A 144179-nucleotide genomic window follows, 5' to 3' on the forward strand; every position below is an offset into this window, starting at 1 on the left:
GACATCTGGTTCTGGCTTTTTATGTAGTCACACAAACAGAAGCTTAAGCAAGACCCCACTTTCTAGATTTTAAAATATCCAATTACAGCAATTATAATCAATTTGGAGATTGGCGGGTTTCCAGGGAGTTTTTTATTGCCATATCAAACAGAACCAAAACTTTACAAATCTAAGAAGACCCAGATTAGCATTAAGGGGCAAACTACTAATTCACTCTCTTCTTTCTGCCTCACAGAACATCTCAACTCTACCAAAAATAACATACAACTTCCAAAGAGATTTTTATTATTTAATTTTATGCAGATACTTGACATCTGCTACAATATATTAATATATAGGGTTCGTTGTAATTGAAATTTTATATCTAAATAGGACCACAGTCTAAAATTCTATTACAAGGAATAATATTCTTCATTTCATACTTACTGATTTTGATCTTACTGAGGAAAATTCACTCATTATTTTATTTGCTCATGGATCTAATCATTCATTTACTGGCAGTGCGGTTTAAACAAATTGAAATGAGATATTCAAACACATCTGTCTCAAATGATAATTTATAATATTTCTGAATCTGGATGATTTACTCTTTAATAGCTCTGTTCTCCTCATGAATACTATATTTATGACACAGAAGCTAGTATTCAAGAACTCAAGACTAATAGGATTAATAAATAGTAGTTCTTTAAAGGTAGACTACTTTTCATCCTTTCTTACTATTTTGGGCTCATTTGATGAGTTTCTCGTGGTTATGAAAATAAACTTCCAAGAATTTATGTAATTTGAGACAATGCAAACATACACTGTGCAAGCTACAGCTCTGTCAATGCACTCCAGAGCTGCACCACAGTTAGGTGGTGCTCTCCTGGGATATGCATTACTCTTATGACAGGCATCACAGTCATTTCTTATCCCTGAAATTGGAAATGTTGCTCTTGCATTCTGTTACTCCAAACCATCATGCAAAGCTAAGTGAGAGATGGCGAGGAGCAAGTGAAAGGTCAAAAAAGGATGGACAGCATCAGAGCAGGATAGTGAGGGGAACCAGGAAAGGAAAGCTTAAAGGGAACTCTGTGCAGCACCCTGATCAGTGATGTCTCCCCTACCAGAGAAAAAAGAGAAAGCAAAGACTATAGAGCGTTCCAAGCACAAACTGCCTTGTGTGTTTTGAATTGGATGAGCTGTTTTAGTCAATGGCTTTGCCTCCAGTACTGACAGAATGATTCAAGACTTAATCTTGCAAGGGGCTGAGTGCTTCAACTTCCACTGATGGTGCTTAGCAGCACTTGCAGGATCGAGTCCACAGTGAGGGCTATGTTAATTATTTTCTACTAAATTTCATGGCCTACTGTGTCAATTTTGACATAGTCTTGTATATTATTATCACCATTGATTTGCATTACAGCAATGCCACAAGCCCCAGTCAAAGGACAGCACCCCCATATGCTTTGTTCTCTAGAAGACAAAAGAAAAGACAGCTTCTGTCCCAAGCCACATAGTGTCCAAACAGGGACATGATGTGCAGGTTGAGTGCACAGCATGATGGAAGGGGAAGATGGGAAGACAAAGATGACCACAAATAAAAATACAATATGGCACATATTAGCCTAGGTTTCATAGTTTATTTAAGTAAGTGAACAAAAGATACTAATCAATCACTAGCCACCTGCCTGCATATCTGTTACATGTAGAGAGGAGTCTGTTGCCAGCCGCTCTCATGCAGGCATAATCTCTCCCAGTGTTACCTGGTCGTGTATGCAGTTTCCACCACTCATTAGAACGGTGGCCCATTGCTTCCCCTGGTGCACTGTCCTCACCCCCTGGGCCAGTGAGGAGGAGGCCAGACTTCTTCTCCTTCCTCAACCCCTATTAGTATAAGAGGAACTGGAGAAAAAGAGCCAGAAGTTTCAGGAGGGATTTGAATAGTTTGATGTCGCACCAGGGATTTGTAAAAAGCAACAAAGAGTCCTGTGGCACCTTATAGACTAATAGAAGTATTGTAGCATAAGCTTTCGTGGGTGAATACCCACTTCATCTGTTAGTCTATAAGGTGGCACAAGACTCTTTGTCGCTTTTTACAGATCCAGACTAACACAGCTACCCCTGTGATACTTGACACCAGGGGTTTGGATATCCAACTTGGGGCGATGCTGCTAACAGACAAATTCTAGAGCCTTTGCTTGTAACACTGGCATGTTCAACGTCTCTGCCTGCTTGCCCACATCACTTATTGCTAATAAAGCACCTGCTTTTTGGAATCCTGCACCCACAGACCAGAGACCACTGTTGTGTGCAATGCATACAGAGATCTGGAGGTGGGGAATATGAAGCTTCCTGTGTGTTCCTGCCCTGTGCAGCCCAGAAAAGACCAGTGTGATCTGGCCTTATATACATGGATAGAATATTTTTTACAAAATCTTTAAAAATTTCTATACACCCCTTATGTCTTAATCCTGGTTAAATTCCATAGGACTTTCACATGAGAACTGGATATGGACTGAGTTTGGAAGTGTTCAGGAACCTCTGAAAAACAGGGCATTCTAGAAGCATGCTCCTATTCAACCACCTAATATATAGACTGACAAATCAAGAGCTGCTGCCCTCTTGAATGATCTCATTTTTGGAAGCACCAGGTTTCCAGCAGTTGTACTTCTGGGAATGGCACCACAGTGGCAGACATTGCTGATTTGCTGGCAGTTTGATGCTTTTTCAACAGGCTCCCTCTTTTACGCAGAGAAATCATGGCCACTCCATAATAAGAACATAAGAATGGCCATGCTGGTCAGATCAACAGTCCATCTAGCCTAGCATTCTGTCTCTGACAGTGACCAGTGCCAGATGCTTCAGAGGGAATGAACAGAACAGGGAAATTATTGTGGGATACATCCTCTGTTGCCGAGTCCCAGCTTCTGGCATTTGGAGCCTTAGGGACACCCAGAGCATGGAGTTGCATCCCTGACCATCCTGGGTAATCGCCATTGATAGAATTATCCTCCATAAACTTTCCTTTTTTTTTTAACCCCAGTTATACTTTTGGCCTTCACAACATCCCCTGACAATGAATTCCACAGGTTGACTGAGCATTGTATGAAGTAATACTTCCTTATATTTGTTTAAAACCTATTCACTATCAATTTCATCAGGTGACCCCTAATTCTTCTCTTATGTGAAGGGCTAAATATAACTTCCTTATTCACTTTCTCCAAACCATTCATGATTTTATAGCCTTCTATCATATCCCTCCTTAGTCATCTCTTTTTTGGCTGACCAGTTCCAGTCTTTTTAATTTCTCCTCCTATGGAAGCTGTTTCATTCCCCTAATCATTATCATTGCCCTTCTCTGTACTTTTTCCAATTCTAATATATATATATTTTTTCAGATGTGGTGACCAGAACTACAAGGTGTGATCGTGTGATCGTGCCATGGATTTATATAGTGGTATTAGGATATTTTCTGTCTTATTATCTATCTTATTCCTAATAATTCCTAACATTCTGTTAGCTTTTTTAACTGCTATGGCACATTGAGCAGATTTTTTTTCAGAGAACTATCCACAATGACTGCAAGATCTTTCTTAAGTGGTAACAGCTAATTTAGACCCCATCATTTTGTATGTATAGTTGGATTATGTTTTCCAATGTGAATTGCTTTGTACTTATCAACATTGAATTTCACGTGCCATTTTGGTTGCTCAGTCATGCAGTTTAGTGAGATCCCTTTGTTAACTCTTCACAGTCAACTTTGGATTTAATTATTTTGAGTAATTTTATATCATCTGCAAATTTTGCAGCCTCACAGTTCACCCCTTTTTCCAGATTGTTTATGAATATTTTGAACAGCACATGTCCCACTACAGATGAAAACTGACCATTTATTCCGACCTTTAGTTTCCTGTCTTTTAACCAGTTACTGATCCATGAGAAAACCTTCCCTCTTATCCTATGACTGCTTACTTGGCTTAAGAGTTTTTTGTGCAGGACCTTCTCAAGGGCTTTATGAAAGTCCAAGCACACAATATCCACTGGATCACCCTTGTCCACAGACTTGTTGACACCCTCAAAGAATTCTAATAGATTGGCAAGGTGTGATTGTCCTTTACAAAAGCAATGTTGACTGTTTCCAAACATACTGTGTTTATCTATATGTCTGATAACTTTGTTCTTTACTATAGTTTCAACCAATTTGCTTGGCTTACTGCCCTGTGACTGCCAGGATTGCCTCTGGACCCTTTCTTAAAAATCAGCATTACATTAACTACTCTCCAGTCATCTGGTACAGAGGCTGATTTAAGCAACAAAATTAATAGTTCTTCAATGTTATGTTTGAGTTCCTTCAGAATTCTTGGATGAATACCATCTGGGCCTGGTGACTTATTGCTGTTTAATTTATCATTTTTTCCCAAAACCTCCTCTATTGAACCTTGATCTGGGACAATAACTCACATTTGTTACTTTAAAAGAATGGCTTAGGGCTGCGGTTCTCCCCCATATCCTCTGCAGTGAAGACTGATGCAAAGCTTCTTCGCAACTACACTGACTTCCTTGAACGTTCCTTTAGCACCTCGCTCATCCAGTGGCTCCATTGACTTTTTGGCAGGCTGATTTTGATGTACTTAAAAATATGCTGTTAGTTTTTGTGTTCTTAGCTAGTTTCTCATCCAATTCTTTTTTGGCCTGCTTTATTATACTTTTACACTTGACTTTCCAGCGTTCATGTTCCTTTCTATTTTCCTTGTAGATCGGACTTCTATTTTTAAAGGATGCCTTTTTGCTTCCAACCTCTTTGTTTACTGTGATGTTTAGCCATGGTAGCATTATTTTGGTCCACTCACTGTTATTTTTTTTTTATTTGGCCTATACATTTAGTTTGAGCTTCTGCTATGCTGATTTTAAATCGTCTCCATGCAATTTGCAGACATTTCACCCTGTTGACTGTAACTTTTAATTTCTGTTTAACTAGCTTCCTTACTTTTATGTAGCTGCCCTTTTTGAAGTTAAATGCTACTGTGGTATGTTTCTTTGGCATTTTCCCCCCTACAAGGATCTTACATCGAAATTACATTTTGGTCACTATTACCAAGCCATTCAGCTATAGACACCTCTATAGACTTCCATTTAGGATTAAATCAAGAATTGTCTGTCCCCTTGTGGGTTCCAGGACAAACTACTGTAACAAGCAGTCATTTAATGTGTCTAGAAATTTTATCACTGCATCTCTATACACAGTCCTATACACAGTCATTATGAAGATAATTGAAATCCCCCATTATTATTGTTGTTTTTATGCCTTTGTAGCCTCTCTAGTCTGCCTGAGCATTTCACAGTCACTCAACATCCTGGTCAGGTGGCCAGAAGTATATTTTCACTGCTATACTCTTATTGTTCAAGCATGCAATTCCTGTCTATGGTACATCTGAACTGTGCGATCCTAAGCGCTTGTCGGCTTCTCCCTAGCCCTTCGTTTAAAAAATCCTCTACAACCTTTTTAATTTTATATGCCAGCAGCCTAGTTTCATTTTCAGTTTAGTTGGAGCCCATCTCTCCTGAATAGGCTCCTCCTTTTCCAAAAGGTTTCTCAGTTCCTAATAAACCTAAATCCCTCTTCCAAACACCATTGTCTCATCAACTCATTGAGACTCTAGTTCTGTCTTCTTGGCGCAGCACATGGAACTGTAATAATTTCAGAGACGACTACCATGGATGTCCTGGACTTTAATTGCATACCTAGCAGACTAAACTTGGCCTCCATGACCTCTCTCCTATCTTTCCCTATGTCATTGGTACTTAGGGCTATTCCCCAGAACTGCTCATAAATCATTCTAGATTTCTCATGAGATCCACAGCCTTCATAACCAGCAGGCAATTTACTGTATAGTTCTTCTGGTCATCACAAACTAAGCTATTTCTATTTCTAATAATCAAATCCCCCATTAATTAATAATTAATCCCCCATTCTAATAATCAGTCTTTAAGAGGGGTATCCTAAGTGTGAGAGGATACCATGAAATCACCTGGAAGGAGGGGCCCAACTACGGAATTGTTTTTCTCTACTCCATCTTGATGTTCTCCTTCCCCAAAACTTCCATCCTCCTTAACTGCACAGAGGCTTTCAGACTGGGGGTGGAACCATACGATTATGTCCCTTAAAGTTTTATCTATGTACTGTTCTGTCTCCCTTAGCTCCTCAGTTCAGCCACTCTGGCCTCAAGAGCTCATACTGTGTCTCTGGGGCCATGAGCTGTGTAGCGAGGGGGCATGGTCTCCCTCCCTGGGAGAGAGCTGCGACTGCCCCATGATGGGCAGAGCCGGGACACTCGTGACTGCCCCGCTGGAAGCGGAGGGGTGGGATAGGAACCAGAAATATAAAGGACCAGACCTCCAGCTCATTTGGAAGGTAACTGCCAGAGGAGCAGGACATCTCCCACACACTGCTGGAGTTCAGGCCAAACTGAGGCTGCTACAGTGCCAGAGATCCAGAGAGACTGCCGGAGCTGCCAGACACGGGGACACCAAGGAGCTGTTGGGGCTGCCACTAGCCATTTACCCCAGCGAGACAAATGATGACCCTAGAATGGGAGTGTAGGAAGGAGCCCAAGGAAGCTGAATAAGGTTCGGCTACATTACTGACTGAATGCTGGCCAGCGTCTTCCCCTGGTCCCCACTCCAGTGGAACAGGGGCAACCCCTCCTTGGACAATCCCTCACCCCTGATCAGCAAAAACAAGCATGATGTCTGTTGGTGGCCTTCCCCCCGGACATTCACAGCAGTACCAGGACAGACCCAGCACATCATCTGGACCCCCCCAGGGGAGGTAGTTCATGGAACCACCCAACCCCTTTCACATCACCTGCAGGCACAATGGAACAAGAGGTGCAGGCCAGACTGGAGGTAGGAGTCATAGAATGGCCACAGAGTGAGTGGTACAGCCCCATTGTGTTTGTCCCTAAGCCAGAGGGGACACATTGATTCTGTATTGATTTCCAGAGAGTTAATACCATTTCTAAATTTGATGCCTACCCAATGCCCCAAGTTGATGAACTCCTCTACCTTTAGGTGAAGCATGCTATATTACCACCCTGGACCTGACAAGGTGATACTGGCAGATCCCGCTGGACCTAAGCTTGAAGGAGAAGATAGCCTTTGTTACCTCCAGCGAGCCTTTTGGACACCCTGATTCCCCCCACCCCCCCCCGCCAACCTTCTAGTGGTTTATGGATCATCTGCTCCAGTCACACCTTGAGTATGCACTGGCCTACCTGGATGACGTCATGTTCTACAGCTGTCAGTGGGAGGAGCACCTAAACCAGGTGGCGGCCATCCTACAGACTCTCTGAGCCACAGGACTGATGGTTAACTCCAAGACATGCCGAATTGGCTACCAAGAGACTACCTACTTGGGGTACGTCCTGGGACAGGGAAAGGTGCATCCTCTAGTCAGGAAGGTTCAAGAACACCCTGCCCCAACCACAAAGAAACAAGTGAGACAATTATTGGGGCTGGTGGGCTACTACTGTTGCTTCATCCCCAACTTCACCTTGATTACTGCCCCTCTGATGGAACTCCCCGCTGACCCAGTGGTGGACCCTCTTCCACTGTTAGGGCCCTGGGCTGGGATGTAGTGGAGTCGGGTGGGCCTGCATACTCCTACCCCCCCGCACCACCACCCCAATGATGGGGGTGGCAGCATCCCCATCTTTAGGCCAAGAGGCCTGCATTGGTCTGTTGTCCACCTGAGCTAGGATGCCAGGCAGTTTTGCTGTCTGCTTTGCCAAAGAACTGATCCCCCTAGACTGCTGTGTTGCTCTGCCTAACTGCAGGCCAGTGCCCTTAACTGTTTGCTGCCCCGCCCTGGCTGAGGGACAGGGCTCACAGACTCAAGTGCTGCCTGGCCTGGACTGCAGGTTTGGGCCTACTATCTGTCGGCTAATTCCCCAGAGGCAACGTAGCAAGGAGGTGTGTTCTCCCTCCCTGATGGACAGGGAGAGAGCTGTGACCGCCTTGCAAGCTGCTTGCACTATATGCACACATACACCACCTTCCCACAAGACAGGCAATTGTACTTGCTGCATTTGTGAAATAAACTAGATCGTTCCCACTCTGCTGCTGGACTTCTTCCTGCATTACATTTACAGTTGTAGGTCTTTTGTTTGTTTCTTTGTTTGGGTTACTGGCCTAAGTTTAGAGTGTTTGTTAGAGAGGGAGTGTGAGAGGCAGATACATCTAACTTCCCTTGCAAAACTCCTGTTTGCTGCCCCTGTTTGCTTCAATGTATCATTATCTCATTAGATCACTATCCAATGTATCAGTGGCAATGCCCTATACCGGGTTCATACACTAACAAGTGTGTAATGAATATTTCACTGCCCAGCTCTCTGTTTAAATGTCATCTTCTAATTGCACTGTATTTTTCTGAATGAAAATCGTTTGCCATATTTTATTAAGATTGGTTGTTTGTCTTGCAGAAAAAAAACATTGTAATGATTTCCTAGAATAATTAAGCACCTTAAATTAAGCAATTATCTTTCTGAAAAACAAAAATTTAGTGACTAAATGGAGCAAAGTAACTTAGAATTAAATCACGTGGTTAATAAGCCTTTAGTTTAACACCTTACAAATGTTAATTATATTTCCAAGTTTAATTTCATAAATGTTATCATAGACTTTAGTCAGAAATTAAAAGTAGCCATTATATTTACAAATCAAATGGTAGATTCTAATGAGAATATTAAAAATGCTAGGACTTGAACTATTAAACTGTTTCACAAGAAGTCAGGAAAGAAAAGAAATTTCAGGTTACTGTTCTTACTGTATTGAACTGTCAAATGTAATAATTGCAAACATAGGATTTCATTTAAGAAAACTTATTAGGATAGGTCCATCAGTAGGTATTAGCCAAGATAGTCAGGGATATAACACCATGCTCAGGGCATCCCTAAACCTCTGACTGCCAGAGGCTGGAAGAAGAAGACAGGAATGGATCTCTCCAAATTGTTCTGCTCTGTACACTCCCAGGAAGCTCTGGTACTGGCCACTGTTGGAGACACAATACTGGGCTAATGGACAATTGGTTTGACCCAGTACAATCATTCTTACATTCTTCTGATTAGTTCTAAATTTAACTTAATAAAATAGGCTGGCACCACCAGTAATATATATTGCAAGAAGAGAAATACTAATGTCATTACTTCGGGAGTGAGATAACTACCACTGACCTGCCTAACACAGAAATGATAGTGAACTAGTTTTGCTCCAGCTGAGAGCAAATTAACAGATCTCTAGGCTAAAGCCATGTTATTTTATATATGTTATGAAATTCAGCTGAGAAAAAAATCATATGAAAATCTTAACATGGATGCAAGCCAGGATCTGAATGAGCTCTTCCCCGACAGCTACTGATGAACTGGGGGTGGGTGAGATGGAGATTCTTAGGAGCTGATCATATTTACATAGACACACCAATGTTGCCTAGGTGATCATCAGCCAATTTTGCTTAATTTTGTCTGTTTTGGGTTAAAATTCACTTTAGTCTTGAAAGTAGGCATAATGAATGTTATTACCCATATTGTATGACTAATGGGCAGAAGAATTTTACTTAATATGCCCTAACTGAGGGAATCACCCTAACTGTAAGCTCACTTGTTAAGAATGATGCCATTCTAAATGAGAATGCCTGCCAGAGAGAGAGAAAGAGCTCTAGTCCTGTTCTGAGAGGAGGTGGTTGGCAAGTTCTAGACATTATTTGACCTTTTTACTCTGATGTTTAAAGACAGACTTGATCAGACTTCATTTAGAGTTCTTGTTTCCGCTCAGTGATCACTAGACTTGAGATCACCAATGAGCAGGTCAAAGGGGCTGAACTTTAGATCTGCAGTAGAGACAGTTTTACAATGAAAGACACTGCAAAAGATGTAATTGCAGTGGGGTTCATCACCCTTGGGTGAAATCACTAAAAGCTGAAATCACTTAGAACTGGGCTAAGTGGTGAGACTTTAGAAAACAGGATCACAGCTGATGGCAGAGATGGCAGTGGTGAGCAGCAGAAGAAACAATGGCAACAGTGATAAGCAACAGCAGAGGCAACAGCAGTGATCTGTGGCAGTAGAAGACACATTGCTCAGATCCTACTTCAGGGATGGGAAGCGAACCTCTGTGAACATTCCACTTAATTCTGGGATTTTGCTGATTTTGGACAACCAACTGTGAATGGGGTGAGAGAAAGGGACATTCATCTGTCAGACTTTCACATTGCAAAGTGGGAAACTGAGGCAAGGGAACACTGTCCAAGTTACTGTGGGGTGGATGTTTACCTGTGGTTTCCATCCTTTTGAATCATTGTTGCAGTATCTTTCCAAATTAATGCTGAGTTCCCACTCCCTTTTATTAAAAGTTTTCTTTTGCTTGCAGCTTGCAGCTAGCTATGATCACTTAGAGGTGTCATGGGGTGATGTTTAGTTTTTCCAGATTTCTGGGTGGTGCATGAGCTGGTTCTGTTTTGTAATGTTAGGAGGAACCTCTAGAAGGTGAACCCAGTTCTTGTTGCTGCTGTCACTACTGGCAGAAGAGTTACATGTACAAGGAAGAGCCCAATCCTGCCTCAGTTGAAATCAATGGCAGAACTCCCACTGGCTTTAATGGGAGCAGGCCCATGATTTTTACCCAGTTAGAGCTGTGCTAGAAAATTTTTGGATAAGAAGCAAACAATGAATTAATCCTTTCACAGCGTTCATTACTGAGAGGGTACAAAAAAGATCACATTTCATCCAGCCTTCTCTTAAAAGTGAAAACTGCAGTTCTGTTAGAGATACTGGGAGCAGAGTGGGAGCTGCTGACTGTTTAAATTCAGATTCAGGCTACTGCATTATTTTAAATTTCTGAGTTCCCAACTCTCCCATTTCCAGTCCCATCTATAGCCAAAGCATGCCATGTTTCCAGTAGGTAGGAGGAAGGACTGGAAGAAAACGGAGGTAAAATGAGTGAATAATCTACATGTAAGAACAATCATTACAAATTAGGAGAAAACATCACATCCTTTTAAAGTTGTACTTGTGGGTTTTGGTATTTTAATTACATTCTCCTTTATTTCTTGGTGGGAGATGGTGGAGCATCACAGTATATACCCCAAACCACTGAAATGCAGTCACTTCTGGGGTGCAGGGCAAAAACCCTCTAGTGCCCAGTATGATACACATTAGTAGCTGGAGGAGAAATTTTGGCCAAGGGAAGAAGGCAAACCCCTACTCTTAAGAAAAGTGCCATGGGATCTAGGGCTGTTTAAACAAATCTGGGGTCACTGTGAAGTTACTCCTCTGGAGTCCACATCTACAAGGCCAAGAATCAGTGTGTGACCTTCTTCCAACTGTCAAACGTTTATTCCATGAAAACTGCAATGGCAGCTGAAGGAAGGAGGCAATAAGTAATGGGTCCAGAACTGGTGTGTACTCATGGGTAGAATTAAAATAATAGCAAATGAAGGTTTCCTGTTAAATAGGAAGAGGGTAACACAATGGGGCTTTGGACCCAGTAGGGCCTGTCTGACATAGTTTGCCTTCTTGAGTAAAAGGTTAGAAGCAATTTATGTTATTTGTTTGGCACTTTGAGGGACTCCCATAGTTTATGAACATACAGACTAAACATGAAGATTCATCCCCCTAACAGACTTGATCACAGGAGATCCACCACATTTAGGGTATGTGGCTATGACCAAAACCAATCCTTAAAAAGCCCATTTCCTTCCATCCAAATGGCTATTTGGGCCTCTGTAAGCATTAGCATTAATTTTTGTATGGAGCTCTGAAGACATTAAGTGCTATGTTGATGCTAAGTTTTACTATGAAGTTTTACCAACAATTCTTAATCAGAATTTCCAGCTGATGTCAGCGGGGCTTCTGCTCAAACTGATGGAATAAAGTGGCTTATTGTTACAAAATTTGAGTCTACAGTTATACCTACATTCAAGAGAGGTTGAGAAGAGGATAAGAAAAGTCTTCGATAGAACTTATTTGTGAAGTTCACAGAAAATGACTTTATTTTACATCCAAACATCGAAAATAAAAGAAGAGAGAAAGAAAGGTTCATCAGTAATAAGTGCATAAAATAATCTGGGATGAATATGGTGCAATCTGCAGAGGAAAAGACAAAGACAGTATGACATGATAATGAGATAAATCAAGAAGAAGTGACATTAAAATGGAGAAGAAATCAACAAACTATAATTTCACTCTTCTAATAAAAATATCTATGGACATACAATTGAATCATATATCATCCATTCCCTGAAAAACAGTTGCTTTTACTAAATTATGAGGGTTTTTTTGTTAAAGTTTACTTATTGATACCCTAGGTAGTATTGCTATACATATCCCCTTTGACAAATTATTCCATTTTCTAATTGATCTTACTATTATAACTTTTTGTATTAATATGTAAATGATTTTTCTTGTTTTAGTTTCAGGCATCTACTCCTGATTTTATAACCCTTCATCATCTTAAAAATTCTTCCCCTCTCTTTTATGTTCCTATCTCTCCATTATTTATAGATACTTATATCCATCCTCATCCCCATCCTGCATTATTTTTTCCCTCTAGGCTACACACTTCGTTAATGTCTCTCCATAAGTCATATCCTCTTGTCTTTTGTCATCTTTGTTACCCATTTTTGGGTCTTCTCCAGTTTGTCAGTCTTTTCTTTTTAAAGAAGATTCAAAGTCTGAGTACAGCACTCCAAGTGCAGTATAACCAAAGAATTTTTACTTCATACAAAGAGAAATTGTTACTGAATGTTAATAATGATTAAAACCTAAAAAAAATTAACACAAATGGCATCCTTTTAGTGCAACGCCAACAGTTTCAAAATATTCCTTTTCTTTTCCTTGCCTCCCATGTTGAATTTCCTCCCCCCCACACACACTTTTTTTTTTGTTTGGTTTTATTTCAGTTTTATGAGGGTGTTTTTGTTTGTCTGTGTTTTTTTGTAAGATGGTTAATTTTACTGTACTTTTATAATTTATTCTTTAATTATAGTCCAGCACTTGGGCACCTTGGCAGGGGTTTCTTTGAATTAAATTCACCTTTCCCATAGAAAGCCCAAGTTAGAGTAGCTGTTAGAGTGGGAAGCTTAGCTTGGGTACTAGATCAACATCCAATCACTTGTATTGTCAATGAGGGGTTACAGCTGATAGATTACAAACATGAAATTATATTAAGTAAGGTGAAGACCACAGCTAAACCGAACTACTGCTAATTGGAATGGGAATTCAAGTAGAGAGATTTGGTCTTTGAGAGCTGGACAGACATTTGCCATCATCTGAAGTTGACAGAGAGTCACATAGTAAGCCAGCAAGGTCCTGAAACTGCATCGTGATATCTGCATCATAACTTTGAACCATTTAGTGATGATATTGCATTGGCCCAGCAATGTCACTATGTACTGATGCACTATCATGGCTCAATTATCCCAAAATAATGTCAGAACATAGCATGTGATTATGATATGATTTTCTGCAATCCCACTAGATGTAAGATCATAGAATCATAGAATCTCAGGGTTGGAAGGGACTTCAGGAGGTCATCTAGTCCAACCCCCAATCTCACCTTCCCCCTGCTCCTTCCTCATCATGGCTGTTTGAAAGTAGCTGGGATTTGAAAAGCTTTCTTTCTCCCTTCCCTCATGGGGAAAAAAACAATACTCTCACTGCTGGGCTGCTCTGTGCTCCTTGCTTGGAGATTATTTCTTGAGATGGGGTACAGCTCCGCAAGGCTAGGTTGATATTTTATTTCTTTTAATGATCATCTTTACATTGTTACCTCACAGATTTGGTTTTCCATCCCAGACTTGATTATTTTTGTCCAAACTAAAAGCTTGGCCTCTCTCTCGCCAGCATCTCCTTGTGGATGTCCAACCATCAACTTGAGCTCAACATAGCCAAAAGTGAACTCTTAATCTTTCCTTCAAAAACAGTCTCTCTTTCTCAGTCTCTGTGGGAAACACCACCATCCCCACTGTCACCCCAGCCTGTAACTTTTGACTTTGCCCTCTTTCTAGACCCATGTCTAAATTGTGCAGCTTCTTCTTACACAACATCTCTAAGATCCAGCCTCTCCCCGTTCATACTGCTAAAACTCTAGTTGCGATCATAAGAACATAAGAATGGCCATACTGGGTCAGACCAAAGGTCCATCTAGCCCAGTATCCTGTCTTCTGACAGTGGCCAATGCCAGGTGCCCCAGAGAAGCAGTTCTCAACCAGGGGGTCTGAGACCCCCTAGGGGGCTGTGAGCAGGTTTTAGAGGGGCCACCAAGCAGGTCCAGAATTAGACTTACTGGGGCCCAGGGCAGAAAGCTGAACCCACGCTGCCCCGAGCCCCACTATCTGGGGCTGAAGCTGAAGCCTGAGCAACTTAGCTTTCTGGGGTCCTCTGTGGTGAGGCGCGTTCGGAGTTCGCTATATCGCATCTAGATGAGACGCGATATATCGAACTCCGAGAAATCGATTGCTACCTGCCGACATGGCGGGTAGTGAAGACATACCCTAAGGTGCCACAAGTACTCCTGTTCTATAGATGACAATGGCTATGATCTAATAAAGTTGTGAATAAACACTTTGTTAATAGGAAGAAACATCTCTCTCTCTCTTAGCCTGCTGACTCCTGGGCTAGATCCTGCAAGGATGCTAGTGGAAGCTGATGGCATTCAGCATCTTGCAAGAGATGCTTAGTATCTGAGATGCACAGTCCCTCAGTCTGAGAAAACCATTTAAAGTGGAGACAGCAAGAAAAAAATCACTCACCTGCACTTCATTTGTCTCAGTGACCATGAAGTGAATGGTTCTAGAGCCAAAATACTGGAATAACTATTGCAAACTGTGGTGTTCTGGAAGAATTAAAGAGTTTTAATCTCTAGAACAGCCTCCTTCCACTGTATTTAATGGTATTTTCACAATGTTTGAGACATAGCAATGCGTGGCCTCTGTGTGTGTGTGTGTGTTTGGGAGTTTGTTTGATTTTTTTAAATCCTCTCTGGAAACTAGATCTGACTGCAGGTTTAAAAATAAAAATCTTCAGCAATCTCAGAATGCAAATTTCTCTTCCACACTTGTAAGAATGTTGTATGAACCTCTCCTATGAGAAATCCACTTCCTGATGTCATGTTAATTACTAGTACAAGAACAAAAGAAACAGATGTTTATTTGTGTTTACACCATGCAGTAATAATTCTTTGATTCCAATAGAGACCACAGCATCAGCTGGAAAAGGGATCTTTACTCACTATTTTGGGGATGGGAAATATCTAAGTTGGAAGAGTAAGACATTAAAAGATTGTGACAATCAGGGTCCAGACACCCCAGGGGGAAAACAGGGATCTGAACAGCAAAGAATAAGAAATGAATCAACTGATTGTATACAATATCATTGTACTATAATAGTGGATCGAATAAAGTCTTTTTATGAAATCCGGCGAAATGCTGCCCATGAATATCATTGTGGGATGTATGTACAGGTGGTATGTAAAGAGTTATGTATGTGTGCTGGAACTATGTTCCTAAAACATGTTCTGGGGAGAGCTTATAAACCCTTAGACAAAGGAATATGGATTTACCTGCCAGGGTCAAGCTTGTAAGCCAGCGAATAGTGAAAGTACATTTACTAATAAGGTAAAAGCAATGAAGCTAAGAAATGGCAGCTTGGTGAGCACATCAAGGGCAGAAACTGTACCCCAGGAATCCTTCCTGACTCTTGAGGTGGAGACAATGGACTTTGAGTAATATAAGGGGAGCAAAAAGACATTTTCATTGTTCAGCACATAGAGGACATGGTGAACAGCACCCTCTATGAAAGTTGGATCCGCTGGCCATAAGGGCTAGAGATGCAGGGAACATTGATGCAAGTTAGAAAACTGCTTAGCCAAAGATTGTAACCAGCTCAAATTAAAAATTTTAGACAATTGAAAGCGTGTTTTGTTTTGTTTGTAACCCTATTTGTATCTTTTTCTCTTGTTTAGTATCACTTAGATCTCTGTTCTTTGTTAATAAATTTATTCTTAGTTTTAATATAAACTATCTCAGTGCTGTGTGCTCTGTCTCTTTGGAGGCAGCAAACTTAATAATTTCTGTGAGTGTCCAGTAAAATGGACAGGATGGTGCAGGGAGACATCTCTGGGGAACTTGGGAACTGGGGTTCACTGATTGTTACCTGCAAAACAAGGTAAAGAGTGGCAGAGTCTTGAGCAGTTTGCTGGCAAGGCAGACAGGCTGGAGTACCAGGGAGCTGACACACAGCTTAGCAACATCAAAGCTCTCACTTGCTGAGGCAGAGGGTAACAAAATGGCTTACAGTTGTGGGTATCCTGAGCAGAATGTCACAAAGATAAAACTAGTGTTGAAAGTAGAGGGTCTCTTATTTAATAGCCTTTCCTGACACATATCAGATGATCACATCTTCATTATGTAATTCGGAAGATCTTGTTAAAATCTGTTCAATAAAAGCCTTGTATCTTATTTCCCTATTCATTTATCTAATTTCTGAAAGTAATGAATTTCTGCCTGCCCTATGTACACTGAATTAAATGACTGAGTTGATTGACCAGCTATCCTATGAGAGGAAGAATATAATTGTGTAATTCTAAACTGAAAAAAATAGGTTCAAGAGTACAAAACTGATATCGCTCTAAGAAGTAATTTAAAACATGATCTACTACAGTATATATTTTTCCTCCATTCATCTCTTAAGATATAAAAAACTGATTGAAGAATTAACTTTTATGAGAGTTTAAAAATCCCATTAATGTGAATACAGGCCTACACTGCACTGGTTAAAGATAATTTTGCTCAATACATTCTGTTTGTACCAAAGAACAGTAGAAATGACGTTGACGGGGATGACCCAGTGACAAAGCCATTGCTGTTTTTACTGCATCTGTCACTAACATATTATTTCTATAGCCTTTGTAGCATAACCATGTTCTCTGTGCTGTTCTTGCCTGAAGCATATAACTTTCCTACTGCTTACTTGAGTTGACACAATGATTTTTTTGCACTAAATACTGTCGTCAAAATTGTATCTTTTCTCTCCAAACATGCTATAATGAAAAACAATCATGCAATTTGGTGTTCATAATCATCATATAATCAGATTAAATAGTCTACTTTTCTAAATAAGTTAATAAGTAAAGTATCAATCATATAAAATACAGACTGCTAACCTTTTGTTGGGCTTGATTGCATCTTCCAGTGGGAAAACTTATTTGAGGACTCCATAGTGGAGGAAATTTTGATGAAAGTCTCCTTGAGGTGATTTTTCACCAGTTGTTTCCTCCCATCGCCATGAAACAGGCAGTGAGGCCTGTCCATAAACCCAACAGTTTCCCAAAAGTCATGTGAAAGGGCTTTTGCAGCCAGTGGGTGCATCAGGGATTCCTCATAAAGTGGGAATCCCCAATGCAGAGTAAAGACAGCGGAAAGTGAATCCAATGTGAGACTATTGTTTTTTCAATATAAGCACTATAAGGCTAGTGGAGGGATGATAAGAATCCCTATTACCCAGTCTACTCTTCCCTCAGCCTGCCACCTCCCTCCTCATGGATCTCCCTCCATGTGGTCTGAGGAGAAGGGTGGGAACACTGAAGCAAAGATGGCTGAGCCACCATTTCCATGAGTGGGGTGGTTGAGGAGATCTATGCATAGAGCAGGGGTTCTCAACCATTTTCTTTCTTTCCGTTTTTCTTTCTGTTATAAAAACTTCATGGCCCACCTGTGCCAAAACTTTTTTCTGCATATAAAAGCAGAAGTAGCAAGCAAGGCTATTGCCCAGGGCCCCACACCACAGAGGGCCCTGCAAAGCTAAATTGATTAGGCTTCGATTCAGGGCCTGGTGGCAGGGTTTCTGCCCTGGGCCCCAGGGAGTCTAACACTGGCCCTGCTTGGCAGACCCCCCTGAAATCTGCCCTGGACCCCTGGTTGAGAACCACTGGCATAGAGGACCCCTTCCATGTGAGAGAGATGATCAGGCTTATCATATTGGAGAAATACATCAAAAGAGCTATATTACAAAATTTGCCCTATTCTCTCCATTCCCAACAGTCAACACATATTAAAATAAGTTCCTTTAATACCTCATTGGTCATCATTTGAATTTAAGTTTTTCCATAAAGAAAATCTCCCTCAACTCTGTTGTTTCCAGTTATCTGTGCAGTGGATACCGGACTGTAACTTTTTGATCCTAAAGAAAGAAGGAGAAAAAAGCCACAATATTTTTCCTCCTGAAAAAGTTTGTGATATGATGGGAAATGTCAGTAAAAATGTACGTCAACTGCTGCTGAAAATCACAAAGGAAAGTTCCCTCTGGTCATTTTATATTTACATCAAAGTTGCTATTCAAGCTGAGAACTCTGAAATTCTCTGTCTGGTAAGCTAGTGCAACATTACTTCAGTTCAGCTTAGAAAAAATGTCACATTAGAACTCCCTGACAACCATCTTGTTTGCTAACAATTAAAACCTGTCTTTATGTCTCCATAACATACCCTTCCCCACCCAACCCCTAAGTAAGAGATGTAACAACAACAAATATGTACTAGTAAAATGCCCTATGCAAAATTCAAGGACAATGAAAAGTTGATATTCTGAATCAACATTAAACCAGGGAAAGAAAGCAATGTTCAAGTCTGCATTATATGTAGCATATTGAGACAAGTTGTTATGTAAATAACAAGGTCAGTTGTTATCCTTGTTGCCCAACCATGGAAATATCTACTTGCTACTCTTTTTAAAGGAAGAACTCACAATTTGCAAGCCTAGCAAAAGAGTGCTGCCAATTATTGAAGTTGATGAATCCTCTCTCTAATTGCCTTTTCCTCTTTTATCTACTGTCTTCTCACTTAATTTACATACATATAGATATGAATAAAGACTTAATAGTAATGATCAAAATAATCTTAGCACCAATAATACTTACCAATAACATTATACCATTCCTATTGTCATTCTTCCTATCCATTTCCGTGTTCTTTTGTGTGTGTGTGTGTTTTTTAAAGGAATAAGTACTAGATTGTGTTGGTTCCTGAATCCTGACTGGCCACTTCAGAAAACCCATAGGCAATCTGATGCTGTTTGTAGTACTTATTTAACAGTGCAAGATTAAGAAGTGTAAAGCAGCAGTGTAAGATTCTCTCCAGGAGCTCTATTTTTCCATGCAGGATACAAGTAACTCCCACTGAAGTGAGTGGGAGTTACTCTTATCCTGCAATTGGGAAATAGAGGTCCCACGTGTGTATTGAGGTCTTGTTAATTACTGATGACTATTTTACTATTGCTTTATTTTGTGACACTTTACTATAGTGTAAATGAAATACCCATAGAGGAAAAATTGAGGCTCATAATGACAAAAATTTACAGTTCTGCAGTCATGAAATGTACAAAACTATCTGCAAAGGTCTTCATCAGATCTCTTAGGCCTTGTCTACACTACAAGACTATTTCGAATCAACTTAGTTCGAATTTGTGGATTCGACCTTATGAAGTCGAATTTGTGTATCCATACTAAATACACTAATTCGAATTTCTGAGTCCACATTCATGGGGCCAGCGTCGACTTTGGAAGCGGTGCACTGTGGGAAGCTATCCCACAGTTCCCGCAGTCCCCGCTGCCCATTGGAATGCTGGGTAGAGCCCCCAATGCCTGCTGGGGGGAGAAATGTGTCGAGGGTGGTTTTGGGTAAGTGTCGTCATTGAACCGTCAATCACAACCTTCCCTCCCTCCCTCCTTGAAAGCGCCTGCAGGCAATCTGTTTGTACACTTTTCTGGTCAGTGACAGCGCGGACGCCACAGCACTGCAAGCACGGAGCCCGCTGCGATCATTGCCGTTTTCTCCTCCTCGCACTTTATCGTCCACCTCTTCCACAGTCAGCTGATGAGAAATTGGGCTACTTTTCAATGGTGCTGCAAGCACTGGGGGACCATAGGGGACGTTTTACAAACATCAACGTCGGGTGGCCGGGCAAGGTTCATGATGCGTGTGTTTTCAGGAACTGTGGGCTGCTCAGACGCCTGCAGGAAGGTAGTTTCTTCCCGGACCATGAAATAACTGTTGTGGATGTGCAGATGCCTATAGTCATCCTCGGGGACCCAGCCTGCCCGCTAATGCACTTGCTCATGAAGCCCTATACAGGCGCCTGGGACAGCGACAAGGAACTCTTCAAATACCAGCGAGCAGTGAGCAGCGTGACCTGTGACTGTTCAATTTCTTTACAGAGAAGCTGAACCTGCCCCTATTTCTTTACCCAGTTACTGTTGACTCTCCTCTTTGGTTACATACCCCGTTCACCCCGTTACCCCCACTTCCAGCACACGTGTAAAAATAAAATACATGTCCCATTATTACTTAACAAAGGTTTCTTTATTCATGACTTTTCGTGAAAGGGTTGAAACTGGGACGCAGGCTGTGCTGGCTAGGGTGTGCGGTGATGTAAAGACCGCCTCTAAACTCAAGGAATGACAGGCTCCTGCTCCTAGAGCGGTCCGCAGTGCCGGAATGCTTCTTTCAACGGAGCCTGCCATCCCTCTTTATGGAATTCTGTGTGCGGGCGGATATGTGACCTTGTGGTGGAGGAGGACGGATACAGATTCCTCAGCTGCGTGACTCAGCGGTCCAGGACAAGGACCGCTGTATAAGATCTGTAACCGCCCTCCCCCGCTGCAAAGTCACATCTCCCCCGCCCACACAGATCCTGGAAACCACTTCCAAAAACCGACCAGGGTGCCTACTGACTGCACCGTGTGTGTGACCTGCTGCTGATCCTGCCCCCGTGTCTGTACCCTGGGAAAGGTGACTGTCCTATGCAATTAACCACCCCCTTCCCCACGCCCCCCATTGAAACACAGTCTTCTTTGAAAAAACATAACGGAAACAGTAATTAACAGCAAAGCATTTTTATTAATTAAGTAGACAGTTAGGGGATGGGACTGGGATTGGGACTACTGTGAGTCTGGAAGTGAAGGACTTCGGCAAATGTAGGGTATGAGAGCTTTAGGGTACTTGAGCACTGTGCTGTGGTGCAGTGACAGTATTCACGTCCCCGGCCGCCCCTCCTCCTGATTATTTTCGGTGAGGGGGGTATGGGACTTTGTGGCGGGGGAGTGCGGTTGCAGATACACTGCAGGGTGTCTCTGTCCTCCTGCGGTCCTGTAGAACATCCACAAGGCGCCTGAGCGTGTCCGTTTGCTCCCTCACTAGTCCAAGCATTGTTTCAGTCGCCTGCTTGTCTTCCTCACGCCACCTCTCCTCCCGTTCGCTGTGTGAGCACTGGCACAGAGAGACGGTCTCCCTCCACTGGCTCTGCTGGTCCGCCTCTGCTAGGTAGCAGCCCATACGTTCCTCGAACATCTTGTCCCTTGTCTTTTTCTTTCGCCACCTAATCTTTACCAGCCTCTGCGAGGGGGATGCTGTGGCAGGTCTCGAGACAGTGGAAGCTGTGAGATGGAAACAGGGAGTGAATTCCTTGCAAAGATACATTTTTGCGAACAATTAACTGAGTCTAGGCTGTCTCTGTGAATTCTGGGTTGAGACCCCTGTGCCTGCTGGGGCAGAAATCATTTTCGCGGTGGATTCTGGGTAAATGTCGCCAGTCATTCCTTCCTCCGGGAAAGCAACGGCAGACAATCATTTCAAGCCCGTTTTCCCAGATTTGCCCTGGCATACGCCATAGCGTGGCAACCATGGACACTGTTTTGCCTTTTGTGTATGTCACCGTATGTGTACTAGATGCCGCTGACAGAGGCGGGCCAGCAGCGCTACACAGCAGCATGCTTTTGCTTTTGCATGACAGCAGAGATGGTTACCAGCCATATTGTACCATCTACCATACCATAAATTGGTAATAAGATGGTAATAAGATGGGCATGGTTACCTGTCCTTTTGCACTGCCCCATTTGGTACTGTCATAAGTGCCCCTGGCCAAGCAGCCAGGGGCGCAAAAGCAAAAATTGGGAATGACTCCCTGAGTCAATCCCTCCTTTTTGGTATCTAAAAATAGAATCAGTCCTGCCTAGATTATGGGCAAGTGTACTAGAGAACCACTGTATCATAGAACCAGAGAGCACAGCTGCTCTGTGTCCGATCCTGCATAAATTATGAGCTGTATGCTATTCACAGGGGGTGCTCCTGCAACAACACCACCTGTTCATTCCGTTCTTACCCCAGCCTTCCTGGGCTACCATACCATTGTCCCCCCACTTGTGTGATGAAGTAATAAAGAATGCAGGAATAAGACACAGTGACTTGTTTGTGAGAAATGAGTGGAAGGAAGCCTCCAGCTGCAATGATAGTCCAGGCAGGACATTAATTACTGTGGATGAAGGAGCCCATCATCCCTCTGCTAGTCCAGGGGCAATTCAATCTTTTCTTTACACAGGAAGGGTGGGGGCTGATGGAGCTCAGCCCCCTGTTGCAATGATGAGGACGGTTACCAGCCATATTGCACCATCTGCCATCAAAAATTAGGGACAGGCACCCTTGATCGACCTTACTGATGCTAGTCGGCATGGTTACCAGCCCTTTTGCACTGCCCCATGTGCCAATAGGCTGATGATGAGGACGGATTTCCATCTTTCTGTACCATCAGCCATCCATAGCGTGGGGGGAACAAGGATGTTGGTGTTGAGTGCTGCACCATCGCGTCTATCTGCAGCATTCAGTAAAGACAGGGTGACATGTAAAAGAGTCAACAGAGGATTGTTTTCACTTCTGGTGGTGGGTGGGGTGTGTGCGCAAATTGCCGAACTATGCCCTGACCCACCGCAGACACTGTGTTTGACCCTAGAAGCATTTGGAGCTCATCCAAGAATGCAAATACTTTTCGGAGACAGCAGGAACTGTGGGATACCTTGCGTCCTCATTCCCCCCTCCCTCCATGAGCATCCATTATATTCTTTGGCTTTCCGTTACGCTCGTCACACAGCTGCGTGCTGAGTCTGTGCTATGCCGTCTGTCCGTAGATTTTTTAAAAATACTTTGGACCAGGCGTAAAATTACAGTAATTACCCTAATTAGATGCAGGAGTCTCCGAGCGAGATCACCCTGAGGAGGGTCACTGAAGGAGATAGAGAGCGCATGCTGCGTGAAAGCTAGCACGAACCAGGGCCCGATGCAGCCGTGCTCGGGGAGGCAGTGCTCCCTGAGTACCTCATGAAAGCCTTGCGCGGAAAACTGTGCTACCACGGAGCACCCAATAAGGCAGCTCTCCCCAGGAACTTCCTGCTGATGCTTTTTGATTAACGCAAGGAGAGCTTCGTGGAGATCTCCAAGGATGATTTCTGTTCTATCCCCATATCTAGAGAGACCTCCTTTTCACACAGTTAAGATTCCTGTTATATTAAGAATAAAAGTTAACATGGTTAAAGCACTTACCGACTGCTCCTTCCCCTGATTCAGGGTCCGGGTTAATGGCCGGGGAGGGTTGTTGGGGGATCTCCGTGACGGTGATGAATAGATCCTGGCTGTCGGGGAAACCAGCGTTGTAAGCGCTCTCGCCTGCCTCGTCCTCCACAAACCCTTCCTCATCTTCCCCGTCCGCGAACATCACCGAGGAACTGGCCGTCGACACTGTCCCATCGTCAGAGTCCACGGTCACTGGTGGGGCAGTGGTGGCAGGCTCCGTAGCGTCCGTTTGCCGCTTTGATTTTTTGGTAGCCTTGTCTGGGGTCCTTGATTTTCACGCGGCGCTGCGTTGCATCCCGCCTGTATCCTCTGTCTCTCATGGCTTTGGAGACCTTCTCGTAGGTCTTCGCATTCCGTGTTTTGGAGCGCAGCTCCGAAAGCACAGACTCCTCGCCCCACACACCGATCAGATCGAAGAGTTCCCAGTCAGTCTATGCTGGGTCCCTCTTTCTATTCACAGATAACATGAACTCCTCTGCTGGAGAGCTCTGCATCGTTGCAGGTGCTGCGGAGCTCGCCCCGATGTCCAGCCAGGACGTCAGATTCAAAGTGCCCAGACAGGAAAATGAATTCAAATTTTCCCGGGTCATTTCCTGTGTGGCTGGTCAGAGAATCCAAGTTCGGACTGCTGTCCAGAGCGTCAACAGAGTGGTGCACTGTGGGATAGCTCCCGGAGCTACTAAGTTCGATTTGCATCCACACCTAGCCTAATTCGAGCTAGCCATGTCGAATTTAGCGTTACTCCACCTGTCGGGGTGGAGTACCAAATTCGAACTAAAGAGCCCTCTAGTTTGAATTAAATGGCTTCTTGGTGTGGACGGTTGAGCGGTTAGTTCGAATTAACGCTGCTAAATTCGAATTAAAGTCCTAGTATAGACCAGGCCTTAGTTTTGTGTGGTATATAACTGTGCTGGAATTGCACACTTCACTTTAAGAGTGGTGTTGAGGATGCTTGCAAGGTAGAGGGCTCTGTAGCAAAGCATGCAGCTAGCCATTATGAAAAGAGCCAGCTAAAAGTAAGGCAAGTGGCTTGTGCCTCACTGTCTTAGGGAGCAGTCTGCCATTATTGTTTCTCTCTCTCTTTGGGTTCTTGTGTAGTATTCTGGATTCTAAGAAATAAAATATTTTTCTGTTGCAACCTTCCAATAAGAATATTTATGTTTTACCTCATTTTTCTGTGTCTATACTGTGAACATAACAATCATGGCCAAGATTTTCAAAAAAGACATGATTCAGAATGCCTCAATTTTTGAGTATCTTGAGACATTTTAGGCGCTTCATTTTCAGAAAGTGGTAAGCATCAGTGCATTGAAATTCAGGCCCTTATAAACCATCTCATGTTGAGCACTCAGAATCATGAGTCAGTTGCAAATTTCCTGAAAGAATTTTTGACATTTTGATTAAATTTGCCATCTCTAATCAGGACAAGCCAAAATAAAATAATAATAATTAATAATAACTTAATAATAATGTTTGTAAATCCATAATCTCAAAAAAAATCAGTTTGGGTAAATTGAAATGTTTCTTTACAATATTTTCAAAACATTTTGTTTTAATTTTGATCTTTTTTCCCCTTTTTAACCTTTTTAAGGGTAAGTTTAGTAAAATTCATAAATAGAAAGTGGTAATGATTCAAAAAAGCAAAACTTTCCTGAAAGGTTTGTTACCAATTTTTTTATGAAGCAGGTATTTCGATCCCAACAGTGTTTCACACCAGTTTCAATTTTTTTGTGGGGTGGGGGAAAGGGCAAAAAACAATTTTGGCAAACAACAAGGTGCTGAGTATCCTTAATTTTTGTTGACATCAGAGTTCAGGGTGTTCGGCATCTAGTGGGATTGTGCCCAAAGCAACTACTGAAGTAGAGTGTAAATTCCAGCTGGGATGAAAATCATTTCTTCAGTATAATTAATTCCACTTGTAACTCAAGGCCCATTTGAAAAGTTGTAAAGTAGAATGACAAATAATAAAGCCATCCCTGGTTTGTGAGAAATGAAGAAATTAAATCTGCAACTTGGGACTTCTCCTGCAAGGTGCTCAGTGCCTCCTGAGAAGTACTGAGCCTCCTCAAATCCCTTTGTTTTCAGTGGGGCTTGTGGGCTCTCGGCATCCTTCAAGAGGCTCTCAGCACCTTGAAGAATCAGGCTTCATGAGAGAGACACATCAGAGAGGTAAATTCAGTTCTTCAGCCTATATTTTTCCAACCCAATCTTCTCTCCATCTCGTAACCTTACATGCTAATGACTGCTGAACTGAGTAGATGTTTGCAATTTTGGAAGGTAATCATCACTTCTGCTTTAGTGCCTTTCTGCCGCTTTCAACAATTTATGAACAATAGCTGATGATGACAAAATAATTAATTCAGCAGAGAAAAAAAATCTTTGAATAGATTTCATATTGTTAGGAAAAGAAAAATGTCACAAGAGAGACAGAGGAAAGAAGGACACCTTCTCTCTTTCTGTTTACATGCCAGAGCTGCCCCTTTCCGTATTAAAGAGACAATACCAAGGTTTTAGAAGCTCAAAATGTCACCTATTTTCCTTCCTTATAATGAGTTTTTCTGAGGCTAATTATTTTAGTTTTGTTTTCTAAATTAAATGCTCACAATTCTCATTTGTAATTTCACCCTATGACCTTCAATTCATACGGGGGCAGCTGAAAGCAGGGGAGGGCAAGGAGGGATATGGAAATATTGCAGAGGAAATATTGGCAAGGGGAAATGTATGTTTCTGCCTCCACAATGTTTTCCAGCCACATAGTAGCTCATGGAAGCAGGAGTGGAATCCAGAGGAGGGGCTGGAGTGGCCACCGTGGTATGGAGATTCGTCCAGCCACTGGGGAGCAGGCAGGATCAGTTCCTGTTTCCCTGCCTTCCTGTCACTGTGGGTCCTGGTGGAGACACTTGGTCAGGAGGAGTGGCAGGAGAACATGTGCCAGCAGCCTGGGTAAGGTGGAGCACGGGAACTGCTATCTTGTTGGGGACAGGGGGGGATATCAGTGCACAGGGCGCCAATCACTGAGCTGGGAGGAGAGCAAAAGGCACCAGGCAACTGAGGAACTGCCTTAGGAACAGCAGGAGGAACTGTTGGGACACCCCTTCACAGCCTGGCGCTGGCTGACTCTCTCTCCCGCCCCTGAATCTCAGTAGCTCCGCTTGTTCTTCCTCCTATCCCTCCCCTCTGCCCCCCGCATTCACAGCAGCTACTTTCCACTGCATTCATTTTCTTGCGGTTCGTCTTGGAGAATTGTGTGTCTGTATCTGACCAAAAATGTTTTTCTTTTTTTATAAGTACCTAAGCCTATCATTAAAAAAGTATTAAAAATAGCCAACATGGCTCTGATCTCTCTCTGAGATCTCTCTCCCATTAATTTTAGTGTCTGTAAGATCCGGCTTATTTTTATGGGGCCCACTGAAAGGAATACCTTGTGCTCCCTTACCTGGCTCTCCCATTGTAGTTAATAAGCAAACACTCTTCACATAGCTGCTGTGACATGAATCAATGAGGCTAGTGTGCAAACAAAAGGCCTGATCCAGCAAATCCTTCAGGGAACTCCTTCTGATGTCAATAAGAGATCCATGCAAAGGACTTGGGGCTGTAACCACTTAGGTGTTTTTAATCGTGTTTTTATTTCAGTATAATTTTATTTGTGCGAGTAGTCCCATGAGGCCTGATTATGATTTACACTAAGGCCACTTACTCCACTCAGGCAGTGAGAAGGTGAGTGCAAATGCCATTTACTCCCATTTTAAGGACCCCTTGCACTGCCAGAGCTGTGTAAAGCAATATTATGGTAACAGAGAATCAGGTCCATAGACTTCAATGGGAATGCTCCCATTACTAAATTTTTGAATGGGCTGGAGCATTTTCAGGCTCACAGGAATGATGGATAAAGTCCAAGGATGCTTGACAAAAAATACAATATCTTAAGGTATCTTTTTTTTAGTCAAAAACAACCATGTCAATTTTAGCTCTACATATCAACTTGGGGAGAAAATCAGTGTAAGAAAAAGACACAAATGATTAGGAAAAACACATATTTCAAGCTTCTACATGTAAGGTTATTAGAAAAAAGTATCCAGAACCACTAAAATCTCAAAAACCATGTCCTCAAATCTTTTCTACACTAGCAACTTGCTTATAAGGGAACATTTATTAGTGTTATTTAAGTTACACAAAATAAATAAAGTAGAGAGGTAGGACTGAAATCAACTAGAGACAAAATGACACAGAAATACCTATTGATTCTATATGAATATAATCAAATATGTTTTGTGAAAGACAAAAATAGATTACACAGAAATTATTCATCCAGGTTTTAAATATACTTAGCAGAATAAGTTAAATGTTTTAGAAAGGCAGAGAGAGGGAATTAGGCTCAGCACTTTCACAAGTGTGCTGTTGCCATGTTCATTTGGCATTTTGCTGCCATTTAAAAGGCACAATTTGGAAAACAAAAATGAAGTCAGGTTATATATGGGAACACAGTACCTGCAGGATTTGCAATTAGATTCCTCTTCTCACCTTTCAATGTCTAATCCCTTATTCCCTTCTGATTATTAAGAGAGACTCCTACCCAACACCAGGTAAGACCTTTCCCTCTTTCCTTTCCCTTCTTAGCTTCCATAAATTTACCTCTCCCAAAAAACCCCGAAGATTCCACTAAGAAACCCAGCATAGATTAAACTAGCATGTCACACTTCCTGCTTCAGGTTGCACAAGGGGGAAAGAAAGATCCAAATCAGAGGCATAGTTTTTAACAGTGGCACGACATTTGCTGACTGCTGTGTAACTATCCTGATTGGAGGTCAGACTCTTCAAGACATTTATCTTTAGTTTTGATTTTCTCCATAGGTACTCCCTATAAATCCTGTTGTAGAATTTATTGGTTGCAATTTTCACTAGCTCAAAGCTTGTGGTTGACAAATTTGTTCATGAAAATAAGGAATTCTGCAAGGGTCTCCAACAGAAACATGATAATTTACTGCAGAGTTTGACTTCTGCTAACCTGGCATCAGGGTCCTCATGCTCCAATTCTGCTGGAGTATAGGGGGTATTATCTGGAATTCTTTCATGGAGAGGAAAATATTGCCAGAAGACCCAATGTGGAAGTCTCCGAAGGTTGATCCTTTATTTTTCTAGTATTTCTGGTGCACTGGGGGGGTAGGGAAGTAAATATGTGAACTGGATCATGACAATGATACTGAGAATTTTTGAAAAAATGCCATTGTTGGATAATTCTGATAGCTAGTAAATTGACCCAGCTCTGGGTAACTTGTAGCACACTGTAAGGAAAATATGTAGCTTTTTTGAAGCCTCTTCCTACTGGTCTTTGTCTTTGGACAAAAGACTGGGCACTATGTTTTATGTCTTATGTGTGGCCCAGACAGTCAGGCTATATTTATTGTTAGATAAGTTAGAATTGTATTTCTACACAGTTCATCCAGTCTAATCTGGCTCCCTTTAATTTGGACAAGTATGATGGAGTGTACAACCCCCCCACTCGACAACAAGGAGGAGGAATTAAAAGATGGGGAATTAGCTCATTTGGGTTGGCAGAGTTGAAGGTGAGCAGACCTTCAGCCCACAGCTCCAGCAATGGGAAGCCTAATGGCTCTGACACAGTGCCCCAAAAAGGCCATCCCTGAGGGAAGGGAGGACCTATCCCAGAGACAATCAGAGAGAGGAGCATCCTCCTCTCCCTTGTCTGTGGACCCTGGACATTGGTAACACCCTCTTATTTATTTTGGTTTGGACTTCCCCAACAGGGGAAAGTCTGGGACTAAGCTGATCTGGGGTTGGGGGGCGGGAGGACAAGAGGAAGAGGCCCAGGAAGAACAGCCTTAAGCATCCTTGGTTGCCAGTCCACTGGTAGCCCAAAGTGGTTGGAGCCCAGTGGAGTGGGAGGGCCTGGGCTTCCCTCCCCACACACCACTTGGCAGTCAGGTGTTGCAGCTGTGACCATTGGCCATGCTTCTCAACCAGATCCCGAGTGAAGACAATTACATAGTCAGATATTATTTGTATATGAGTGACTTGAGGAACATGCAGTTAGCTGAGAGTTCTTCAAATTTCAAAAAGCTATAACCTGGTATAATGAACAGAACTGTGAAATAAGTGGCCTCATCTTCAAGACTGCTGATTATTGCTGAGTGCTCAACACATGTGAAAGTCAGGCCACCTACTCAGGTGACTAAAAATGAATGTAGGAGCCTATTTTGAGACTCCCCTTTTTGAAAATCTTGGCCTCCAGGTGGAACTTTCAAAAGTACTTAATTTAGGAGCACAAATCCCATTGATTTCACAAGTCCCAGCCACCCTATGTTAGACACCAAGTTTGAAACATAGGAATTGCCATAAGGAATCATATTCATGGTCATCTAGTCTGAAATCCTATCTCCAACAGTGACCACAGACGCTAAAGAGGAAGAAACAAGAATGCCATAGCAAGAACCCAAAGAGGAAAGAATTTGCACCATGATGGTCTCGTCTTTATCTCTAACAGTTAGAGACTAAGGTCTGAAGTATGAAGTTTGTATCTCTTGCAAAGCTCTTCGTTTTCATTAACTGTTTTAACTCTTGTTACCCATGTAAATATCCAATATCTCTTTAAAACCTTTTGGTACCAAACCCTTGAATGGGGCTCTGCTCAGGTACAGAAGTTTGTCTGTGCAGAACAACTTGCAAGATTTGGGCTTTAACAAACAAGGGATTTAGGGTGAGATTTTCCAATGTTCCTAAATGATTAGGAGCACATATGTCATTGAAAGTAGGAACAGAGCCCACTGAAAGATTTGGACATACAAAAGTTATTTTCAACCTTAGTGTATAATATAAGGTGCCCTGCTCTGCATCAGAGCAATCAAAGAAATATTTAGGCTCCTAAAATAGGTATTTGCTTAAATGTTGGTACAAGCAATTAAATGTAGACGTGGCATCCAAATTTTAAATTTAGGCCTAGAGCCTAATTTAGGCCTGATTAGCCCTCAGAACCTCAGTGTCCCCTGGCAAATCCACTGGGTTATAACATAAAACATGCATAAACTAGTGTGAGCTAACAATTCACCACCACCACCAACAACCCTCAAGCAAGTTCAACTCCTTCACTACTACTGCTTCTTTCATGGCTGTGTAGCACACCTTGTTATTGTTTTCAGTTTATTTGGCTGCCAGTGGTACTTCTCAGATACACAGTGTTCACCTGACAGATTTCAATGTCAACCTAAAGTCAAGCTAGATGCAACAGAATACACAGAAAAATATGTCTGAAGTGTAGCCGAATCATTTATTCCCTACTCACTTTTCCCTTTTAAAATGTCTTTAGACTTCTGGGATAAAGCTTGATAAATTATATTTGAAAGAAGATAGCTCCATGTTTAGCAGTTTGTTCATCAATTGAGATAAAGTTTTTGAGATAGACAGGATGCTATTCTTGAAATACCTCTGAGGAAACTAGACCAGGACAGCTACTCTGAGTTAATATGATTCAACTATTGCCTCTGGAAGATGTCACTTAAAGTATCTACCAATTTACCTGAAGCCTGTTTAATGCAGTAGAAACACTAGGCCAACATTTTCAAACTTGAAGGCCTAATGTTAGTTATCTAAATTTATATATAGGCATTTAATTATGCAGACCTCTCTTCAGAAATGCTGAAAATCAGAAGTTCCAATGAAGTCAATGGGAGCTGCAGCTGCTCAGCAATCTGAAAATCAGGCTACTTTTTAAAGTGTTTAATCTTTTTTAGGTGCCTAGCCTCTGACAAACAACTCTCTCAAATGTAACTTTAGTAAATAGGGTTTTGTTAAGGGAGGTCATGAAGACTATCTGCTGTAAATTCACACATATCTCAGCCCAACCTGCAAGTAGTATTTATACTTCACAGTATTTTTCTGTTGATTATTTCTCTCTTTATATTTGTCTCTCCTATTGCTGCTCATTATCTACTGTCAGCTTAAGGAAAATCGGTACAATTTCCTTTTATACATAATCTTCTCTTAATGTAAAGATTTGAGGTGAAATCTTTCCTTCTTGAAGTCAATAGGAATGTTGCTATGGACTTTAAAAGGGCCAGGATTTCATCATTGTAACTGTGCCCCTTATCTTACAGAGATGGCCTAGTCCCAACCTCCAGTGTCATTTTGGGGAAAAAATCTCACTTCCTCCAGCATAGGCCTGAAGAAGCAATTCAACATGACTTCTGCTGACCCTCTTGAATACAGCTGACTAGGGATACAGAGGAAACACTGTGGCCTGGACTTCACAAGTTGGGAGGGTCCCAGAGCTCAGGATCCAGCCGAAGACCAGAAGTCTATGCAGCAATGAAACAGCCCCACAGCCTGTGCCTCGCTATCCTGAGTTGGATGGAGAGGGCCAGCCACAGGGTTTTCTTTTCTGTGTAGACATACCCTACGACTAAAAAGTTTGTTTTTAACTCAAGTTAGCTAATTTAAGGTAAAATACTATTGGAGACAAGGCAGTTTCTAGTTTTTACATGAGTTAGAAGATCGAATTAAAGCCTAGGCTGCCCCATAGTTTTTAATTTCACCTGCTATCTCACCTGAAATCTATCAACTGCCATGTCTTTACGAGGATTTTACCTCAATTTAGCTAATGCAAATTAAGAACAACACTTTTTTCTTAGTTGAAGGCACAGCCCTTGACTTCTACCGCTTGACGAAATTCAAACCGTTCAGAAATTTTCTGATGTGAAATATTTTCATGACATGCTGAATTTTCCAGAAACTCCGTTCACTTGGAATGCTCTTAGTTTGGTAGTGATTATCACACTATTTTCAAAACCCCTTTTTCCTAATATTAGATGCTGTTTATCACTTGCTTTTTAAAATTCCTTCAACTCCCATGATAATATTTGTCTTAGCTGAGACACTCATACACTGAGAACTGAATCTAGCTTTAAATTTAAGAGATTAAATCCCTGGGAACTATGTCTTTGTACAGGTAGAGTTCTTAGTACATTGTTCATGTTTGGGGTCACCAGGTTTTACTAAGTATGAAATAAATAATAACGATGATATTCCAATTTTTGCTCTATTAATTTAGAAGTTTTAAAAAAAGATTCAGAGAAAATAAAACACTAAGCTTCAAGTAAAGATAAAGTGAATAACATTTTTTTAAAAGTCTTTTCCTCCCTCCACCCCCCAATTGGGAAAGCTATCTAACCATTCACTGAGATATGCCAAGTAAGAAGATTCTACCATACGCATGTTTTCAACATTGCAGATATTGTTTCTATCAGAATGAGAGTAAATAGCAGTATTAGGAATAGAATTTTTATTCACATTTTATCACAATGCTTCAAACTTGAATTAAGAGCTCTAGTGATCATTTCCAGTTTCTGACATTTTTTAAAAACTGATGCTTCTAAAATATCAAATTGTGGGATTAATCTTTAAACTACCATTTTCCTATAAATAACCCAAATTGGAAAGAATCATTAGAAGACTTCAGAAGTAGATAAATCTTAATTAAACACAATCATGAATTCAGATTCTAATTTAAATTGGGATTTCATGTACTACAATATAACCAAGTCAGGATGCTGCATCTACTTCAATTAAAGATTTATCACAGTACTTCAGCATGAAGAAATTCAAGAGCTGGAAGCTTTGTTCATCTAAGCACTGATAATTTAAAGTGATAGACACCTGTTTTAGATTATTGCTTTCTCCAGTGAAAATTAACACATTAGAGTGGTGTGAAAAATCAGCCTCTTTCTGCCCAGTAGATTAAACAAATAATCAAGGCAACGGTAGTCTTAAAAAAAAAAGGAAAAAAAAGAAACAAGCTTAGATGTGCTGTTTTTTATTATTACTTTAACAAGAATTATTATTACTTTATTAAAGAATCACATCAAACTGAAAAGATCCAAGGATAGTTTCATACAAAGGCATTTCCTTCCTTTGCAGAGAAGCAAGGGATTCGAGGATCTGGTCATAAAAACAGGAGCAGATGGTCGGTATGAAATTCTGGAGAGGAATTTTGTTTTGCATCTTTTTTTAAACCAATCTGCCTGAAAACATATCTAATCCACAGGCAGCAGAAAGTGGTGCATTGTGTTCAAACTCTGGCTGCAGTCAAATGAGTATTTGTCATAAGGATTATTTCATAACCTCTGTGACAGAAGAGCATCTGTGTGTGATAGAAAGATTTTAAAGCCACCAGGCAACCTATCCATTCTCTATAATTAAGACTAAATTATGGTTATCTGCCATAAACCAACTGAATACAAAGTAGAGCATAAACACTAAAAAGGATGAGCCACATTCAGCACTGAAGCCTAAGACCTAAGAGAGTATAAACTACTGACCAAAAAAAAGTTGCAGTACTGTTGGTGTTTCCATTACTATACAAATTAAGAAAGTATGGAAACATAAATATAAATTTCCTGATCCCTAACTTTAGTGGGGCTGTTTCCATGCATAAGGACAACTGGCATAAATATAGGTTGCAGGAATGGGCCTATTGTGGCTTACTATTAAGAAAAGATTAAATAACTTGGGTTGTTACAAAGGCTTCTCTTGCCTCAGCAAACCAAAAATGTTATATTCCTTTATCTTGGGACCACAGGGACCTAAACCAAACCTCAACCTTCTTTGTAGCACATAACATAGGTGGTATCAACAGGAAACTGCTCCACTTTTGTTAACAAATAGACAAAACTTGTAATAAGCAGGTCTCCTATGAAAAATCGGAAAAGGTGCCTAAATTACTTAGGATCATTTAAATACTTTTTCTCCTAAATCACTTAGATAGTTTTGAAAATCCCACCTCAGAACTTGTTTCTTAATAGAAAGGGAAGGGGTATATGTGTGTGGGGGGAGAGAAGTATTTATATGATGCTCTTGATTTATCCCTCCAGCCTGCTAAGCCCTCTCACGGGATTAGACAACATTTTACAATTGAAATATATCTTTATCTAGGCAACCATTAATTAGACAAAAAAAGAAAAATCTTAGGCTCAGCTCCATGTAATTAGCTATGTGATTATTTTAAAGACGTGAAATCTGGCACTTTTTAATGCAATTAATATAAGTACTAGCAATCATAATTACAGTACATCTTGTCAAAACCAAGCCTTTGTGCTGGAACTTAGAAGGGTGCATGGCTTTGCCAGCATTTTCACGTCAGTGTCTTTGTGCAAGTGCAGGGTTTGGGAAGAAAGAATATCATAGTTCATAGGCAGGATTTAAATGGATTTGGGACTGTCTCAGTCTGGGGCAGGATCTTGGCTAATTAGAAAATGGTATCAGATATTAGCAACTTTGTGACACTTTGCTCACTCCGGTATAGGTCTGAGACACTCTGTAATCTTATATACTTTTAACCTTTGCCTGTGAAATGCAACATAGCTTTGAGTGATTGGAACTGAAAATGGCCCAGATTTTATATAGGACTACAAGCCTTTGTGTTTGCCTAATTTGTATAGATGTGAAGCTTAAAAATGCTGTGTTGCCATTAATAAATGTGATTAGTGTAGGAAATAATATGAACATATAGAATTATTTTCAGTTCCCATGTACACATGTGCTGTTGAGGACTGATTCTGCGCAATGCAGGGACAGAACATAGTGCAAGTTCAAGATACAGAGGGATGAACCACACGGGAATGTAGAGGAACCCAAAGCTTGGATTAATTGAAGAGCTGGCCAGCCATGTGAAGAGCAGGACACTGCACCACACAAAAGACTGTAGTAGTGTGTGTGCAGATTGCTTCCTAGTGCTTTCCCTCAGTTGACTAAACTCCACATCACCCCTTATCACAAGGCTGACTCTGCCCACATGGCAGCACCTAGGTCCAGAATAAGATACTGCTAAGTGGAAACCGGGGTGGCAAAATTGGTGATATGAGATAGGCACACATAACTAAGTGACTTGTTAGCAGGGTAAAGATCACATTAAAGCCCATTCAAAAATTGCAAAACTTATTTGATTAATAGATTCAAAGATTTTAAAACCAGAAGGGCCAAGCATTATGATTATCTAGTGTGACCTCACTGATTTCCAAAGACTGCCCCCTGTCCTACAAGTGTGACCTATATTCTTCGTTCCTAGATGTAAGACATCATATTCAGCTGTATTAAAATAAGTTACAGTGAGCCCAATTTACCATGAGATCCTGATCATGCTATGTATAGAAGAGACATACCCTTATTTACCACTCCAATAATCTTTGTGTCCTCTGCAGACTTTACCAGCAATGATTTTTACTGTAATCCTGTTAAAAGGGTTCCTTCCGAAATACCACACTGAGCTTCTAAGGGACTTGCCTCTGGACTGCAGCAGCAATGGCTATAGATGCTCAGGATTCCTTTTCCCAGGTTCGAAGACACAGATAGAACTGGCTAGCAGCACTGTATAAACCAGAACTCAGAGACAGAGGGTTTGGATTTGACTTGCAGTTTTGGCTGTGTTTGGAAAGGAGTATAGCATGGAGAGAAGCATCACAGCCAGGGAAGACCATTCTACCTTCCACATTTATACCCAAGGGAAGATTTTGAGCCCTTGTGGGATTTCTGGACATTGTGTAGAGTCGTTTCAGAAGAGATCAGAAACCAAGAAGTTGAAGAGAGTCACAATCAGGCTACCAAGAGCCAGCCTAACTGTACATTGGAATCCAGACCAGAGAGCCACAAAGATGATCTTACCATCCTTAGTGTGGATACTCTGTCAGAACATCCTGTGTATTTATTTTAATATGGTGTTTTAAGCTGGTCACCAATTTCAGCACTGCACAACCCAAGAACTAAGGGCCACCAAATGAAGTTAATAGGCAGCAGGTTTAAAACAAACAAAAGGAAGTATTTTTTCACACAACGCACAGTCAACCTGTGGAACTCCTTGGCAGAGGATGTTGTGAAGGCCAAGACTATAACTGGGTTAAAAAAAAAACTAGATAAATTCATGGAGGATATGTCCACCACTGGCTATTAGCCAGGATGAGCGGGGATGGTGTCCCTAGTCTCTGTTTGCCAAAAGCTGGGAATGAGCAACAGGGGATGGCTCACTTGATGATTACCTGTTCTGTTCATTTCCTCTGGGGCACCTGGCATTGGCCACCGTCAGAAGATAGCATACTGGGCTAGATGGACCTTTGGTCTGACCCAGTATGGCTGTTCTTATGTTCTTAAAAGGTAGTACAAATGAGCTACTGTCAAAATTACATCAGAAATTTTGGCCAGAATGTGCAACTATGATCAACAGGCAAGAATGATCCTACTTGCATAGCATATTATATGCTAGATACTGTATTTAACTGGTATGCATTTTATTTAGCGCAAGTTTCCAGGCATTGCATTTAAATACACTGCGGGCTTGATCCTATATTCCTTTTATGGCCTAAACTTCCATTGAGTGCAAAGGTAATGCAGGAGGAGGCCTTCAGATGGAAATGTAGTCATACCATATTTTGACAACACATTTTTGTTTCCTTTCCCTCTAATTTTTTTCTCCATTTATCTCCTTGCCTTCCCCTCTTTAACCTCCTCCCCTTCCTTCTCCCAAATGGAGGATGTAGCAATTATATGTCTTCTGGGTTTGGGTAATGTGATGCACTTCACTTTTTTTTAAGGTTCAGTTCTATTTAAAACTCATTTTACCACTTACTATCTGTGTATGTTTGAACTAAACAATGGCAACGCAGGTATCAGTGTGATGAAGTGTACAAACCCCACACTGGAGAACAAGTGGTTAAGGAGCAGCTCTGGGTCCAGGTGTTCCTAGCCTGCTGCACCTGCAACACCTGCATCAGCTGGAGGCAGAGTTTAAAAAGGGAAGCAGAGCAGCAGGTAGTATGAGCCAACAGACTTTGGCTCTGAGGAAGCACAGCCCAGAAACTCTTGTAACCTGAGACCTAACAAAGGAGACACTGGTGACTTTTTTGAAGGCGAGAAACTTTATTTTCTGTTCTTTAATTTGCCCCATAAGGAAAAAAATGTCTCAATTAGGAAGAGATCCAGGGAAGTAGCAGCTTAGCACCATAATAGGTCAATAATAGGAGCCTTCACCTTGAATGAGAATCCCGAGCAGGAAGTCCCTAAATACTCAAGGGTCCAAACCCCAGCCCCTTGAACTACAGAGAAGCCCCAAAGTCCTTGCAGGGACCAAAAGACTTTCCTGTTATCAGCCTTTCTTTTTTCTACCCTGAAAGGAGCTGACTGGTACGTGAGACCCAGATGGAGGGCTGAGCCACAAAAGAAGGGACAGACTCCACATGCTGAAACTGTAACGGAAAAGTGAAAATGTCAGGAGGGAGACAACCTGCTGCCCCTCTGCCTCACCACTAGGCAGCACTGGTAGTGAGTGTAGCCTTTCACAATCAGCAATGTGCAATATTTCTATTACTCTCTTAGGTGAAGTTGATTTGATACTGTTTTTCCTGTTGCCTTTGCCTCTCAGACCATACATACAATATACCTGCTGTTAGGTTGCTTGTGTAATGCTTGTGTAACCAGCCTGGAATATGAGGGTGCAAGGAATAGGCTCCCCAGCTGAGATGACAAGTACCAGGGGGAAAAAGCTATTGCAAATTATTTTATACTTTAGGGACATTAAAATGATTATAGCTGATTATATATATATATTGCAGCTCCACAATAGCCATGCTAGGAAAGGGAGGTACCGGGTGTCCAGAGACTTGTCTGACATGGTCACAGTCCTAGCTTCATATGTAGAGTAAATTCTCCCCTCATATATTTTTTTTCCTATAATGATGCAGCTCTGCTTGGCTTTCAGCATTTTATTTTGTTATATGCTTTGTGTTGGAATCCCCTCCGAGACCTTTACCATTCGGCTTATCAAGAACACCTTGTCCAGTTCTGGGAGAATGCTTCCAAACACTCAGTTTGACTCTGGATTTTGTCACTCGGGTTCCTTTATTTGGCCTACAGCAAAAGCTATGCTGAGTTGATCAGACTCAAGTGTAAGGAATGGTTATAGGGCATAGGTACCAAACACCCAGAGTCATACAGACAACCTCTTCCTTTATATACATTTACACATTACTTTGCATTTGCACTACATCAGTGGTTCCCAAAGTCAGTCTGCCGCTTGTTCAGGGAAAGCCCCTGGCGGGCCGGGCCAGTTTGTTTACCTGCCGCGTCCGCAGGTTTGGCCGATCGCAGCTGCCACTGGCTGCGTTTCGCCGCTCCAGGCCAATGGGGGCTACGGGAAGCGGCATGGGCCAAGAGATGTGCTGGCTGCCCTTCCCGCAGCCCCCAATGGCCTGGAGCGGCGAAACGCAGCCAGTGGCAGCTGCGATCGGCCGAACCTGCAGACGCGGCAGGTAAACAAATCGGCCCGACCTGCCAGGGGCTTTCCCTGAACATGTGGCGAACTGGCTTTGAGAACCACTGCTCTACATTACACCATGCATTTTTGGATTGGATTGGTTACTTTGCAGGAACTAATTACTGTACAACATGCCCTGTCCATGTGCTTTTCCTGTGAAACCTGATCTTTGCATTCCAGCTTTATCTTGTCCATAGTCCCTAGAATCAAAGTCTTGCTGCTTCTTTTACCTATCACAGGCATCCTGACTCCAACATACTGTTTGTCAAGCCCTATTTACAACTTAACCTTCCATTCATCCTCCCTAGTATGCTCACTAAAACTGAGGCAAGTTACTTATGTCAAGCCAGGCCTACCCTTTGTTTTACCTGTTTATTATTTTTGTTCACAAAGTGCTCCAGTTGTCTTGGACTGGAGTCAGGGAATGATAATTAATGTTATTATTAAAAAGTTATTAATTACTTCTTACTGTCTACCTACCAACCAGGAAACAGCCAAATATGGAAAAGGACATTACTTTCTAAAGCACCATGTCTCCCTCAACATGCTGGCCAGCACAGCTGAGTTGCCCACAGGGTGAACTATTGGGCAGGCTGAGACTCTCAAGGTATGTCTACATTGTAATTCAAAAACCCTGGCTGGCCTGTGCCAGCTGTCTCAGGCTCAGGGGCTGTTTACTTGCAGTGTAGACGTTTGGGTTGGTCTGGAGCCTGGGCTCTAGGACCTTGCAAGGTGGGAGGGTTTACGCTGTAACTAAACACCCCTGTACCCTAAACCCTCTGAACCTGAGTCAGCTGGCACGGGCCAGCCATGGGTTTTTAATTGCTTCCCTGACAGTGCAGCTACTCTCATTGGTAGTACAGCCTTTAGAAATGATCAGGGTTTGAACACTTGTTTGTATCTCTCAGTGTATAGTCTTTTTATCCTCCTCCTTTATGGTATTCTGTTGCTTTATATGGGTTTCACTGAAGAGCATTGGGATCTTGACTAAATTTAAGAAAAATAAAATTAATTCAACTTGTACACTGAGTGCAACTCAGTTTTGTGGAAAAGAGTCGGTTGGATGCATTGCTATTATCAGGATAAACACTTTGGCTTTGAGCTTTCATCACCAATTTAGCTTTCTTCAATATGTAGGAAGCAGTTCATTTTCTTACACATTTAAGTCCAGAAGGTTAAAGGCCGCTCTTTAGATAGAAGATACACATTCTCTGTAAATTGGGATGTCAGGGAGCAATTAAAGAGAAAAACAGTTTATGTATTAGCAATCTATTTCCCGATGTTTCAGTTATCTGATTCTTTTAAGAAACTGCAAATGGTGTGTAAAAGAGTACACTGACAAAAGGAATTCTCAGAAGATAATAGAAACAAAGCTATTAAGCTCTGTGGAAATAGTTTAGTCATATTTCTTAGAAGTTTTAATTCAAATTCAAATTACAAATAAGAAATGGATAGAAGGGAGTGTGCACTCTCTGTTTGTAATTTTATTTTAGTATTAAAAAATAGCATAAAATTCTGCATGTCTAAGGAACTTTGCCAGTTATAAAAGGGACAGGGTATGTTCCTACAAAAGAGAATAAATCATGGGAAAATGGAGCAATTGGTTAAATTAGGGGATTGACAAATATTTTCTTCTCTTCAAAACAGGCTTCTTGTACGTGAGGTGGAACTAATCAGATGTGGCTTTCTTTTAGGCTAGGAATGTTTGAAACTCAGTTCCTTTGCTTGATGTAGTCCCAAGCAGACATTTTCTGCAGTTTCCATCTGTGTAGGACCCTCTGTTCCCAGACTTTACTGGTACTATCAAGCTAAAAAAAATCCACAAAAATCTCAAAGTGGTTTCAAGTCAAATCAATTCAAAGTTGCCTTCACATGTGATTGGTACAAAATCCTCCCATATTTGATTAATAGATATTAAGGTCTGAAGGGGCCATTATATCATCTAATCTGATCTCCTGTATAACACAGGCCATTGTATTTCACCCAGTTACCCTTCTATTGAGCCCAATATCTTGTGTCTGACTAAAGCATGTCTTTCGAGAAAGCCATCTAGTCTTGATTTGAATATATCAAGAGGTGAAGACTTCCCGGGGTAGTTTATTGCAGTTGTTAATTGCCAACATGGTTTTAAAAAAAAAAGCCTTATTTCTAATATGAATTTGTTTGGCTTCATGTTTCAGTCATTTGTTTTTGCTATGCATTTCTCCACTAGATTAAAGAACCCTTTAGTACTCCCAGTATTTTCTCCCCTGGACATTAATCAATCAAGTCACCTCTCATTCTTCCATTTTGACAAAGAGCTCAATTTGTGTTAGCTTAGTTTGTGCAATGTTGACTAATGCAAAGTAATGCACATTGGAAAACATAATCCCAACTCTACATATAAAATGATGTGGTCTAAATTAGCTGTTACCACTCAAGATAGAGATCTTGGAGTCAGTGTGGATAGTTCTCTGAAAACATCCACTCAATGTGCAGTGGCACACTGACCTAGGGGACCCCATCCTGAAATAAATCTTTCCTAAACCCCCTCTTCTGGCCTTCAAAACACTTCCCAGCCTCTCCAAGCTCATCATCAGAAACAAGCTCCCAACAGACCAGGACACACCAACTCAAAATGGCACCAGATCCTGCAAAACCTGCAGACATATCTCTACTGCTACAATGATCAAAAAAAAACCCACAACACCCTTTCAAGATCCATGGGCCCTACACATGCCTATCACAACACATGGTGTACCTCATTCAGTGAACTAAATGCCTCAATAACAACTATGTGGGTGAAACCAGATAATCACTATGCTCTCGAATGAACTCACACAGGAAAATGATAACAGACAAAAATACCACCTCACCTGTGGGTGAACACTTTTCACAAGGCAGTCACTCTATATCTGACCACTCAGTCCTCATCCTCAAAGAAAACCTGAATAACACTTTCAAAAGATAAGCCTGGGTGCTTAAATTCATAACTTTGCTTGACATTAAAAGTCATGGTCTGAATAAAGACACTGGATTTATGGCTTATTAAAACAATTTGTAACCCACTGGGACAGAGTCATTCAGTTAAGGTGAACTGCAAAGAATGGGGCAAACAATCCCCATAAAGCTGGTTGATATTCCAATACTTAGATTTACCAAACCAGCACAAAACAACTTCTTTCTTACCTTACTGGTTACTCAGAAGTCCAAACAACACAGTTCCCTTAAAGTGATCCAGCCTCAGCCCTCCATCCAGATACCTAAGTCAAATATGATAATTTCTGAAAGTCTTATTTCATCATATAAAATAAAAGGTTCTACCTATCCCAAAGGATCGGACACATTACCTCCCAGGTTAATGAATGTTTCAGATCTTACCCAAATACACGCTACAGCCAATTCTTATTAATTAAATTAAATTTATTAAAAAGCAAGGAGAGAAAGAGAGAGAGCATAGTTTAAAAGATCAATATACATACAGACATGAGTTCAATTCATTTAGGTGTAGATTCATAGCAGAAATGGAGAGCTGTGTAGTTGCAAAGAGTTTGTTATATCCAGTGATGAGCTGCCAATTTTTTAACAACGGGTTCCCTCCTCCCTCCAAAATTTTAACAACGGGTTCCCTCCTTCCCCCCCCCTCCGTGGGGGGGGGTCGTGCCCCATCCAACCCCTCATGTTCCTTAACACACACACTCCGAGACCCCTGACCCATCCCCCCCTTCCCTGTCCCCTGACTGCCCCTTGCCGCCCCACCCAACCCCTCCTCTCATTCTCAATGGCCCCCCAGAACCCCTACCCCATACAACTACCCCTTCTCTCTGTCCCTGAGTGCCCCCACCACCTCATCCAACCCTGCTCTTTCCTGACTGCTCCCCCGGACCTTTGCCCCCATTCAATCCCCCTGTTCCCTGCCCTCTGACTGCCCTGACCCCTATCCACCCCCCCACAACCTACCCCCTCCCTGCCCCCTCCCTGCCCCCTCCCTGCCCCCTTACCACACTGCCTGGGGACCGGGTCCACTCTGCCAGAACCACGACCGGCGCCGCTCGGGGCCCGGCCGCTCAGCCCGACTCCCCGGGCCGGCACCGGGGCCCGGCCGCTCGGTGGCAGCCGCGGGGCCCGACTCCCCGGGCCGGCGCTGGGCTGGAGGGAGCCGCAGTCTGGGACCGGGAGCTGCTGAGCCAGCCGCACCTCCCCTCCCCCTCCGCGCCCCAGCTTACCTGCTGGCTGCCTCCATGCTGCTTGTTCAGGCTTCCCGCGAACATCTGATTCGGGGGAAGCAGGGGAGGGGGAGGAGAAGGGGGCGGAGCAGGAGAGGAGTGGGCGGGAACTTTTGTTAAATTTAACAGCCCTTAACAAGCGGTTCTAAAATGGCTGCTAAATTTAACAACGGGTTCCCGCGAACCCGTGCGAACACGCTGCAGCTCACCCCTGGTTATATCCTTGGGGCAGCCGGTGTAGGAAGCAATCACTTGAGGCCAGAGAGCAGGCAGCTAACCAAAACCTCCATTTTATTTACATATATACAGAGAGCTCTTCAGCCGGTTGAAACCGGTTGAGCTAACCCATAATAATCTAACTCAGTTGCCATAGCAACAAAACCATGACAACCAAATACACAACATATTCCTCCCCCCCTAATAAGAACATCCCCTAAATAAAACACACACTAGACTAGAGAAGGAGGGTAGACTGCCTCCATTCCCGGCTAAACCCTGGGGATTATTTTGCCCCATAACCGTGGGTTCGCCCTAGCTAAAGATCCAGCCGATGAGGAGGCCTTCTGTCTCTAGGTGGATTACGGCGAACTACTGGTGTTATTGCACCCGAAAGCACTAGGGGCTCAGGGTCCGCAGCACGAACAGGTGAGGAGGTGGTATCAGCTCGTGCTGGGCAAAGGGGTATCTCAGCCGCCGGCAGTAATGGAGGAGAACAGTCAGAAACAGGTGACTCGTGATTCGATCCCTCACCAGAAGAGGTGAAGTCAGACCCCTCAACTGCAGATGGGTCCTGAGGACTGGCATGACCTGGCAACAGCTGATCTACATGTCGCCGCCAGGTAAGATTCTCTGCAGTCCGGACTGTGTAGGAAACAGGTCCTGTTTGAGTGATGACTGTGGCCGGAACCCATTTAGCTCTGGAAGTATAATTCCGAGCCAAAACTGGCTGTCCCGGGCTAAAGGTTCGGTCTTTTGCTCTGGGTGCCCGTCTGATGACTTGATATTGCTGCTGATGTTGCACAATTTGTCGGGGTTCAGAAGGTTTCAGCAGATCAAAGCAAGTGCGCAGCTGTCGTCCCATCATTAGAAAGGCCGGAGATGCGTGGGTCGTAGCATGAGGTGTGTTTCTGTAGGAAAGTAAAAAGGTATCCAGACGCTTTTGAATGGAGTGTTGTCCCCTTGCTGATTTCAAAGCGTTTTTCATTGTCTGCACAAATCTTTCAGCTAATCCGTTGGTGGACGGATGATATGGTGCTGACGTGATGTGGTGTATCCCATTTGCTTTCATAAAATTTTGAAACTCCTGAGAAACGAACTGCGGTCCGTTGTCGCTCACAAGTTGTTCTGGCAGACCAAAACGACTAAAGAGTCCTCGTAGTTTTTGGATAGTACTGCAGAAGTGGACTGCATTATAGAGACTTCTGGCCATTTAGAATGGGCATCTATTGCCACCAAGAACATGCTTCCTTCAAGGGGGCCAGCAAAGTCAACGTGAATACGTTGCCACGGGTTTTCAGGCCAGTCCCATGGGTGTAGGGGTGCCCACTGGGGTGCATTCCTCACACCCTGACATGACATACAAGCTTTTGCCTTCTCTTCAATAGCGCTGTCCAGTCCAGGCCACCAAAAATAGCTTCGTGCAATTTCCTTCATGCGCACTATTCCACAGTGACCGGAATGTAGCTGTTCTAACATCTGTGATCTCAGTGGTGGTGGAATAATGACACGTCTCCCCCACAACAAACAACCAGATTGGACCGATAACTCCGTCCGCTTGGACATGTAGGGAACGAGGTCGGATGAGACCGGAGAGGTTTGTCGAGATGTTCCATGCATCACCAGGTCCATAACGTGGGACAATACTGGGTCAACGCGAGTTGCCTTCTTTATCTGAGTAGCAGTGATGGGTGTATTCTCTACCTGTTCAAAGTAGAAGATTTCCTTGTGGGCACTATCTTGGTGTTTGACCGGCAAAGGCAACCTTGAGAGGCCATCTGCATTGCCGTGTAGAGTGGATTTCCGATATTTGATTTCATATGTGTGTGCTGAAAGTAACAATGCCCAACGTTGCATACGACTAGCAGCTAATGGGGGAATGCCTGTGTAAGGTCCAAAAATTGATGTCAGAGGTCGATGGTCTGTGAGAAGAGTAAATTTTCGCCCAAACAGGTACTGATGAAACTTCCGAATTCCAAAAACAATTCCTAATGCCTCACGTTTGATTTGGGCGTAGTTAGTTTCTGCTTTGCTTAGAGTGCGTGAAGCAAAAGCAATAGGTCTCTCTTCTCCTGAAGGCATAATATGTGACACGACTGCTCCCACTCCATAAGGGGAGGCATCGCAGGCCAATTGCAGTGGTAAGGATGGATCAAAGTGCGTTAGAACTTCAGAATTTAGCAATGCATCCTTAGCTTTGTTAAACGCAACATCACAGGCTTCAGTCCACTTCCAGGCCTTGTTCTGCCCAAGGAGCTCATGAAGTGGTTTTAGCAGTGTGGCTAACTGTGAGATGAACTTTCCATAATAGTTCAGGAGTCCTAGAAACGAGCGCAGCTGGCTTACATTTTGAGGTGGGGGAGCCTCCACAATAGCTTTAACTTTTGCAGGGGCCTTATGAAGACCTGCAGAATCAATGATGTATCCCAAATATTCAACAGAGGGCTTGAAGAATTCACACTTGTCTTTGCGAACTCGTAGGCCATACTCTTCCAGTCTTTGTAGGGTAGCCTCTAAATTCTTTAAGTGATCCTCTTCATTTCTTCCAGTGACCAGGATATCATCCAGATAGCACTGAACTCCTGACAAGCCACACAAGATCTGGTCCATAGCCCTCTGGAACAGGGCGGGAGCAGATGTTATTCCGAAGGGTAGACGACAGTATCGATAAAGCCCCTTATGAGTCACAATAGTCAACAGCTCTTGGGACTTTTCATCGACGTGCATCTGTAAATATGCTTGACTCAGATCAATCTTACTGAACTTTTGTCCCCCAGCCAGGCCTGCGAAGAGGTCATCGATGCGGGGAAGCGGGTATTGCTCTGCACACAACACTGGGTTGACAGTGACTTTAAAATCACCGCAAATCCGGAGAGAGCCATCTTTCTTCACGATTCGAACGATAGGAGTGGCCCATGAGCTATGGGTAACTGGTATTAGGACTCCATTGGTGACCAGGCGCTCCAGGTCTGCTTCAACTTTTGGCCTGATGGCATATGGCACAGTTCGGGCTTTCAGATATTTTGGTGGACTGCCAGGTTTAATGTTCAATGTCACAGTGATTCCCTTCATACTTCCCAAATCATCTCCAAAAACAGCAGCATGTTTCCTTAGTATAGGGGTTAGACTGGTTTCTTCTTTAGTCATCCGGTGCACTTCTGCCCAGTTCAGTTGAATCTTCCCAAGCCAAGACCTACCCATTAAGGCTGGGTAGTTACCTCTCACCACAAACAGTGGCAATTTAGCCACCTGTCCATTGAGCTCCACCTTAACATCAATAGTGCCCAGCATAGGCACAGCTTCTCCCGTATACGTCTTCAGAACAGTTTTTGTTGCCTTAAGCGGAAGATGCTGTAGCTTTTCTTTATACACAGTCTCGGAGATCAGTGAGACGGCTGCACCGGTGTCCAGTTCCATGCGTATACGTTTGCCATCCAATAAGGGGGTTACCCAGTATTCATGTGAGCCCATTGCCAAAGACAAAACATGCAGTGGCACTTCCTCTTGCGATGAGGTGTCACCTTGATCATCCTGGGTCTGCTCTAGGGTATGCAGGGTTCCTCTTTTTGTCGGCCAGACCACAGGCCTCTTTTTCTTTTGTTTACAGGCACACTCAATGTGTCCCTTTTTGCCACAGTGTCGACACACCAGGTCCTTACACCAGCATTCTGATGCCTGGTGACCCGGCTTACCACAGCGGTAACATTCTTGACTCTGCACAGTTTTGTGGGTCAGTTCTTGTGACACTTTTTGCACCCTAGGGGGTGCACCGATGTATTGTGCCTCCCTTGTAGCCAGTTCCATGGAGACAGCAATATCAACAGCCTTCTGTAAGGTAAGCTGAGCCTCTGTCAGTAGGCGCTTCCGTATAGCTTCACTGTACAGGCCACACACTAACCTGTCACGCAGGGCATCATGTAACATTTCTTTAAATTCACAGTGTTCTGCTAGCTTTTTTAAAATGGCTACAAATTGTACAACTGTTTCATCTTCCTTTTGGTCTCTTTTGTGGAACCTATATCTTTCCTCAATTACCAGTGGTTTTGGGGAGAAATGAGACCCCAGGATTTCCACAATGTCACTGTAAGATTTAGTCTCAGGCTTAACAGGGTGTAGTAAGCTGCGTAGCAGAGAGTAGGTTTTAGCCCCTACAACAGTTAAGAATATTGGCACCTTCTTCGCTTCTGTAATGTCATTTGCAATACCAAAAAGCTCAAAACGCTCAGTATACACATGCCACTGCTCTGTATTCTCATCAAAAGGCTCCAGGGGCCTGGTCAGAGTAGCCATGATTTTTAGTTTCACTTTCACAGTCAGTGCAAACAAGCAGCTTTTTTGTTTGTTTGTTCTTTACCTTAACTTCTACTTCCTTCTGTTACTGGAGCAGCACCGGAGTCTCACCCTCGTCGCCAGTGTTATATCCTTGGGGCAGCCGGTGTAGGAAGCAATCACTTGAGGCCAGAGAGCAGGCAGCTAACCAAAACCTCCATTTTATTTACATATATACAGAGAGCTCCTCAGCCGGTTGAAACCGGTTGAGCTAACCCATAATAATCTAACTCAGTTGCCGTAGCAACAAAACCATGACAACCAAATACACAACAGAGTTCTTTTAGAAATAGTTCATAGGTTATAGTCCAATGTTCAAATATCATATTCAGGGCGTACCAGCATAACTGGGACCTCAGTCTTGTGACTCAAACTTCCCTTGATGAAGCCTAAGCAGATCTGAGATGACAGAATCAGGATCCAGGGATCTTTTATACAATTTCATGTCCTCTTTGACAAGTTGGGAGTTCCTCTGGGAACAAAAGGTAATTAGGATGACTTTGAAGGAGGTCAATCATCGGTACTTAGCTATAGAATTAACATAAGACAATTTGCTTGTTCCTCCACCATTCACAGATTATTTGCTAAATATTTCAAAGAGAGATGAATATGCATCCGAAGAAGTGAGCTGTAGCTCACGAAAGCTCAGGCTGAAATAAATTTGTTAGTCTCTAAGGTGCCGCAAGTGCTCCTGTTCTTATAGAGATATCGCGTGTTTAAGATTCATTTAAATGTTAGGGTGGTCTTTTGATCTCTGAATTATCAGAATACAGCATAGACAGGGACTGTTGATTACATTGTTGACTCTACGCAGACATATGTAAATACATAAAAACACAAACATTAACTCCCCACCTGTCTTTTGAGGATTATTTATTTTACAGGATGTTTAACCCTTTCTAGTCGTGGGTCACACTGACTAACCCCCCTTTTTGTCCTATGACTATGGGGGTGTTAACAGGCCACTTCATCTTGAATAGTCCCTTAGAATATGTGCTAATTACTTATGCTAAACTATCTGAGTACCTTTCCTAGACCTGAGGAAGAGTTCTGTCTCTCTCTCACCAACAGAAGTTGGTCTAATAAAAGATATTACCTCACCCATCTTATCTCTTTAATATCCTGGGACCAACATGGCTAGAACAACACTGCATACAAGAAAATAAATATATATTTCAAGGGAGGGAGGTTTCAGGAATATAAAGGATTTATTCTTTGGTAAACCAATAGTTTCAAGGAAAACAGTGTGCAGCATGCATTCACCAAGCAAGACTTTTACATGTAGAATTGACATTTTTCCCCCATTGTTTCCATTCAAAAGGAAGATTTTTCCCTCCTATGTATTGTAAGGAAATCATATTTTGGAGGCTGAAACCCAAACCTCTTTTTTCTAGGATATATGAGATTGTCACAGAAAAGCTTTTTCCTAGCATATGTTCCTACTCCTTAGCCCTGGGTCAAAGATATTGCCCCATGAAAGGAAATCTGGCAGCAACTAACCCTTAAAAGACCAGCTTGCTCTGCTGCACTGATTCTGAACCTCCCTTAAGTTGTTAGACAGTCAAACATGATGAGTGACTCGAGAAATAGCACAAGACATGGAGGCTCCATATAGTTGTATTTTGACTGAATGATGTCATGCTTCTAACTCCTTGATTTAATCCATCCCTGCCTGTTTCTCACCCTGCATTTCCCTCTCTCCTTTCAGATTTCTCTACCATGCCCCTTGGCAGGCATGGGCATGGGCACGTTTCTAGCCTTTTCACTTTCCCACCCTCTCCACCTCACCCTTTAAAATGCTTGATGAGAGTGAGACAGGTTTACTTAATTTAGAATCCAAAAATGAATATACATTTCTTGTTCCTTTTCTCCCTTTGATGTTAACTAGTAATAATGAATGGAAACACTTTCACATTCTGCTTGCCTAGCTTCATACTTCACAGTTAGCTGATGCCATGATTTGTAGAAATCAGTTTTATAGTTTTAAAGATATTGAACTCTATTGTACTTGGATTGTAAACAGATCTGTGTTGGAAGCAAACAAAAAACCCTAGTTAGAACAATGCATAAAATATCATTCTTCATTATATTCTACATATTCAGATTAGACCCCAGTAGTTTCACCCCATTAAATTCTACAAATCCTACCCATAATCTGGTGGGACACTATGTAGAAATGGAAGAGTCCTTTTCCACACTTCATACAGTTATTCACTGTCTCCCGTACTTCGTGCACTAATTTAAGGGCCAAGATGGTGGCTGGCCTTCTTTAGGACCTTTGGTTTTGTTTAAATTTCCCAGGGCTTTGTCTGTGTTTATTACAAAATTTAAACAGGTGAAAATCAGTGCAAAAATTAATTTAATAGTTTTCTGGGCAAATACCAGGGTTAATACTGGGGAACAGGAGGACAGAAAAGCAAGCAACAAATAAGACAAAAGTAATAGTACTTCTGACCCATCTCCCTGGTCCAGAAGGGGAACTGGATCCGGAGAATTCTGACACTTCTTTTCTCAGAACTTGAGCACTGAGGTACGTGTGTATCTTTCACTGCATTGCCGTCCTTTAACAGTCTAAATATGAATGGAAGGCTAAGTTATTAATACAATCATATCTACCTAAGGTATTGATTTTCTTAACCTAATTAGTATTTCATGTGGTCCATAATTTGGGTGAAAAACCATAACAAAAGAATAAAAGCTTTTTGTAAAACTCCGGAATTTTTTTTCCCAAAAAATAGTTAAAAACTGAAAATGAAGGACTTTGCCCTTACAGCAACAAATGCATCTGAGCTGAGGCAACAGATCTATGTTACGAATCCAAAAGATAATTTAGAATAATTACATAGTATTTTGCTTGAAAATGTAGCATCAAGGATTTTTAGGGAAAAATGCAGCAGTGGAAATCATCACTTCTAGAAATACATTTAGTAGTTAATTTGTATTGTGTTCTTTAGAATGGTCTGACTTGTGTGACATTTTACATTTGTAATGCATTTTAGTGCTATGTGATATGTAACGAGAGTACATTGAATCGACAAAAAAGTGTATCATCTTCCCTTCATTTTCTGAATGTTTTTTACAATTATGAAAATTGCTTGCAAAATTGATTTAATATTCAGATTGGAATAAAGCATCTGCTATAGCAGATGGGGCAAATGACATCCAGTTCAGCTGGTATAATAACCCTTTAGGATCAATGTGTAGTTTACAAAAATAATTTGTAACTCATTTTGGACAAATTAATTTGAATTGATGGTGCTCCATCAAGGCATGGTGCAGCTGCTCACAGCACAGTTCTTAAAACCACAGTCAAACAAGAGATTGAGAGACTTCTTTGCACTCTATGCAGAGACTTGAAATTTCCATATGCTATAGATACCTTCTGTGCATGCTTAAATAATTTATTTGGACTGGGCAGCTTTTAAAATTTAAAGGTTTAGGATGAAATCACTCAAACCATAAACACAAATGAGAATTTAAAGCTCACATATGTAAGTCTCAAGAGTTAAGAGAAAGAACAGGTTCTGCAAAATCACATCAACTTACTCAACACCATTTGTCAAAATATGTTGATTGTTTTCCTTTCATCTCCTGCTTTTAAGGCAATTTTTGGGGGGAAATGATTCAGTAAAGGAAGAATGAGTCAGTAGCAAATGAATATTAGGTTGTTTTTTTTCCTGGTAATTGGATGAAAAGTTACCGCAATAATAGACATCAGTCTTCCTAGAAAAATATGCAGGATTATTGAACAAGGGGAAATGGAAAGTCATATGTTTCAGAAATAGCAACACTACAAATCTAGCCAAAGCAGTAATAATTTTTGTTAAGGTCTCTTACGTCTCTTTTTACTATTTGATGATGATGGCTTAACATTTCCTGTTTATGTAATTTCCTTGATGAGTCCAAGTGAGGATCTGCTTGTTTCACTCAAAAAGTTGAGCAGCTGCTATAGCATGGGGCAGTTCCTCAGGTTCCCTTTGAGGGAACTAAGCCCCTCTCTGCCGGATGCAGTGTGAGGTACATACAATGCATCCTACTTTCATTTTATATTAATATTTCCATTGTTACCTTTTGCTGCATCTTTGCTTTCTACACATTAAGAATATGAGGGAACCACATGGACACAGTTGAGTTCCAAATAACTGTGTTTAATATCTATATACAAACAGAGGGCCTAAATACACTGCTGCTCTATCAGGGTTCTGGTAGCTTTTGCTAACCAAGACAGAGAGGCTCACTATTTAAAGGGACACTATCCAATTCCTAAACACCACACTTTTAAAATCTTCGGCTACTTATGAGAGTCTCACTGAGGTATTGGTGCAATCACTTGATCTGTGCACAAAGGAACTTACAGAGGGCAGGGGTAGCTCAGTGGTTTGAGCATTGGTCTGCTAAACCCAGGGTTGTGAGTTCAATCCTTGTGAGGACCACTTAGGGATTGGGGCAAAAAAAAATTGGTCCTGCTAGTGAAGGCAGGGGGTTGGACTTTTGTTGACCTTTCAAGGTCCCTTCCAGCTCTAGCAGATTGGTAATCTCCAATTATTCTATTCTACATAGGCAGCATATTACTGTATCAACACCCATGATCCATAGTTGTTAGTTTCTTCAGGCTTGTTCTAGGAAACAAAGATATAAGAAAAGCCTGTCCCTATGATTAAATTAATGAGGTATATCCTAAAATAGCGCATTGTCAAAAAGGGAAGAGTATTGGCATCATACCATAAAAGTTTCTCAGGGGTCTATTTGATGTCATTCTGCTTTAGTTATCGCACCAATTTATTTGACTCCATGTCTCAAAGTTTTTGTTCAAATGCACTCTCTCTTTACTGTTTTTACATAATTTATTGAACTTTGCGATCTCCCCTGTGAACAATGGCAGTACTGAACCCCGTTTTTATGGAAATGGCACAGTGAACCCATGGGAAGCCCTCTATTTCCCTGTTTGGTTGCCAGCAAGTCCCTGAATCCATTTCAGGTTTGTATGGGGAGAGTGTTCCACTGAGACAACAGAAATAAGTGTTCCACAGCAGACCAGTACGGAATAGCTTTGTAGACACATTAGCTAGTTAATTGTCACAACACCAGAGTGAGGCACCTAAGTATTAAGATCCCCATTTTACAGAAGAGGAAACTGATATAGAGAAATGAAGTGAGACCACACAATCAATTCATTAAGGCCACACAATCAATTCGTGTCAGAGCTGAGTTTAGAAATCAGGACTAGAGCTAGGTAGGAAATGTTTTTCTCCCCACAGAAATTTCTGATGAAAACTAAAAAAAAAAAAAAAAAAATTGGGGAGAATATAGACTTTTTGTTAAAAACACAAAAAAGAAAATTTTCAGTCAGAACTAGAAAACTTTGAGGTCTTTAGCTTTTTGGATGAAAAAATAAAATTTTCAGTGGAAAGTGTCTTTTCATCAAAGCTAATATTCCACCGAAAAAACCCCCCAAACAAAATAAAACAGGAAAAAAAACACAGACGGTTTTGATGGACAGTTTTTGACCAGCACTGCTCAGGACTTTTCAACTTCCCTATGGTCATTTCAGTGCTGTGGCCTCTCTAACATTCATTTTCCACTATGCTCACTCATTTTTCAAATTAATTACTAAGTATAACTTTCTTTGTGCTTGAGTTGCAGCATGAAGCAGAGTCCATTATAAACTTTCATTTCCATTCCCTGTAAGTTCACTTGGAGGATCAGACTCCATTAGATCCACCCCGTTTCTAATCTCAACCCCAGAATTGAACATTCTTATTTGCCTTAGATGTCTTTTAGGGTTTGGATGGCTGTGGCTTGATGTTCATCTGCTGCCTTCTGGGAACATTTTCCCCAAGGTCATTAGAGAGACTTGAGGCAAGAAGTGCAAAGTCACTAATTCTAGGTAAAGACACTTTTGGGGCTGGTAGGAAGTTTTTTCCCCTTACATAGGGCAGCAACAGAGGTGATATTCTGCAGCTAGTGTTCTCCTGCTGCAGATAATGCTTTGTAATACCTAACTCTTGATTAATAGCATAGTAGAGATGTTATGCTTAAACAAAGCACACAAAAAATTTTATAGGGGAGAAGGCAATACACTGAATTTATTGAGAATACAGCAGTTAGCATATGCTTTTTAGTTACATACACACACTATGCACACAGTCCCACCAGTCAGTGTTTATAGTTATCAGTTTAGAGTCTGGATTAATTTAGTGGCTAGCCAGATTGGTCACAGAGGGGACTCGGGCTCTGTTGGTTGCGATTCAATGCGTTTGAAGTAGCGGCAAGATGAACCCAAAGTCCCAAGGCAAAGCACTCTGTTTTTATAGGTTTGTTGTTTTTGTGGGGGGGGGGGGGAGGTTGAAGTTTATGGATTTTGCTGTGTTAGTTTATGACTGGTGTTATTTTTTGATGTAAATATTTTAAAACACCTCCAAGAGGGTCATTTTATTTTGGATTTGACTTAATTGTTTTTAGGGGTGCCAGCCTTTACTTTAGGGTGGTTAATTTGCCCTTCCTTAATTATGGATTTTTTTTGGCATTAATAAGTTTTGATAAGTGTTTTTGCTTTTTTTTTTTTTGACCATTTGGTTAACAATGGCCTTTACACCTTATTTTTTTTAATGCATGTATTTTTATTTACACAAATAGGTTTTTACTGAGCACTTTGAGAATATAAACAGCAATATTTTATATTGGAGCAAAAAGACATTGTAAATTAAACCTTGCTAAGTTTTATAACCAAAACAATTCACAGTGAGGCCCAGGCCTTAAATGTTCCTTTAATTTACTTAATATAGACACAGTACAGGATTCTGTCTCTTACTAACTAAAACTTAAAACAAAGAACTAAAAAGGGCCCAATTTGTAATGCATATGGGAAACAGAATCCCACAGTCCCAGAGGATCATTCCTTTTTGCTATTTAAAAAGGGTGGCTGGCAGGATGAAATTAAATTATACATTAATTTTCATTGTACAATTATTAAACCTGCTCCTATATATCCCCCTTTTGATTTTTTAAGAATAATTTTCAGTGGGTTATATTTTATATAATTATTTTATAGTTATATATTGAGAGGCAATTTGCATTTGCGGTTGCAGTTTAATAAACATTTAAAAAAATTTAGCGCTCTCTCTCTCTCTCTCTCTCTCTCTCTCTCTAAAATATTTTAATTAGGCAAATGCAGGAAAATACTAATATAATTAGCAATGGATGAAGCATGATTGATAGTATGTTTTTAGAGGTGGGAGACCAGCTATTGAAAACATTATATTAGTGACATGCAGTGAGTTGTTTTTTTTAGAGTTAGCCATTTTAATTATATTTTTATTTGTATGTGTTATTAGGGAGAATTTGTTTTTTGATATTTTTTTGAGTTTTTTGCAAAAACTATGTTATTTTGGCTTTTAAAAGCAGATGATTAGCTATTTTTTGCTAAATTAAATTGAGAGATATGGAGAAATTTATTAAGGGGCAATTATAGTACTATGGGCTTCTTTTAGTTTGGGAAGGTAATAAGTGTGATTTTTAGTGTATAAAATGCTTGTATTGCATTTACACTCATTTATTGGTGGTTGCTAATATTTTTTTAATTGTTTTTTAGGATATAACGTGTATGTGTATATATATATATATTAGTATCAGAGGGGTAGCCGTGTTAGTCTGGATCTGTAAAAGCATTTGTTGAAGTGGGTATTCACCCACGAAAGCTCATGCTCCAAAACGTCTGTTAGTCTATAAGTTGCCACAGGATTCTTTGTTGCTTATATAGTTATATAGATATAGTTATATATATTTATATATTATATGAGTTATATTTTTTAGTTTATTTTAGATATATGTGCTTAGTGATGTGTATTTGTTGTATGGTTTTGTGGTGGCAGGTAGGGAGAGGCATATTTATTTGTGAGGGCTTTAGTTTGTATATTGTTTTGTGTTTAATGATTTGTTTTATTTTATTTTTTATTTGCAATTTTGTTACCAAAAAACAAATTCAAATTCAAAAAACAAATTGAGAATCTTTTCCTATATTTTGGTTTTGACTGCCCTGCTGCAGCCATGACTTTGGTCTTTTAAAAAGATATTAAACTTATAAAGCATTAGGGTATCTTAAGGATTAAATGCTAAATATTAAAGCCAAACAACACTAGTTACCTGTGTCTGGCAAAACGTGTTTTTTTGGTTTTGCAACTTTAAAAGGTATTATTTAAAAACAAAACCAATTGGTCCTTAGAACCTTACATATTTACACACACAGATAAATACATACACATTTTTTAAAATATTTTTTACATTGCCTTATTTTTGCATAGCTGTACATAAATTAGTTTTTTTATACATTTGGGAGCAGTTAAGTTCCGATACAAACCCCTTATGTTTTTTTTAGCAAATTTGACTAAATTGTTCATAGTCAAATAATTTAAATTAGATTGTTTCTTTGCCTGGCTTATTTACAGACATTCATTTGGAAAAGGGCTCTTCCCCCCTCCCCTCCCCCTAGAATGGGTGCAAAGAAACCAAGAATTTTTTTATAACATTTTTTTAAACATTTGTATAACATTTAATTGCTTAATTCCCTCCAGCCTCTGCAGTGTTAATTTTTTACCTTTTTTAAAAATAATTTGCTTATTTTTTAAAATGACACATTTATTAACTTAGATTTTACCATTTTAAGTATTGTTTCAGGGATTTGAAATTTTTATATGCTTGTATTTACTTTTTTTTTACTTTTGCTACTATGCCCTTAGGGCTTCCAACCTGTTTTTATTTATATTTTTTTAATTTGTTGCTTGCCTGCTTGTCTGGGCCTGATTCTGTTTTCCTTCCTGAACTGTTCCTTTTTATGGACACAGGCTTTGTTCCACTACCAATTTAGCAAGGAGGGTGGGCTCCTCAACTAGCCCCCACCCCTCCTGGTCCTTTTAAGCATTTTTTTTTAAATTGTGAAATTACCACAATATTACTTACAAAAAAAATATTACACTGCCCACATTCCTATATTTTTCAGAGTTTGGTTTAACAGAGCAAAATTTGTTTAAAAGGAGTAATCTCTTGAACAAAGTATCATCTTTGTATTGCTTCCTTTCAAACATTTTTTACACAGGTGTTACTACTATTTGCCTTCACTCCTATATTCTTTAGAGTTGAGTTTTACATAGAAAATACCATCTGAACATATTTTTTTTTGTGATTTTTTTTTTTTACCTTTATAACTTTTTTGTGATCACGCTTGTGCTGGGACTTACAAAACACAAAAATCTATAGCCACTAAAAAGAACTCTGACTGACAGAGCAGGAGGGCGAAACGCTAAGACCCCTACCTTTTGGGCTCGATTTTGCTACGATTGAGGGTATATTCACCTATGCAATTTTTCCCCAACACACAGGTAGGAGTGAGGACTCTAATTCTCCCCCTAATGGCCTGGCAGCTCGACGACCAAGGGTGTATATACCTGGACAGTTTGTATATCTCTTATTTGTATAGTTCTTTCCAACAGACAGGTCGGAGCGAGGACTTTAATTCTCCCCCTATTGCTCAGCACTTCAACAACCGGGGGTTCATACACCAAATATAAAAACCGCTCCCAGGGATCAGAGCAAGAAACACTAAGTTTTTCTTTTGTGCTCAGTTTTGCTATGGCTGAGGGTGTAGGCACCTGGGATTTTTCAGTTTGGAGCAAGGATCTCTAAGTTCTTCTCCTACTGCCCGACTATACTATGATCGGGGGTATACCCACCTCCAGTTATTTCCCCCCAGCAGTCTGGGGTGGAGAGAGGGATGCTAAACCTTTCTTCTAGCCTTTAGCCCTGCTAAAAAGACAGTGTATACTTTTTAATTATACATTTTTTTAATTCATAATATACCAACAGTAAATACAATATTAACCACACCTGGTTCCCTCTTTACTGCCCGATATTTCTATGACCAGGGGTGTGCACACGTAATTGGTTGATTACCTTTAAGTGTATGGTATACCTTTTAGCAGTATTGTCAATAATTACAGTGCATATTCTTCCCCCTTTCGCAATTCTCCACCAAAAATGTTATGCTTAAAGCACGAGATCTTTTATAGTGGAGAAGGCAACACGCTGCATTTATTGAGAATACAGCAGTTAGCATATGCTTTTTAGTTACACACACACACCATGCACACAGTCCCACCAGTCAATGTTTATAGTTACCAGTCCAGAGTCTGGATCAATTTAGTGGCCAGCCAGATTGGTTGCAGAGGGGAGCCGGGCTCTGTCGGTCGCAATCCGATGCTTTTGGAGTAGTGGCAAGACAAATCCAAAGTCCCATAGCTAAGCACTCTGTTTTTTATAGTCTTTTTTTGTTGTTGAAGTCTATGGATTTTGCAGTGTTAGTTTATGGCCTGTTACTTTTTAATTGGTGTTATTTTTTATGTAAACATTCTAAAACACCTCTGAGACGGTCATTTTGTCCCGGATTTGATTTAATTAATTGTCTTCATAGGTGTAAGCCTTCACCTCAGGGTCGTTAATTTGCCCTTCCTCAATTATGGATGTGCGTTATTGGTTCTCTGGCGTCAATACGTTTTGATAAGTGTTTTTGCTTCTTTTTTCTTGACCATCTGGTTAACAATAGCCTTTACGCTTTTTTTTTTTTTGATGCATGCATTCCTCATTCACACAAACAGTCTTTTACAGAGCCCTTTGAGAATACAAACAGCAATATTTTATATTGGAGCAAAAAGACATTGTAAATTAAACTTGCTAAGTTTTATAACCAAAACAATTCACAGTGAGGCCCAGGCCTTAAATGTTCCTTTAATTTACTTAATATAGACACAGTACAGGATTCTGTCTCTTACTAACTAAACCTTAAAACAAAGAACTAAAAGGGCCCAATTTGTAATGCATATGGGAAACAGAATCCCATAGTCCCAGAGGGTCATTCCTTTCTGCTATTTAAAAAGGGTGGCTGGCAGGATGAAATCAAATTATACATTAATTCTCATAGTACAATTATAAAATCCTGCTCCTACAGAGAAAGAGAGAGAGAAACACTGGAGCATGGGGCCTTGTGGAATACCAAAGGCCTGAACCACAATCAGCAAAGCTGGCCGTGCTATGAGCAAAAGTCAGGCCCTGTCATAAAGTAGACACTTGCTTACAAGTTCACTGCCTGGCACATGAATTTGGCAAAGATACAGCTAGCATTGCTAAAACACAAGAACTCCTAAGAAGTACTAAATAATGGGCACTCAAGTAAACATATTCCTAGAAGATCATACAGGAACACCTTGAGTTCTCAAGTAATGGCATAAACACATTCCTAGAAGAAGGTACAAGAACACGCCAACCCCAAGTAAGATAAGAACGGGATGATAGAATAATGAATTGGGATTTTTTTTTTTAACCAGCAGGTACAAGGCGTAGGATTGGTAACTAACCACGTCAGGAGTGTAATACATAACCTATTTGTATCAGTGTATAAAAGGAGAAGTCATAGGAGGGGCACCTTTGTCAGCTTAGGGGGTAGCAGAGACTCCCGCTGCTGACTGAGCTGGTCCATTGTCACAGGTGTTAGTGTACCTGTAACCACAGAGCCAGGGTGCTAGGACCATGCTTTGTCAACAATAAACCTGGCCTAGCACCTTCTCCACCACATCAAATGGTCTTTCTTTATGAGTAACATTGAGGTCTGCTGAACTATCAGGCACCATTCTCTGTCAGTGCTGATAACACCGGAGCGCCAAGAACAGAAGCTCTGAGCAATTGTAACAGCTTAGCAGCCTGGGCAGCATTACCACAGCAACAACAACATTCCACCCTTCTACAAATAGGAAGTCTAGAATGTTTCCAAATTACTATGATAGGGATTATGGGACTGCATGCAGCTGGGTCAATAAAGGAGTCAGGTGGGCAGGCAATGTGTGTATTTCCCCTCTGCAATGGCATGATGGGGTCAAGGCAAGAATATTCAGCACTCCCACAGCTATGAAATCCTTGTATAGAACTGGGCAGTGGCCTTCCAAATAGCCTGGTTTGGGTTCAGTCCTCGCAGTGTCTGCTAAAGATTCTAGGGCATCTAACTCCAGGAGGTAGGGTCTGTGCACATGCAGAAAGCAACTGAAGTAAAGATAGTGAGTTCTGGGATTTTGAAAGGTTGGGGGCAGTTGTGCGTGCCTGAAGGACCTTCAGCATCTAGCTCAGTTCAAGCACATTTGTACACACAGTGAAATTTTTAGAGCTTTTTTGTTACCTAAAGCTGCAGATAGACACCTAAATAGCTTTGAAAATCTGTCCCATAGGAGCAGCAAAGAATCCTGTGGCACCTTATAGACTAACAGACGTTTTGCAGCATGAGCTTTCGTGGGTGAATACCCACTTCTTCGGATGTCCCATAGGCTGATTTTACAGATTGTATTAGTGCTTGAAATCACTGGGATTGTTTGTGGGTTCAGGGTTATAGTCAAACCTTTCACACAGCTCTGTTAAGATACTAGCTACCTTGACTTTAAACAAAAATAAATACACTGTTATCATTCATCCCTTTTGCTTTGATTTCAGTACTTCCGGACAGACTGCACTCCCACAAGATTCTCACTTTGAAAAACACCTTGTTTACACCTTGACTACAGAATGTTACTGCAACAGAGGGCCCAATGCCTCTAGCATGATGCTTCCCTTCGTATTTCATTTCTCTTTCTGTTCTGTACTTGCTCCAAAACTCCTTTCAGATTTCAATAATATATAATCTTCTAACATGCTGACAGAGGAAGCTATCAAGAAGAGTGGCTTTTGGGTTTGTTTTTTTTTTCTGTCCTGAGATGATTTAATTTATGATGTGCTGTGGTACAACTGCAGTAATATAGCCGTGCATCATCTCTGCTTTCTTCTGAATGAAGAAAGACTCAAAAAGAGTGTTGCAATATTTCTGCATTCCATTTCATTATATTGCTAAAACGTGAAATGCGAAAGTTCCACATTGCTTATGGTATTGATGTACTGCATTATACACACTGAACAGAGTGCAATGTAATCCTAATAAGATTTTCATATGAGAAATGACTGGTTCTTTCAGAAACTTTACATTGTTTCTCAGAAATTGAATTTTAATAACTATTTTAAGGGGAAACTTTTGAACATATACAAATGAATTTTAATGATGTATTAAAGTAAGAAGTTCTAATTACAAATATTTATCTTGTAAGTATTCACCATAATGTTCTTGTTAGCACATGCAAAAATCAATGCAACGGATACTGTAACCATGCATATGCACGCAGACTATAAAGCAACAGTAAGCTTGTTAACTTGTTTATAAATCATTAGATATTCATTTATTAGTAATTATGCTGTGGAATGACTTCCCATATGGCTCACAAATACGAAAACTAAATCATTCCTATTGACTGATTCAGTTCTGTAATTCAGCTCACCAGAAAACTAGGGGGAAAAAGCCTTGTAAGCACAACTATGACAAACCTGCTAATTTCAGTTTACATGGTTTCAGTGGGGAATTACATTCCTTCCCACACACCTAAAATTCAAAACACAGCACTATTACGTAAAACCAACAAACATCATCCCATCACCTCAATCCTGAAGGCCACAACTTTCTTCAGGCCCCAGGAGCCATCACTTACCTCATGAAATCTTCCCAATATACTACAGTCCCACAGTTCTTTCTGTTGGAAGGAGTGGGTGAGATTACATTCATGTGACATTGATATTTGGATTATCCAAATTTTGCACAATCCTCCAACAAAGTGAAGACAGAGATGAGCTAATATTTCAAATTTTAAAAATAAGCAAGTTTTTTAATGTTATGGACTCATCTTTATATACAATATAGGGCATTGTATATAAGGGCATAAGCAGAGAATTTGTGGGCATGGGTTACAATGCTGTTTAACTACCAGTATTTTTTTTAAATCACGTTAAAACAGCACATGCTTGCATAATTCACAGCCCGATTATTTAAAACAATGGGGATGATATCCAGGCCACACTGAAGTCAACGACAAAGCTACCATTTACTTCAATGGGATCAGGATTTCTGCCAGTGCCAACAAGTGCATGCACCATTGCACAAGTAAATTTGAATCAGACTTTTACCATGACAAACATAAGCCTTACATTTCAGTCCTGGCATCAGCCTTTTGCTCTCTGTTCTAAATATTGCTGAAAGTGTTAAAAATGGCACACAATGTTCTCAGTAATGTCATACATAAGGATGATCTATATCAGTTATAGCCCAGCTCAATCTTTGAATTTCAAGGATATTTTCAAAGCCATCTGCTTTTAGTTCAGTCCCATTTAATTTTTTACTTATCACATTCTTGCAATCCTATGTGTGATACCTTATATTCCTCAATATTAGATTTCATTTGCCATGTGTCAAGCCAATTACACAGTGAAGCCTGAACTGTCTGAATTTCTTTTGATGCAAACACTCATATGTTAAAACTGAACTTTGAAAAAGTAGTTATTAGAAAATTCAGCAAGTTGATAATTGGGTTTCCTGGCAAGGTGATTATATAAAATTAGAAAGATTGAACACCTGAGCACTGACCCTCTATCACCTAACTCAGTTTACACCTCCTATCCTCTTACAACTCCTCTCTGATGTGTGAAGCTTTTTCTTCTGATTCCAGTAACTCCTCTTTCTGTGATAATTTTTAAACCAACTTTTTCTCCATTGTCATGTTTCATTCTGACTGCCAAAGCAGAATCTCATTTTATAATTTACTAAAGGATTAGGAAAATCCCTCTCCCCACCCCCCTGCAATTTTTCATATAGGCAACAGTGGTCATCATCTGTTATCTTCTCCAAAATGGCAAAGAGGTTAGTTAGGCAAGATGTTCCCTTTCTATATTCCTTTGGGAGATCTGCTATTATCTTATTACTGCACAGGTGTTCTTTTATTCTATCCCTCAGTATACTCTATTAGTTTGCTTACTCTGGGGGAAAAATGCCCTACTTTAACTTCCACAAGCTTTTTAACATATGTGAGAAAATGAGATGAAAGGCACAGGCTGTGTAAAGAAATTAGTTTCCGTGAAACTCTTGGTGCATGTGTGCCTGGTTACAAATGATATGACACTACTGTTATTTAAAGAATCAGTGGTACAGTTAAAATGTTAGCAAAAGGCAGGAAGTTATACTCCAAGAAGTAAAATGAGCCACAATAAACAATTCTACTTTTAAGCAACATCCTTTTATTATTTGCCAAACCTCTGCTGTGCTCTTGCCTGTACAGAACAAAGGGAAGATCAATGGGCCAAACTCTGAGTCCACTTCCACTAATGGAAAGGCTGAATAATTCCATTGACTTCAGTGAAATTACTTGGGTTTTAGACCAGTATACATGAGAACTGAATTTGGGACTGAAAAACAGTTGTACTAATAACAAGGGGTTTTTTTTCCCCCCACCACTTCCATTATAAAGCAGTCCTCTTACACTGGGTTCCTGCTTTGAAAAATAACTATGTCAGATTGGAAATTTCTTGCTCACAGCTCTACCCTGGGTTCACAATCATAGGCTGAAAAGCAAAGCAGAAAATGCAACTTTATTTTTTTTTACAGAAAATACAGGAAAATGGTTAAAATTAAGTTTTTAAAATATAGCAATAAAGGAAGGGCCCAGATTCACAAGACTAGCTGAGCTAAACTTGGCACAAGGGTATTGGGAAAACAGGGCATTAAGACACATTCATGGCTAGGGTGGAAGAGGGAAGAGGAGGGGATATCAGGAGGTTGCAGTGGTTCCTTGGCCCCACCTCCTTCTTTGGCCATATCCCCTACTCATAGACTTTAAGGTCAGAAGGGACCATTATGATAATCTATCTTGGGACAGGCAGGGCACTGGCATAATAAGTAGGGGTCAGGGGAATCCCCAAGTAGCTAGTTAAGCCAGCCTTAATTATACTTTGTGATGCATTGTCTGAGCAATGCATTTGTCCCAAGGTTTAAAATACCTGAAAACAAAACAAGCAAGGGTTAGACATAGATAATAAATTGAAAAAGCAGGAATTAACAAGCCATGTGGCTATCATCCCCCTAACCATTTTGTGTGTATGTAGTATTATCCCTTTCTCCCTCCTTTAGTCTTTCTCCCCCACTCCTCCTTTCTTATTAGAAAGCTAGGTCCTTGGGGCATGGACCATGTCTTTCTATATGCTTGTACTAAATGATGGTACCTAATTTTAATGGGGGCTTTTGCATACTACAACAATAATACAAATACAATGATTATAATGATCATTATAGCATAGCTATACAGGAACTGTCCTAATGTAGTCATAAGTGTGTTTAACTCAGCCATGAAAAAACTCACTCCTGAGAAAATGTTGCATAACATTCTTAGCATATGAGCCATTTTATTTTACATTTTATAATTTTTTTAGTAATGCACTTGGATTTAGCAGCACCAGAATCAGAAATGCTAATTTTAATAACATTTTTTGTAAAAATATAATATACAAAATAATATTCATAGTCATTGTTTTTAAAAAAAAACCTCTTAATTGATCACAGTGTTAATTGATAAATTAAGCAGAAGTCACCACAATGCAATGTTTTGTTTCCAAATTATTTTAATACTTATGCCTATGATCCTAATGGTCCATCCAGCAGTACACATTACTATAGATTTAACAATAGACCATAGCAGTTTCAAAATGCTATTACACTACAAACCAACAATGTTTAAAAGAAACAAAAATTAAAAAAAAAAAAGTTTACAAAGTTTTAGCACTAGATAAGGTCATTTCCAATACATGCCATGTGATATTTGTCATAATGAGAACAATCTAGGCTAGCTATGGGTATTATACAAGATAAAAAGTAGCCACTACCTCTTCATGAGTGGATGTTGCTTTTCAAAGGTAAAGTTCTATAACTTGGAAACTCAAAAGAAGAGATGAAGGTGGCTGGTAGTGAAACCTGTCAGTAAACAACATTTCACACCTTTGAGAGCAGAAGACAGCACAAAAGATGACTCGTTTAAAGGAAGGTATTGTGGACAGTATAAAAGTGACTCTCTTAACTTTGCTTTCTCCAGCTCTGCTAGGAAAGTTCAAAAGGAAGTTTGGTTAATTACCTGACTAAAGGGATTCTTAGAGAAACAAAGTGGGTGAGGTAATATTTTTTATTGGACCAACTTCTGTTAGTGACAGAGGCAAGCTTTCGAGCTAAACAAAGCTCTTGTCAGTGTAGCGAATTTTCATACATAAAATGAAGGAAATTGGAAGGCATGATTTGCGCTATTAAATTAACTCATAGGTAGGCTATAACAACTGAATACTCCCACTTGAGTCCTGGTAGTAAGACTTGAAAAGAAGATCTCTTCTGTAGTCCCTGAATAAATATTCCCAGTAGCCTATTGGTAAGATGGCTGTGGATGTCAGAGAAAAGTTCAATGAAATGCAGACACTATTATTGGATAGTAAAGGAAGCAGTTTAAGAGGCTGGTAGTGTACTAAAACAAGAAGAGTTAGGGCCTGTCAACAGGCCACTAAGCCCCAATAAGTGACCATCTCTATGCTTTTCATTATTTTATATCTCTATCATGTCACCTCTTATTCACATCCTGTCTAAATGGAATAGTCTTGATGTTTTCCATCATTCTTCATATGCACTCCATACAGCTAAATCATTTTCATTGCCTCTGGCCCTTTTCTGTTTCCATGATATCCTTTGAGAGAAGGAATTACCAAAGCCAATCACTGTATTCTAGAAAGCAGCAATAGGGTTCTTCAAAAGTTACAATAATAAACAAAGTGACAGTGATTAGTTATGTTAGTCCAGGAGATAAAGAGTGACAAAATTGTGATGATCTCTTTATACTGGACAGCTAAAAATAAAAGGGCATGTTTTCAAAAATCAGTCTCTTTCAAGCCATGGAAACGAGCAGGATGGAGCAACAGCCACAGTGACAAGATGGCAGGGTATCAATTTATACTTCATAATTAAATTCAGAGACAATTAAATTCAAATAGAGCTGTGAAACAATGTAAAAAAAGAAAGTCAGGCAAGTACTCAGAGAAGATGTAAGTCATTCTATAATATGTTCAATACATTCCATCCACTGATAAAGTTTATAATAAATGTGGTTTCATCTACTTTTTTTGCCCACAATATGTGCTGGTTCACCCAACCTTTCGAAGAATCCTCTTTATAAAAACAAAATGTTTTGGGGACATCTGAAATACTTAGATAAGTGGGGGGTTCAAAGAGAGCAATTGATTCATTGTGTGCTACCATCTGGAGACATCACTACTTCAATTAAGCAGTCATGGGATAAGAAGAAAGGTCCTCTGATGGATCAGTAACTGGTTACAGGCAGGGCCAGTGCAAGGATGTTTCGCGCCCTAAGCGAAACTTCCACTTGCGCCCTCCCCCGTCCCTGAGCCCCCGCCCTGAGGCGGCCCCCTGCGGTAGCTCCCCCCTTCCGCCCTGAGGCGCCCCCCCCGCCCCAGCTCACCGCTGCCCCGCCTCCTCTCCGAGCACGCCGTCGCTGCTTCACTTCTCCCGTCTCCCAGGCTTGTGGTGCCTAAGCTGAGTGGCACAGCAAGCCTGGGAGGTGGGAGAAGTGAAGTGGTCACGGCGTGCTTGGGGAGGAGGCGGGGCAGGGGTGGGGAGGGGGCGGGGAGTTCCCCTGTGTGCCGCCCCCCCCTTATTTGCTGCAGGTGGCTCTCCCCACACTCCCCTGCTCCAGCTCCCTCCGCCTAAATGCCAGCAGCGACCGGGGCGGCTGAAGATCCGGCCGCCGCGGTTGCTGCCGAAGAAAATGGGGCCCCCCAAATCCTAGTGCCCTAGGTCACCTAAATGGTTGCACCGGCCCTGGTTACAGGACAGGAAGCAAAGGGTGGGAATAAATGGTCAGATTTCACAGTGGAGAGAGATAAATAGCAGGTTCCATAAATAGCATGGTCTTCACTGGAACGAATGCTGTTCAATATATTCATAAATGATCTGGTAAAAGGGGTGAACAGTGAGGTGGGAAAGTTTGCAGATGATACAAAATTACTCAAGTACAAAGTGGACTGCTGTCACAAAACTGGTTGACAAAATGGCACATGAAATTCAATGTTGATAAATTCAAAGTAATGCATATTAAAAAACAGAATCCCAACTATACATACAAAATGATGGGGTCTAAATTAGCTGTTACTGCTCAAGAAAGAGCTCTTGGAGTCATTGTGGATAGTTCTTTGAAAATATGTGCTCAGTGTGCAGCAGCAGTCAAGAAAGCTAACAATATTAGGAACCAATAGGAAAGGGATAGATGATAAGAGTGAAAATATCATCATGCCACTATATACGTCCATAGTACTCCCCCTATCTGGAATACTGCATGCAGTTCTGGTTGCCCCATCCCCAAAAAGATATATTAGCATTGGGAAAAGTACAGAGAAGAGCAACAAAAGTGATTAGGGGTATGGAACAGCTCCCTCATGAAGAGAGATTTAAAAGACTGGGACTGTTCAGCTTAGAAAAGAGACGACTAAGAGACAATATGATAGAGGCCTATAAAATCATGAATGGTATGGAGAAAGTGAACAGGGAAGTATTATTTACCTCTTTACATAACACAAGACCCAGGGATCATGCAATGAAATCTATAGGCAGCAGGTTTAAACAAACATAGGGAAGTACTTCTTCACACAACGTACACTGACCCTGTGGAACTCGTTGCTAAGGGGATGTTGCAATGGCCAAAAGCATAACAGGGTTCAGCAAAGAATTTGATATGTTCATGGAGGATAGGTCCTTCAGTGGCTATTAGTCAAGATTGTCCAAGATGTAATTCCGTGATCTGGATGTCCCTAAGCCTCTGATTGCCAGAAACTGGGACTGGATGACAAAGGATGGATCACTTGACAATTGCCCCGTTTTGTTCATTCTCTCTGAAGCTTCTGGCATTGGCCACTGTGTGAAGACAGGATACTGGGCTAGATGAACTATTGGTCTGACCCAGTATGGCCGTTCTTATGTAACAACATAAAATGAACAATGAACCCTAACTTCAGCCTCCTTACTTTTGACTGCATTGATCCTAGTTTTCAACCTTTACCAGTTGCTGTAGCAACTTATAGCAGCCCTGCAAAGTTTGAGCCTCCATCCACGTAAGATTTCACATTTGAGATAATGGTAAATGTAAATTAATTCTTGACCTTTATCTGAAGCAAAATAGGTTCCGTTAACTATTAATACTTAAAGTTCTTTGTGATTCATTTGGCCTTTGGTTGCTACTGGGTTCTGGAAGCATCCATTCCTTCCATTAAAGGATACTTTGGTATACACATTAGATCTGTTAAAATGCAATGAATTATATCAGTCCCCTTGAAAAAGTGTTCATTAGGGTCATTATTTTTATAATTAGGTTGGATTATTATGAGATCTTAGGACCAAACAGATTTTTGCTACTACCATCTCCTATGCTTCTGTTGGGAAAAAAAAAGAGTCTGTTTTCCAGTTTTCCCTGCCTAGTTTATTGCATTATTAATTACAGCTTGCATTTCTAAAGCACCAAGAATTTTATCTTTAACTTTAAAAACTTTATCATCTCCATTTTACAGATGAGGAAACTGAGGCATGGCAGGATTCTGGCTACTCTTCTATAGGTGCACAATGAGAGAAACCTGTTTCCTACTTGTGGTCCTGTGTGTGTGTGGGGGGGGGGAAATCAAGCACTCCATGCTCCACAAACATAGAGGGGAAGGGATTGGGAATAGCATTACTTTTGCAAGCACCCTGCTTCTTCCACACAAGCTGAAGAACTGAGGACAGCATTAGGGGGGAACATATGTTTCCTTGTGTTAAATTGTGTGAGTGACTAATCCTATGTTAAAAGGTATGTGAGCTCCCACAATGGCCGTCTGGTTGCTTCTGCTTTCCATAAGCCTGCAAGAACTGTGTCATTAGTGTCATGCCCCTCTACCACATATGTGTCTGTGCCTTTAACACCACAATTTGGCTGATTGTGATGTGTACTAGGTCATTTTGGAAGAGCTGTTGCAGAGCTGAAAATAAAACTCAGGACTCCTGATGTTTAGCCCTGAAGCTTAACTATAAGACCCCTTTTGTTCCCAATACCACCTCACATTGTGTTTGGCTGAGATATCCCTCCACTCCAAAAGCATAAAGACACAAATATTTACTTCTGACAATATCATTGCTGTTAACTCTAGGAAAAGCAGATTTGTGGCCATTGCTGAGCCATCCTTAGTGAGGAAAATATTATTTTCCCAAATGCATTTTTTCATTTATACCATTCGATCCCCACCAAACTGAGGCTTATTGATGCATGTGACATTATGGGGAGATTTTTATTGTTTATTTGAGCAAAGCAAAGCAAATATACTTAGATTCCATGTTTTATTGACTAGAGGGATTGGCTTCTTCTTCTTCTTTGTTTTTTGTTTTTGTTCTTCGCCCCGTACCTTTTAAACTGATGTCACAGATACCAACTCATTCTCACTTTCTCTGTATATTAAAAAGAGCTGAACCATATTAATTTCTGTTTTATAGATTGTGTAACAGCATTTATTTTCAAAGCAGAGGCGTCCAATTTCCTTGTGATTAATATTATATTTTAAAGACTTCCACTCTTTACTCTGGACACTGTGCCCATATTAGACTAGATGCACGCGCATGTACACACGTGTGCACACACACACACAAACAGAGTGTGTACATTAAGCTTATCTTAGATAGTTGTTCTCTCATTATTATCTCAAACTGTGAGCTCCTTGAGTCAGGAATTTTCCATTTGTAAATATATATATAGGGTTTTGGTTTTTTTAAGTATTTGTGTGTCTGTCTTAAGGTTCATATTGCCTCCTACCACTGTAGTATCTGAATGCAATTTCTCAGTATCCACAAGTAATTTTCAGGCAAGTTATTCTGACCAACCAACATCTTGAGAGTTTGCCATTAAAGATCAGACACAACAACCTCTATTACTATAAAAAAATTAGACTCTTTAAAATTAATCTGTAATGGGACACTCAACTCAAGTGCACTTCCTGGGCACCTCTTGCCCCTGCTGCCTCCAGCCAGCTGACTTTGTTGGGTCTTCAGAGAGCCAAGCCACAAATTCCAATAAATAAATACCATATTTTCCGGCGTATAAGGCGACTGGTCGTATAAGACGACCCCCTAATTTTACAGTTAAAACATAGGTTTTGGCCTATACTCGCCGTATAAGACTACACCCCCTTCAGAGCGGGGGAGCCCAGAGCCTTTTAAATCCCAGCCGCGGCAGGGAGTCAGAGGGCTCTGGGCTGCCTAAAACCGCGGGGACCCCAGAGCCCTTTAAATCCCAGCCGCAGCGGGGAGTCAGAGGGCTCTGGGCTGCCCGCTGTGGCGGGGAGCACAGAGCCTTTTAAATCCCAGCCGCGGCGGGGAGTCAGAGGGCTCTGGGCTGCCCGCTGCGGCGGGGAGCCCAGAGCCTTTTAAATCCCAGCCGCGGCCGGGAATCAGAGGGCTCTGGGCTGCCCGCTGCGGCAGGGAGCACAGAGCCTTTTAAATCCCAGCCGCGGCTGGGAATCAGAGGGTTTCTGCCCGCTGTTTATACCCGGCGTATAAGACGACCCCCGATTTTTGGGGGTTGTTTTTTATTATAAAAAGTCGTCTTATACGCCGGAAAATATGGTAGTGTATCCACCCTCAGTAGGGTATTCACTCCCAACTTTTGCCCTTTAAATTCAGCTTTTTGTTCAGCTCACAGATAAACTCTGTCCCCTTCTTGGGATTTATGTCACTCTGAATTCAATTCATTGCTTCTTCTTCCCTGGGCATCTTTCTCCCTGGCCCATTTAGCTACACCCTTAGGTCAGGGTTAATGTTCTTAGGGCTCCTCTCTCCCTGGTAATCAAGTTATGCAAAATGAAGCCAGAAAACAAACTCTGACTAACCCTCTATTTCCTTTCAGCAGAGAGAAGAACCTTCCTTGCCTCTCTGGTCCCAGACAGGAACTGACCTGCCAAGGCCAGACATTTCCTTTTATCTAGCCCACAAGAGCCCTGATTGTCTGTTGCTAGCCCTTCTAGCCCTTGGAGGACTAGGTCTCTGTGGTTTCCAAAATGGCTACTCTGGAGAGTCCTGTCTAGGCAAGGACCTGCCTTTGCTGCTCTTTTCCTCGGAGCTTACTGCTTTTGGGGGCAAGGTTTAGTTGGACCACAGGGCTCCAGCAGGGAGCTGCAAAGGCCAAATACACCTCATCATGTTATCATATATGACTTAAGCCTGTATATTAGGACCTGACTTACAGAAGTCTGAGCATCCACAATGATTATACAGTAGATGCTTGTTTGCAGCAACACCTTGTAAGAACAATGACTCCTTATCCCCTGGGAACACTTTTCCTAGTGTGAATGATCGGTAAGAGCAACAGCTGTGCAAGAACAACATAACAAAAGAGCACTGTTATGTTGTTACTAATGAGCATTTACTGTATCTCAGGTTGTGGATGCACAGCACTTCTGAAAATCATCAATTATACTCATCTTAAAATATACACTTTAATAAGGACTGATTTAGATTTTGAACTTGGGAACTCTACAGTTTCTAATAAATACTATGCAATACCAGGTTCTCTCTTTGCCGCTTTACTAAAAACAATAATAATAGGCATTTTGTTCTGCAAATAAAAATCCCAATTCTGCTCCATCAATGTTAGTGATAAAATTAGCAGGCAACTTCAGGAGGTGCAGGATCAGATTCAAAGGATTCTGAGGTTATGATAGCCAGACTCCAGTAAATGTGTGATATACAGAAGGGCTGGTAAAAGACATGGGGCTAGATTTACAAAAGAACTTTGGCACCTATCTGTCACTTTAGGCACCTAAGTCCCAAAATCAAGCTTCGCTGGGATTCACAAAGCTTCCACACAGCTGCCGCCAATGCTATAGGCACCTATACTTACTCAATGCCTAAAGATTTGCAGTTAAAGTTCCCTAGGTGTCTGCACAACCTGGGGAAAGATAAACGTTTTCCTCCACCTAACTCAACTGAAGAGCCCAATCCAGAAAGTGTGCTCAGAGCTCACCTATAGACTAGCTTCCACAAAATGGCCTCAGGGAGGTGGAGTACCTCCTTCATAACTTTTAGCCCACTGTTTTGGGTACTCACTTGGGTGTCATTAGAGAAGGGGGACTGGATTTCAGGCCTCCCACATAAGTGCACAAACCACCAGGCTATAGAAGTCATTCTCATACTCTCTTTCTCTCTCTGGCCCAATAATTCCTTAATTATTTAATCCATGGTGAAACAACATCAACAGGAGAGATTGAAGAAGCTGCATAACAGAATGTCCTGTAGGTGCACATACCTGAGAGGTAGAAGAGCTTTGTTCAAATCCCTGCTTCCCCTCAGATGTGGGCAAGGGAATGCTAGAACACTCTGTATTGCCACACCTAAGGTTCTTTGTGAATTTAGCCCCAAGAGACCAATGTTTATTTCTTAGTTCCAGGCACATGGCATGAGTCAGGGATACAAAGTTTATTTATACCTTTGTCACATGGCAGGAATCCATATCCCCTGACTCTATTGCTAAATTATGTTTTTCTCTCAAAGAAAAGCCTACTTTTCTGTTGCATACAAGGTAAGCAAAGGCCACCTTTAAGGACGCAAGGACTTTAAAATCTTCTGAAATAAAATAGGAGCTGTGCAGCAGGTGTTGTAGATGAAAATCTAAGAGAAAAGGATATTTTTAAAATACCGTGTTCCTGATGAATGCGTCTCTTTATCTCTACTTTCTTATCTCTATCGCTCTTTCAAACATCTGTTTTATTAGCAGATTTTGCATTTTCCAAATTGGGCACAGTAGTTCTTATTTAAACCATAAACTGAATATAAAATGCAAAAATAATAAAAACAAGATAATGTTTGTGAATAGATAGCAAAGCATTACATTAACAGAAAATTTAAATGTACATAAATGTCATTTTCTGCTAAAATGTATTTCATTGACTGATTGATGCTGGAAATAAATGTGATATTTTCAGTGTTACATTCGAGTGCTCTAATCTCCACTAAATCATTTTCCCCAGGTGTCACCTCCAAGACAATGATTAATGACATACTAATAAAGTTCACTTTGGCAGTCTGAAACTAAAATGTCATTTCTATTGGGCATGAATAATTTTCAGCTAAATAGAGCCTTGAATCAGCACTGTGATGTTCTTATTCAAGGACGTTATTTTTAAAATGTTTCAATAGAGCTGAAAGGAAGAGAAAGGTGGATGTGAATTATCTTCATGATGAAGTGATGTTTTTGTTGGCTGATTCTTCCTTGACTCTTGGTGCTCTACTCTCCTGAGAAATAAATTAACTATTATCAATCACTACCTATAATCGGATTTACAAATCATCATACAGCACTGTTAGCCAATCACAACTGAGAACGTGACTTATACCTTCTCATAAGACCCCCTCTCTTATCTGGATGTGCTTTGTGTGAGAAAGGAAATCAGCATTCTTCAAATGATGTATTATTTATTCATTAATTATGAAGTGTTAACAATCTGCTCAGCACTGTATAAGACACAGAACAAGCATGGTGCCTGCCCCCAGGGAGTTTAAATTCTTAAAGACAGAGATATCATGGGGACACATTGAGAAATCCACAGGAGGAATAAATTGGACCATGGTTTGTTTTAAGCTAGACTCATATCTTGAGAGTAATGTAGAAGAGAATTTTTAGAAGGGATTTGAATACAGAAAGAAAGATAGATTGGTGAACAGGATATTCCACGTATAGACAGGAAAAAGGATGCAAAAAGACAAAGATGGGACAAGGAGACAAAAGTGGAAAGAATAAGGATGTGATAAGAGGTTTAGGTTGGGGTTAAGCTGTATACAAGATATCACAACCAGATATGTAGGTCAAGAGGAGTTATGATGGAGGGACTAATGGAGGGGTTGACATAGTCAAAGCTATAGGCACAGTAACTATTAGACTACAGGTGGGATTTTCCAAAGCATTTAGCGAAATGGTCTGCCCATCCAGTGAAAATTTTAAATATTTCAAAAAAATTCACCCTGCTCTGCTACAGGATAAAACTGAGACCTTTCAACATTTTTCACAAAAAATGAAAGGCAGAACCTCTCTCCCAGCACACACACAGACAGTAGCCATTTGCCTGGTTAGACCACTCAACTGAAATGTGGGTCACCCAGGTTCAAGTCTCTGCTCTGTGTGGTTTTATTTCTCCCTCTTTCTTGTTTTGACCAGAAATTCCATCCCAAACCTGAGAAATTGGTACATTCCTGCATATAGTTTTGGTTTTGACAAATTGGCATTTTCTGATAGAAAACTCATAATCATCTCTACTTGGGAGCACAAATCCCACTGACTTTCAATGGGACTTGTACTCCTAAAACACCTACATGCTTTAGGAAATTTCACTCTAAACAGCCATTTCTATTATTTATTATTTCTTAGCCATACTCCATCCATCTTGGCTTTCTGTTTCTGTTGAGTTTTATTGGATTCTATTCCCTTCTTTTGCATTAGAACCTCTGTATTTGTTCACTTTTCTTTGTTCGTGTTTTAATTAATCTGTTGCATTTTCATTTATGTTTACTGCTTTCTAATTGTTCTACTTTGCTGCTTCCAAATATTTTTTTTGTTCCTTTCTCTCTCCACGCCTTGTATCTGTTTGTCCTCTCTTTATCCTTTGTTCCTTTCTCTCTATTCACAGTCTCTTTATGGGGTTTCCATGGCTCACAAACCTTGATGTTACATTGCATATGAGCAAAGTGCCAATATGGTAGAACTTAATGTTGTGACTTTTTAAAAATTAAATATTGGAGGAAAAAACCTAAAAAAATCCATCACATGGAATCATATTGATTCCCATTTGGTCATAAGCAGGGTTGGGATCTTTAGATCCACAGCATAGCCCTTTGCCTCTTGAGTTGATGGTAACAGTAGGAGGTAGTGGACCTGCCACTAGAGGGGATGAATGCAAACACTTGCCAGTACGTTTCACAGCTATTTGCTAGACAACAAAGGAATGGTGAAGAGTGGCTCAAATAGCATGTTCTGGAGAAGAGTGTGGTATAAACACTTCTGCCCCATCTTTCCTCCAGCCAGTCTTCAGCTCCTGTTCATGGTTTCCTCCCACAGTGACTCTAGCCCTTCCCCATAACTTCTGTCCTCACCCCCAGTTCCTCTGCTTTTCCTCCTAACCCCTCCCCACCCTGGCTTTTATCTCCCTTTACCCTGCATCTCTTCCCTTCCCATCCTGTTTCTCACCACCCTGGATTCAAATCAGGATGAGTCCTCCTTAAACACAGCCTAGGCAGCATCAAGGGGAGCATTGAGAGCACAAGAGAGACAGACTCCCTGCTCTCAGTTCTGGTGCCCAGCACCACAGAAGCCCTCAGCAGCTTGGAGAAGCATTTGCTCAAGAAGCGTCTTGCTCAGTCCCTTAGCTTTGGGATGGAGCGTGTATATGACCCTACCAAATTCATGGCCATGAAAAACGCATCATGGACCATGAAATCTGGTATCTTGTATGCATTTTACCCTATACTATACAGATTTCACAGAGAGACTAGTGTTTCTCAAATTGGGGGTCCAGACCCAAAAGGGAGTTGCAGGGGGTCACAAGGTTATTTTAGGGGGGGTCCCAGTATTGCTTCCCTTACTTTGCTGCCTTCAGAGTGCGGTGGCTGGAAAGCGGCAGCTGTTGGCCGGGCACTCAGCTCTGAAGGCAGCACCGCGGCAGCAGCCGTGCAGAAGTAAGGGTGGCAATACCATACCATTTCATCCTTACTTCAGCACTGCTGCCTTCAGAGCTGGGCAGCTGGAGAGTGGAAGCTGCTGACTGAGGTCCCAGCTTTGCAGGCAGCAGCACAGAAGTAAGAGTGGCAATACCATACCATGCCATCCTTACTTCTGTGCTGCTGCTGGCAGTGGCACTGCCTTCAGATCTGGGCTCCCGACCAGCAGCTGCTGCTCTCCAGCTGCCCAGCTCTGAAGGCGATGGCACCACCAGTTGCAGCACAGAAGTATGGGTTGCAGTACTGCAGCCATGCCTACAATAACCTTGCATCTCCCTCTACAATTATTTTTTGGGTCAGGCCCCCAACGATTACAACACCGTGAAATTTCAGATTTAAATAGCTGAAATCATGAAATTTACAATTTTTAAAATCCTATGACTGTAAAATTGAATGGACCATGAATTTGGTAGGGCCCTAAGCCTGTACATTCACTCTATGGGGATGGCACATACACAGCACATAGGAACTGTGAGTAGTTGAAGCATGCTCAGTACAGATAGAATCTCCAGAGAATTTACGTGCCAAACTCTAACGAGTCTGTTGAGCATTGTAAACTGAGATTTTTCGGAGGCTTATAACTTGGCCAGTTTTGAGCAGATTTTCACAGGAACAACAAAAGACACATTCCTGTAACTAAGGCAACTCCTCCCACATTTCAAGTCACTGAACCAAAGCATGGAAGTGTTCAACAAAACAGCTGTACAATTTTTTTTAACCTGGTCTTGCTAACATTTTCCCTCATCTTATTCTCAGAAATGGGTGAACCAAATTCAGCCTGAGGAAGACACCCAGCATGGAAAATATCAGCTCAAACAGTTAAACTTTGGCAAAATGAAAGCAACTTCAAATGGGGTCTTATTATAATAGAAAGTGTCAGGCAATTTTAACTATAGGCATCACAACCTGTGCCACCTATAGTAAGAGAAAGGGATCAGGATCACCAGTTTGGAGTAGACAGGTGAACTGAATGGGATGATGAAAATGGAAGCAGTCTTGGACAATTTTCTTGAAATAATCATTGAGGAGGGATGTTCTTAGGGACTCTGGTTGTGGGGAAGAGTGGACTTTTCTAGATGGTATTATTTGTAAGAGAGTCATTTTCTTGGAGTGGATATGTTGAACCGAGTGGGAGAGAAAAACTTAATGTTTTGTTCTGGTCATATCCAAACCAATCAAACTTTGGAACATTTGGATTCAGTTCTTTCAAGGCAACTTGAAGGACATTCTTTGAAGGACATTTGAGATTACTTCTGCGTTGCTTTGTCCTTTTCTTAATTGCGATCAATAACAAGTGGGGAGGAAGATGCATTGACCATGGGGAGGAAGATGTATTGACCTTATGCTCCACCTTCATTATAACATGATGAACAGTTCTGATTTGGGGAAGCAAACGGCAGATTTTTCAGTGAGGAAATATAATTTTTGCTTTACATTTATTAAATTGATCCAGACAAAAGCAGGTTATATGTCCAGTACTGAAAATGATGATTAAACACATATCCCTCATTTTGCTCACAGTGCAATTTTTTGTTCCATACCATTCTACAGCTCACTGGCAGCTTTTATATAGACTTTTGTGTGGAAAAAATCATGCCTCTTATACATGTTTAGTTTTTTCTAGGAGTATTGTAGAACATTTGTTCAGCAGAAAGATATTCCACCTATACTGGAAATGTTGGAAACTGTACTGAAATAAGACTAATTGAAGTATACAAAAAAGTGATGTATAGGAAAAGACTTGTTTACAGCACTAGTGAGATAAGTGTTTCTTGGTCTACTTTTCTACGAACAATCAGATACGTTATTTCAAAATACATTCCTTTTATTGGAAAAATACATCTTTTTATGAGTAATATTCCATGTGGAAATAACTCACTAACTCCCATCATGTTCACATGTTCATAGAAAAAAAGGCTAGAAGGGTCCTCAAGAAGTCATCAAGTCCAGACCCCTTTGTTGAGGAATATCTAAACTAAATCTTCCTTGCTGCAGATTACGTCCATTATTTCTTGTCAGACCTTCAATGGACATGAAGAACAATTAATCACAGTCCTCTGTATAACAGCCCTTATCATATTTGAAGACTTACCAGGTTCCCCCACAGTCTTTTTTTCTCAAGACTAAACATGCCCAGTTTTTATAACCTTTCCTCATAGGTCAGGTTTTCTAAACCTATTATCGTTTTTGTTGCTCTCGTCTGGACTCTTTCCAGTTTGTCTACATCTTTTCCAAAGTGTGATGCCTGGAACTGGACACAGTACCTCAGCTGAGACCTCACTAGTGATGAGTGGAGCAGGACAATTACCTCCCGATTTACATACAACACCCGTTAATACATATCAGACTATTAGCTTTCTTTCCAATTGTATTACGTTGCAGATTCATATTCTATTTGTGATCCACTATAATGCCCAGATCCTTTTCCGCAGCAATACCACCTTGCCAGTTATTCCCCATTTTGTAGTTGCTCATTTGATTTTTCCATCTTACATGCAAAGTACTTCACTTAGCTTTATTTAATTTCATCTTATTGAATTCATACCAATTCTCTGATTTTTTAGGTCATTTTGAATGCTAATCCTCTCCTCCAAAGCATTTGCAACCCCTCCCATCTTGGTGATAGCAGAAGTATAGTGCTGAAACCAAAGTGGCAGCCACAGTAGATATATATAAGTCAATGTATGGGCACCATGGTAGTTGCTGTGATTTCTCCCCTTTCTTCACTGCAAGCTCATTCACACTGAACCCTCACCAGTATGTATATTGAACTGGGTTTGACAGCACCACACCAACTTTTCATGCATATATGGCCAATTATTTGTGATGGTTTGGGGGACTTTGTAGCAAATTAGAATAGTTTTTCATGGTGTCATGCAGATTAAATCTTAGCCAACACTCCTCCAATATTAGCTTTATTAGCCTGTTACTCAGAATGATGAACATGCTGCAGTTGTGTTGTACATGGCTTCAGTCTGAGGTTTTATTAGCCTGTTGCTCAGAATGATGAACATGCTGCAGTTGTGTTGTACATGGCTTCAGTCTGAGGTTTTATTCAAGTTAAACAACTGCTTTAAAAGAACTTTAAGCTTGTTAAGTCATATAATCATAATGCATATGTGCCAGGGGGCTGAATTAAAGTTGTCTGTGCAGGGCAGTGTGGCCCAATAGCCAGTGTCAATAGATTTACCCCAGTTGATAGGGTTGTAAGGCTTAGAGGCCAGAGTGCTTAGATTCACCCCTCTTAGCAGGGCAGTAAGGCCTAGCCAAAGTCAGTAAATTTGTCCCTGGTAGCAGGGTAGTGAGGCCCAGTGGGCTGCTTCCTACCGTAGTTCCCGCTGCTGCAATCTGAGCGTCTCTGCTGTCTCTGGGTTTCCCAGTCTGCACTGTTCCCAGTGACTCCGGACTCTATGGGACCTCCCTGGGTACCTTGGAAACTACTGGGGTTGCAGCATCTCCAGCTCTCACGGCCTCGGGCTTCGGCTGATCCTTGGCTGGAGTCTGTGGCGTACATACTTCCTCCCCGGTGATCAGCCGCAACTAAGCAGAGCTGTTCCCTTTTATACTAGTGCATTTGGAGCATTCATACCAGCTGCCTTGACATTCAAAGCAATCAAAACAGTTGCCTTGACATTGTCATGTTTTTTATAGGTATCATGTCAGAGAAGAACCTGACGGAGAATAAGAAAGTTTTGCAGATAATGTCAAAGAAGTCTGCCTAATCATACAAACCTGGGGAAATAGCATGAAGTGGCTTGTTGGAATTTCTTTTTTTTTAAATAGACAGTTAAGACTGGCATCATTTTCAGAACCACAGCAATGGCTGATGTCTTGACACATGTAAGAGTTATAGTCAGGGCAGGGATAAGCCATGAAAGGCCTTTAAAGTGAAGACAAGTAATTTGTGTGTTTTGCTGAGGAGAAGGAGGAGTCAGAAGAGAAACACAAAGTGGAGGGTGTTATGATCAAAGCAAGGAAAGCGTACTCTGCAGCAACATTTTGAATGGATATAACCAAGGCCCGCTGGGATTTGTCAAGGCCAGACAGGATAGCTCTTCTTTATTATTTCTTACTTTTGTAATTCAACTGTTCCGAAGACTGGTCACTATGGTTATAGCCTGGTGCTTCCCCTGCTACGTAAGAGGGACACCGATAAAGTTTCGTATTAAGCAAGAAAGCAACACGGAACAGGTAAGTCCATTCAGTACAGTTGCAAACAATTACAGTTAGGTGAAACTATGGACTGAAAATTAGAGAGGATTGCTGAATGGGCCAGAATAAGAAAGAAAGATTACAACAAGGGGTTTCCTGTGCTTCATAGTTTATAGAAAAATGGAATTCTCTGAGTTCTTGTTTACGCTAATCCTAGTGGAATTTACATAAGTAAGTGGGCTGTCATGGTGAGATCATAAGGCATTTGCTTCATTTTTGCTTTGGCAGGAGTACTATCTCTGTTCTGTTTAAAAACAAATTTATGTCACATTGCTCTGGGGAAAAAAACATGGTGAAGTTAACATAGCTAAGGAAAGTTTATCAAAGATTTAGGAAGTGGTAAAGAAATCAAGGCTCATGAAGCCCACGGAAGGGGGGAAAGTGCTATTTTCCAAGGATATTTTTCTGAGTGACACATTCTTAAGGCTTGTTCCTGAGAGGTACACTATATCTTCAACTTGCACTGAAGAAAATTGGAGTTGCAGGCACTTAGCAAATCTCAGGAGGTGCTCGATGCTTTACAAATTTGAATTTTGGGCCCAGTTGTATTGTGCTGTGGTCAATGGAAGCTTCAAAAGGGAACCAAGCTTGTTGTCAACATCATTACAAGAAGTCCAAGGAATTGAAATCAGAATCTGTATGATGAAGTAAGGAAAATATTGACAAAAAACCCTATGAGTGCCAGGTAAATGTGCCAATATATTTTCTATGTAGGTTCAATCAAATGTTTAAAAGTGTCACTGTGTTTATGCCCCTTTTAGTTTCACTTTCTATAAATATCCCAGAAACTGTGTTTACTAGCAGGAGTTTTCACTATCTCCTTGTTATTTTAAAAAACTGAAACAACCTTCTTCATATTTTCTCTAAAGCTGCTATTTTGTCCCTTCATTTTCTTCATTTTGCTTTGCATGCTTTGGCATTTTGAGGCACATAAGTAGGGTGGAAACTTTATGGTATTTGACTCTAACACCATCTTCAAAAATCCACATTTATACATTTTTAATACATTCCCAAATACCTCATGGTCTAAGTTTCAGCTTTCAAATACTCCCTGGACCACAAATTCAAACACTGCTTATCCCACTTCAAAGAATATTTACTGGTGGTACATAAGTATACATAGTAATACTTTATCTCTACGCAACAGAAACCATAACAAACCCTATCCAAAACTCAGATATTTCCTCCAAAACTCTTAGGAAACAATATAATTTTGCAGCATGCAGAAGGTCAACACAAATCTGGCTCTAACAGTTAAAGGGGTAAATTACTCATTTAGATTTATTAAGCTCATTAACAATTACCTATCTAGGGCTGTAGGCACCTTTGCCATAAATTACAAATACAATTTTACAAATATTAAACAAAAATAAACTCGGCAGCTTCCACAGGGACTGGGACATGGATGGTCATTCCTCATGGTTAGTCATTAGCCTAGAACCAGAGTCAGAGCCAGGAGTCAATCCAGGCATCAAAACTGCAGCCAGCATCAGGGGTAGGGGATAGAATCAGGGACTTAGAGTAAGGCAGGAAAGCAGGAACTGGGAACAGACTGGGATCTGGGATAAGGATAGGAACCAGGAGTGAGGGGCCAAAGTGCCAGTCAGCCAGGGATAAACCTGGTTGCTCAGGCATCTTTCTGTGCCTCTTTCTGGTTTAAGTAGTGTATTCCAGCCTGTCAGTGGGACTGGATGTCTCCTCCAATCAGGATCTTCGTATGTGGGTCCTTTTGTGAGCTAAAACTTCACTAGCTGCCTTATCCACAGGTTTATGTGGGATTCTGGGTGGTGACCATTGTCTGAGCACTACTTACAGATCCGTAGGTCCCAGTTCAAGATCCATGAGACTTCACATCCATTCCCCCCTGGGAACCCTCTGGAGGGTAGTGGGCTGAATTTTTTGAGGGAGATTTAGGTGGAAGGCATTTTCCAGATCAGGAACACGGACATTCTTTAGGACCATAATCTTCCCAATTCATGAGATACCAGAGTTTATACTGTCTGATTCTGGCATCAAGATCTCATGGATGATAAGCATGGTCCTGAAAATGTACCAGCAGCGGGGTTGGGAGTAGTGAGGAAATATGTGGGGCTTCAGGAGTGATAATGTAAAACTGGCTGTATTCAGAGAGAACAGCATAAGTAGAGTTAAAAGGTAACTGGGTTAATTTGCCAGAAAATTCAGTAGGAGCTAAGGAACTGGTAGTCCAGTTTACAAAGTGGTCTATTTGTGTGTAGGTTTCTTATCAAGAGCTATATCTTCTGGTCTACTGAAAGTGCAGGCACTAACTATTGTGGATGGTCTGCATATCATTTGTAGCTCTTCTTGGCATCCTCCTAGTGACCTTTTAGGTCATCTTGGATTTAACATATCTGTTATATTCATTCCAGGGCTCCTGGGTTGTGGAAAGATGTGGGTAGAAACGAGGGTGAAACCCATAGTTAAAAATAAATGGGGGCATGTGCTGTGGTATTGTACACAAACCCTACCTACAGTGGCAGCAAGAACAAGTTGTTCTGGTGGAAGTTTATGTAGCATTAAAGACTGTTCCAGGAGCTGGTTGGTTCTCTGCACTTGATCATTTGTCAGAGGGTGGTATACAGAAGAGAGGCTGGAGCGGATGGCCAAAATCCAGAGCACTTCTCTCCAGAAGCAGGAAATAATTGCACACCGTGGCTGGATACAATATGTTCTGGGAGGCCATGAAGGTGGAAAACCTTGTTCAGCTAGAATCAGAAAGTTTCCTGGGAGGAGGATAGGCCACTGCACGTGATGAAGTGCGCCATCTTTGTGAATTAGTCCACTCTTTTCAGAACGGTGATGAACCCATTGAAACACTGTGAAACACTGTGGATCAGGTTCATACATTGCAAGAGACCATATGGGCCTGCACTGTGGCTAGCATTCAAGGCCACCAGAAGATATAAAAAACTAGATGCTGAGCTTTAAAATGGCCAAAATATCTTGCTGGCAGAAGTCATGACATATTTGTAGGGCTGTAGTCCTCGAAGGCCTGGATGGAATATATATACACCCTTTTAAATAGATTACCTCATCTTGGACATTGTGGTGTTCCTTGCTTATGGATTCCTGTTCATCAGGAAGGATCCCATGGACCCAGGCTGATCATTCGAAGGTGAGCAGATCTTTGCAGGAAGCTGTGGCCACAGAGTTATGAGGCTTGAGGATTTAAGAGGTGTTAGAGTTTGAATCCTTTAGGTCAGCATAATATTTGCCCTTCCAGGACAAGGCATCGGCCTTGCTATTTGTGGTTCCTGGAGATTACAAAATCGAAGCATGAAAAGAATAAAGCCCACTAAAGTTGTTAGTTAAGGCCTCACATAGATATTCAATGTTCTTAGGATCGGTGTATACCTGGGAGGGCCCCTTCTAGATAGTAGCACAACTTTTTGAAGGCTATCCTAATTGCTGGGAGTTCTTTGTCCAAAATATCATAATTTTGCTCTGTGAGTATGATTTTCCTGGAATAAAAGGTGCACAGATGTAGCAATTGTTGAGGACCATGCCTTTGGCATAGCACCGCTCTGATCGCCAAGTTGGAAGTGTCCAATGATGAAAACTTAATGGTGTCAGGGAGGATCACTATGGGAGTAGTGGTAAATCTGAATTTTAATTGCTTAAGGGCCTGCTGGGCCTTGGAAGACCAAAGGAACCTGGTGTTTTTGTGGAGCAGAGCAATTCACTCTGAGAATTTTGGGATGAAATGCTGATAGAAGTTCACAAATCCCAGGAAACATTGTAGTTTTTGAACATTCTGTGGCGCTGCCCACTTGAGGACTGCCTTCACCTTGCATGGGTCTATTTTGATACCAGTGGGAGATAGAATTCCTAAGGTTCACCCTATGAAGGACTGATCAAAGGCACTGTCATAAACAGATAGTTAAGGGTTAAGGTCTGTTTTACCTGTAAAGGGTTAACATGTAGTACCTGGTGACCACCTGACCAGAGGACCAATCAGAGATAAGATTTTTTCAAATCTCTGTGGAGGGAAGCCTTTGTCTGTGTGAGAACTGTTTTTGGATTTAACAGAGGACAGTCATGTCCCCAAGTTCTCCTGGAGTAGTTTCTACTAATTAATAGTGAGTATTAATTAGAAAGGCGAATTAGTCTTATGATTTGATTTCTATATTTGCAATTGTGTATTTGCTAAAGGAAATGCTTTATTCCTGTTGCTGATATTGCTTTTACTGAGAAAAGGGGGAGAGGGGATTCTCTCCAGAGATTGATAAGGTTATACCCTATGAGTGTCCAGCTTGGGCTCATAGAGATTCTGTAGTTTCTTTTTATTCTTTAATAAATTCTTTTCTTTTCTTTGGACTTGGTTAATTTCCTTCTCTTGTGGATTCAGGGGAGGGGGAAGAGACAGTCCTCCTGGGTTTGATTCAAGCAGTTGAATCAGATATCTCTCTAGAGTGGCTAGGGGAGAGGGAGGGGGGAAGTGGGCTGCTTCCCTGTGTGTGTGAGATTCAAGGAGTTGAATCAGGGGGGAGGGGGAAGGTTCCTCCTCTGTGAATTGATCTGTGTTCCCAAGGGGGGAAACAGGGGTGTCCCGGCCCACGGAATTGACCGGGTGGTGGCAGCCGAAGGGGAGACCTACCCTAGGATTTTGGGGTGGGGGAAGACATGCGGGTCCTCACCTTGAAACCGCCCAGTTTCAAGTGAGGGTAGACTCCTGACATGGTGGCAGCGGTGTTTCGGACCCAGAGAGAGAGGCAAGGCTTTTCTACCAGAGGCACTCTGAGGCAGTTTCAGGGTTACAAGTATTTTCAGTTTTTGCAGGGCTTTCTGTTACAGTACTTGCGTCCATTGTGATACCAGGTACCACTCAGGATTCCTGAGGTGGGGGGAAGTGCTCGCCAAAGTACATTCCCATCCAACAGGAAAAGCAGGTTTGGGGGTTGGAGAGACAAACCCTCCAGCCAGGTTTTTTTTTTTTTTTCTCTCCCTGTGTCTTTTGAAAGGATCAGAAGACAGGAGAACACAAATCCCTAAGGAATAGACCAGATTTTTCTCAGGGGTATTGTTAGCAGCAGCCTTTCAGCTGGGCTGCTGGGTACAGCAACTCAGAGCAGAGGCAGTTTACAGTTTCAGCCAGGTTGGCTGGAGGCAATTTAGTTTTCCAGCAGGCTTTGTTGGAGGCATATTTTCGTTCTTGTTGCTTGAACAGGCAGCTTGAGGAAAAGGCAAGTTTCAAGCAGTCTTCAGGAAAAGGAGGAGTTTTTTTCTCTGCTGGCTATGCTGAGGAAAAACTCTTCCCTAGAGGTGTGTCCTTCCTTTGTGATATCAGGTATCACTCAGGATTCCTGAGGTGGGGGGGGAAGTGCTCGACAAAGTACATTCCCATCCAACAGGGAAAACAGGTTTGGGGGGGGGAGACAGAAACCCTCCAGCCAGATTTTTTTTCCCTGTGTCTTTTGAAATCCTCTGAAGCCAGGGAATACAAATCTCTGAGAGGATTTACTACACTTTTCTGCAGGTACTAAGTAGCACCAGCCGGTCCGCTGGGCTTATTAGGAATATTGTTTTTTTGGAAACAGATTTTCAGCTGGGTTTAGCTGAGGCATAAGGTTTCTAACAGGCTGTGTTAGAAAAGGATTTTTTTCCTTCTTCTTTTCTTTTTTCTCCTTTTTTTCTTTCTGTCTGCTTAAAAACAGCTAGGAAAGAGGTGCAAGTTTTTCTAGGAGGCTTGTTAGAAAGGACCCCCACTGTGAGGTACTTAGCAAGTGCTAGAAACAGGACAAACCAGTTTTTTTGGGTCTTCTCAGTATATCAGCAAACAGCAACTACACATTTGCAAATGAAAAGGTTTTGTTTCTTTTCTATTCAGTCTCTCGGGAATAGAGAGGGTTAGGAATTGGGGAAACCAATTCCCTGACTGCAAAGGGGTGTGGCCAGCACCAAAAAGCAACACCAGCAAGCCACACATAAAATTCACTGACTGCAGAGGGGTGTGGCCAGCACCAGAAGGCACTGTTCCCCATCCCAAGAAATTTCCCACCTACATGGCAGGTGAGGACACTAAGGCCTTCTTCAAAAAGGTTAAAAGGACCTGCCATGGGTACAGCATCCCTGAAGACCAGTACAAGGACTGGTCAGGAAAGAGAACTTTTGCTGTCTATTACAATTATTCCATCCCCATGCTACTGGGGGAAGACTTGGCCAACCATGTGCAGCTGGCCAAGAGGGGGGGGAGTGGTCACCCGCGTCCAGGCCAAACAAGCAGGCACTCCCATCCCTGTTCCTGAGCCATCCACCAGGACCCTGTCTGTGTTACCAGAAACCCAGACAGAGGTGGTGAAACCGGATCTCATGCCAACAACTACAGCAGCCATAGTACATCCAGTCCCAGGACCGGAACTGGAAAAGCAACCAGCGGCAGAACCAGCGCCAGCACTGACGCCAGCGCTTGCAACTCCACCGCCAGGGGGCGCCAACGGGCCTAAACTGGCAGAAGCAGCAGACAACTCTACCCAAGAGGCTCAGCCAGAGCCTGAAATATCACCTTGTGCACCAGCGGAGAGCGGTCCACAGTCAATGAAAACAACCTCATCACCTACATCGCTCCCAGAGGAACTGGTGTCTCCCGCCTCAAGGGAACAGTTCCAGACTGAGCAGAAAGCCGATGACAGCCTTAAAAAAGCTTTGGGCGGCGGCACGAAGCAACCCACCGCCTCTCAGCTCTTCTACCCAATTCCAGTTTGTTGTAAAACAAGGACTTTTATATAAGGACATTCTTTCTGGTGGACACCAGGAAGGCCAGCATCCTCAAAGACAGTTGGTAGTTCCAACTAAGTACTGGGACAAGCTCTTAAGCTTGGGCCCTGACATCCCAGTGGGCATTCTGGGGTCAACAAAGCAAAAACAGGTTAAAAACATTCCTTCCACTGGGAGGGGATGGGCAAGGACAATGCCAAGTATGTCCGCTCAAATGCATACAAAGTGTTCTTCAGTGTCAAATATCTTGTTGTTTACATACTTAGTAGTATATGTAATAGTGCATGTGTTTTGTTTATCTGTTTATGTTACAGTGCTAGGAGGAAATCACCACCAGTAGTTCCCACTGTTGGCGATTTGGGGGGCGTGTCATAAACAGATAGTTAAGGGTTAAGGTCTGTTTTACCTGTAAAGGGTTAACATGTAGTACCTGGTGACCACCTGACCAGAGGACCAATCAGAGATAAGATTTTTTCAAATCTCTGTGGAGGGAAGCCTTTGTCTGTGTGAGAACTGTTTTTGGATTTAACAGAGGACAGTCATGTCCCCAAGTTCTCCTGGAGTAGTTTCTACTAATTAATAGTGAGTATTAATTAGAAAGGCGAATTAGTCTTATGATTTGATTTCTATATTTGCAATTGTGTATTTGCTAAAGGAAATGCTTTATTCCTGTTGCTGATATTGCTTTTACTGAGAAAAGGGGGAGAGGGGATTCTCTCCAGAGATTGATAAGGTTATACCCTATGAGTGTCCAGCTTGGGCTCATAGAGATTCTGTAGTTTCTTTTTATTCTTTAATAAATTCTTTTCTTTTCTTTGGACTTGGTTAATTTCCTTCTCTTGTGGATTCAGGGGAGGGGAAGAGACAGTCCTCCTGGGTTTGATTCAAGCAGTTGAATCAGATATCTCTCTAGAGTGGCTAGGGGAGAGGGAGGGGGGAAGTGGGCTGCTTCCCTGTGTGTGTGAGATTCAAGGAGTTGAATCAGGGGGGAGGGGGAAGGTTCCTCCTCTGTGAATTGATCTGTGTTCCCAAGGGGGGAAACAGGGGTGTCCCGGCCCACGGAATTGACCGGGTGGTGGCAGCCGAAGGGGAGACCTACCCTAGGATTTTGGGGTGGGGGAAGACATGCGGGTCCTCACCTTGAAACCGCCCAGTTTCAAGTGAGGGTAGACTCCTGACATTAATTAGAAAGAAACTACTCCAGGAGAACTTGGGGACATGACTGTCCTCTGTTAAATCCAAAAACAGTTCTCACACAGACAAAGGCTTCCCTCCACAGAGATTTGAAAAAATCTTATCTCTGATTGGTCCTCTGGTCAGGTGGTCACCAGGTACTACATGTTAACCCTTTACAGGTAAAACAGACCTTAACCCTTAACTATCTGTTTATGACAGGCACTATTTTGGTATGGTCAGAAGCATATGACTGTGGTCAAAGCAAGAACAAGAGGTGACACTGATTCATGAAGCTTCAGAATTTGAAGTGGCTCCCCTTGAAATGCTCAGCCATAGGAAAACAGCAGGTCCCAGTTGGGGTGACAGCACAGCCAGATAGGCCCAGTACACAGCATTCTCTGTATGTTGTTGATGGGCTTGCTCCCACAATGGCTGCTTTTTAATAGCCAGCTGGGCGCTCTGCACCAGCAATGCTCAGTTGTCTACCTAGAAGCAGATCATCAGCTCATGCAGTGTCAGTGCCACTTCAGGACTTCAGGGGAACTCTGCTGTGTCCATCCTTGGCTGGGCCCTAGGGTGACCAGATGTCCCGATTTTATAGGGATAGTTCTGATTTTGGGGGCTTTTTTTTATATAGGCACCTATTACCCCCCACTCCCATCCCGATTTTTCACACTTGCTATCTGGTCACCTTACTGGGCCCACTTGGAGAAGCTGAAAGTGGCTGAGCAAGCTGTAGGGACTGGTGCATGGTGGGTTAGGCCTAATGGTTAGAGTCAGGAGCCTGGAACCAGAGCTGGGTTCATAGCCAAGGGCCAAGCCAATAGTCAAAGGTGGAGGCAAGCCAGAGGCCAAAGCCAGAGTCAGTGACAGGGCATAGGAGCAGAGATGTGGAGCAAGGCAGGAACAGGTCTGGGAGGTCAGTGATAAGGAAGAGAGGAACCAGGAACAGGCTGGGATGCAGGGTCCACAGTAACAGCCAGCCAAGGATTTACCTAGTTACTCAAACAGCTTCCTGTGTCTCTTTCTGGTTTTAACAGTGTATCCCAGCCAATTGGTGGGACTGAACATCTCCTGCAATCAGGAACTTCATGTCTGGGGCCATTTGTAAGCTAAAGCTTCACTGGTCTCCTTTTCTTGGGGTTCTTCTGTGTGACAGCCATGGACTGAGCACTGACCAGTAACCTACAGACTGGGATTCAAGGCCTGAAGTTCCTCAAAGCTAGAAAAGGATGCAGGAAAAAGCTATAGCGCTCAATCCACAAATTCCAAGTCTCAGCACAAGCCTCCTTTAAAAGCCCAGGAAGACAGAACTTGTAAATGGTCCTAAAAGTCACAAGATTTGGGCAATTTCATTCCACTGTAAAGAATTCTGAGTTCAGCGCATGTAATGGAGAATGACCCGCTGGACTCCAAAATCACAGAGACTCCATTTCAAGTGCTTCTACTATCTTCATTTTGGCATAGGGATAGAGCCAATGTCTCATGTCCCAAACCACTTAGGTATAATTATATTACAACGAACACTTTGAACTTCACCTGGAAACCCATTGGCAACTAATGCAAGATTAAACATGCCAGTGTAAAGTGCAAATGTATTTTAATATACAGGACAGTACATATTTGTACTAGTTTCAGTTTCTGAAGCCCAGTGACCCTCAGTGTGTAGCCTCGTGTAGAGAACTGTAATCTAATCCCCAGGAGACATCAATGTGTATAGATAGAAATAGTGAGCAAGAGAGAGAGAAAGGAGAAAAGACAAAATAGTCAGAGAGAAAGAAAAATGCAGGAGAGAGAAAAGGAATAGGAAAATGGAAAAGATGGGAACTGGTAATAAAATATGGAGTGTTAAAATCAGTAAAATTTATGTCATAAATATATAATTCCTTTACTTTAAATGCATTTTGGGTGGAATACAAATCCATTTAGAAATGATGGTTTACATAAACGTTCATGCAATTTATGTGCCCACTCCCCTCAGGCTCTTGGCAAGTTGTCAATTTGATAACAGGTGACACAAAAATTATATACCTCTGGTAGTAGGACAAAGTGTTTTGTGATCTTCTTGAAAGTAATAAACAACATTATATAAATGTACGTTTTTGAAATGCGCCACTGTGGCTGCATTCAGCCACCAGGGCCTTTTTGTGCTGCCGCAGCCTCCTGGGTGGTGATTGGGAATGCAAAGCAGTGTTAACGAACATACAAATATCACTTTTCACAGAAACAGACTTACTAGCTAGCAAGTCTTAAAAAAAATGGCAACCAAAAAAGCAAAAGAAACAACAACATAAAAAAGACAAGAACGTTCAAAGCACATTATTTGTTTATGTTCTGTTTAGGTCCAGTAACTGGACTGGACATTATTTTTATTATTGAATCTGCAGTAAAAACCTACATAAATTATGATGTGAACATGTATATGTGCATATTTATTTGTTTTTTCCTAATGTTAATTAAGTATTTTAAGGAAAAATTGTCAGAGCGGCCACGAGCAACAGTTGGTGGCAACACTCTGAGACCACCAAGAATTTTCTTCTGAGAAGCCCATTCTAATTTATCATCATAAGGGAGGGAACTAAGATTAAATTGACACAAACCAAAACCATTTGGAATTCACTAGGGCTGTCAAGCAATTAAAAAAATTAATTGTGATTAATCACATGATTAATCATGCCGTTAAACAATAATAGAATGCCATTTATTTACATATTTTTAAATTTTCATATGCCCCTTCATGCTTCGGCCACCATTCCAGAGGACATGCTTCCATGCTGATGAATAATGTGTTAATTAAATTTGTGACTGAACTCCTTGGGGGAGAACTGTATGTCTTCTGTTCTGTTTTACCCACATTCTGCCATATATTTCTTGCTATAGCAATCTCAGATGATGACTCAGCACATGCTTATGTTAAGAACACTTTCACAACAGATTTGACAAAATGCAAAGAAGGTACCAATGTGAGATTTCTAAAAATAGCTATATCACTCGACCAGAGGTTTAACAATCTGAAGTGCCTTCCAAAATCTCAGAGGGATGAGGTGTGGAACATACTTTCAGAAGTCTTAAAAGAGCAATACTCAGATGCGGAAACTACAGAAGCTGACCCACCAATAAAGAAAAGCAACCTTCTGCTGAGTGACATCTGATTCAGAAGATGAAAATCAATATGTGTTGGTCCGCTCTGCTTTGGATAATTATCAAGCAGAACCCATCATCAGAATGGTGGTTGAAGGGACATATGAATCTTTAGTGAATCTGGCACATAAATACCTTGCAACACCAGCTACAAAAGTGCCATGTGAATGCCTGTTCTCACTTTCAGGTGACATTGTAAATAAGAAGCATGCAGCATTATCTCCCGTAATTGTAAACAAACTTGTTTGTCTTAGCAATTGGCTGAACGAGAAGTAGGACTGAGTGGACTTGTAGGCTCTAAAGTTTTACATTGTTTTGTTTTTGAGTGCAGTTATGTAACAAACAAATCTACATTTGTAAGTTAAACTTTCACGATAAAGAGAGTGTACTACAATACTTGTATGAGGTGAATTGAAAAATACTATTTCTTTTATTTATCATTTTTGCAGTGCAAATATTTGTAATCCAAAATAATAATATAATGTGAGCACTGTACTCTTTGTATTCTGTGTTGTAATAGAAATCAATGTATTTGAAAATGTAGAAAAACTTCCAAAAATATTAAATTAATTTCAATTGGTATTCTATCATTTAACAGTATGATTAATATTTATAACTGTTTTTAATTGCAATTACTTTTTTTGAGTTAATCACATGAATTAACTGCAACTAATCAACAGCCCTAGAATTCACATGACATCAGCTTGTGCCATCTCTCTACTAAATATCATTACATATTGCTAATTTGTTTTACAGCACCATAGATAGGCATGACTCTTTATAAACAAGAAAAATGTCAAGAATACTGCAAGTATTCTTGCTACTTAATTGGAAAGTGTTTGAGAAGTAAACAGAAAATAATAGTAAATGTATAATGTTGTTTTTAATAAACACATTCTGAAAAACGTGTATATGTTTGTATAAAAACTCCCTTTCTCTAACTTAATAAAGACAAAGCTTAGAGATTTCTCAAGATTATTTGAGGTTCATTCATGTAAAGAGATTTCTAATAATTTGGTTCTTACAAAAATGGAATAATGTATACACTCAATATTAGCTCAAAACTAAAGGAAATCATCAAACTTTAGTAGAATTGAGTGACGGACAGAAGTTCCATTTCATGAAGGATTTTGTTATCTCGCTTTGTCCAAGACTGGAGTGAAAACTGAATTTTTTGAAATCCTCCACAAAAGAAAATTCCGAAAAGAAATAATTGTAGGTTGATCACAACATTTTGTTTCCATATTCCAATGGAATATGGTTCCATTGACTGACCAGGTCTCTAAAATTTAGCTTCTATGTGTTTTTGAAAAATGACAGGAATAAAGAAGTCACATACAGCAAGTGAAACCACAAGACATTAGAACAAGATTCAGTGTAGTTAAAATGGAATGATCAACTCATACTTCAACTGTGGACGAGATGTGCTGTGGAGCAAAAAATCCAATAATGTTGCAGGAACTGTATTGATCTGGTTGAAGAACTATGGGTTTGTATTAAAATATAACAGATGGGTCTAATTCACTGTAGCCTGCTCCAGTTTATGCTGGTATAACTCCTTTGAAATCAACAGAATTACTCCAGCATAAAACTGGCATAATGCAATGGTGAATCAGACCTGGAGTCTTTAACTGATAGGATTCATGCTGAAAGCAGAAAACCTTCAGTTTAGCAAACAAAACTATTGTGATGAATCTGCTAAGCACGGGCTACATGTCCCCCCAGGCCCCTCCCCAGGGCTCTTCTCTTTCCCCAGGTGAGGTAAAGAGAAGGGTCCTGAACTGGGAAGTGACTGCACTCTGTTGGGAAGCAACAGCCACAAGGCTAACCAGGAGGAACTATAGAGAAGAACTGTGCATAGAGCTGTGTGTGAAACGGACTGTGATTGGCCGACATTTCAGTTAGGTGCTGGTCTGCGTGTGACTTATGGGAGAGTAGCAGTGGCTGGGCAGGGATCCAGTTCAGAGGAGCCCCAGTGAGAAACTCGAATTGAGCCTGGCTTGGAAGACTGCAAGTGCCTATTTGCTTAGAACAGAGACTGGACTGGATAGGGAACCCCAGGCACTAGGCCTGAAAAGCCGTAACCCTTGTTGGACTGCCCCAGGGGCCCAAACATTTACCACTATTGCTCCCTTTTAACTGTAAATGTTTATGCCTCTGTACTGAGGGTATCTGCAACCTTTCCTTTCCTGCCAGACCTAGTAAAATACCCTAACGTTTAGCAATATGTCTGAGTGTTTACTGGGACACACCAGGGATAGCACCTATAAGGCTTAGCTGCTGAAGTACCTAATGTGTTGGCCTCCAAGTTGTGGTTCACTTGCACACTACTGTCACCTTAGAGGTGTATTCCACCACTGAGCAGCCTCAATAATTACAGTATGAAGTAATTAACAGTATTATTTTTTAACCAATTTTTTTTCCTTCAAAATACACACACAAGCCTGTTTATTTTGTAGCCACAGATTTCAACATGGAATGCATCTCATACAACATAATTCTATTCCAGAATCTAATTTAAATTGTGAGTTTAGAACATGATTCTGCAAACACGTGTGTGTGTGTGTTTGTGTGTTTAACTTTGTAGTCAGTGGGGCTGTTAACATTTGTGAAGTTGCATATGTGCATATGTGTTTGTTGACTGGGTTCTTTGTATGCATTGTATATCTAGGACAAAGACAAACTGAACAAGAGACTATAAAAGCTATACCTACATAGGCCATTTCACCTCTATTTTGATTTAACTAAAGGATAACTATATTTTCAGAGATCAGATGTTAAAAAGAAGAGCTTTTCCCCCTCTTGCATGAAGAATCAGTTATTTAATATTTTAACTGAGAAAAATGGGAACTAAACTCAGTAAAACCAGACCATCTGGATCCAGTCACCTCCACACAAATAGATGACCCCGTTCAGTCACAATCTAAGTCCATCAGGTTAAACTCACTTGATTACAAACATTAACTATTACTATTTTTCCCTTTATTGTTCTGTTGAGGTCCAGATGCAACTATACTGCTGAGGAGTAGTAAGTTCTGTACTCTCTATGGGCTTGATTTCCCACTCTACTGAATGAATCCAGAATCAGGCCCTTCAACTTTATTTTTCTTCCTCTCATATAGATTCATTTATTTCTAGCTCAATTAGTTAGTTCATTAATGAGACATTTTGTATGCTATACGAAGTGGCACAATTGCCTTTATTTAGATGCTCATAACTAGAGTTGGTTTTGGTAGGGGGTTGTTTTTTGTGTTTTGTTTTGTATTTTTGTTTTTTGGTTCTTTGGGGATTTATGAATATTTGAATTTTAATTATGACAGTCATAAAATACTAAAATATAATTGATTGAACTTTCTCTGAGTACTGAATGCAGACAATATATTTAATTAATTGTGGTGAGGATTTTGTAATTGGAGTTAATTGATTAAAAACTTATTTGAGGCAGTATGTCAAAAAGAAGAGCTCCTGAATGAGGAAGATAGCAGTTCAATGTGTGGAGAGTAACAAGAATTTCCTTTGTAAATGGGTGGTAATATAGCAGAGAGCAAAGGCCCTGTTTCTTCCCCCATCTCTTATGAATATGGCCCTAATGCTTCAAACACTTCTGAGGTGCTTAACTTTAAGCATGTGACTAGCTCCATTCTAGGGAATGGGACTGCTTGCATATTTAAAGCCAATCTTAGGTTTCAGTGTTTACAGGATTGAGGCTTTAATTGTAACTTGACTTAGAATACTTTTTAAGCAGATAGGCCAATTAGAAAAATTAACTGAGCTGTCATGTATTGTGTCTCAGTGAAATACTAATTTTATGAGGGGCATTTGCCTTTTTAAAAGAATAAAGGGTCTTTAAGTATATACACTGAGCAATATAAAAAGCGAATGCTGCACATACTGTGTTCATAATCCTGCTCTATCCATAGGGCAATAACTGCATCCTATTTGAAGGATAACATTTTTGTGTCTAGTCCCCCAGATGTAACCCACACACCTCCTGGATGTGGTGTTCTGTCCCATCTAGTGGCAGCGAGACAACTTAGAGAGAGAGATAAAATAAGTCTGCTCTACAGCCTTAGCTAACAGCCGGTTGGCTTTTAGTTCATGCTGTATAGGCACACGTGTTCAATCCCGCCCTCCAACGACCAGCGTCTGTCAGTGTTAAAGTGGGGGCTCATCTGGGATTTCAGCTGGGAAATCTCTGAAGCTTGGGATGTGTTTCCTCAGCTAGGGGAATATGTAACCCACACACCTCCTGGGTGTGGTGTCCTGATTCTCTGAACACAAACGGAGTAAACAATGGGAACAGTGTCCTTGCTCACAGATCCATGTCTTTCAGTTGGCTCCCCGACCCACACACACAATTCCACCAATCCAAACCTAGCCCTCCCCCATTTCAAACCCTTTAGACCACAAGATTCAGTTTCTACTCAAGTTTTTTCATGTCTGTGTTTTGGGTGCTACTATTTTTATATCAGCCAATTCTCTACAATGGTTTCTTTACATTCATCTCCAACGAAAGGAAGCAATTATGCCCAACCCATAGCAATACTACAGGGAGCAATCTTGATATGGGAAATGAACCAGATGACCTAGCAGGGTCTTGTATTTCACTCATTTGTAGGACTAGATGATATAACAAGAGAAAATTGAGCAGATTCCCAAGATTCCCCACAAACATTAAGTTCTACTACAAAAATGTAAAAGACTATGAAATTTAATAGCTCCAACACACAGCATTATCTCAACAGAATATAGGCACCCTAAATTCTCATTCTTTAATAGAGAAGCTTCTTGGAATTAGGGAGAAATGACTAGCTGGCAAACATTCTCTAGAGATTAATTAATTTGTATGAGCAACAGAGCTCAGCTAAAATTGCTGTTCAGCAGCCTAGTGTGCCAAGTTAATAGGATACTGCACACACATGCACACAAAATCCTGATTCTTTCCTGCACACAAGAAGCAGAAATACTTTCTATGGAGTCAGTAAAGTGACCCTAGGAGGGATGGTTAGAATCAGATTGTTATATTGCAGGGTGATTAGTGTATTCAGAAGCACCTAATATTTGATAATTCCTTTGGAGTACACTTATCTCAAGACAGAAATATTCCCATCATGCCTTAGATAGGCTTGAACATCTTATAATGTTGATCATGAATGCATCAACAAAGGGACACTCTAAATCTGAAGGTTAGATTTAGTTCTCATTGAGATTAACCACAAAGCACATGCTACTTTTATAAATACTTTTCTACCATCTTGTTTTATTTTAAAAAATTATAGAGTAGGTCTTTGAGACAGAAATCAAGCTACATACATGAGTTTCTTTTTCAATGGCAAATTCCATTTTAAATTCAAATAATTCCTTGGATACATTCTTCATTCTTTCAGAAATCTAAACAATAGATACATTTTAAGGAGAGGATAGTCATCTTAAATGACAGAATCTTTTTGTCTTTATCAGAACTGTCTTTCTTTGGCTGCCACAATAAATTATACTTTTTTTTTAGTTGGGTGGAGAGAGTAGCAGCAATTTCATTTGAGGACAAGGGCAAATTTCTCCCCTGTCATCTGCAGAGAGGATCTCACTCACGTATTCTGCTCCACTTCCATGCATGAAACTTTCTTTGACATCAATGGGAGTTCCATACACAGAATATGCATCAGCCATCCATACTGCAAATAAAGAGTTTGCGATGTGGATCAGTGAGGAGAATTATATCCTAAGGTTGTAAACATGTTTTTTTTTTGAGTGGCAGGTGAAAAGTTATATGAGATCATTGAAAAACATTAGGTGAGAAATCCCTAGATGAACAAGCTTCACATGGCTACTTTCAAAGGAAAATATGTGGACATTTTAAAGACTCATATGCTTCAGTTAAAAGTTAATTCTTTCAATCTGGAAAAAAATGGAGAGCTGCTAAAATACCCTTACTTTGTAAAGCATACATATACCCACTTCCCTTTTATATAATTTTGGAATTTTAATACATATGTCTTAACCTTCTCCAAAGGATATATAGGTTACAAATATGATGAACACAGGCCTATCTTTAGTTTATTGTATTTAATGTTATTGTGACCCAGGGACCTCCTAATGCCAACTTACATAAGGGTTTGGGAATCCCCTGAATTTGGTATGTACATTCTAGCCTTGAAAGTATGACCATTATACTGAGATGGGCCAGGCGATATGAGCCCATAGAATATTCATAGCCTTTTTTTCAACACATTTTTTACATATTTGTGTGTGTTCCTGGCTCACTAAGGGATGATGAATGCAAATATCCCCAGAATGGTTATGCACATCCTCTCTCCCGTTTTCAGGATGCTGGGAGACCAACGCTTCTGGAGTATAAAGAGTGAGTTTAAACAGACTCAGGGCCTTCATTTGGATTTTTGTCCAAGGAGAGGCCCTACCCTGCTGAGGGTTTGGGAGGACTTGAATGTGCCAGGCTGCCCATATATATATACACACACTTTGAAAGTTTTCCATTTCCTTGTGATGTTTGTTCATATGAGGTGGCATTGGTTATATCAAAAGTAAACACTGTGGGACCATTCAGAGGTAGAACTGTTGCACCTATCAGTGGATATCAACTGGTGTAATTTACATACTGAAAAGGTAGAAGGGCAGGTAGAGGGGGTTCACTTACCATAGTTGCCACCCGATGGCCAGGCAGAGTGTAGCAGGTCCTATGCTCTCCTGGCACCCAGGGCTGGTGCAACCATTTAGGTGACCTAGGCGGTCGCCTAGGGCTCTGGGATTTGGGGGGCACCATTTTCTTCAGGATCTTCGGCCACCCCGGTCGCTGCCGGCATTTAGGCAGAGGGAGCTGGAGCAGGGGAGCGCAGGGAGGGCCACCTGCAGCAAGTAAGGGGGGGGAGGCATGCAGGGGAACTCTTCACCCCAGCTCACCCCTGCCCCGCTTCCTCCCCAAGCACACTGTGGCTGCTTCACTTCTCCCGCCTCCCATGCTTGCGGCACCTAAGCTGATTGGGGGGGGCTCCCACGGGGGGGGGCACCTCAGGGCAGAGGGGGGGAGCTGCCGTGGGGGAGGGGGCCTCAGGGCTGAGGTGCGGGATGGGGGGCGCAAGGTGGAAGTTTTGCCTAGGGCGCAAAACAACCTTGCACCGGCCCTGCTGGCACCCCTGGTACCAGCCGCTCTAGTCCTGTGGTGATCTGGTCCTTCTGTGACTCAGTCCTCCAGTCAGGTTGTTGCCGGCTCAAAGGGCCCGAGGAAAAGCAACAGCGGGGGTTCGTTGCCCGGTGTGCGTCGCACTAATTAACACACCAGGGTGGAGAAGCAAACCAAGTTTATTTGAGCCCAAATAAGGTGCCAGGGAGAAAAAGCATTCTCAAGTCCTGCACACCCGCGTGCAGGCGGGGTCCCAGCATTTATACCCCCCTTGTTTATGTAAGCCTTTTGTTTGGTTTTCCTCCTCACCCCTCCCTTCCCAACAGCAGTTACTTTAAACATTACATCTCAGCTTGTTAGAAAAGTTCCCATTCGCATATTTATCTATGGCCTTCACAGCACAAACGCATGCAGATTTTCCTCCCCCTCCTCCCCGCCGCTTTTTGCTGTTTCAAACTGTCCTACAGCTGCAAGCTGAGACAGCTGACAGTTACACATTTTGCTTGCTGTCTGTTAGCATCTTAGGCTGGTTAAAGTTCACAGCATGGAAGACCTTTGGTTACCACTTTGGTTTATTTAGGCCTAGGGACACCAACAAGGTGACATGTTTTATGTCCACCCTTTTTGGGCTCTATAAAGACCCCAACCACAGAGTAGCCTTCTGAGTTAGGCGAGGCTCTCTGGGTCTCCCTGTGGGTTGAGGTCTTGGGGTCTTCTTCAGGACCCTATCTTCTTTAGACTCTGTATCAGGGATCTACTTCTGCCTTTGGTACCCCTTTGGAGTTGGAAGGGGAACATGAGCCCACCCTCTCCTAAGTTCTGATCCAGGTACAGAGTAGACAGCTACATCCTGCACTACCAAAGTGCTATACTGCTGCCTCCATGGATCACTTCCTACTTTCCCCCTCTTTTCCACTGAGTAAAGAAAGCAAAAAAAAATGGAAATCAAAGATAAAGTATCAGACCTTCTACAAATCCCAAGTTTCTCCCCTTTGAGGTCAGAATGTAAGTTAGCTCACTTCTAAAGTCTGCTGCCTCACTGAGCTGGTATGCTCCTCTTTTGAGCTCTTTCTCCTTGAGTTTTGCAGTTTTGTGGTGTTGTGGGTGTGCCTGGGCCAGAGCAGCTGCTTTGCCTCTTTCTGACTAGTGCAATATTTGTATACCCTGTCACAGAAGGAAAATCAGGAGGAGTCTGTTTTATTTTGCAACTTCTTAATCCATCCCATTGGCTGTTTCTCCCTCTATAAACTGCACCTTTAATCTCCCCACACGGCATGCAAATTTCACCAGTTTATACCAAAGTATAGCCTCCACCACCATTTACAGCCCCTCTAATGACTAAGAGTGGAGCTTTTGAAATCTCACCTCTGATTGAAATTCCATCTCTAAAGGGAAATATTAGATATTGAAATTCATGAGCTACTCTAATGAAAAGAAGTCCAGGTAGACCTAGACTAAAGGGAAACTTCTTGCTAAATTCTGATTAAGACCCCAATGAAACTATATGTTCTGTGCTCCTAATAAATAAGTAGTTTGAGAGAACTTTTTCTGCATATGATTCTAACAGGAATAAATCTGTTCTTTCATCCTTAAATAGTGTGTCTATCTTATTTTCTTTGTCAATCCTCCCTTGCTTACCCATGTTACACATTGATGTTTCAATTATTTCCAAAACCAGTATGGGACCATGAGGCCTCTTTTCTTTGTTAGGCGCTTCTCATCTCCCTTTTGAAGTCTGGTAACAATTCTCCATCAGCCATGAATACAATTGTTGCAGGACATGAGACTCAATCCAGCTCATTGAATCAGTGGTCATCTTGCCAATGACTTTCAGTGAGAAATGAGTGGACACAATGCATATTAAGGATTCCCTGGGAGTCATTATCTTTTTCACTAGATACAATAAGTGGGTGTCCTCATCCAATAGGTCTTATCAAGCAAGTCCTTCAGAGGCCTGGAAGGCTGTGTTCTATTGCCCTAATTACCATACTTTGTATGAGTGACTGCTAATTTCTCTTCATATCCTATTTTCTGGCTTATCATTAATTTCGTGGGCTCTTGATATACCTGTTCCATTACTTCAGATATGTTCCAGAAAAGCATAAAGAAGAAAGTGGACATGAAGTGCATTTTATATGATACTGCAATCCACAATTCTAGATTATTCAACCACCATAGCAGATTTTTGAAATTTCATTTTCCAGTGGTGATATGTCCTCCGTATATAGTTTATGTATGTAAGTATGTGTGTTTGGAGGTGTTGCATATTGTTAGAACATGAAAGGAAGTACATAATTTGATGTGGGTATCTTGTACTTTGTGCAGCTGCACCTGTTTTAAGGGTAGATTATTCTTTTTTGGGGGGGGAGGGGCATATTGCTCTAAATATGGGTTGGTGCGGCTGCATGTCCTCCCTCCCCCAGTGGAGCAATTGTGCCTCAGGTTGCATTGTGACTAGTCAGTGTCTATGTGTCAGTGTCAGTGTCTTTTACAAAAATTTGAAAGAAATTTCATATGGCCACACAGTACGGGTCAAAAGTTATCCCTGGCCCTTACATAAGGACAGTAACAATGTGGCCCTTCCTATGCTATCACACATATTTTTCAAACACTGTAGTAAAAGCAAGGAAAATCCAGCTTCTCTGTTTTCAACACTTGATAAAATTCTAAGCCTGAAGACTGAATCACATCTTTCTCAACACTTGTACTAAGGAGTGTCAACAGACTGCTGACATTTTAGAATAAAAGTGAATGATATCATCATTCACTCTCAGCTGGCTGGCATCCCTACCAGATAACAAACTTTATAATTACATTGCTCTATAAATGTGTGGTTTCCTTTACATTTCACTTAAGGATTAGTGTTGGTGATGATGACAAACTTCTTAGAAATGACTGGTGACCTACAGTTGCCCAGTGATTTCCAATTTGCTACTTAACCTATCATGATTTCCTCTACATATTAACAGTGCTCTTTCATTTGTAACACTAAGATACTACTTTACTAACTGGGATAATAAATTATTTTTATAAAGATTCTGCCAACCTTCACAGAGCTGTTTTCAAATTTGTAATTTTTGAGCAAAATTTGCTACTTTCTAATTATTGTCCCTTCTTTTGTTGACATTTGTTGCTGAATTTCTTTTAGACTGGGTCACAGCCGTGAAACAGTGTTGATCATGTTCTATAAGAAAACACTGTTTATTGATTCTGGACCATCTGGTGTCTTGATTGTTAGAATTATTCTCTGCATTTTTTAGCTTACTGATCATGAGTGTTACTACTAGCTTATTTAAAACATATGGTATGCTTGATGGGAACAGTATTTCAATGACTCATCTTACTTTCATTTATGTGCTTAATTGTTAATTAGTAGCAGTATATTTCTATTCCTAGAGCTTGATTATTGGCACCATTTACTTTATGATCTACTAGAGCTGTGCAGCGGATGGAAATTCCATTTTGCAAAGGATTTTGAGATTTCAAAATCCATTTTAGTTCCAATTAGGAATGAAACCTGAAAATTTCAAAATGCTCCAAAATAAAATTCCAAAAATTGTTTCTCAAACAATCAAAACATCATCAAAATATTTCACTTCAATTTTGATTTAATATATATACAACATATAACACAAACTTTTAAAATTTTTGAAACAAAAAGTAATTTCAAACAAAAAAATTGATTTTTCCCCAAAAGTATTGAAATAGGCTTATTCACATTGTGAGATTTTTTTTTCTATTTTTTTCCCAAAACCAGATTCAAACAAAGTCAACACAATTTCACAAATCATTTTGATTGTAACTGAATTGCATTTTCTATGGAAAAATGGTTCCATCAAAGTTTTTTCCAACCAGATGTAGTATCTGTAGGTGCATAGTTTGTTTTGAAGTAGGGTATTTTCATAAGGTCTATTGAGTAGAGTTATACAGCGTGTGACATACACAGTGATTCCCCAATCATGAAAGCACTCCTGCATATTAGTGGTAATATTAGTTTAATGTTTTATATGCACTCATATGTGTAAGTGTTTGTAGGGCTGGAGCTTATCTGTTTATCCCCTTTAAGACTTAAATAGCCATGCCTGCAGACTGAAATACTATTACAGGAAATATGATATACTGGACTTGTTACTGTTAGGAAGCAATTATCAAAATTTGCAATTTCTTATACAAAACTTCACCTGCAACTGTTCACTGTTTTGCAAAATTTCACATCTGACTAGTTTTATTTGTGTTTTCCATGAAAATGTGCAAAAAGTAAGCTTTTCAAAGCCATCTTCACTTCAAATATTGCTTTTTTCCACATTATCCTTAGAAATTACAAATTTAGTTAAAAAAAATAATCCTTATTGAAATATCCCACAAGAATTAGCCACTATTTAAGTTTAAGATGAAATACAGAAAAACCTTGTAGTTCCAGTAGATTTTCATGTTATTATGAATGTTTTACACACTTCTGCTCTCAGAAATGGCTTCTCAACATGAACTTCCATGTATTATTGTCTAGTGGTCTGAGCACAGGACTGACTGAAAGCCAGTATTACTGATTTCCATCCCACTTCTAACAATGTCTCCATCTGTAACCTGGGGCAATAAACTAATTTCTCCTTGAGCCACATACCAATATGAATCTGGAACAACTCCATAGAAAACAATGGAGCTATTCCAGATTCGGACCGCTGTGAATGATTTCAATCTCTAGCCCAGTATCTCAGGTTCCTTCATAGATATATTGAATGGATCATCTGTTTATAAAGCACTTTGTGAATGAACAGTACTATATAGCTGCTAATTATTACTGCTATTTCATTTAAGTATAAGTAATAACCAAAGTCAATCCTTAATCTGAGTAAATCAAAGATTTTTCGAAACAAGTTACATAAATGGATATAGTAGTAATATTGTGTGTGTATGAATGATAATCTCTCTCTCATTCACTCACACACACTCTTCAGAATATGGCAGAATACTATAGTATAGACTGTAGGTAAGGCAACAGAAGGAGAAGATGAAAGAAAAACTTAAGCAAAAGTCAGGCTGAAAATATAGGATTTCAGTCTACTTTTATCAACTATTTGAGATTCTAGATGAAAAAAGATCTCACATGGAACTGGAACCAGTTGTGGTCAACCTGTTTATCCCTATCATTCTTATATTTTTCTTGTAATGTGTTAAAATCCATGCAATTTTTGGCATGAGCCTGCCCTTGAAACTAGTGTAGATCTGAATTTTAATCCATCTTCAGATTGTCTTTTTGTCCTACATACATTAAAATGCCACCTTTCTCCACATATGTATCACAATACAGCTGGAGAAAACTGAGCACTGATTATGGGCTTTAAAAAAGAAGTTACCAAACCTGAAAAAAATTAAGAAAAGAAAAAAGAACTTTGCAAATTTAAATTTAAAAAGTCATTTTAAAATCAAAGGAGCATATTCTAACATTTATTTTTGGGGTTTGTCTTAAAAACACTGAATAGAATATTGAAATTAAAATTCAGCATAAAATTATTGCATAGATGGAGGTATCTTCAGGAGGAAAAAAAAGAAAAATAAAACTTGGTAAAGTAGATTTTGTGCATGTCAAGGGGTGAGAGATTTTTGTCAACTGTGAGATAGTCTATATAAGGGAGGACTTTTTTCAGTAACTTCAAAGCTATAAAGTAAGAGACTTTGAAAAACCAACAAGATAATAGTGTGCAGAATTTCTTCAACCTTTAGGTTTGTTTTCAGTATGATTCAAGATACACAGATAATCACAAGTGTTATTGTTTACTACATTTGTGTATCAGTTTTAGCAGGAAGAATATTAGTCATAGAGAGAATGTCCACTTAAGCTCTTCAAGGATGATTAGCTTTTTAACATCCCCTACTTTGCCTTTAGGAATAAAGGAGGAAACAGAAGTCAATAGAGGCTGAACAGCACTTTCTGAAAATCAGGTTGCTTTAATAACCAACTAAACTAACTAACTAACTAACTCTTACAAAGCACTTTTGCTCAGTAGATCTCAAAGCACTTTACAAATAGTGCAAGTATCATTATCCCCAAGATGTCTCAATTTAGGAACTCGAAAATAGAGCTCTCAAAATCGATCACTTTTTAAATTTTTGGCCTTAATGTGGACAGCATAATCCATTTGGCCTTGTCCTGCACACTTTCCAGAAACAATCCTAGATACTTCTTTTTGTTCTTAATCCTTAGAGCTAAAGCTAGACAAATACCAGAATATACTATGTGCCCAAAATTTCTATTTGTTGAGTAAATTATTCAGCTAACAACATATAAATAACTGAAAAACAAAAAATACCACAAAGTTATTCATCTAGGAAATTATTTTATTAAAAAATGGCCAAAAAATCACCAACTAAATGATATATTTAACAAGCTCTGTAGGTGATCACATACTACTTGCAAAATAAACTGTTCATTGGTGATAACCTTCCCATTGTGATTAAGGGTTTGTCTATGCTGTGCACTGTTCACACTAGAGGGATATAAATTCCCATTTCAAATAGTACTACTATTTTGAGCGTATCACTGACTGCATGCTAATATTATATAGGTTTTTGTTTTTCTTAACAAGTGCTATTTATTACTTTTTTCCAAGCAATATATTTTATTTAATACTTTACATTTAAATAATGTAAATAAAACATTATGCAGTCCATGAGCATTGTCATTTTTGAAAGGCATGGTCATATAAAATAATGAGTTAAGTTCAGAGATGGCATTAGTAACACATTGCACCTGATTGACACATAGCAGGAAATTCAGATGTATTTAAAGATTGCTTTGTGCCTTTTCAAGTGCATATTTAATCTCAACAGTTACATTGCTTGCAACTTAATTTTTATAACCTCATGGCATTATCAAAAATGCATTTTTTTTCTGAAACTATTCTTTTGCATTTGTTTTTTCAAGTTGCTGTACTAGATCTGAGTAAACCAAAAGCTAAACTATAGAGCCAAGCAAAGAACAGGCGAGAGAAAACCTTCAGTCATTATACTATAGCCATGGGATGTGCTACAATCCCACAGTTCGTACCTTCACTGTTTTATGACTTTCAGGAGAAACTCAGATGCACATAAAGGAATCCCAGATTTAGCCTGAGGCTGCCATTATAATATCTGAAAATTCTTTCTTGCCAGGCTCATCTATCTATTGGATTCAAATCAAGGACACAGAGCCAAGCACAGCAAAGCACTTTCAAGCTGTCAGCTTTAACTTTGACTGGCTTCCCAACCTTTAGTCATGAAGCCTTAGAAGACAGGACATTAAAAAAAAAGAGTCAGGGAGATGTTTCTGTGATTTTTGTTTTTCTTTTAAGAAGCTGTCGTTGCTTTTACAGAGAGAGAATTATGGGGCAACATCCTAGGTCAGGCAATAATTGTTTCATTTGAAGAATTGCCCAATATTCACCAAACAAGTTAGCCAACAAATATTCTTCGGTATATTCGACCAGCTCTTCAACTGTTCATATATTACTTGGTGTATATATGAGTTGATTAAGGATAGAGGAAAAGGAAACCAATGTAGAAGCAAAGGGTCAGATTTGCAAAGGTATTTAGGCACCTAAAGATGCAGGTAGCCACCTAAAGGGATTTACCATAATGCCTAACTGAAACAGTTACCTATGTCCCATTGTCTTCAGTGGGATTTATGCACCTACCATGCTTAGGTGCTATTGTCAATCCCATTAGGTGCCCATTTGCAACTTTAAAAGCCAAATACCTTTGTCAATCTGGTCCAACTTGACCAAGCTGATGTTTCACATTTGTTTTGTTAATTCCATGATATATGTTTATTTCACATGATATCCACCTCACTTCTCCACTCATTCCTCCTTATTCCTCTCTGTGTCCCTGAACTAACCTCTTCTCTAACACATAGTACCAATGACTTCATCCTCTACCCTATACCGTCTGCCTCCCTTTTCCAAGAGATATTGTGCCTGACTCACACCGAATTTGGGCCAATTAATTCTCAGCTAGTTTAAATAGATAGTTGCATTAAAGTCAATATGAAGATTTATGTCAGCTCTGGCCCAGTACCTACTTGAGCTCTGTGGAGCACAGAAGAAAGGTAGCTTCTACACCAACCCTTGTCAGAATGCTAGATGTTGTTCCTTCTCCTGTCATCTATGCAGGATTAGCTTATTTGGCCCATGCTGAGTAAGGGGGAAAAGATCCAGGCACCACTGCTGGCCTTAGCTTTGTTGTCAGTTGAACACAAGGTTAGATTGTGCCAGGCCTGGATAGGCATGAAACCTCTTTTTGCCCTCATTACTCCACCTTTTCTTTCAAAGAATTGGGCACAATGAGCACTTAATATTTGAACTCTTAAAATTATCTTTTAATGATTAGAAGCTTCTTGTGTCGTAGTTCTGTTACTCCATGACTGGGAATGCTTGAAGACTGTTTAATATGTAAGCCATAAAACATTTGAATATTTTGAAGTTACAGATCTTGACACCATAAGTGTTACATTCTTTGAGGGAGGAAGAGGATTAAGGATGCTTCGATCCTGAACATATCTGCTCCATGCATGATGAACTTGTCAGGATGCTGACAAAAGAGGCAACTGACAAGAATATTGTATATGGGTCATTGAGATTTGGTTTTTATGTGAAAACTCTCTTCATAACTGTATCTCACCTCTTTCCTCAGCTGGAGATTGTTTTTGTCTGAAGTTTGAACAAGAAATAAATATAACTGGTTAAAAAGTTTAAAAATAGAAAAAGAAGTAACTTCTGAGAGAGAGCTCTCGGTAGTGTTACATTGTGATAGGTATCATTAAGCACATTTAAAATGCAGGTATTGGATTTGGAGATAATGCAGTGTCACAGCAAGAAATTAGAGCTTCCCTATCAATCATCAAAAATTCATCAGGTTTATTTCAGTCTTGGGCTTCCTGTGTCTTTTCTCTTCACAGCATCAAATTACTTCAAATCACTCCACACCTAATGCAAGGCAACTTGACTCAAAGGATATAAATCTTTCATTAGCTTTCTTTATTGAAGCTGCATAAGCTAATGCTAAGTAAAACAAATAATATGCATTGTGTTTTCTAATCTTTATATTTTGTATATTTTGAACTTCTAACAAGCTAATTTATTCAATGAACATATTGAATTACTTGAAATATTCAAAATGCTAAATTTCAAACGTGTGCAATGAAGCTACATGCTCAAAAGATGAAAATCCACATGCACTCATTGAAATCAGCATTTTTCTGAAGAAAAAGCCTGAGTAAATGCCCTCTAAAGTTAAAGATTTCCATTGACTTCAATTGGTATTGGATCATGTCCAAAATACGTAGCTCTATACATTTTGATTTGAGGAGAAAATAGTAGTAGGATACTTATTCGAGTCACTCAGACAGTCAAAAACTAGTTTAAGTTGAGCGTGCTGGTACCAGATTTGCCAATTACTTTGGGGTATGCTCATTTATTAGGGTTACTCTTCTATGTGTGTGTGGGGGGGCGGTTCTGTAATTCTATCAATGTACTGCTTATGTCACTTGTGTTCTCATACAAAGATTTACTTCTCCCTTCTGCAAGATCCCTCCCAATGGAGCTATCCTGCAGGACCTACGTTCCCCATGGTTGGGTTCTTCAAGCCCCAGAATTAGGTGAACACGCAAACACACATTAACAGAGAACATCTGAGAGAACCGGGTTAATCAGCACTCCCAAGCTTACCCTTTATATGTCCTTGGACTCAGTAGGCTGGGTTGAGCAGCACTTCCAAGCTGCTACCCTCATATGTCTCAGGGTCAGCATGTGCCTCTCCCCACTTCCACGTTACAATTGTTCTGGTAGTAACCCACTTAATGAGCAAACCCCACAAGATTTTGGGGCACTGCAGAGATCTTTAGCTTAGGTTTGAGGAGCATTGTTTCAGAGCAAATGGGGAAGCCAAAACACACCCATGGCAGGGCAGGGAGGGGAGAGACAGAGAGAGAAGCAACCAGCTTAACTATGAAAGTTATTTATTGCCAGGTAATAACCATACCAGGGGAGCCAAACAAACAAAACAGTTATAATATTAAATCTAACTTAAATTTGATTATAAAAGTCAAGTTTAGAAAACTATAACTGATCACACAAGTCATGGTCAGAAGGCTATACCTAGAGAGAGAGAGAGAGAGAGGGCTGGGTTCTCACCACTCCATGAAGCTTGAATTGATCGGGGTTCCCAGGTAACTGAGGATCCGGAGTGCTGGACACAGGCAGAGCGCCCAGCACGATCAGTCAAGAGAAGATGAAGTCCCAACGGAACTGATGCAGATGTTGGACCAGGCATCAGAACACTTACTTGAGCATGGGTAGGGTTTTTTGTAGGGAAAGAACAATGGTTCAAGGGAAAACACTAGATTTGTTTATGGGGAAACTGATGGCTCAAGGGAGTATACCCAAGTTGTTTTGTTCAGGCTAGACAATAGAAACTGATCATTCCTGGCTATGGGTGGTGTTCCTTTGAGGGAGCTGACAATGCAATTAGGCAGCTTCAGGATTTTGGATACCAATAAAGGATTTATTACTAGAATTAGTCTGATAAGTACTGAGCTGGGTGTGTGTAGATGTGGGTTCATTAACATCTAGAGCAGAGATTCCCCATCATGCAGTGCTTCCCTGCTTTTCTGGTCCCAGAGTTCTCTGCGGTTCTTGCCTCGGAAACTTTGTTCTCCATTCTGTATGCTAATGAGGATGCCTCCCTGTCCAATCTTTGATGCAAATGAGGCTAAGGGAGTTTCCTTAATCCTGTAACTCTTGTTGGGGGTGGGGGGTGTTAGGTGTGTCTCCCACTGCCTTTTCATTGCTTTTTGTAAGTCTTTCTTCTGATCGGCTTTGGTTCAAGCAGAGGCTGGGAGAGGGGGAAGGTCTTTTGTGAGTCAGACAGGCTGGACACTGTGCCCTGGTTCCCCAAGAAAACAGAGCTGATAGGTAACAATGAATACTATAATCCTACTTATTAAACAGTTGTAATTGACAATTTGTTAACAGTCTCAAATAAACCAGGAACTGAGTGGTGTAGACTGAACTACCTTCAAGATCCCAGAGGTGGTCCCTCAAGAGCAAAGCTGAGGTATAGTGTTGGCATAATGTGGAGAAGTTTGCATTGCCACTGGATACATGGACTAAGCTACACTGACACTTAGTTGTATGTACTATACAGTAATTGTGTTGTATTGATGACCATGTTGAAATTGAAAGCTCTCTCTTTAAGAGTGTATGTGTGTGTGCATGCGGGGCAGGGTGATTTGTGGTCCTGTTTGTAGACTAGGGGGCCTGTAGTGAAGTGTTTGGGAGCAGCAGTCAGTCTGGACAGATCCAGCTTAACACAAGGTAGGGTGATTTGTGTCTTTCTGCATTAGGGAGCAGCCTCTATGTCTTCTCTCTCTGTTTTGGGGTTCTTATGTGTAATTTTTCTGAATTATAAGAAAATATATATAATGTTATATCGTCATCTTCCAGCAAGTATATTTTTGTTTTCATCTAATTTCTCTGTGTGTATGGTGTGAACATGACAGTAATACTCGCCTGTATCAGGTTGGGTTTTTCAAAAGAGCCTAGAGGAGTTAACTGCTCCAATCCCTTTAGGCTTCTTTGAAAATTCAAGCCTCAATATCTTTTGTGTAATTGTGAATCCATTTTATTTCAAGGAAATTTCTTTGTACATCATTGTGATGGGGTGTACAAACCCTACACTGGTCCCGAAAAGGGTTAAAAGATAATGCTGGCCCCAGGTAGCCCTGCTCCTCCAGACCTGCAGAGCATGCTTCAACTGGACAGGAAGCTTAAAAAGATGCAACTCAGCCCAGGAGGAGGAGGATGGGGGAGGAAGAGAGACCTATCCTGAGGGCTCTTGAACAAAGATGCAAAAAGAAGCCTCCCTGTGAGGAAGAAGACCGCCTGCTGCGCCCAGTTGGGGCTGAAGGTTTAGTTGTCTTTTCTTTTTGTACCTTATATTGAACTTGGAGCCATGGTGGGAAATAGATGGTAGGAAGTGACCCAGGGAGGCAACTCCGGGGGCACTTCAGGGCTCTCACAGGGTTCTGGGTTGGAGCCTAGTAGAGTGGGAAGGCCTGGGATCTCCTACAATCTGCCTTGCTGCAGAAGTGGCATAAGCCTCATCTCTACCTATTCCCCTTGTAGTAAGGAGAGGACAAGGACATTGAATACCCTGAGGTGAAGGTAAGCTCCATACCAGTGTCAGCAACTGGACTGAAAGCCTTTGTTGCTGAGAGGCAAGGCTGGAAATTGGTGTGCTATTCACCATGCCCCCTGGCCCTCAAGGACTCTTAGAATCATAAATGTAGAAGGTAACCATACAGAAGTTAGCATTTTGGAAACAACAATTAATGAGATCCAACCTAAGAAATTTAAAGATGAATACCATAGACAATAAGTCTAACATGGTACAGATTGTAACGTATGGCTACTTATAGGCTCTTTGTTTTGTACACATAATCTAGGTGTGTATAACAGCATGATATGTTGAATAATAAAAAGAAAGATAAATCCAACTTTATTGCTAGAGCAGATTATTATTAGGCTTAGTCCCAGTGATTTAAAATCATAAGTGCCAGTGAATTTTAACTTCATTCCAAAAAGCAGTGTAGAATATTTCAGAGCAATAATGAAATGTAGGGAAATGGAAATGTTAAAATTATTTACAGTTTTCTTTTAAAACATGCCTTCTGCAAATAAATTCCTGCTAATATAAGGAATTAAACTTCAGCGGGAAGTTTAAAGTTGACTTCCACACTAAAACAGATCCTTAACAGTGACCTCATATGATTTTATATCAATTATATCAACCAATCAGCATACCTAACTGTCAAACATTCTATGCATTTAGGAAATTATTTTGCTTTAGCATTGTTGAGCTTTATTGTTAGGGTTTTGTGCTAGAGCACAAGTTTGATCAAGCTGGGGTAAATATTACTTTGGGGTACCTGTTGGAGTTGAAGTGAAAGCCTTATAGAGTGTTGGAATGTGTTGAAGGGAATATAAAACTGGAAAGGAACGTTCAAGTTTTACCCTTGAACTTCTTATCTCTATTTTTTCAGGGTTTGGGTGGAGGGAGTATGTCCTGTGACCAGGGACGGCTCTAGTTATTTTGCTGCCCCAAGAACGGCAGGCAGGCTGCCTTCGGTGGCTTGCCTGCGGGAGGTCTGCTGAAGCCGTGGGACCAGCGGACCCTCCGCAGGTCATGCCGCCGAAGGCAACCTGCCTGTCGCCCTCGCAGCGACCGGCAGAGCACCCCCCGTGGCTTGCTGCCCCAGGCACGCGCTGGGTGTGTTGGTGCCTGGAGCCGCCCCTGCCTGCGACAATCTTAATTGTCACTAACCATACTTTTTGTTTGCTAGTTTCCTAGGGGGTTTTTATACAGCTTTGGTTTACCTCAGTGAACTGCTCCCCAGAGTGAAAGAGAATGGGAGCTGCACCATCAGAGGGAGAAACTGTGCTGCTGAAGCTGCTCATAACTGTCAGCCGTCCTGAGGAGTATTAGAGACTGTAATGAGCCTCAGTCAAGTCTTTGTGTCTCTAGCGTTTTGTCCCTGTTTAAAAGCAATGGAAAATAAGTAAACCAAGATCAAGTCTCCATGCTTAGAAGTAATGACACAACCTGATGCCAAAGGGAAATTCCATTAAGGATTCTGTGTAATCACACACATCTAGAAATAATTATTCCATTTTTAGACTGGAGGAGAACTTGACACACACTTACAGTGTTTTACACAAATATTTACTAGACAGCAGCAGAATGTTGGTGATCAGGAATCCTGGATTCTATCCCTGGATCTGGAGAAGAGTATGGTTTATAGTCATTATAGACAAGATAACCAACATTGGATTAAGTCACTCTGAAAGGCAATGCTGAGCAGTAGAAAAGGTTGGGGCTTGTAAAGTTAGAGACTTGGGGTTCTGGTCTTGTACTCTAAGGGTATGTTTACACTACAAGAGTAGTTCGATTCTACTTAACTCGAATTTGTGGAATCGACCTTACGAAGTCGAATTTGTGTATCCACACTAAGGACACTAATTCGACTTTGTGAGTCCACACTAACGGGGCAAGCGTTGACATTGGAAGCGGTGCACTGTGGGCAGCTATCCCACAGTTCCCGCAGTCCCCGCTGCCCATTGGAATGCTGGGTAGAGCCCCCAATGCCTGCTGGGGGAAAAATGTGTCGAGGGTGGTTTTGGGTAACTGTCATCATTCAACCGTCACTCCCGCCCTCCCTCCCTGAAAGCGCCGGCGGGAAATCTGTTCACGCACTTTTCTGGTCAGTGACAGCGCGGACGCCACAGCACTGCGAGCATGGAGCCTGCTGCGATCATCACTGCACTTGTGGCCGTTGTCAACTCCTCGCACCTTATCGTCCACCTCTTCCACAGTCAGCTGCTGAGAAATCGGGCGAGGAGGCTCCGGCAGCACGATGAGGACATGAAGTCTCAGAGTGGCACAGACCTCTCAGAAAGCACGGGATCCCGCGCCGTGGAGATCATGGTGGCAATGGGTCATGTTCATGCTGTGGAACGGCGATTCTGGGCCCGAGAAACAAGCACGGACTGGTGGGACCGCATAGTGCTGCAGGTCTGGGATGAATCACAGTGGCTGCATAAGGGCACTTTCCTTGAACTGTGTGACTTGCTGTCCCCTGCCCTGAAGCGCAAGGACACCCGGATGCGAGCAGCCCTGACTGTGCAGAAGCGAGTGGCCATAGCCCTCTGGAAACTTGGAATGCCAGACAGCTACCGGTCAGTAGCGAACCACTTTGGCGTGGGCAAATCTACCATGGGGGTTGCTGTGATGCAAGTAGCCCACGCAATCGTTGAGCTACTGCTCTCAAAGGTAGTGATCCTGGGAAACGTCCAGGTCGTCATAGATGGCTTCGCCGCGATGGGATTCCCAAACTGCGGTGGGGCTATAGATGGAACTCACATCCCTATCCTGGGACCGGACCACCAGGCCAGCCAGTATATTAACCGAAAGGGCTACTTTTCAATGGTGCTGCAAGCACTGGTGGACCATAGGGGACGTTTTACCAACATCAACGTCGGGTGGCCGGGCAAGGTTCATGACGCGCATGTTTTCAGGAACTCTGGTCTGTTTAGACGCCTGCAGGAAGGTAGTTTCTTCCCGGACCACAAAATAACTGTTGGGGATGTGCAGATACCTATAGTGATCCTCGGGGACCCAGCCTACCCGCTAATGCCCTGGCTCATGAAGCCCTATACAGGCGCCTTGGACAGTGAAAAGGAACTCTTCAACTACCGGCTGAGCAAGTGCAGAATGGTGGTGGAGTGTGCTTTCGGATGTCTCAAGGGGAGATGGCGAAGCTTACTGACTCGCTCGGATCTCAGCGAAACCAATATCCCCATTGTTATTGCAGATTGCTGTGTGCTCCACAATCTCTGTGAGAGCAAGGGGGAGACCTTTATGGCGGGATGGGAGGTTGAGGCAAATCGCCTGGCTGCTGATTACGCTCAGCCAGACAGCCGTGTGATTAGAAGAGCCCAGCGGGAAGTGCTGTGCATCCAGGAGGCTTTGAAAGCTAGGTTTCTCAGCGAGCAGCATGACCTGTGACTGTTCAGTTTCTTTACAGAGAAGCTGAACCTGCCCCTGTTTCTTTACCCAGTTACTGTTGACTATCCTCTGCAGTTACATACCCCGTTCACCCCATTTCCCCCCTTCCAACACACGTGTAACAATAAAATACATGTTCCATTGTTACTTAACAAAGGTTTCTTTATTAATGACTTTGCGTTAAAGGGTTGAAACTGGGATGCAGACTGTGCTGGGTAGGGTGTGCAGTGATGTAAAGACCGCCTCTAAACTCGAGGAATGACAAGCTCCTGCTCCTAGAGCGGTCCGCAGGGTTGTTTCAACGGAGCCTGCCATCCCTCCTTTTTGGGACTCTGTGTGCGGGGGCTATGTGACCTTGTTGCGGAGGAGGACGGTTACAGATTCCCCTGCTGCGTGGCTCTGTGGTCCAGGACAAGGACCGCTGCATAAGATCTGTAACCGCCCTCCCCCGCTACAATGTCACGTACCTCCCCCACCCACACAGAACATGGAAACCACCTCCCATACCGACCAGGGTGCCTACTGACTGCACTGTGTGTGTGACCTGCTGCTGATCCTGCCCCCGTGTCTGTACCCTGGTAAAGGTGACGGTCCTATGCAATTACCAACCCCTTTCCCCACCCACCCCCTTCAAACACAGTCTTCTGTACAAAAACATGACGGAAACAGTAATTAACAGCAAAGTATTTTTAATAATCAACTAGACAGTTAGGGGATGAAACTGGGATTGGGGCTTGGGTGAGTCAGGAAGGGAAGGGCTTATCAAAATTTAGGGAATGAGAGCTTTTGGGTAATTGAGCACTCTGCTGGGGTGCAGTGACAGTTTTCACGGCCCCTGGCGCCCCTCCTTCTTGTTATTTTGGGTGAGGGGAGTATGGGACTTTGTGGCGGGGGAGGGCGGTTGCAGATACACTGCAGGGGGGCTCTGTCCTCCTGCCTGCGGTCCTGCAGAACATCCACAAGGCGCCGGAGCGTGTCCGTTTGCTCCCTCATTAGTCCAAGCAGCGTTTGAGTCGCCTGCTTGTCTTCCTCATGCCACCTCCCCTCCCGTTCGCTGTGTGAGCGCTGGTACTGAGAGAGGTTCTCCCTCCACTGGCTCTGCTGGGCCGCCTCGGCTCGGGAGCAGCCCATAAATTCAGTGAACATCTCGTCCCTTGTCCTTGTCTTGTGCCTCCTAATCTGCACCAGCATCTGTGAGGGGGATGCTGGAACAGGTCTGGATACAGTGGCAGCTCTGTGTTGGGAAAAAAGGGAGTGAATTCCTTACAAAGATACATTTTTGCGAACTATGAACATAGTCTAGTCAGTCTCTGTGAACAAGACCATGCACAGCACCTATCTCCTGAGCACTGACTCAGGACAAGTTCTAATTTTCGGCTTTCGCTTTCATTGCCTGGGGTCTTGCACTGGAGATCAGACAAGCGGGGCAGGACAGCAGAATCCGTGCAGCAGGCAGGCATGGTAAGCCGCAGACTTTAGGTTGCTTAAAACTGAATGTATGGCACTGTCCTCTTGCTGCAGGCAATCCAGAAAGCATAAACTCTGCCCCTGTTCCACCTCCTCGCAGCTGTTCCTTGGGAAAGATCCCTGTATGCTGCCCCTCTGCAGCCTCCACCACGTGGCTCTAAATGGAGGCTTATTGTCATGCAAAGGAACAGTCAAGCATTCCCAATACTAACAGTACACAAATTACTCTAATTAAATGCAGGAGTCTCCGAGCGAGATCACCCTGAGGAGGATCACAGAGCGAGATAGAGAGCGCATGCTGCGTGAAAGCCAGCACAAACCAGGGGCCTATGCTGCCATGCTCGTGGAGGCAATGCTCCCAGAATACCTCATGAAAGCCTGGCACGGAAAAGTGTGCTACCACGGAGCACCCAATAAGGCAGCTCTCCCCAGGAACCTCATGCGGAGGCTTTTCGATTACCTCCAGGAGAGCTTCGTGGAGATCTCCCAGGAGGATTTCTGTTCTATCCCCATATCTAGAGAGACCTCCTTTTCACATAGTTCAGATTCCTGTTACATTAATAATAAAAGTTTACATGTTTAAAGCACTTACCGACTGATCCTTCCCCTGATTCAGGGTCCGGGGTAACTGCTGGGGAGGCTTGGTAGGGGATCTCCGTGAGGGTGATGAAGAGATCCTGGCTGTTGGGGAAATCAGCATTGTAAGCGCTGTTGACTGCCTCCTCCTCCTCATCTCCTTCCTCATCTTCCCCATCCGCGAACATCGCCGAGGAACTGGCCATCGACACTATCCCATCGTCGGAGTCCACGGACACTGGTGGGGCAGTTGTGGCAGACCCACCGAGAATGGCATGCAGTGCCTCGTAGAAGCGGCATGTCTGGGGCTGGGCTCCGGAGCATCCATTTGCCGCTTTGATATTTTGGTAGCCTTGTCTCAGGTCCTTGATTTTCACGCGGCACTGCGTTGAATCCCAGCTGTATCCTCTGTCTGCCATGGCTTTGGAGACCTTATCGTAGGTCTTTGCATTCCGTTTTTTGGAGCGCAGCTCCGAAAGCACAGAATCATCGCCCCACACAGCAATCAGATCCAAGACTTCCCGGTCAGTCCATGCTGGGGCACTCTTTCTACTCTGAGATTACATGGACTCCTCTGCTGGAGAGCTCTGCATCGTTGCCATTGATGCTGAGCTCGCCACGATATCCAACCAGGAAATGAGATTCAAACTGGCCAGACAGGAAAAGGAATTCAGATTTTCCCTGGGCATTTACTGTGTGGCTGGTCAGAACATCCAAGCTCAGACTGCTCTCCAGAGCGTCAACAGAGTGGTGCACTGTGGGATAGCTCCCGGAGCTACTAAGGTCGATTTCCGTCCACACATAGCCTAATTCGACATAGTCATGTTGAATTTAGCACTACTCCCCTCATCAGGGAGGAGTACAGAATTCGAACTAAAGAGCCCTCTATGTCAAACTAATTAGCTTCCGGGTGTGGACGGGTGCACGGTTAAGTCGAATTAACGCTGCTAAATTCGACATAAACTCCTAGTGTAGACCAGGCCTAAGTTGTCCAATGTAATAAAGTCCAGCTCAAACTGCTATATAAAATTGTTTAGAAAAAGGTACAAAGGGGAGACAGCCTAAATTAGTCCAAATAAAAAGATCTACTGTACCGCCTGTCTTAAAATGATAACAGGTAAATAACAGGAGAATGGAATCGGAAATCAATGGACTAAAGTTGGTATGCCAGTAATTAGGCCTAATTTGCAGACAAAATAATGGGTCATTTTGAGAGAACTCAGGATGCCAGGGCAAGCTGGGTGGCGTGGAATGAGTGGACATCACTATCATAGCTTCCATCTCCACCATCTCACCAGAATCTACCATGACACCATTAGGCCTTCATCAAACTTATCCTGATAAATATCCTGACCAAACAGGCCGGAGGAAGGGAACTGATGAAATCAACATCTCCATTGGCTTTCATTACATTCTGAACACCACCTGGCATGTGAGACTTTGGCTCCTAATGTCCCCTGCACCCATGTCCTTTTCCTTTACCGTTTTAATTTCCCAGCTCTCTCTTTTTTGCCTTCTGTTTAAAAAGTGCTTGTCTTAGCCAGCAAAGACCATCTCTTTTGCTGTGAGCCCATGATCAGAAAGGCAGCTTAAAAACAGTGTGTTAAACAGCCCAACACTGATACAAGTTTGCCAGATCTCCGAGACAGCACACTCTTAACGACTCTGTCTGGAATAATGAGGTTGCAAGTAAGAGTTGGCACCAAAGAGAAGCTGCATTATTTATCTTTGCTGTTCTTTTCTGTCCTGTTTTGTCTGTGTTTGTCTTGTTTATTTTCTAGGAAGCAGTATTGGACCTTAACTACAGCAACAACAGGTCCAGAACATCTCAACTAAGCTCTTTGCTTTTCCCCCCAAAAGGACAGTTATTATGATTTGTAATACATCTAATAATGTTAAACAAGGGATTTTCCTGATAAAACTCTGTACAGCTAAAGGGAAAGGGAATAAGGAATATTGTTAATATGAAAGCTCTGTTTAATACTTTACATTTCATATGTGTTAACTGTTTTCCCATCTTTTCTGTATCTTTCATAAAATGTTATAAGGAATAAGTAGGCCGGGTCATACAGTATATCATTTTATTCTCTGGGCCCATTTCTTCCATCCAAATTAAAACAACAGGCCTGCAATGACCTTGCATAAGTTCTCTGCTTATTTAATTTAAAAAAAAACAGGAAAGAGGAGTATTCAGAAGCTCTCACCTAACTGTCCTCTAGCTTGTGGTTCATAGCTGCAATCAATAAAAAGGGTAGTGAATTGGCCAGAAATTTCAAAAGCATTTAGAAGAGATGATATTTGAACTTGTTGTGTTTTCTGGCAACTCTGAGAACTTTCCTCTAAACTATCACATTATTTAGTAGGGGAATCTGTCTGTCTCTCTCTTTTTTCTACCCTTCCAGAAGTTCATGGCGTGGCACATCTGTAGTCAAATTAAAACTTGGCAGGGTGAAGTTGGCACATGTTTTCCATTACGACTAAAGAGTTACAAAATGCTGTAAACAAACACTACTGACATATAATTGCAATATATTTGGAATCAGCACATGGGGAGCAACAGTGTAAGCAAAGGATGGGTCCTGGAGTAATTTAGATTTCTTGCAAAGGGGGTTGGGGGGAACAATCTAGTATTTTTAAAACAGTGGGGGTTTTTTAAACTATTATTATTTCTGTATTAGTCAATTTTCATGAAGCCACCCAGAAAAATCCAAACCAAGCTCAAAGTTTATATTCCATGTTCTGGTTTTTGCTGTTTCAATTAGATTTTTATAAAATAAGGGTTTAAATCACCTGTTGAAATGGAATTTTGTAACAACCATAACTATTGTATAACAGTACCTGTATGATTAATAATTTCACTCTAAGACTTAACACCATATTTCTACTTTATTATCAGTGTAACCCTTCTGCCAGGTGGAGCCAGCAGCAAAAAGAGCTGGGTTCAATATCTAGGGGTTCCTTTTCAACAATACAACACAGAACTGGCTCAAGCCCCCACCCAGTGACCTGGGACAATTACACACCACCCCCTGGGTGCCTCTGAGAAGCAATATTTCCCCTCTCGCAAGCACAGAATCTGAGTGTAGAAAAGAAACTTTTAATGAAAGAAGGGAAAACATTAATTAGGAAAAATGCCACAAGCAGGATTCATAATCATAAAGCTGTGAGCAGGACACCCACCCCAGAGTGCATGGGGCAGAGTCTTCTGCCTCATGTTCTGAGTTCTACAACCAAAAGTTCCTTTTGTGTGCCCCACTTTGCTCCCTCACCAGACGCCACTCACAGTGGTTGTCTTTGGTCAGGGAGGACCGAGGATTCAGAGGTACATCTGTGTGACTTCATCTTTCACCCTCATTTGTTCATTCTGCTTACCACTGTGTTAGCTGCTATTCCACTCATCAGTTACCTTCTGCTTATCACTCTCCTAGAATCATAGAGTTGTAAGGGACTTCATCTAGTCCAACCCCCTGCTCAAACGGGGACTAATACCCTGACATATTTCTGCCCCAGATGGCCCCCTCAAGGACTGAATTTACAGTCCTGGATTTAGTAGGCCAATGCTCAAGCCACTGAGCTATCCCTACTTCCCTAATCCCCGTTCCCTCAGCTTCTCCTCATAAGTCATGTGCTCCAGCCCCCTAATCATTTTTGTTGCCCTCCGCTGGACTCGCTCCAATTTGTCCACATCCTTCTTCTATTGTGGGACCCAAAACTGGACACAGTACTCCAGATGAGGCCTCACCAATGCTGAATAGAGGGGAATGGTCACATCCCTCAGTCTGCTGGCAATGCTCCTACTTATACAGCCCGAAATACCGTTAGCCTTCTTGGCAACAAGGGCACACTGTTGACTCATATCCAGCTTCTCGTCCACTGTAACCCCTAGGTCCTTTTCTGCAGAACTGCTGCTTAGCCAGTCCGTCCCCAGTCTGCAGAGGTGCATGGGATTCTTCTATCCTAAGTGCAGGACTCTGCACTTGTCCTTATTGAACCTCATCATATTTCTTTTGGCCCAATACTCTAATTTGTCTAGGTCCCTCTGTATCCTATCCCTACCCTCTAGCATATCTACCACTCCTCCCAGTTTAGTGTCATCTGGGAACTTGCTGAGAGTGCAATCCACGCCATCCTCCAGATCATTAATGAAGATATTAAACAAAACTGGACCCAGAACCAACCTTTGGGGCATTCCGCTTGATACTGGCTGCCAACTAGACATGGAGCCATTGATCACTACCTGTTGAGACCGATGATCTAGCCAGCTTTCTATCCTCCTTATAATCCATTCATCCAATCCATACTTCTTTAACTTGCTGGCAAGAATACTGTGGGAGACCATATCAAAAGCTTTGCTAAAGTCAAGATATATCACATCCACTGCTTCCCCTTATCCACAGAACCAGTTATCTCATCATAGAAGGCAATTAGGTTAGTCAGGCATGACTTGCCCTTGGTGAACCCATGCTGATCACTTTCCTCTCCTCTAAGTGCTTCAAAATTGATTCCTTGAGGACCAGCTCCATGATTTTTCCAGGGACTGAGGTGAGGTTGACTGGCCTGTAGTTCCCCGGATCCTCCTTCTTCTCTTTTTATAAAGATGGGCACTACATTAGCCTTTTTTCCAGTCATCTGGGACTTCCCCTGATCGCCATGAGTTTTCAAAGATAATGGCCAATGGCTCTGCAATCACATCTGCCAACTCCTTTAGCACCCTCGGACACAGTGCATCCGGCCCCATGGACTTGTGCTGATCCAGCTTTTCTAAATAGTCCTGAACCACTTCTTTCTCCACAGAGTGCTGGTCACCTCCTCCCCATACTGTGCTGCCCAGTGCAGTAGTCTGGAAGCTGACCTTGTTCGTGAAGACAGAGGCAAAAAAAAGCATTGAGTACATTAGCTTTTTCCACATCCTCTGTCACTAGGTTGCCTCCCCCATTCACTAAGGGCCCTACACTTTCCTTGACCACCTTCTTGTTGCTAACATACCTGTAGAAACCCTTCTTATTGCTCTTAACATCCCTTGCTAGCTGCAACTCCAAGTGTGATTTGGCCTTCCTGATTTCACTCTGCATGCCTGAGCAATATTTTTATACTCTTGAGGTTTCACCCAGCTCTTAATGATTTTCGGCTCTTAGGCTGGGCAGAAATATTGTCCCAGCACAAGTGACTGTCATCTCTTTTGAGCACGTAAAATAACAAAAGGCTTCTAATGGAGCCTATTTAGCTCTATCTTTGTAACAGTGGGGAGAAACAGGTTAAACCAAACTGGGGACCATTAGGACATGGCTACACTTGCAGATGTAGAGCACTGCGAGTTAAACCAGCCCTCGGAGAGCGCAGTAGGGAAAGCGCTGCAGTCTGTCCACACTGACAGCAACAAGCACACTGGCGTGGCCACATTTGCAGCATTTGCAGCGGCATTGGGAGCTGTGAATTATGGGCAGCTATCCCACACAGCACCTCTTCCCATTGTGGCACTGTGGCTTGTGGGAAGGAGGTGCGGTATTCTGGGTCCTGTCCCAATGCCCCGTGATGCATTAGTTCGCATCCCAGGAATCCCTGTGCTTCCGTCCACACTTGGTGCCACCTTTCAACGTTTTTTGTACTGCACGCTCTGTCTTCCCTTTCGGTCTGTGGGAATGGAGCCCGAACTGCTAAGGAACATGCTGATGAGTCTCGCCAGTACGTCACGTTTGGCAGTCAAGTTACTCCTTAAGATCCAAACTGACAGTGAGGACTCCGATGATGATATCGACTCGAGTAATGCATACAACACGAGATTGCTTGTTGCATTCATGGACATGCTCACCACTGTGGAACACCACTTTTGGAGTCGGGAAACAAGCACCAAGTGGTGGGATCACATTGTCATGCAAGTCTGGGATGACAAGCCGTGGCTGCAGAACTTTTGGATGAGAAAAGCCACTTTCATGGGACTGTGAGATGAGCTCGCCCTCACCCTGTGGAGCAAGGACACGAGATTGAGAACTGCCCTGTCAGTGGAGAAGCAGGTGGCTATTGCAATCTGGAAGCTGGCAACTCCAGACAGCTACCAATCGGTTGCTAACCAGTTTGGAGTCGGAAAGTCGACCGTTGGAATTATGTTGATGAAGTTTGCAGGGCTATAAATTGCATCCTGTTCAGAAAAACTGTGACTCTGGGTAACGTTCATGATATTGTGGCTGGCTTTGCACAAATGGAGGGGCGATAGATGGGATGCATATTCCAATTCTTGCACCAGCTCACCTAGCCTCTGAGTACATTAATCGGAAGGGGTATTTCTCTATTGTTCGCCAGGCGCTTGTGGATCACCATGGGCATTTCATTGACATTAACGCAGGCTGGCCTGGAAAGGTGCATGACGCACACATCTTTCAGAACACTGGCCTGTTCAGGAAGCTGCAAGCTGGGACCTTTTACCCAGACCAGAAGATCACCGTAGGGAAAGTTGAAATGCCCATTGTGATCCTTGGAGACCCTGCTTACCCTTTAATGCCGTACACAGGGAGCCTTGACAGCAGCAAGGAGCAGTACAACAACAGGCTGAGCTGGTGCAGAATGATTGTGGCGTGTGCTTTTGTCTGTTTAAAGGGCTGCTGGCACTCTCTGTATGGGAAGCTGGCCAATGACAGCATCCCTGCAGTTATATCCGCGTGCTGTACCCTCCATAACGTTTGTGAAGGGAAGGGTGAAAGATTCACTCAGGAATGGAACTCAGAGGTTCAACACCTAGAGGCTGAATTTGAACAGCCAGAGAGCAGGGCTATTAGAGGGGCCCAGCGCGGGGCTGCAAGGATAAGGAATGCCTTGAGGGAGTAATTCGATGCTGAAATCCATCAGTAATGTTTGGTGCCCTGCACAGGAGTGAAGTGCAGTGGTTCCAATGTTAGTAGGGATCTGTGTTTGCTACGCTGACTTGCAGTGCCTGTTGCTTTCCTGGGCTACGGTATCTTTTGCTTTATGCAATAAATAATAAAGAATGTTTTCAAAGCCAAAAAATCCATTTATTGAAAATAAAATTAATGTATTGAAAAGAAACACAACTGCTTGGGAAACAGAAAGGGCAAGGGGGTGGTGGGAATGGTATAATCACGCAGTTGCATATGTCCTGTTATCATACTCAGCCTTCCTGTCTGGAGTGCTGTGCAATGAGTGCTGCACTTCAGGCTGGCTATACTGCATGGTGATGGGAGTTGAGTTCAGTGGGTAAGGGTCGTAGTTTTCATGGCTGGGTGGTGAAGCTACAGGTGTTGTAGGCAGCTGGTGGCGATAAGAACCCGGATATTGGGGGAAGTGGGTTGGAGGTGACAGGGGGGCACAAGGGAAAGTGTTTTGGGACAAGGGCTGCAGAGCGGGCGGGCGCAGTAGTGCTCCACCTGCATGGCTACGAGCGGCTGGATAGAGTCGGCTTGGCGCTCCATGATGCTTATCAGCCGCACTGTGCTTTGCTGCCGGAGCTCCACACTTTTGTGCCGGCGCTCTTCATTCTGCTGGCAAATCCTCCTTTCACTCTCCCTCCGCTCCTGCTTCTCATTAAAGGACAGCTGCACGACTTCATGTAACATGTCTTCTTTGCTTTTATGTGGCCTCTTCCTAATGCATTGACGTTTTTTGGACGGTGATAACATGGATGGCTGAGATCTCAAGGTTGCATCTTGTAAAGGCAAAATGCAGCACTTAACAGAGGCAGCATTGTTCACATCAGACAGAGCAATGATTTCTTTGAACTTAAGGGCAAGCACAGTCTACACAATAGCATAATTTGCCCATCCCAATGCGAGCTCCCACACTCCTGCTTTCCTCCTCCTGCCTTGTTGAACTGGGCTCTGAAGTGTCCATGCTGGTACTCGGAATGGAGGTGGGAGTCACCCCTCAGTATTGCGTCCAGCTCTTTGTAGAAACGGCAGGTCGCAGGGGCAGCAACGGAGCAGATGTTTGCCTGGCGGGCTTTGCGGTAGGCATTCTGCGGCTCCTTCGTTTTAACCCTGCATTTCAGAGCGTCCCGGTCATGGCCCCTTTCCAACATGTCCCTCGATATCTGCCTGAAGGTATCATAATTCCTATGGCTGGAGTGCAGCTGGGACTGGACAGCTTCCTCCCCCCAAACACTGATGAGGTCTGGCACCTCGCCATTGCCCCATACTGGGGATCGCCTGGAGCATGGAAGCATGGTCACCTGGAAAGATTAGCTGAGAGCACTCCATGCCTGGCTGAGCAAATAGGAAGGGGATTTTCAAAATTCCCGGAGAATTTAAAGGGCAGATCTGATGGTTGGTCACTTGAGGGCAGCGGAGTAGAGTTCAAAGTGATGACCTGAGTGGCTAGAACAGGCACTGTGGAACACTTCTGGAGACTGATCCGGGTGCAGCAACAGACCAGGGCATCCACACTGGTGCTGCAGCACTCCAGCAGGGGCGCATCAAACATTATTCCACTTACCAAGGTGGATTACCAGGAGCGCTCTAGCTGCAGAGTCAGCTGCACTCTATGTGCCTTGCCAGTATGGATGCATCATGAGGTAGGATGCCCAAGGCTGCTTTAATGTGCGCTAACTCCCAAGTGTAGCCATGCCCTTAGGGACAGGCCACACCTCCTGGCTGGGACACCAGTCCCCACCCATCTTACTTTCACAAGGGGTGTGGTATTTGAGCCCCTGCCTTAACAAGGTCCTTTCAGCTGAGGGTGACCCCTTCATTTGGGACAGGTTACACATTGGTCTTTTCCCCTTTATTCATACAATAAAGACAACCACATTGATAACATTTCACTACCACAGCATTCAAGTGATTTGTAACCTAACACCAAAGTTGATCACTTTGAGCAACACCGCTCTCTCTACTGGATATCTTGGCAGAGTAGGTGTGCTCATGTAAGTACAGTTTGCTCCTGAAATCTCTCCCCCTCCCAGCTAACTGTCAGGGGAGAACTCATTCAGACCCTGCTTATGCCAGTGACTCCGCAAGAACCTCTTACATATAGGCTAAGGACTGAGTTCCCTTTCACACCTCTTCCTGAAGTCCTGCACTGATTGATAGCTGAAATACCCAATCTGTTTGTAAGTTATAGCCCCACCTCCAACCCCAGCAGTCTGTTCTGAAAGGCTCCTCTTTAGTTTTTTCAGCAGCTGTACTGCCAAATAGACAACAGCCTGTGCATTTTTCTCGATTGTCTCACATTCACTGCTGCCTCTTTTGTCAACATTATTCCCGTCTTTATCTTCCATCTAACAGCTTCTGCTCAGGGTTCTGTCTACTCCCACAGCAGTGCAGCCTCAGAACAGCACTATACTTGCTCACACCAAATATATTTCATAATGTAAAATAATTAATCTATTGTTAATCCTTAAATTTCTTCCTATAGAAGCTATTGCAAGTTTGATTACAATTTATATACAGTATGTCAGTGAACACAACTAGCCTCTTCCCCATATCAGATCAATAATCAACTCAAATTGCTTTACACATGTTTAATCTTTTTACTCTATAATATCATGGTAATTAATCCCTAGCTTATTGTTTTTGAATTCACATACATGATCAGGTCCAATACTAAAGTATCTGTTAGTCAAAAGTCTCAGAGCCCAGTGGTAACGTAGCAAGACTGCAAAGTTGTATGAGATCTGCCTGCAATCTACTAGAATTTAAAACACCTGCCTCAAAACCCTGAATTTTTAACAAATAGGTGATCTCATCCACTACTGAGTGGTTTGTTTGGTTTTTAAGCAGCACCTAAATAAAAAGAATGCATCACTCCACAGAGTAAGTCCCTAATAAGAAATGCTTATGTTTAAACATTTGAGTTGTCCTGTTGACTTCAATCTGACTACTTACATATATAAAGTTAAACAGCTGCATAAGTCTTTGCAGGATCAGGACCTATGTTTTTAGAGTTGTTACTCTGAATTATTAGTCCTGGAATCCAAAACTGATTCCTGAAAATTATTGTGACTATTAGCCTTATTGGTATTATGAGGAAGTCTGTCATAATTGAAATATAATCATAGTTGAATCAAAGATTTGTTAGTTATTGCAATATGTTGCTGATATTATCCTAACCCTCTAAGGATCTGATTCAACTCCTATTGAAGCCAGTGGGCACTTTTCCACTGACTGCATTGCGTATTACATCAGGCCTCTATAATCTTTCCAAGACTAATACTGTACTGTGGCTATGCTATTTATTTTCCTTTTAAGCAATTTTTACATAAAAAATGGTTCAACTAGGTCACATCTTTGTCTTTAGGCAACCTATATGGACGTTTATATCTGTGTCCTCACTAATTTAGGGCTAAAAAAAAAGTTATGCCTTGAGCAAAGCCAAGGAGGTGGTACAGTGGGGCTCTGCAGAGGCCGGGAAGGGGTCAGAATGCACCCCACATGCCAATGAGTGGCAGCAAAGCAGCTCTGGGTCCATGTCTGAAGCCTTAAAACATTACTAGTGTTCAAAGATTCTGTGCCTTCATTTCTGTGGGGAGAGTGGGATTTGGATGGTGGATACATGTAGTTGCAGATGCACCAACTCCTCTCTAGTCCCAAACTCTTTCCCCGTCAGGACAACAACACAATATGTAGAATCTGAATGCCTTTGCAGTAGAAATTAACTGGTTCCATTATGTAAGGTGGTGAGGTTCCTCCATGTAAACAGGAGGCAGGATTTGCTCCTTAATAAAAATAATATTTAGCTTATATGTGAAAACCCTGTGACTTACATTTCTAGGGCAAGGAGCTCTCTGCTCCCATCTGTTGGTGAACAGGAGAAGAATGAGGAGAATGGACACAGCTGCTTCACCTGCATAAGCTATTTATCCAAACTCCAGATGGACAGAAGCTCCAGATGGGACAGAGCTCTCTGCCCCATCTGTTGGTGAATAAGATGAAGTATAACTCTCAAACTTTGCATAAACTCTCTATCCAGAATTCCTCCAATGACACCTGGCAGTACGCAAACTTAGAATTGGTTGGGCAGTGGAATCGATGTGTGTGAGTGTGTGTGTGAGAGAGAGAGAGAGGAAAATGAGAGCATCCCCAGTGGCTCACGGATCCTATGTGCCACTCGTTTCCTTCCACAGAGGATCATGCACCATTGGGAGGGCTCTGACATGGGCCACTGCAGGGACGCTGAGTAAACGCTGCTGGAGTCCCTCCTATGCAATCACTAAACAAATATGAAATCACTATAGCTAGGTTAGGTGGTGGAGTCTCAGGTTAGGACTGGTGACAGCTCTGCCCAGGTGCACCCCAGGATTCTGGGGCTATAGCTAGATGCCAAAGTTTCCATGGAGAACTGTTTTCTTTATTTATTGTGTTTTCCCAAGTTGCTGCTGAACTCCCTGTCTATCTAATAAAAATTTCCCTTTTTCACATACACAGACTCAGTGATTGCAAGTGGAGAGGAAACCTAATGGGGCATCTGGAAAGGTATTTAAAGATTCCAGAAATTCTGGATGGAGGCTTAAGCTGTTGAGTTTGTCCGTTTTAAGAGGGGAATCCCCCACCCCCTCGCTATTTGAACCTGGTCCTTGTTGCTGCAGGCAACACCTGACAAAAGGGCTATATATGCTAAAATGCAATTGTTTTCATAGGGTCTTTATCCTACACGTATCATACAGAGAGCTCTTAATGAGTTCAATGGAAGTTTATGTGGAAAGAGTTTTCAAAATCATCCCAGCCAACTCTGAAGACAGGTCCTCAAGGAATCCATTTTGAAATACTTGGAGGAGAGGAAGGTGATCAGGAACAGTCAACATGGATTCACCAAGGACAAGTCATGCCTGACCAACCTGATTGCTTTCTATGATGAGATAACTGACTCTGTGGATATGGGGAATGTGGAGGATGTAATATATCTTAACTTTAGCAAAACTTTTGATATGGTCTCCCACAGTATTCTTGCCAGCAAGTTAAAAAAGTATGGATTGGATGAATGGATTATAAAGCGGATAGAAAGATGGTTAGATTGTTGGGCTCAACAGGTAGCGATCAATGGCTGGATGTCTAGTTGGCAGCCGGTATCAAGAAGAATGGCCCGGGGTTGGTTTTGTTCAACATCTTTACCAATGATCTGGATGATGGGATGAATTTCACCCTCAGCAAGTTTGCAGATGACACTAAGCTGAGGGGAGAGGTAGATACACTGGAGGGTAGGGATAGAGTCCAGAGTGACCTAGACAAATTGGAGGATTGAGCCAAAAGAAATCTGATGAGGTTCAACAAGGACAAGTGAAGAATCCCATGCACCTCTACAGACTGGGGACTGATTGGCTAAGCAGCAGTTCTGCAGAAAAGGACCTTGGGATTACAGTGGACGAGAAGCTGGATATGAGTCAGCAATGTGCCCTCATTGCCAAGAAGGCCAACGGCATATTGTGCTGTATTAGTAGAAGCATTGCCAGCAGATCGAGGGAAATTATTATTCCCCTCTATTCAGCACTGGTGAGGCCACACCTGGTGTACTGAGTCCAGTTTTGGTCCCCCCACTACCGAAGGGATGTGGACAAATTGGAGAGAGTACAACGGAGAGCAAGAAAAATGATTAGGGGGCTGGGGCACATGACTTATGAGGCAAGGCTGAGGGAACTGGGGTTATTTAGTCTACAGAAGAGAAGAGTGGGGGAGGGGATTTGATAGCAGCCTTCAACTACCTGAAGGGGGTTCCAAAGAGGATAGAGCTCAGCTGTTCTCAGTGGTGGCAGATGACAGAACAAAAAGCAATGGTCTCAAATTGCAGTGGGGGAGGTCTAGGTTGCATATTAGGAAACACTATTTCACTAGGAGGGTGGTGAAGCACGGGAATGGGTTACCTAGGGAGGTAGTGGAATCTCCTTCCTCAGAGGTTTTTAAGGCCTAGCTTGACAAAGCCTTGGCTGGGATGATTTAGCTGGTGTTGGTCATGCCTTCAGGAGGGGATTGGATTAAATGACCTCCTGAGGTCTCTTCCAACCCTAATATTCTATGAGTCTATGATTTAATAAAGACAAGGCCAATGGTATATTAACTTCAGCAAAAAAAAGTAAATCTATGAAACATTCTGATGGGGGGAGAATTTTGTGAGCACTGAAACTCCCAATGAAGTTAGTGGGACTAAAAATAGAATGTAATCAGAGGAGATTTTATTTAGCTAATTGTTTCTGTAATATTTTGTACTTAGCTGCCAAGGGTGACAATTGCATTGTTGTAGTTACTTCTTGTTTCCAATATTTATTTTCTAAAAATGTTAAAATAAAATAAATAAACTAAACCACACTCCAGCATTAATTAGGATCTTTTTATTCTGTGATAATGGGAATTGGATTAGTTTTCAGTTTGCTACATGCTCGTATATAGTAAAGATTAATTCTAAATCTGGATATTTCAGAACTGTACTAATCATTTTCCTCCATCATTCTATAGATAGCGATACCACTTCACCAAAGTATATTAGCCAAGTCCTATAATCCAAAAAAGGAAGATATGTGCAGCAATTTGAGGCCAATTGTTTTCTTTCATCTCCAAGAGCTGGTTTTCTGAGAGAGCATTTTGTTAGCCATTGGTAAGTACATGTAGTAACTAGCAGAGTTCCCATGAAAGTGAGATTACATAGTAGGCTGTACAAAATTAAAAGGCTCTCTCTAGAAAAGAGCACTAGGCTTGTTCTCTTTCTTCACAATATTCTGCATACAGCGAACGCTTGGGACAGTTCAAGGTAACAAAAAGGAGCAGAATAAGGAAGGATTTGATTTAGTAAACAACAAGGAGACTTACATCCTGGAAATATTCATGACAGTTGAGTAGCTGTCTTCACCCTTTCAAATGACAGTATTGAGCAAGTGGACTTAATATGTATAAGCAGCACAAAAGTTACTACTTATCCACCTACAGTATTTCCTGGCAGGACATACAAAGCAAAATGATTCGTAGCTGTCAGCGGGGACATAATTCACTCTTTTCTGGTCTAAAACTAAAAGAGACATTTTACGTCAGCTAAAGGCAATCTCCATTAGCTGCAGTAGTAGTAGGATTTCTATTATTTGTGTGCCAACCACTAGTGGGAGACAGTCACATACACTTCTGCCTAGTCTGAAACTATTCCCTATCCATGCCTAGGAGTAGGGAGAGCAGGTGGGAAGTGAGCTACTTATGTTCTGTCTCCTTGAGACACATACATAAACCCAAATCATGCCTGGCCCTGTGTGGTGTTAGCCTTGATCAGTTTCAGAATCCCCAATGGTACAAATCCTTGGCATTATAGAGAGATGTATTTCAGCATGTTTATAGTTTTGTTCAGGTTGCATTATGAGATCCAAGCATTAGGGGTCCAATTAACAATCTGGGTTATCCCAATGGCAATAAATCCCCAGAGTTGGGCGACACTAGCACAAAGTGACCACAATCCCTACTCCACTTTGGGGGCTGTCCAGACAGTCCTCAGTCCTATCCTCAAGGGCCAAGACAGCCAGGAGGTGTATTGAAACAGTATTTCCTGGGAAGCCTTGAATGGTGGAACTCCTAAATAGCCCCAGCTATATAGTAAAACTGTCCTCCTCTGGTGAACACAGATCATATTTGTAGCTCATCTTTGAACACTCTCTTATTTTTCAATATCCTTTTTAAGCTGTGGACACGGTATTCCAGTAGTGATCTCACCAATGACACATGCAGAGGTAATATTACCTCCTTACTTGTTTTTGATATTCTCCTGTTTATACACCCAATAATCGAATTAACCTTTTTTTGCTATAGCTTCACAGTGGAAGCTTGTGTCTACTTGGAAGCCTGCAATGACTCGTAAATTCTTTTCAGAGTTACTACTTTTCAGATTACAGTCCCCTATCAGGTAGGTATAGGGCATATTCTTTGCTCCTAAATTTATGATGGCTTATTCATGGATATATGCAAAACTTTTCTCAGTTAAACCAGAAATCACAGAAAGCTTGCTTTTAATTTAAAAATAAACCCCACAAATTCAAAACTTGGGCCATGTTCACTGTGGTTCATTAGCAATCACAAAAGCTACTGAATGAAGATCAGTCAAGGTAATGGCAAATATAGGCATAATTTCAACAGCACCAGTGCCCTGTTTTGAGCAAATTTAAGCAGATTTCATGTGAACATGCTCCCTATGGTTTCACATCTAAAGCTTGCAAGATTTTTTATTTTCACAGTTTTGTCAGAGACCAGGAGAAATGTAGTGGTTTTCATGGACAATCACTTTGAAATGTGGGTTTGTTCAAACCTGAAATTCAGACTAACAGCTGGGTATGAATCCACACAGAATTCATAACAAAGCAAAGAAAAAGCCTGCACAATTTCCTGCTGTGTGAAACCGTTGAACAACTTTTCTGATGTGTTCCACAAATCTGTACTTAACACCGCCAATTGGGCCTCTGTGTGAGTGCTCTCACTGTAATCTCTTTCTGCAACGTTGCAGCCATGTTACTGGCAGGAGCCATCAAAAGATAGCTGGTTGCTGAGTAAAGTAGAGAACCAGGCAGATTTTCATCCAGGGGACATGTTAGCAGCATACAATCCATGACAGAAAAAAAATTCAGAGTCCAAAATGAGTGAGGTTATGGGAAGGCTAATAAATCATCATTATGAGCCTGACTGATTTATGCTTAAGTACCTTTTACATCCAGAGAGATTTTCTGGAACATATTTAAGTTAATTATCATGATCAGTAGTTGTGATATGTTGAACACAATGGTTTTATTAAGAACTGAGTCAATGGAGAGAAGAGTGCTGTTAATAAAGCAGCAGCCAGCCTAATGTTACATCAAGCCTGCAAGTTTCAAAGGCACATAGACATGGAAAAAATATATCTATGTATGTGGATGGCAGACAGAGGATTGTTCAGTTAAACAGGACATTTTTTAAAGTAACTTGAGTCTAAATATTGGCTTTCTGATGAGCCCAGGGTCTGGGGTGTTGTGTTGTTGCACTGTCCCAGAAACAGCCTGAGAAAGATTGGGAATCAGAGTCATAAATAATCTGCCTCATGATCTCCGTAACAGGTGGCCTGGAGGGCCTAGTGGTTAGAGTGAGTGGCTTCTAACTCCCTGCTTCACTGCGAGGCCTCAGTCCTTAATGCTGGAGAGAAGGTAGGGGGACTTGGGCCCTCCCTCTTCACTAGGTCCTGTGTTTGTCAACAGAAGCAGCCCCTCAGTAAGAATTCTAAATTCACTGCCCTTTAATGCTCATTTTATTTTACAAAAAGTCTCTTTTCTATTAATCTTCTAATTTATGTAACAGATATAATTTTATGTACAGATAGAAAAAAATATTTATTACATTCTTACCTGCTATAGATTAGATTCCATTATTGATATTTACAAGGTAAAGCACCAATCCTGCAAAGATTTACATGTGTTTGTATCTTTACCGAGTGTGAGGAATCCCATTGTCAGTTGAAATCACTGTCAGTAGGACTATTCACAGTGTGAAAAGTTACCTATGTGCATAAATCTTTGGTGGTCTGAAGCCTAAGTTGCTTTTCATCATAAATGCTACATGTTTTACTCCTTGCATTTCACACAGCTTGGACAATCTCTTTTACCTAATATTTTAAAAGAATCCTATTATATTTAGGAATCCAGCACAACAGGGGAATGTTTAAATCTAGGGGAGGGAACCCTATTTCCATAGCATTACAGGATCAGGTCCAATTATGTTTATTTCTATAAAATTCTACTAAAAGAAACTATATTACAAGAATGTCAAGGTTGCAAAATCAAGCACTTCAAAGTTAGGAAACGCTGGAATTAATATTGCTTGTGTAAATCTCAGGAATGCAAAATTAGCTGCCAATGCTGAAAATATTTGTTTAAGCAACTTGGCCAGCATCATATAGCATACCAGCTAACATTTTAAGTGGCTAAAGCAGAACGGAGCACCATTCAAATTTGGCCCATCCACCCCTTCATAGATGGAGACAGAGGGGAAGCCGGAACATATTTGATTGGCATTGCAACCCAGCATATGGGGTCACAATGCCAGACAAATATGGTCCAGATGCCTCTCCACAGACAGAGATGGAGGGGTGGCTGAACCAAATCTGAGTGATGCTGTACCGGTTCTCAGTGCCACTTGGTTTGGGACTCGCAAATGGGGGCCTCAAGGCAAACTGCCTCTTTTTCCTTTTCCCACAACCTAGGTGACCCTGAATGCAGAAAATGTTCTGCTTCAGCTGGGACATGGGGTATTGGAGTCAAAGCAAGACAGTCTAGCGAAATCTGAGACTGTTCAGAGACTATTTGACACAGACAAGGACTGAATCCATTTCTCCAGGGTGGCATCATCGGCCTTTATTATGAGACCTGTCACACTTGCTGCATACCTCCCAGTTTCTGCAAGAAATAAGGCAAGGGTCCTTCAGACAACAGCCTCATTCATTACTCAACTCTGATTCATCCCTAGAACAGGTCCATACTGAGTGCAGAAAGAAACAGGGGTGTTGGGTCAAAAAATGGTAAAATAGAATGTGATCATGTAATTAAGGAATATATCACAAAGCATACGTCCAAGGGGGACCAAATATAGATTGTACTGGCAATTTTAAGTCTGTCATTTACTAACTTTGGAGAGCTTGACTTTGCAAACTTAACATTCTATTAATGTTGGTTTTTGGATGTAATTGCCTAATCTTTTTTAAAAGTAAATTGAAAAAAACCCTCTATAATGTGAAACCATATTGACTACAAATTTGGATAATCAGCAGGGTTAGAATATTTGGAGCCAAAGTGTAGATGTTTGGCACTTATCTATGCCCCCCTCTGTTCCTATACACCCCAGCTCCTCCCCCTTCTCCTTCTTTGCTCCTATCCAATTCCTCCTTCTTCCCGTAGATCATTGGTTTTAAAACTATTTTTCTGGCAACCCATTTGAAGAAAATAGTTAACGCCTGCGACCCAACGGAGCTGGGGATGAGGGGTTTGGGGTATGGGAGGCGGTCAGGGCTGGGGCAGAGGGTTGGGATGCGGGGGTGAGGCCTGCGGGGTGGGGCTGGGAATGGTTCAGGGTGTGGGAGGGGGCTCTGGGCTGGGGCAGGTGGTTGGTGTGTGGGACGGGCTCAGGGCTCAGGGCTCAGGGCTTGGGGGTGCAGGCTCTGGGGTGGGGCCGTGAATGAGGGGTTTGGGATGCAGGAAGAGGCTCTGGACTGGGGGGGGCCTGAGGACTGTTGCAGCCGGGGTGCTAAGGCAGACTTCTTGACTGTCCTGGCACTGTGGATCATGCTCTGCCCCGGAAGTGGCCAGCAGCAGGTCTGGCTCCTAGGCAAAGGCGTGCAAGCAGCTCCTCGTGGCTCTCGCCCACAGGACCGACCCCCCATCTCCCATTGGCTGGTTCTGGGCCAATAGGAAGGTGGAGCTGGTTCTCAGGGCGGGGGCAGTGCGCGGAGCCCTGTGGCTCCACCACCTACGAATCGGACCTGCTGCTGGCTGACTCTGGGGCACAGTGTGATGCCAGGACAGGTAGGAACTAGCCTGCCTTAGCCGGGCAGCACCACCGATGGGACTTTTAACGGCCCAGTCGGCAGTGCTGACCAGAGCCGCCGTGACCCAGTGCCTTCCATTCCATGACCCAGGACTGGGTCACGACCTGCAGTTTTAAAACCACTGAGCTAGATCATTACCCTCTCTCCCTGGCTCCTGCAAACTCCTCTCTCCTATTTCTCACCCCTCTATATTTGAGACAGGCTACCATCTCCTCCTTCATCATGTGGTCTAGGCGCAGCAGCAGGGACATTGAGAACACAAGAGAAACTGTCTCCCTGCTCCTAGTTCCTAAGCACCTGGTGTCACAATAGCACCCAGTGGCTGGGAGGAGCAATTGCTGAGAAGTCTGGCTCAGCCCCAGCAGACCTGGTCTGGTGCATACTCAGTGAATCTGTAGGGATGGTGCAGTCTGGTTGGCTGTGTGGAGATGGAGCATGTCCAGTGAAGATAAAATAGAGAATCTCTATTGAGCAGGTGCATACTTCAGGTTTTCAGAGACTTGTAACTTGGATAAATATGAGCAAATGCTCACAGGGATGGCAAAATGCATATCCCAGACACAAAGGCGTCTCCCCTGCCACATTTAAAGTTCCTTCTCCAATGCACAAAGACACTAGTTTTTCTCAATGAAAAGGTTGCAAGAATTTTTTAACATGGGCAAAACAAATGTATTTTTCTCCCTGATCTCATTATGGGAAATAGCTAACACATTTTAATTGAAACTTTTAAAAAAAAAAAAAAGAGGCAGACACCTGACATGGAAAAATTCTGGCAAAATTATAAATTACTGGAAACAAGATCTTATAATGGAAAGTGTCAGGCAATCTTATTTTAAAATAGAACTACCTGCTCTGCCTACAATAATATGCTAATATCTCGTAGAGCACATCATATCTCTCCCTTTCTCTACTTTTTATTCCACTATCAGTTTATGTCCTTGGACTTCAAAAATCTTACGTTTCTCAGAAGGCACACCACTTTATTAGATATTAAAAGATCAAGTATTTGTTAAAAGCAAATGAAAGATCAAGCATGAAAGTTTCATGGGATCAGCAGAGTATGAAAAAGAAAAGGGAACAGAATGAGACAGTATATTGTATACGTGATCACCGCTCTATCTCATGCTCAATTTGTTTTTCAAAATAAGAGTTTTCCTTTGGTTTCCAGTCGATATAATTTTACAGAAGAGCTGCCGATTAAGCTGCTTCATTATCTAGGATAAATCTTCCCCCCTTTCAATTCCTCCCCCAGAAAGGAGGTAGAATCACCTATCACATATATAGATGTAACTCCAAATAAAATAATTAGAGCTTCATCTAACAATGTAATACTAAACTTATATCTAAGATACTAATATGACTGTAGCTCCTTCATCATACATCCATATTGTTCAGAATATGATCTTATTCTGTTAGAGTCCTGTATCTACTTTTCTCCTTGTTCTATCATCCACAAAAAACTCACCGCAACGCTGTTATCCAGCTACACGCTGGAATATACACCATCCACAACACTTGTTTTCCCCTAGATCTATGTGGCCAGTCACTATGTATACTTGACTTGATATATCTTTTGACGCATTTGCTTATCTAGTAAGCAAACTATGGTTTAAGTGTTTTTTTTAAGCACTAAAGCATATTTCACAGCACATGAAAAGAGCTCTTGAGGTTTTGAAGATGATGCCATTGTTCGCACTCAGAAAATATTTATCTGTTACCACTTATCTGTTGGCATCAATCTCCATTGCCTGTGATGTTCACATTCTGTTCTTTGTGTATGTTCTTCATTGAAAATCTGATAAAAGGTTTATTTTAAAACTAATTTATCACTGTGATCCCTTGTTCACATGTGTCTCTTTGTATTGTTCAATAACATTTTCAAAATAAAATTACTTAAATCTCATACAAGTATCATCCTTTAAACCATACCTCACCCAAAGGTAACATTTACACTTAAAATCTTCTTCATTTAAGTCAATGGCAGTTTTGCAATTGACTTCAATGAAAGCCTGATTGTTCTCTTGGTAAAAGCACAAATACACTCCACAGCACCATCATGTGATCTCAATTTCTATACTTTAAAAACTTCCTGTGCCTTCAGACCAAAACTTTTCAAAAAAAAGCTTTCTCAATATAAAATGCAATATTTTCATGAGGATTACTATAATCTTTAAATCTATAGTATTTGAGGTAGATTTTAAAGCTGTAGTACAACCAAAACTAAATAGTTGGGCATTTGAGTAGCACATTTATCTGCTGACCCTTAAGTTGATTTCACACATTAAGTCAATCATGCTTTCTTAAGCAAAAGAACTACATTACTGCTGAGCAACCTTGTTGGTGTATTTCAGTTCTCCAGTGATAGCCTTAAAAGTAAAAAGGGATTATTAAATTTTGATTTGCATCAGATTACACTCATTTTGTAATCTGCCAAATGACATTTCTCCTAATTGAGGATAAATGAGTTAGCTCAATACCTCCCCAAAACATGGAACATATTAAAAGGCTTGGCACAAGCTGAAAACCTAATTAGTATTCAATATGTTCCTGGAAGCTGCTGGTAGCCTAAACCATGGGTCTGCAGATAAAGTAAAAACTCCAAACTATACAATGTCATTATTTGACATTATTTTGTTAGCTCTCTTTAATAACTCAATATATCAGTGATATATCTAATATTATTAGCAAAATGGTAATGTAATGACTGTAGTCATTATAGACCTTTTTGTGATAAGTAAACTACAATCATGTATAATGAGTGTTGGCCAAATTCTGCATTACTTAATCTTAATCTTTTCTGATTCAGCCAAATTTCCCCTGAAAGGGGAGACTTCAGAGAGATCAGAATTTGCCCCTATTCATAATGATAATAGCAATGTAAGAGTATGCCTTGCATTCCTTTCATCACCTTTGTCACTCCAATATGGCTTCCTTAAGGCAACACTTGTTAAAAGTAAGCAAATAATTTTCTATGCTTAATTAGCTTCTTCCAGTCTTTCACTTCCCACACATCCCATTAAAACATAAGGTATTGTTCTTCAGAAAGGCCCCTTACACATAGGTCTCCACCTGAAATATTGACTACAAATATTTTCCTTTGTCATAGTAGGTGATATCACAAAGTACACATTATGTGAACCTAACCAACTATACCTGCTATTTGTCTCAATTTCTAATCCCATTTTAAATAAATATTGATTTAACTAAAGAAAAAAGTGGCAGAATGAAGTCTGTACCAAATTAAATACCAGTGCAATGTGCCGCTGATCATTTATGCAAGTAAGTAGCATACATTACTTGACCAGCTAATCTGTGGAATATCTTAGGTAAGCATTTCTTGGTTTTCATTAACAGTTCAGTTAGAATAGAGTCCAATTAAAATGTAATTAGCAATTCAACTCAAATTCAAATTTGTGGAATATACAGTGAATTTCAATCTCAGATGATTGGCAGCATGTTAGGAAAATTAAGGTTTTACATGTTTATAAGAGCACTTCCACCTTCACATACTGTGCACATGCAGAGCTACCCAGTACCTTCTAATAATAAGCCATACACCAATTAAGCAATCTGATATCAAATTAATTGAAAGGTTATTGAAATGAATATAAAGTGGTTTGCAACAAATGAATTAAATCAATAGCATTTAATTAAAAAAATAAATAATACATATTAAATAGGTTGGATCTACTCTAAGTTTGGATTTGTTGTTTAACTGTCAGTGTTCATGGAGGTGTCTATCTACAGGAAAGGTGTAAATACTTCATGGATTTTGGTATTAGTGAAGTCAACCTTGCTGAAGTTTGCTGAGATTTTAATTGTTAAAAGTGTTTTATCTATTTTTATTTTTTCATGATATTTTGCTACATTTTTTCCAGTGATTTTTGTTAGTTGCAGCATGTCTGACAAGCCTCCAAAGTAGAAGAACAAGGAGACATTTCCAAGGGCTAAATTCACAAAGGAACTTAGATGTGGTGATGGTGAGCATTGCCATATTTAACTTTTAGGTGCCCAGAAAATCACTGGAATTCATAAAGCCTGATATCAGCACCTTGGCTCCCTTTACCATGAATGAGGAACATAAGAACATAAACATGGCTATACTAGGCCAGACCAATGATCCATGTAGCCCATTGTCCTCTCTTGAGACACTGGCTGGTGCCTGATGCTTCAGAGGGAATGAAAAGAACAGGGCAATTATCAAGTGATACACCCATGTCTTCCTCTCTGTCTTCTGGAAGTCAGGATCTACCAGAGCAGAAGATTATATCCCTGACCATCTTGGCCTATAGCCATTTGTGGAACTATTCTCCATGAATTTATCTAGTTTTTTTTAAACCCTTTTATACTTTTGGCCATCACAATATCCCCTGACAATAAATTCCACAGATTAACTGTGCACTGTGTGAAAAAGTACTTCCTTTAGAAAACCTACTGCCTATTAATTCATTGGGTGACCCCTGTTTCTTGTGTTATGTAAATGAGTAAATAACACTTCTTTATTCTTTTTCTCCACACCAGTCTGATTTTATAGACCTCTATCATATCCCCCTTTAGTAATTTCTGAATCTCTCCTCATATGGAAGCTGTTCCATAGCCCTAATAAGTTTTGTTGCCCTTCTCTGCATCTTTTCCAATTCTAATATAATAATAATATAGATGGAGATATACCTGTCTCACAGAGCTGGAAGGTCATAGAGTTCAGCCCCTTGCCTTCACTAGCAGAACCAAATACTGATTTTGCCCCAGATCCCTAAGCGGCTCCCTCAAGGATTGAACTCACAACCCTCGGTTTAGCAGGCCAATGCTTAAACCACTGAACTATCCCTCTCTTTCTTTTTTAAGAGGAGGCAACCAGAACTGCATGGAGTATTCAAAATGTGGGCATACCATGGATTTATATAGTGGCATTTTCATATTTTCTCTTATCAATCCCTCCCTAATTGTTCCTTATATTCTGTTAGGGTTGTGTGTGTATGGTTTTTGTTGTTGTTGTTTTTTTTTACTGCGACTGCACGCTGAACATATATTTTCAGAGAACTAGCCACAATGACTCCAAGAGCTCTGAAATGAGTGGTAACAGCTAATTTAAACTCCATCATTTTGCATGTGTAGTTTGGATATTTTCCCATGTGCATTACTTTGCATTTAATTGACACTGAATTTCATCTGCCATTTTCTTGCCTAGTCACCCAGTTTTGTGAGATTCCTTTGTAACTCTTTGTCAGCTTTTAACTTAACTATCTCCAGGAATTGTGTTTCATTTGCAAACTTTGACACCTCAATGTTTACCAGTTTTTCCACATCATTTATGAATATGTTGAACAGCACTAGTCCCAAGACAGATCCTTGGAGGACACCACTATTTACCTCTCTCCATTGTGAAAACTGACCGTTTATACCTACTCTTTGTTTCCTATCTTTTACCGAGTTACTGATCCATGAGAGGATCTTCCCTCTTATATCTCATGACTGCTTACTTTGCTAAAGAGCCTTTGGTGAGGGACCTTGTCAAAGGCTTTCTGAAAGTCCAAGTACACTATATCCACTGGATCACTGTTGTCCACTTGCTTGTTGACTCCCTCAAAGAGGTATTAGCGAGGCATGAGTTCCCTTTACAAAAGCCATGTTGAATCTTCCCCAACAAATTGTGTTCACCTATGTGTCTGATAATTGTTCCTTATTATAGTTTCAGACAATTTGCCTGGTACTGAAGTTAAGTTTACTGCTGGCCTGTAATTGCCAGGATCTCCTCTGAAGCCTTTTTTAAAAATTGGTATTTCATTAGCTATCCTCTAGTCATCTGAAACAGAGGCTGATTTCAATGATAGGCTGCACACCACACTTAGTAGTTCTGCAATTTCATATTTGTGTTGCTTGAGAATGCTTGGGTGAATACCATGCGGTCCTGGTGACTTATTACTGGCTAATGTTTCAATTTGGGCCTTCTATTGGCACCTCAATCTGGGACAGTTCCTCAAATTTGTCACCTAAAAAGAATGTTCAGATGTAGAAATCTCCCTCACTTCCTCCGCAGTGAAGACCAATGCAAAGAATTCATGTAGCTTCTCTGCAATTACCTAGTCTTCCTTGAGTGCTCCTTTAGCATCTTGATTGTCCAGTGGTCCAACTGATTCTTTAAAAAAAGAAAAGCTATTAGTTTGTCTTTTGCCAATTGCTCTTCAAATACTCTTTTGATCTGCCTAATTATACTTTTACACTTGATTTGCAACTTTCAATTTTGCTACTTTCAATTTTCCTCAATAGGCTTTGACTTTCAATTTTTAAATGATGTCTTTTTGCCCCTATCGCCTCTTTTACTCTGTTGCTTATGTGTGGTGGCATTTTTGTGTCCTCTTACTGTTTTTTATTTATTTGATATAACTATAGTTTAGGGTCTTTATTAGGGTGTTTTTAAATAGTTCCCATGCAACTTGCAAGCATTTCACTTTTGTGATTGTTCCTTTTAATTTCTATTTAACTAGCTTCCTCATTTTTGTGTGGTTTCCCTTTTTGAAGTTAGATGCTACTGTGGTAAGTTTCTTTGTTATTTTTCCCCTACAAGGATGTTAAGTTTAATTACATTATGGTAACTATTATGGTCACCAAGAAAAAGTCATTAAGAGAGATAGGCACCTCAGGATAGGATTCACAGAAACCAACATGTTAAGCCACTCCTCACCTAAGGTAGCCAATGGCAAATGACAAGCTGAGGGGTGTGGGATAAGTCCTACCCTTCTCTCAGATATAGTGCTGAAGTTCATGCTAGAGGGAGGTGCCTCCCTCTCCTTGGAATTCTCAGCTGCAAACCTTCACTTGGAGATAGGCTCCTATGCCATTTTACCAAATGGTGGGGAGAGGAGGATGAAGCCTGATGGGGAAGAAGCGATTTGAAATAAGGAGATCACCTAAGAGGTGACAGGTTTCACTTCAACGAGGAGTCCTTGTGGCACCTTAGAGACTAACAAATTTATTTGGGCATCAGCTTTCATGGGCTAAAACCCACTTCATAAGAGGTGACAGAGCCCAATCACAAAGCTACAGGATATTTTTTGCAGGGCTCCCTCTGTCTCTTCCATTGATGCTGTTTCACTGTGGATACAAAATTTTAAAAAGTTATTGGAGAAGGAACAGCTTCAACAAGAGACTGAGGGAGACTCTTCCCACCCATGTGCATCAGAATATCCCACAGTGGTTAGGACACTCACCTGAGATATGACAGATCCCAGGTCACATCTGTTCTCCCTCTGAGGTGGAGGGGGGATTTGAATTGGGGGTTTCCTACATCATAGTTGAGTGCCCTAACCAGTGAACTAAAAGTTATAAGGCATGTTCCACCACAGCATCACCTTTTTGTGCAAGCTCACATATATGGGTGTGATCTGGCAGCTAAGCTCTGGGCATGCTTTCCGGCGCAGGCCCGGCAGGCAATTTAGGCAAAGGAATGCTTGTCTTTCCCTGGTTTGTGCATCCCTCTAATGCTGAGACATCAAAATCTTGAGATAACACAGAATATACTAGGTCCATCTCAGCTTTCTACAGATTTCAGGATTACACAAATGTAACACTGGGAAGCCCAACAGTTGCTATGAAGTAGCTGAATTATTTCTCTAATATGATGTAGTTTCTAATGGAAATAAAGGTAGTGCTTTTTAGTGCTGGTCAAAAACTTTTAAGTTTAACAATTTTTCTATGAAATACGCCTTTTTAATTTTTTCAGTTATTTTATTTTGGTACACATTTTCCAGGAACCTGAACAATGAAGATTTTTTTCAGCAAAAACTGTTTGGATTTTGGTAAAAAACAATAATTTTTGCTCTCTGAAAAGCAAAAATGTTACCAAAATCCAACACTTTTACTAAAAATAATTTTCATAATCTAAAAACTTCTGGACAATTTAAAAACAAGCATACATAAGTTTCCCATAACAAATTGGCATTTTTCTGCCAGATCCAGAGTAAGAACCTCACACCCAGTCTGGCACTTTTATGTCACATAAAATGACAGAGCAGCATAAAGTGGCCTTAAAAACCTTGGATCCAGCTGAGGAAGAATTTCCCCTGGGGATTTGGATTGACTCAAAACACTTTTTCCAGTTCAGTGAAACCCTAATTATAACAAAATATTTATTTTGGGCATTTTAACAGCTTTTTTTTTTAATTAAAAGCAAAGGAAATTTGGAAATACCTTTCAGGAAGAGGTGAGGCTTTTGATTCCATTTTACCCAATGGCCCAGAGGTTAGAGCACACTATCAGTAGATGGGAGACCTAGGTTCAATTTCCCACTCTGCCTGATGTGGGAGAGGTTTCCCACCTCCTAAGGGAGTGTCCATACCTCTAGGCTTTGGAGTATTCAGGTATGGGGCTTTCTGAGCATCTTTTTGAAGCTGTTCCATTGTGTATAAATAATTAAACATTCACTGGAGCAGGGACTGAAATCTGGATGTCTCCCTAGCCACCAGACTATAGAATCATTCTCACTGTCTCTGGCCCAATGCATAGTTAAGTATTTATTTATTTATTTTTATGCAGTTGAGTTTCCTGCATTTGGGGATATCGCAGGGGTCAGCACACCCACAGTGCAATGGATGAGCCTCACCCTGGAAAAACCACCTTCCTGATCATGGTATCTCCCCTGCCAGGTAATTATACAAAGCAGAACAGTTTGACAGATCACTCTGGAATATACTATAGCCCAGTATAGGGGAGACATGCTTTCAAGTTTCTGTTCTAAATTTGTCAAAGTGGGGACTTGAACCTATATCTCCTGTATTACAGGTGGTCAAGAGTAATTGAAGTTTCTAGGAGAAAAAAAATTCACAGTAGTTTTTCAGCACCTTGCAAGATTAGACCTTTATATTTTCAAATGTAGAGTTTTTTACTGGAAACTATTTTCAAATCATAGGGATCTGATCTTTACCTTTTTTGACCTTTGTTTCAAACATCTCATTGAAATATAGAAAACAAACCTGCATGTTTTAAACTGGAAAACTTGTGTAAAAAGGAGAATTCTGAGAAAGATGATAAAGTTTATAGTATTAGACCAACTCTGGTTTTCACCAGTAATCTAATTCTAAGAGCTATCCCATCCAACCAGGTAATGCAAACATATTACACTTGTGTTTCCAACACAGCAATTAATTATTTCTAAATAAGTTAGTTCTATGCTTCTATTTGTAGAAATTATTAAAAGAACATTTCTGAATGACTAGTTTAAGAAAATTGTAACTGGTCACAGAGCATTTGCATACAGAAAAAGTGGCAACATTCACAGGATAAACTATTCACTATAAATTAATAATCCATCTTTGGTTAATTTACTACATTCTCCATAACAAATAAAATTCACCCACAATTACACAATAGTAGTAATTTGGAGGAATCTGATCGTGAAAGGGAGCTATGCTGTATCTTTACCTACTCAAGGTGATTAAATGTATTGGACAGTTAATATCTGACAAGTATGTATGTCAAATATAATTGCCAAGTATTTCAAATAAAAACTTTGATTGTTCTATGAAGAAATGTTTCTCAAGTAACTACAATTTACAATAGATTTACTCATTCCTTTTTCCTATACCGTGTCAGAAAAGAAAGGGAGTTTTTGCCTCAGTGATTGCCTTCTTTGTATTCAGACCATTCATATGTACAAAAGCCTTGACTAAGCAAGACTTATTTTTAATTCTGGATGAGACCTTCAGTGCCTTAAAAATAATCCCATTTTGCATAACTATAAGACTGCAAGCAAAGATGCATAGCGGAACAACTTTTTTGTGGTACAACACTTAACATTTGGCTGTTGAAAAAACAGCAATTTTTGAGTGGCAAGTAAAGATGAAAAAGAAATAGGGTCTGTAGTTATTGAAACACAGTCATTAAACATAAGCAAAGAGTTGTTTACAATGGCATAACGATGAAAAGATTGCCAGGAAACAGACTCAGGGAAGTCAATGCAGCAGGTGCATACATGGAAGAGGGTTTAGAAAGGAGAAGTGTACTTTGGGAGCAAGCTGAACTTCCAAAAAATGTAACAGAGATGATATGTTTATCACTTAATGGATCTACCAACCATGTACAAAAAATACTAAGATACATAGATGCCATAGATGCCTGAGTATCAGCAAAATTGAGACAAAGTAATCAAATTGCACAATATTGGTTGGTTTTATTACATTTCATGCAAGTCAGATTTTCCATTTTTTTATATTAAGCTCATATACTATAATATAATTTATATAGGCCCAAGTCCAGCAAAAAACATAAACATGTGCTTAAATGTACACTTTTCCCTCCAATTATATCAATGAGACTACTGGTACTGATATGCTCAACGTTAAGCACACGCCTGAGTGCTGAATTTGGACTCTTGTGAGCACCCCAATCAGATCAAAATAAAATTATAAACTTGTCACATAGGTTTCCTTCCACTGTGATTT

The 144179-nt window shown here is 41.4% G+C and overlaps 1 pseudogene; it reads right to left on the reverse strand.

Annotated features, from left to right (window-relative positions):
- Positions 1-142263: 142263 nt before the first annotated feature.
- Positions 142264-142393, reverse strand: LOC123365507 (annotated as a pseudogene).
- Positions 142394-144179: the final 1786 nt, after the last annotated feature.

Source organism: Mauremys mutica, chromosome 2, assembly GCF_020497125.1.
Source record: "Mauremys mutica isolate MM-2020 ecotype Southern chromosome 2, ASM2049712v1, whole genome shotgun sequence".
In the NCBI taxonomy this organism is placed as follows: Eukaryota; Metazoa; Chordata; order Testudines; family Geoemydidae; genus Mauremys; species Mauremys mutica.